Source organism: Neovison vison, chromosome 4, assembly GCF_020171115.1.
Source record: "Neovison vison isolate M4711 chromosome 4, ASM_NN_V1, whole genome shotgun sequence".
Classification (NCBI taxonomy): domain Eukaryota; kingdom Metazoa; phylum Chordata; class Mammalia; order Carnivora; family Mustelidae; genus Neogale; species Neogale vison.
In genome coordinates, this window is record NC_058094.1 from 203,992,494 (window position 1) to 204,136,672 (window position 144,179).

A 144,179-nucleotide genomic window follows, 5' to 3' on the forward strand; every position below is an offset into this window, starting at 1 on the left:
CTGGGCTTAGAAACTCTGACTCTTCTATAGTGAACAGTAAATACTATCCCTATCTTCCAAGACTGATTACTATATAAACAACCTTCAAAATAAACCAGAAAAGAACTACTATCTCTGCTCCAAAGATATGCAGAAGTGCAAGAAGCCTATGAGGAATGGTTTTTCAAGTGACTTTTTTAAAACTTACTTTTGTCTTTAACAGAGATTAATTTATATTGTGAATAATAATTTATCAATATAAAGTACCTCACCTTTCTCTCTTTTTCTTCTCAGTTTCATCCTTGAAATTAACATTACCAAAATGTTGGTGTCTACTTACATGTGACTATTACAATTTTACTAAATATCATACTTTTATCCTTTATATGTCATTTCATTTGGGGTATATATCTGGTACACAGCATTTAGTTCACTCTTTTGATACAATATTATAATAACTATCCTTTGCTGGAGAATTTTAACCTATCTGAATTTATGAATTATGAATTATGAATTTATGCACTGTGATATTTCTAACCCAGTTTTCTCTAATATGTACTTCCTGCTAACTTTAGAAAGCAAAAACCAAAACCCTTTATTTCACAGTAGTTCTCAAATTTGTTGTTTCCTTCTTCTCTCTAGAAATCCGTCCTCATTCTGCTACCAGTTGCCTTTAAATTTTTAAACTAAATATTTGAATATCTACTTTGTTACCTATCTGTTGACACTTCTCCAACTAAAAAGACTTGGAAAAATGTCATCCCTCTGAACTCTCTGGTAGTAGATATTTTATTGGAATAGGGTATTATTTTTATAGATTGATATTTTTTTTTGGCAGTATAGATTTTTACTTGAGGAATTACTTTTGTTCATTACATTGTTTCATAATCACACAAATGATCATTTAGTAAGGACCTTGGGGTTGTAGGGCTCTCTGTCATTTCTCATTTATGATCTCATGCACATACCTTACTGCCACAGTTTTAAGGTGGGCTGGAATACAGAATGGGAAGGCAGAGATTCATGATATGCTTCCTGCTTAACAATGTCTTTCTACTGCCTTCATAAACATGAAGTAAATAAAATTCTTGCGTCATTTTTTTTAACCCTCAAAATTCAAAATCCTTCAATAGAGATGTTCCTCCCTTCTGGCATTTAGTGTTGGAGAAGAAAAATCTATGATGCTATTTATTTTATTTTCTTGTGGCTAACTTTTCCCCTTCAACTTGAATGCTTCTAGAATTTGTCCAATATTCTTGAAATTCAGAAATACCATGAGATTGTGCTTATATGTGTGCCTACATTAATTTTCCCAGTACTTGGTAGATTCTTTATACAGCTAAAGTTATATGTCTTTTTAGCTTAGGAAAATTGGCTTTAAATCTCAATTTGTTAATTGTTCCTCCTTTTTTATTCCAGTCTAGGCTCATGTTATCTTTAGTGTAGATACAGCAAGATTATTAAACTTACTATTTTTGCTCATCTACTTCATTACTTTGTCCTTTTCCTCTAAATTCTAGGGAGGTATCTTGAGCTAATCAATCAAATCTCTATTTTAGATTCATCTTTAAAGTACCAAATCTGCTGTTCATTGCCATCTATGTGTTGTTTTTGGTAATTAAGCAATTGTTTATCCTGTGTAATAGCTATTTCTCCCAGTACCATTTTTTGCCCAAAGGACAAAAAGTGCTATCAAATATCATTAACATGAATCAAGAGATTTGATAAACGAATATTTGTTCTCATTCCTCAGAGGGTCCCTGTTTGATTTTTGCTATCTAGTGACTATTTTTCATCAGCTTGTTTTTAAAATTTACAGATATAAAATTCTGTCCTATTATATTATTTAGGCATCTATCTATAAAATACAGTCCTCATGAAGGAGAAAGAAGGAAACACCTGCTATAGTTTCATTTGTTAGTGGGCCAAGGGAAGTATCATTATCAGGTTATAAGCTAGAGGAATGCAAACACTATGAAGGCACGAGAACCAACTGCTAAATGAGCTGTTGCTTTCCAGTATGCTAGCGTTAGGATTTTAGTGGATAGCAACCTGACTTTCCCTCCCGCCCCCCCCACCCCGCACTGACAGCTCTCTAACCAGATATGCTCTCTAACCAGATACGTCCTGTAGCCTGTTCTGCTTTGGATTTTCAGATAGCTGTCTAAATTGAGAACTGTAGTTCCAGAAGGACTGAAAAGTGCTTAACAGAATGTTCAGGAAAGCCTGTCTGTTCTTAGCTGTTTTCCCCCTTAGTGGTTATTCTCCCAGTTCTATAGGTACTGCCCCTTTCCTACATTCAATTGCTCTAGCTGGTCTACCCCTCTCGGTTGCATTCCACAAATCTTCCATACTAACAGCAAATGCTATCTGGTCAGTTGCTCCATCCCTAGGGTAAACAGTGGAATTCCCAAAGATGCTTATTTGCCCCTATCTGAATATTTCTCCGCAATACTTGCCTCCCCAGCCTTTTTTTCTAAGATAGCATGTTCTTGTACACTGTCCAATGAAAATCTGGTCATTTACATTCCTGTGTAAACCCACTGTTCTCTGTGTTAAATTGTTAACTATTTATTAGTGATCAGAATGGTCTCCAGTCTAACCCTATCTGTAATTTACCATTGAGAAAGTTCCAGAATGTCTGAATTGTCCATGGAAACCTGAAAATAACTCATTATAGCACTTCCCTCTTTGATGTTTATTTCCTTAAGAACAATCACCATGTGCCATGCTTTTGCCAAAAAAAAAATAATAATTGTAGGTGTCCTAGAAAATATATTGCTGAAATATTGGCAAATATGTATGTAGAACAAATATTAATATTTAGATTGAATTCCTTGAGCACTAAACTGAAGAGAACAGCTCAGTAACTACTGATGGGAATCAGGAGAAAAATTCTCCCCTCACCCCTCTCTCTCAAATTACGCCATGTGCGCATGCACAGGCACACACATGTGCACGCACACACGTGTGTGTGTGTGTGTGTGTGTGAAATACCACTACCTGAGTTATAGAGCTTCACTCTAAATTCATACTAAGAAGGTATCTTCTATTTAGCCGTCCAGATCCACCATCCCCATTATCTACTCCACTCTTTTCCCTGAAACTGCATGAATTATGCCAACAGAAGTCTATTTCTCCTGCTTTCCTTCTGGGTTCTACTAATGGGGAAAGCAAGCAGGAGACTAGAGAAATGGAGAGGTATGAAATCGGAGTATTTATTTCTCCAGTTCATGAGACCACCTAGGGCTGACTATCCCATGGCACTTGGCTTCTGATCCTCTCAGCTACCTTCTTTACACTGAGCATTCTCAGACCTCTTCCTCTGCATGTTCATTTAAGACGAGGGGTCGAGTTAGCCTGTATCTCATACTGGCCCTGAGTTCCTGCACTATTCCTTTAGTTTCCCTAAATACTGCCCACACTTTATAATAACTCCCTTTGTAAATACAACCTCCTTGAATTTTCCTATTTTGAGTGCCAGTTTCTCATTAAGACACACACACACACACACACAAACGCACGCACTGTTCATCACTGTAGGTCTCTGACATGCATGTAGTCAAGGTTATTTCTTTTTCTTACTGAGGAATGAGGCTGTTACAGTTAACTTAACCAAGTGTATCTTTCTTCCAGAACGTCGTCATTGCCCCATTGGGAGTTTTCCGCCAATAGGGTAAAAGATACTTCTACTGTTTACCCTGCTTTTCAGCATGGAATGCATTTGTTTGTTTATTTAAAAATAATTCCAGTTGTTTTACTGGAATTTTAGGAAGCATGGAAGGTAAAAGTAGAAAATAAAAAGTGAAGATTCAAATCGTTGTATTAAAATATAGCGTCTTTTATCCCACCTGCAAAGATGTTTAAGAAAGAGAATTTGATGTTTCCTCCCATCTATGTACTGACTATTCCACAACTACATTTAACTTAAATTACTTGAGTCAAAAGTTAAACCTAGCTTTTGTTTGTTGGTTTTCTAGTGCACTGAAATTTCTAAAAATTTTAATTGTGAAAATATGAAAAATAAAATGTTCTCTTTACCATAAAATATTACTTTCAGGAACTAAACTGTATTTCAATTTTCACTAAACATCTAATAATAAAACATTTATATAAGGATGTTTTGTATTCATAAACTTATAATACTATGAGAAACAAAAAACAACTAAAATCAATAAAAAGATAAAATTCTATTTCCATATTGTACAGCCTCTGTATTCCTCTATTAGCAGCGGACAAAAATGCTGATCATCAAATACTCCTGGATCTTCTAGGGACTAGGCCTCTGGGACACTATAATCTTAGGAGTTGTTTCTGAGTGATATTTCTTTCTGATCTCATCTATCTCACCATCACCAAGTAAATATGAAGCCAGCACTGGAATTTGAGAAAAATAGTTCTTAGCCAGGATATGTTTGTGTTTGATCTTGTGAATAAACAAGGGTTCATATCCCTGAAAAGAAAAGAAAATCAAATTCTATTAAATGTCACAGATATATTTTGCCAAACACAAAAATAAAAACACTTTCATATCTTGGTACCCTTGCTCATCTGTCCTCTCAGCCAGAGAACATTGCTTCCTACTTTGTCTACCACCTTCCAGGGCTCAGCTGCTATGATGCTCTAACCCTGAAGCCTTTGCTGACTCTCCCTCTGACCTCTGATACCAAACTAATCCCTCCTTCTTCTTACTTGCAAGTACTTTTATGTATTTTAATTGTAATATTTAGTTCATTCTGCCTTCAATTTCACTATTTGCTTGAGAGTCCCTCCATTATAAGGAATACTCCTTGAAGGTTCAAACTGGTCTTTTTTATGTAATTGTCTCTCAACACCATCCAAAATCAATATATTTGAATGAACAATTTTGTCATCTTGGTTCTCTCTTTAACTCTACTTCAACACTGGTTAAATTACCAACTTTTGCCCAAGTTATTTTTTCTAAAACTGGTACTTATCTCCCAATCTCCGGGGTCCAAAACAAAGATTATGATGGTATTCTGACAGTATAAACTTCTCTTTGTACCCCTTTTTACCACCTTGAATTCCTACTTCATGAGTCCATTTTCTGTCTTCTAAGCAGAAAATAACCTTTCTGCCTTTATCAAGCCTCTGTACGTTTCCACTTTAATTCTTTATTAATGTTTATGCTTCTTGTCTCTCCACAGCTAGAGCAGTACTTTGAACTTTTTTTTACGTAGCATTGCCACCGTGTATGACCATCTGTTTTCTAATGAGAGCCGCAGACTGCTTGCTGCCAACCCAACATCCACTCTCTCTTTCCCTGGTATTTAGAGGCCTGATCTTGTATTGTGTGATGTGCTCAGCTTTCCTAGACTTTAATCCAGCTAGAGGTGGGCATGTGACAAGTTTCCGGCCATTATACATACACGTATGTATAAACATACATACATAAATACACACATACATATATATATCAGAAGCCATTGGACAAAGCATACAAGAAAGTTTTTTTAAGAGAATGCAGGAGATGATTTAACTATTTCATCCCTAAGAGTCCACAAGCATGAGAATGAAACTCAAGTGCTAAACAGAGCTGAAGAAAAGGTTAGAGGGCCTGGGTTTCTGAGAGCACTGTGGAGCCACCATCTGGACCCCAGACTGCCAACCTCTGGACTCCTTGCTTGATGGAAACTAACTTCACATTTGATTAAGTCATTATCAATTGCTTAGTCTGTTCTTTGCAACCAAATTTGGATATAGCTGAAACAATGAAGACTTGTTTCCATACACGTCCTTGTTTTACTCCAAGCACCTAACACAGTACGGGGCAGGCACATTCAAAAGAAAATTCTAACAATTAATAAATACCATCTGTTTCCTTTATTAATCTTACTCGACACTTCTTTTCAATCAAATCACAAATACAACTTGTACCTCCTCCTAAAATTTGTTTTCTAATAGTAAGACATCCCTCACTAAAGATCCCTCTATCGTGTCAAAACAAAGGTTAAAAAAAAGCCTGGAGAAAAGGAGCCAAAGCATACAATATCCTGGCAGAGATTATTATGTAGGAGTACCCTGGGCCTATTTTTAACTTTCCTCTCTACAGACACATAGGCCAGGGCAAAATACTCATCCCTTGCACTAATCTGTGTTCTACCACTTCTTAGTCCTTACTTCATTAAGAAAACTATCACATTTCTGATATGCAACACTAAATTACATGTGTACGGAACTTAAAAGGTTTTCAAAGCGCCTTCACAGAACAAAAATGTAATCATTAAAGGTAAGATAAGCATATTATGGTACATACAAGCAAAGGAACAATAAGCAACTTTTAAAGAGTAATATAATATGGAAAGATACCCAGTATATATTATCCCCTTTTCACATTATCCCCTTTTGACAGATGAGGGAACTAAGGCACCGAGACATGAGCAAATTTGCTTGACTTCTCCCAGCTCCTAAGTGATAGAGCTAGAATTCAACCAGGGCTGCTCTGATCCTCTGTATTGATTGCATGCGTTTAGCTAACCTTCACAAAAATTTATGATGCATAGAAGTAGGTCTTAATGTCCTATAGATTACGAGCGACAGAAATGGGGAAATAATGGGTCAGGTCTCCTGACTTTAAATCCACTATTGTTCCTACTTTGACCAATGTGCACACAAGAAACTGCTCTGCATCATTTACATTCAGAGAACAGAAGCCTTTTTCCAGACTTTTCCTATAACTTGTGTCATGATTTCAGGGAGCCAAGATTTTAAATTTTGAGCATTTTTTTACTTACTGAGAAAGCAAATATCTCTGGGCATTAAGGAAATCCTAGAAATGCTTTAACTTGTGGCAAGACATAAACTATTCTTTAATGAGGCTGAATATTAATACTTAACCAATTACATTAGCCTGAAACCATAAAAAGGTGTTGTTACAGTTTTGTTTTGTTTTGTTTTGTTTGTTTGGTTGAGAACCTTAGCTCTACTTACAGAAATTCAGTAAGATCGTCATCCTGAAATCAGAAATGCATGTGAATAGAACATTTAATTTGGTACTGCAGTAATTTGATTAAATACACAAAAGGAGTGTGTGTATTAATTGAAGCAGTAATATCAGCTTTGGGAATGAACTTCAATCCCACTACGGGTCCTAGATGAAATAATATTGTAGTGTTGGCTATGCTTTCTATGATTAAATATTTATGAAGCAGTTTAGTTTACTAAATATAATATTTAACACAGTTTCAGTTTCATGCTGTTTTTTCTTTCAATCCCTTTTTCTGAGCCTGGCTTCTCCTAGAAAATTATTCCAAAAAGTTAAAAATTTAACTAGTTTCTCCTCTTTATACCTTCTGCCTCTCCAGTAAAAACAGAAGCAGGGAATAGCACCATTCGAAATGACTATTAAATTTGAAATCATTTCTTTATTTTCTCTTAACTGATATTTTGCATGAAATTCATAGTATAGAAATTTAGAAGGTAGAGAATCAGTATCAGCTGTTGGGATTCTATGTTTGCTTGGTGTAAGTGAATCTCTGATGAACTCAATTCTGTTCATCAAAAGGATTTATGGATTGCATCTTGTAAGTAACTAAAATTAAATGGTATTGAATTTTTACAGTGCTTTCCTCACTCCAAGTTAGTTGGGAGAAAATAAAAAATGGAGTCTCAGAACCATACCCGTCACTATGATGCCCATTTAGAGCACAAGATTATGAGCAAAATTTGAGAATTTAGTGTGCTTTTTAGACAGACTCATGATGGTTAATCAAAGAAGGGCAGATTCTAGGTTATATAATATCTATCTGGTATTTCATTTATTCATGCAGCAAATACTTACTAAAACTCCTAATGTGTGACAGGCACTGGTGTAGTTTATTAGAGAGACAGACATGAATAAGCTAAATAAAATTCCCTGTACTCATGGAATTTCTTATGGAATGACACGCTTGAACTTGTTATTATTAGCAGAGAGGGGAACCAAGTTCAGATACTTGTAAGATGTTCAGATCTCTTATCCTGTCCTTTTCTCTGCCTTAGCATCCTTTTAATTTTAATCGCAGCCATAAATACCATCCACACATTTTGTTACTGTTACTCGTTCTCTGTTTCTTCATCCAATGGAAGTATGAGAATTATGCATGGAATGTAGTAAAAGGTTACACTCTAATATTTTCACTGATCAAATTAATTCCTCAAATAAATTTCCACTTTCTTACCTCTTCGATACTTGTTAGCTTGAGATGAGCAACACCTTCATCTTTGGTAAGAAGAATGCAGTTCCAGGGGGACCATTCCAAGGACTTGTCCCACCTGACCATGACCAGGTCATTGAGATCCTTCCAGGCACTGAGCACAGACTGCGATGCCCAGATGTTCTCCACCAGGTACTGAAGGTCTTGTAGCTGCATGTCAACACAAGTTTGAAAAATAATGTTTTCTTCTAAACATAACAATTCTCTAAGATTATTCTATTACTTGAGGAAATAATCATATTGAGCATATTTTTAAAGAGAAACTTTATTCATGAAGTTGTTAGTGCTTCTTATATCTTCTAATTTTTTTTAAAGAGTTTATTTATTTATTTGACAGACAGAGATCACAAGTAGGCAGAGAGGCAGGCGGGGTGGTGGGGGGAGCAGGCTCCCTGCTGAGCAGAGAGCCCGATGTGGGGCTTGATCCCAGGACCCTGAGATCATGACCTGAGCCGAAGACAGGCTTTAACCCACTGAGCCACCCAGGCGCCCCATATCTTCTAATTTTTCACCAAATCTCTGCTCACTCTGCCCAAGCTACATTATTAGTTTCACAGTCAGAGAGACTGAATCTTTAACCCAGAGAAAGGTGCATATATTTCCTCCAGTGTGCTAATTTTACCTTACGTAAAAGGTAAGGGCTTTTACGTAATCAGGGCTTCTCAAAATGTATTATTCAGGGCTTCTCAAAATGTATTATTAACCAATATCCTTATCCTAACCCTTATCCTCAGGGTTATTGTAGGCCATTTTTTTTCCACTTTACAAATGAAGAAATTGAGATTTGATAAGGATTAAGCAATTTCCTTAGTGTTATTAAAAGACTTTGTTGTCTTAATGAAAAAAGAAGAAAAATGGGAGGAAATGAAGTAACTGTTTAAAAACCTTTTTTTTGTTGGTGTTTTTTAATCTAAACCATAGTAGCTAAAATTCTTGAAAGGGTTTTTTATCCCAAGGTCTTCAGACTTAGAATTGCTAGAGGGGCAAGCTTCGCAAAGTATAAGCATAAAGAAAAGAACCATTATTTTAAAGATTTTTATTTATTTATTTGGCAGAGAGAGATCACAAGTAGGCAGAGAGGCAGGCAGAGAGAGAGAGAGAGAGGGAAGCAGGCTCCCTGCTGAGCAGAGAGCCCGATGTGGGACTCGATCCCAGGACCCTGACACCATGACCCGAGCCAAAGGCAGAGGCTTAACCCACTGAGCCACCCTGGTGCTCCAAACCATTATTTTAAAAGGTTTCTGTGGGAAAGCAGGAACCTTTTTTGTAAAATCAGTGAACAAATTTCATCCAGGACTGGCAACCCACACTGATCATACCTGGATCAGGAAAGCAATTTTGGAATCATCTTCATAATCAGCTTCTGAATAGTAGAGCCGCTGAAGTAAACATTTGTACTTCAAAAATGATTCTCGTTGTCGAGTCTCATTGTCAAGGTTAATACAGTGACGACACCGGTAAATACGGTGTAAGGTGGATGAGACGGCAAACTCGGTAGAAGGCAAATAGAGCTGGCAACCGTGGCAAAAATAGATCTTCTTATAAAACTTCAGTGGGTCTGGAGGGACCTAAGTAGTAAAAAAAAAAAAAAAAAAAAAAAGAAGAAGAAGAAGAAGAAGAAAGAAAGAAAGAGAGAGAGAGAGAAAAAAAAAAAGAAAGAAGGTTACAAAAGTCAGGCCAAACATTATTCAACCGAAGCACTGAGAGCTAACTTATCTTAGAATGAGATTAAAAAGTTGGTTAATTTTTAGTCTTATTTCCCTTAACTTCCCATTCTACACAAAATTTAAATTTCAAGCAGTATTCATTTATCCTGCCAAAATATTAAGAAATCTGTATTATTTTTTAAAAGAATTTAGATTTTTGGTGTCTTGCTATGTTAATCTTACAGGGTAGATTCACATATAAATAAAAGCCTGCTAAACTGAGTGTTTTTCTCATTTCATTTATCTTAACACTAAATTTGGATTGGTTTAATGATCCATATTCAAAACTTGAAACTCTATATCATATAGTGGTTCTATTTTTATTTTTTTTGAAGAACTTCCGTACTGTTTTCTGTAATGGCTATACCAATTTAAATTTCAGAGAACAGAATAATACAAGCGTTCCCCTTTCTCCCTATCTTTGCCAACAGTTGTTATTTCTTGTCTTTTTGATACTAGCCATTCTTATAGGTATAAGAGGATATCTCATTGTGGTTTGGATTTGCATTTCCCAAACATTAGTGGTGTGAAGCACTTTTTCATGTTCATGTTGGCCATTATGTCTTCTTCGGGAAAATGTCTATTGAGGTCTTTTGCTCATTAAGATTTTTTTATTTATTTGACAGAAAGAGAGATCACAAGTAGGCAGAGCAGCAGGGGGTGGGCGGGGGGAAGCAGGCTCCCCACCAAGCAGAGAGCCTACAAGGGGCTTGATCCCAGGACCCTAAGATCAAAACCTGAGCTGAAGGCAGAAGCTTAACCCACTAAGCCACCCCAAGTGCCCCTCTTTTGCCCATTTTAAGTTGGGTTAAAATTATTTTGCTGTTGAGTTGTTATAAGTGACTTTTTTTTTGGATTAACTCATCAGATACATGGTTTGCAAATATTTTTTCCCATCCTGTAGGTCATCTTTCATTTTGTTGACTGTTTCCTCTCTGTGCAAAAGGTTTTCAATTTGATAAATCACATCTATTTTTGCTTCTGTCACCTTTGCTTTTATTATCATGACCAAAAAATCACTACTAAGGTCAAGGTCAACAAGATTTTCCCTGTATTTCCTTTTAATAGTATTATAGTTTCAGGTCTTATATTTAAATCTTTAACCTATTTGGAGTTGATTTTTGTATGTGGTGTGAGATAAATGTTTTTTTTGTTTTTTTTGTTTTTTTTGCATGTGGCTATTCAGTTTTTTCAACATCATTTAATAAGGAAACTATCCTTTCTCGATGGTATGTTCTTAACTCCATTGTGGGTTTGTTTTGGGGCTTTCTATTTTGTGGCACTGATCTATGTATCTGTTTTTGTGCCAGTATCATACTGTTTGAACTATATAGCTTTGGAATATACTTTGAAATCAGGAAGCATGATGCCTCCAGCTTTGTTCTTCTTTCTAGAGATTGCTTTGGTATACGGCTCTTTTGTGGTTCCATACAATTTTATGGGTTTTTTTTTTTTCATTTCTGTGGGAAATGCCATTGGAATTTTGATAGGGATTAGGTGGAATGTACAGATCACTTTGGGTAGTATGAACAGTTTAACAACATTAATTCTTGGAAAAATATTTCTTTAGTACAAAATAAATGCCAACTGCATGATCCATCTTAAAAAGGGATAAATTCAACTTCATTGAAATAAAAAAAAATATGCTATGTTAAAGATACTATTAAGAGAATGCAAAGACAAGCTACAGACTGAGGAAAAATATTTACGAATCATGTATCTTACAAAAGACTTACGTATAAAATATACAAGGAATTCTCAAAACTCAGTAACGAGAAAATAGCTCAATTTTAAGAAGAGGGGTAGTGGGGAAAAGTATGTGCAGATACTTCACCAAAAAGTTACATAGGTGGTAAAAAAGATGCACAAAAAGACGCTTAATATTATATGCATTAGGAAATCACAGATTAAAATATAATGAGATACTACTATACATTTAGTAGAATTCCAAAATTAAAAGAGACTGGCAATCCCAGCTTCTGACAAGGATGCAGAACTATTGGAACTCTCCCATTAGAGATAGGGATGAAACATGGTTCAGCCAGTGTGGAAAGAAAGTTTGGCCATCTCTTATAAAGGTAAATATGCATTTACCAGATGACTCAAAAATCCCACTTCCTACGTATTTAATCCAAAACAATCAATTTACACAAAAGCTCACAATCAAGTGTTTGTAGTGATTTTACTCACAAAATCCCAGCACTAAAAACCAGTCTAATGTTCTATAACTGTGAATGACTAAAAAAGCTCTAGTATACCCAGACAACAAAAATATTACTCAACTCTAACAAAAATTAATGATACACTCAAAAACAGGGGTGAGTATCAAACGTAATATGCTAAAGGAAGGAAGCCTGTTCTCAAAAAGTTACATATAGTGGGGTTCCATTTATATGACACACTGGCTTGGGTATAACCATAGATATACAATGCACACCCGTGTCCATCAAGGGTCAGGTTGCCGGGGGAAGGGCCGACTACAAAGTGGCAGCATGAGGGAACGTGGGGGGAGGAGACAAGACTATTTCTTACCTTGATTGTGCTATTGATTACATGACTGCATTTGTCAAAACTGACCCCAAATAGTCAAATTTGTTACGTGAATGTGTAGAATATTAAAATCTATTACTGCGAATATATAAAAGTGGAGTTAAGTATATAGAGGACTAGAAGGTAGCGTGGGCTAGTAGAACATTAATTTGAATAAGAAATAATATAATGGGCAATATTTCTTTATTATTTCTTTATTTGAGACTTGTTATATATATATATATATATATATATATATATATGTATTTTTTTTAAGATTTTATTTTTAACTAATCTTTTCACCCAATGTGGAGCTCAAACTTACAACCCTGAGATCAAGAGTTGCATATTCTACAGACTGAGGCAGCCAGGCACACTGACTTTTTGTTATATTCTCTTGCGATACAATTAAGTTTTAAAAATCCATTAAAGGGGGGCACCTGGCTGGCTCAGTGGGTTGAAGCCTCTGCCTTCAGCTCAGGTCATGATCTGAGGGTCCTGGAATCGAGCCCCACATCGGGTTCTCTCCTCAGCGAGGAGCCTGCTTCCTCCTCTCTCCTCTCTGCCTGCCTCTCTGCCTACTTGTGATCTCTGTCTGTCAAATAAATAAATAAAATCTTCTTTAAAAAAATCCATTAAAGGGGTACCTGGGTGGCTCCATCACTAGAGCGTCCAATTCTTGGTTTCTGCTCAGGTCTGATCTCAGGGTTGTAAGATCGAGCCCCACATCAAGCTCTGGGCTCAGTGGGGACTGTGTTTAGGATTCTCTTTCTCCCTCTCTCTCTACTTCTCCCCATTTGCATGTGTTCTCTCTTTCTTTTGCTCTCTCTAAAAATAAATAAATCTTTAAGAAATAATAACAAATTAAAAAATCCATTTAAAATAAAATATAAAATTAATTTTATTTTTCTAAAAGTTTTAACTAGGGTGCCTGGGTGTCTCAGTTGGTTAAGCAACTGCCTTCAGCTCATGATCGAGTCCAGCAGGGAGTCTGCTTCTCCCTCTGACCCTCCCCCTTCTCATGTTCTCCTTCTCTCTCTCTCTCATTCTCTTTCTCTCTCTCTCTCTCTCAAATAAATGAATAAAATCTTTTAAAAAATAAAAGTTTTACCTAAATATTGAGATTTTACATCAAAAAAGAGCAAAATACTTGTTTAGCCGGCTTCTTAATAAATTATAACTCTAAATATAATCATTAGAATAAAACACTATTTAGAATTCTTTTGTAAACCACTCCCTTCCAAACTTAAAAGTGTTTTAAATAGTTTTGGACAGTAAGAAGGCAGTAAGATACTTTCCGTGGCTTGAGACAGCAAAATCCTCATAGAGGCCTAAGCATGTTGGGAGTTGGAAATGGTAGTTTAATTCAAATACATGTTACACTTGGAAGCTCTCTCAGGATATCTGTTCAGTCATAACTATGACTAAACAATAAGTCTTATAAAGAAACACAAACAAGGCACATGTAGAATCCCAGAAATGAAGAGTTTAACTCTCTCTGAGGCCTCATGAAGGAAGGGACCCATGAATTAAATGTCAGAAAATGAAGAAAAGTTAGCTGAGTGAGGTAGGAGACAGCATTCCAGGTGGAAATAGCAGTATGTTCAAAAGCATGATAGTGTGAGAGAACAGGATTGCTCAGTGTAATATTCAGTTTGGTTCAGAGAGTGGGGAAGAATTCGAACTTAAAAATACAGACACAGAAGAAATCAAAGAACTACATTTAATTTATTGACATAAAAAACAATCATTCAAAAGAGATTTCACCGACAAGATGGTCTTCCACATGGACCCCAAGTTAAAGCATTAAAACAAAATTTGAATGTACTTCAATTTACTATGGCATATCTCAAAATTCTGAGAAAGGAATAAAGGAAAAAAAATAGAGTACCTTAAGATGTCTTGCAACTTCTGGATTAAACAGAGGTGTTTTGATGTAATGAAAAAAGAGTGTTGCAATTCTTTTTCTGAGTCCCTCAAGACTACGATGTTTGACTCCTCTCATCATAAGGTCCACCTCTCTGTCAATCAATTCTAGAATTTCCTGAGTCAGTTTACATTCATGTTCCTATATAAAACACAAACATATTCAGTACAGAATTTTTAAAGTCACTAAGTTAGTTTTTGAAATTACCACCAAACTGAAAACTATATTCTAAAATAAAGAAATTCCAAAAGAAACTGGTACGAGTATAAATTGGTTCAGTTAACTTGGAAAAAAACTTGACATTACCTAGTAGAGCTTCAGATATATGTAATCTTCAATCTACCAATTCCACTCTTCAGGTGCTTTAGAGAAATGTGCATATAGAATCATTGTCCATAATAATTCAAAATTAGAAACAACCAAATATACACAAATAAATTGGTGACATAAATAAGTGATGGCTTATTCACAGAATACATATATTGATAGAATATCACATGTATGGAAATGAATACAGCTATATACAATACCAAACCAATCTTACAAATTAATGTTGTGAGCAAAAGCAGCAAGGCACAGTATCATTCCATTTAAATAAAATCCAAAAGTAAGCAACACTAAACTATATTATTTAAAGATATATGTAGATACACACACACACACACACACATATATATATACACACACATACATACATCATACATAGGTGGTAAAAAATATAAAGAGAATCAAAGAAAATACTGCTGTGAAAGTCAACATTCTAGGGGATGAGAAGGTGAACTGGGATTTCAAAGAGAAAGAGGGATACTCACAATGTTGGCAATGTCCTGTTCTGGGGTCTGAGACAGGTTACATGGTTGATGACTTCATATTTGTTAAATTGTATATATATGTATATTCTACATATTTTTCTGAAAATTTATATAATTTACAATAATTTTTTGATAAAGTCACAGAAATGAGTATGGTTGAAAAGGAAAGCCCCAAGTAGGAGTCAGGTGATTAAGGTAGGATCTATGAGTGGTAAAACAGAAGTATGTTGCTCCAAATGCTCAAGAGAGGATCAAAAGAAACACAGTTTGAATGAGGAGTCAGAACGTGAAGTCAGTGTAACTGTAAAATAAGGTTCTTTTGCACCTTTTAATACATTCTTGGTAAAGCTAACTCAAGAGTCTGTATCAGGGGTCCTTGACCATAAAGGCATATTACAATGACCTAGGGGAGATTTTTAAAGGTTTTAACATTGCCCTCCCACTTGAGGATCCAATTTAACTTCTCTGAAATGGGGCCTAGATATTATTCCTTATTCACTGATTCTCATATTCTCTCTCTTTCAATCTCTTTCCTGTCTCTGTGAATCTTGTTCTCTCTTTCAAGCTCTCCAGATGATTCTAATGTGTACTCAGGTTTAAGATTCCCTGGTCTCTCTTAGTAATCGTCATCAAAGTAATACCTATAATTCATGGAGGGCTCCCTATTTGTAAGCACTGAGATATGTAGATTATAGTTATTTATATTTTATAAACATATATGTACATATATATATACACACATATATTTATATCCTCTAAGCAACTAATTCTATAAATGATGAAACCGATTTTCAGAAATATTAAATAACCTATCTAATATAATAGAGCCATAATGAATAGATCCAGAATTTGAGTCATGCTTAAAGGCCTTAATCCTCTATCAAAATATTGTTAAATAAATATACATGTAGATATACTAGGTTAAACATATTATTTAAAATATGCACAATTTATTTTTATAAGCCTACCCTTTGTTTTGTTTTCTTTTTATTATTATTGTCATCAACCAGTTTATGTTCCTAAGTATGTCAGTTAGGAGGATTTCTAACTGTATTCTTCCCTACCTGCACTCTTTTTTCCAATCTGGCTTTTTTACTGCCCACCATGGATAACATGCTCATGTCCAACCTCTGGACCTACTGCTTCTCACTTTCTTCCCAACTATTTCTATCTTCCAATGTTAGTCACTACACAAACATCTTTAAAAAGGTAATCCAGAACAAAGGCAGTCAATGCCTAATTGAGTCAATGCCTTTGTTCTCAAGATGAAAAGAAATGGGGGCACCTGGGTGGCTCAGCTGGTTAAGTGTGGCTCAGGTCATGACCTCAGAATCCTGGGATAGATCCCAACGTTGGGAAGTCTGCTTCTCCCTCTCCTTCTGCTGCTTCCCTCCACTCCTGCTCTCTCTCCAAAATAAATAAATAAAATTGTAAAAAAAAAAAAAATGGGAAGAAATACAAGAGATCTATGTAGACTTACTTTCCAACAAGAACCATCTACTCAACCACTTAAAGTGTCTTAAATCAATAAAGAGAAAAAAATTAAAATATTCTAATGCCGCTTTAAAACTGCTAAAAATAACATTTTCACTGAAAAGGGTCAAAATATATAGACAATTGCTGTTTTATTGAACTGAGTTGAGTATTAATCCCCATGTATTTGCATCCACTGCATAGATATATTTATGTTTAGAATATTCATTTTGCTACATTTATATTTATTACATATCATAATATATAGTTTGAGAACTTTTAGATAAATATTAATGATAAACCACATCCTCCCCCAAAGTATACCAAAACAATATAGCTGTTGACAAAATAAATTCATATATATAAACATTGATTGATCATCTTTACAATTGATACAAAACAGTTTATTGTAGTATTCATTTTTTAAAAATTGATAGTAATACCTCAAAACTAAGAGAAAGTTAATGTACCTTCACAGTATGTTTAAGTGTTAGGAGTACATCCAGCCTTTCATCTTGAGAGAGATTTTTCAGCAGAATGCACTTATAGATGTTCTGCAGCTCTCTGGCTCTGATGGTAAACTGTGTATCCATCTCAATTATTTTGCCACTCAATGTTCTCCATACCTTTGGAGCTGAACACTTAAAAATAATATTATAATTATCAGTTAATGAAAGGTTAAAAAATAATTTTGTTACTTCTGTTAAAAGCTAACTTAGTATCATATGCTTTATGAATAAAAGTATCACTAAAACTTGAGGAAATTAGTTGAGGAATTTGTAGACCATGGGAAAGTAAAACATTTTAGGGAAAAATATATATATAAAAGAGCTATTCAGTCTGCCAAAATGCAAACATTCCTACAGGGTTCAGAATTTGCTACTAGTTTGTACTAATCAGTATGTCGAATGGCTTAATGGGTACACGGAATAACTCATTACCCTTTGGGAAAAGGCATGCTATTTGGAATGTGTAAAAATACAATCTTCTTGGTTATACTGATTTATAGAAATGTGTCTTGATCATGCTTTGCCAATTGAAAACAACTTTTGAGGAGCAATGGTTATAATCCTCAAAGCACTAGACGTACAGATACTACAAAACGGGACTCTGTGAGTTAAGGTTTTGTTTTCCATAACATAAATCTATAACAAGTTAACAGTTCCTTACAAAGCAGATGCCCTGGTCAAACAGCTATATTTAGCTATGTCAGCAGTGCCGTGGTCCCAGCTGAAGGGACTCCCTATTTCCCTATTCTCACTCCCTTTTTCCAAATCTGGATTGGTGCCTCCCAACCTAGCCCACCCCAGGAACTGAGGGTTAAAAATGGCTTTCCCTTGCCCTGAAACTCATCTGCAGACTCCTGGGCTAAGAATTCAGGAGATAGAGTGTGGAGTAAGACACCAGAGACACCACTGCAATCTCTAATGAAGATTAAGTCTGTGTTTGACACTGCTCCTGTTACTTCTTACTGAGACTTTAAGAAAAGATGCATCCACCTAGAAATTTCACAGTGGAAACTCACTATTTTCTCCTCTCCTTTGTGGTAATAAAGCTACTCAGTTTCTTTCCCTGATGTTAATCTGTCAGAAACAAGGCTATTTTGATGATGACTATTAATTGTCCAAATGCTGGATTTTTTATATGCTGAATGGTAATTGCTTTGGAGACCTGCAGTCCAATTTATGCCATACTTGAAGCCATTTAAATCTTAGATTTGATACAATTTAAAGTTTAAACAGAAGCCCACGTATAGGAACAAATCATCAGGAATGCAGACTAGCCAAATAGAGAAATAATATAAGGTTGTATTTAGAATGACAGTATTATGAGGAATTTTTAGTTGCAGACTTAAATTACTTTAAAATTTTTTTTTGCATTTCATATTAGCTAAATTGCATTGAAAACTGAAAAGAACCATCTAAAAACAACATTATTTGATATGTTTTCAAAGGAATGGCAGCATTTTCTGAACAAAGCCAAAATAAGTGCTGTTCAGAGCTAGGAATTTTCATCAGAAACTTTAGATTTCAGTTCTAGTTTTAATTCAACAAATGAGAGGCTGTAAGCCTATAACAAATCTATATTCTCACGACATAAACCTAATATTAAATAATGTACTACAATTTAGCAGACTGATAGAATTAACTCAAATTTATATAGGATTATAAAAGGGAAATAGCTCAGTAAGAAAATATCTTATAGGGGCACCTGGGTGGCTGAGTCGGTTGAGAGTCTGCCTTCAGCTCAGCTCAGCTGGATCAAGCTGAGACCCTCATCAGCAAGGAGTCTGCTTCTCTCTTTCCCTCTGCTCCTCCCCCTGCTCATGTGCTCTCTCTCTCTCTCTCTCTCTCTGTCCTGCTCTCTCTAACTAAAAAAAAAAAAAAAAAAAAAAAAAAACCTTTAAAAAAAGAAAATATTTAGTCATTTAATTATTATTACTTAGAAACAAATAAATATATATATTGTTTTAAATAGATATAATCTTGTTTGGGGTAGGCCTCAGAGTGTTACTTAAAGTTTAATGTTTGTTTCAAGGCTCCTTTTTAAAAAGTTTTAAGGTATAAGCAATCTTAGGCTAAGTTTCATATTGTGATATTTTAAAGTCTAACTAATATCTTTATCTTTCCATGCAATTTTCTTCAGGGTGGTTCTATTAAATGCGATTTCCTTTCTTTCAGTAATGTGGACAGAACCTTTTGCTCTGCAGGCAGTAACTTACTTCATTTGTAATAATCCAAGCATAACTACCTTTTAATGAAATGCCTAGTTCATCTACTAGATTGTATTTTAGCTGGTAAGACTGATTTAACTCCATCTCCCCTCCAAGTTTTTAGCCCTATATAATATGGTATGATATGGTAATATCTTGGATTTTTTCCAAATACATTCAATGTCCAAATCCTTCCCACCCTCCAAGTTTTAATTCAAACCCTACCTTTTCCATAAAAATGCTTAATTACTATGTTTTGAACCAATAACATTGCTGGTATCTGAAGGACTACTGTGAACACATTTGCTACTTGTGAACACACACATGCACACACACAAGTAACCAGTGTGTCTATTTCAATCACTTGGGGCAATGAAATTTAAATCCAAATTGTTCTATAGTTATCTTGTTTGTTAATTTTATTTCTCCCAAAAGATTATAAGAAATAAATCTCTCACATAGTTCTGTATATCTGATAGGGCCTACCATACTCATTCATTCATTCATTCAACAAATATTTGTTGTGTTTACTATATATTAGTGAATTAGGCAGAGTAAATAAAATAATATACTGACTTCAAGAACTCTCAAAAATAATAATATGCAAAGATAAGTAAATAAGTAATTAAAATAAAGAGTGATTATGCTTGATGATTGCAGGTAAATAGGAAACTAACCACAGGTTGCTATGAAGCAATTATTGGGTGAAAAGAAAATCATATCCAAGATGAAACCTGAAAAAAAACCAGGAATTAGCCAGAGTAAAGGGAACTGAGCAATATAATCAAAGAATCCTGGATTTGAAGTTTGAGTTTCTCTAGTTAGCAGTAAAAGATAGAAAAAATTCTGTTTGACAAAGCTGTTTTTACACTTGGATATATTTCTGCCAACACTGATAACCTGGTCTTCATTCAAGTCTAAGCTTCTTTGATTTCAGGCCTTAAGGTTTTGGTTTTTGTTTTTGTTTTTTTAACTCTGACACAGGAAAATGCGTCAACCTTGCTTGTGTCTCTTTCTTATTTTCTTTTTTCTTTGAATGCTTTGGCTGTAATAAGAGATGTACATCAATCATGTTCTTAAATTGCTTTGGAAAACAGGAGCATAATAAATTCCATTAAGCTGCCAACAATTGAGACAGGGCAGACTCCGGAGGAGAGAAACAGAAGAACAGCAGGAAGACACATTTCAAGGAAGGGAAGGTGGAGAGATAACAAAAACCTTGAGAGCAGCAGGCTTCCACAGAAGAGGAGAAATGACTGCACTGGGAGAAGAGGGCTTTCTTCCTCCTAAATTAATACTCAGGTCCACAAGGGCACAAATTAAGAATAACCCTAACCCCCCAAAAGCTACTGCGTAGTGATCAACTTTTCTTTTACAACAGCAAAGGGGTTTTGTTCATACACAGAGGACACCCCTGTGAACTACGGTGCTCAGAGAGAAGCAAAAATCGGTTGCATTTTTCTATCCCATTAGCTGTTGGCCATCAGAGTATGGGGGAGGAAAAAAAAATAAATTTAAATGACAGAGCTCACAAAGACTGCAGGTTTTTTAGCTAGTGACTGTGAGAAATGGTATATGAATCAAAGAAATAAATGGCCTTGACTCTAGAGAAAATGTCCTGAAGAAATTCAAATTGTCTCTTTAACACAGTTTGGGTGAAGAGAACCCAAGATACACTAGAAACTGGCTGATGCGTTTTTATTCTAATTTCTTGGCCTGCTTTTTTTCATCTCTATTGGCTGCCAAGGTCAATGTTTGATGTGTTAAAGGTGTTAAAATTACAGATTATTCAACTAATACTTCAAAAAAAATCTTTAGATTAAGCCTTTTATGGAGAATGAAGACTTAGTATGAATCCATAATAGCTGATTAGTTTAATGCCTTGATTGGACTATTGGAAATAACAGCATTCATTACTCAGAAATTCTATGTGCAGGATAAGAGGATTAAAAATATTAGTTCAGTAAACCATGTAATATTTAAATACAATGAAGTTAAACTAAAACCAAACATAAAATTTTATTCTCCAAAGTTATTTCCAAATTATAGGAAAATAAATATTTTCATTATATATCTATACATTTCAGGGCTAAATGCGGATTTTAAAGTCTGCATTATAGCTCTGATCATTAGTTTTGACATATGAAAAACTCTGACATTGATTGGTTTCAGGGATTAATTAATTATAAGCTACTTTTTCTTAGTAATAAAAAAAACTGCTGGATAATAAGTTATTTCAAGTTTTATGAAATCAGCACTGTCTCCACCTGAATATTAGAGACAGTGCTAGATGTGGGGGAGGGAAGAGGCAGACAGGCCTAAAGAGGAGTAGATATTGTAGAAGTATTTCCAAGGAAAGACTATAGAATCTATCTTTATTGGTCGGTTATTTATTTATTTATTTATTTGACAGAGAGAGAGAGAGATACAGCGAGACAGGGAACACAGGCAGAGGCAGGGGGAGTAAGAGAGGGAGAAGCCAACTCCCCACCCAGCAGGGAGCCCAGAACCCTGGGATCATGACCTGCGCTGAAGGCAGATACTTAACACACTTAAGACTGAGCCACCCAGGTGCCCCTAACTCTATTGTTTTCTATAATGTTTAGTATGGCATCCTATACAAAAAAGTGATTTAAATGAATTTAAATAGAATAACAAAGATTTTGTAATTTACCATAACAGGTTAAAAGTAGGCCAAAGTCACTGTTAGTCAATATTTTTAAGGACTAGACTAATTAAGCTATGTAATGGATTAGAATCAACTTCAAGCGTAGCAGTGCCAACCTGTGGATGTGTTTTCCTTGCCCTGAACAACATCTTGGTCAAAACTAAGGTTAAGATTCCCTTGTATCAGCTAAAATGTCCATTTCCCTTAAATCTTAGCCTGAGGATTGGTTTATCAGCTAAGGTAACTGTGAATTTAGAATTCAAATTCTAAAACCTATGACTCACAAAAAACCTTTCCCTTGATTTCTACAAGTTCTTGTGGCTAATTTTTCCCTTTTTCCTTCAGTCTTCTGGTCTTGCTTGCATCCTTTTGTGTTGTCCTGAATCAGTGTGGACACTAAGCCCCAATCATTTCTCTTGTTCCATCTCCTCTTACTAACGACAACAAAAAAAAAGAAAAGAAAAGAAAGAAAGAAAAAGAAAAAGATAAAATCTTGCCCTTAATCATTTATTTAGTAAAAAGTCACATTGTGCCCATTGCCTTCCAACTGTCTCCTCACTCGACTTTCTCTTTTTCTCTTCTGGCAACACTCAAAGACTTCCATCTTCTTGGCAATTCTTTCTATACTTAGGATCCTTCAGGGTCTTAGTTCCTACCCCAAAAACTTAACAGTTTTTTAAAAAAAAAAAAGAAAGACTAAGACCACATCCTTCTTTCTCATGAAAATTTTTGTGAACAACATTTCTCCACCTCAATTTTTTTTTTTTTTTTTTTTTTTTTGGTGAGATTTCAAGAACTTCACACAGTGCTACACTTCATGAGAAAGAGCAATGGGCATCAACGGGCTCCAGAGTCAATATTGTATATGGGGACTTGATCTCTTTATAATTCAAAAAAGGTTTAGATACAATGTTAGACCTGAAGCCTGGGGTGATGGGGCAGGATGGGAGGGGGTATAAAGACATAAGTAGGATAGATACTGTATAAGTATTAAAAAGAAGGATTTAAAGTAGTTTATAGCAAACAACGCATCAGAGAAAGCCTAACTAGGGACTCCTGTAGAAGTTCTAGCCTCAAACGAGGAAGGGCAGGTGCCACTCATCCTCCCTGTCCACCGCACCTCAGAGGCCCCCAGCTCCTTCAGACATCCTGGGTCTCTGCTGCCCTATGTCCAAGCTACCCTTGTGGGTAAGGTTAACGATCAGACACGTAAGGAACACAGTTCCTGGTGATGAAGCCGGATTCAAGATAAAGAAACTTGCTAAAGGAATAAGTTTAGTTTGAAATATGCCTGGAAAAATATGAATATTATGCCTCCAGCATAATTCTAGAATGAAGAGGTTCAAGAATCTGAAATGACAGTATCTACAGTGCCTAATTTCTTGATAATACCTCAAATACAGAATTACACAACCATTATTTCTGTCCCTTTGTTTTCCTCCTTGCCTTCTCCACAAGCATTTAGTAAAACTCAATGATCAGCACCCTGCTAGGACAGGAGGACACAGAGAGAAAGACTGCTCTTGGTCAAGAAACTCAGTAGCTAAGAATGATTCACAGATGTAAATACAGATATGTAAGTAGATATAACAAAAACTGACCACTATGTACTAAAACAAAAGTGAAACAGGGTCTCATGAAAGTGTATAGCACAGGCTAGAGTAGGACGATCAGCAGATCCCTTCTGGGAGAAGGGGCATCTGAGCTTGTTTGGAAGGGTACGTAGCTAGCTAGCTACTAAGGAAGGAGGGAAAGGATGTTCTGTGTGGAGGCAACACTAGAGGCAGAAGCATGGAAGAAAGCACGTGGTCCTTCTGAGGCTGGGGAGTGAATGCGCACCGCTGAGGAGGGCAGCTATAGTTGCGAGGAGAGATGACAGTGAGACAACAGCAGGACAGGTGAGATGTGCTGAGGATCGATGACGAAAATCCTCGCTCCCTGAGGACAGTAAGGAGGGGCAGGAGCAGAGCTGTGTGGAGGGAGGTCACTAGGGCAGCGGTCTGGATGACAGAGGTGAGACTGGAGGCTGAGCCTCATGTGGAGACAGAAAGTGATCCAAATGAGAAGGAAACCCACATTCAACTGAATCACTGTCAAGCTCACACACACACGACAAGACCTCTCATGACCGCCTCTGAGGGGACCCAGGGGAGCAAAAGAGAGGAACTGCTCCACAGCATTTCTTCAGAAGCCTCCCATCCTCTCATTTTCCAGCAGGATCACAGGGCATTCCACCAGGATTCAGATTAGCTGTGGTTCAGGTCTTCGCCTGCCTGGCCTGTTCGGGTACAGGCAAGGTCATCAGGGTGCTATGGCAGAGCCATTTCCCTATACGCAGTAGTAGTGGCTTTGAAAAGATGGAAATAAAGGACTGAGAAGATCATTAAAGTAATAAAACAAACTGGTTGGTGGTTGGATGGGATGTCAAGAGTAATGCCCAGGTGTCTGCCTGAAGCAAATGCATAGATGAAGAAACATCCATGAAGACAGATTATGTGAGTGCTACAAAACAGGCTCAGTTTGGAGATGAGGAACCAGTGAGATGGTTTAATTTCAGTGTTGACATGTCAACTTAAGGTGTATTCTTGGGACACCCAGAGAGCAATAACAATAGGCAATTGAATATGTGATTTGGAAGCTCCTGAGAGGGGTCTGGTTTGGACCTGCAGGGAGTTCCAGCCTGTAGGTAGTAGTTACAGCCACAAGAAAATTGGGATCAAACAGGAAAGTGTATTAGTAAAATGACAGGGCATTTATAGTATCAAAAAAAAACAAGTTTTTAAAGAATGAATATTCTCAAATAACAAGAAGCATACAACTTGAGTCATCATAGGCAAAGATCTTGAAGAACTCTATCTTTTCTTCTTGTGTCTGGAATGGCTTTTAATTGTTGGAAAAGATCAGATTTACAAAAGGAGATCGGTCACTATGGAAACACGCTATGCAATCAATATCAAATGGGCCATTTCAACACGAAAAGATAATTAGTTTTTCCCTTAAGTGTACGTTTTCATGGTTTTCAATAATAATATATGTTTTTGATCAGAAAGTTCTAGTCAGTTAATGACCTGGTGAGCAAAAGCAAAAACACAAATCTCTTTTCCCCAGGTCGCTTTCTATGAGACATCCCCAACGCAGACGTTTTGTGACTTCAATAGCTCTCCATTTCATCAGGGTGTGCAATTCTTCTAACTTCTAGAGCCAGCCTAAAGCTAAATGAACAGTCACAAGGAAGGTATCTTTATTTTTTCCTTCATGGCCAAAACCTTTTAGTTAAGAACATATTGATTTCATGTTAATTGTCAACTATTAGTCTAGGCCACAGTTAAAAAGTCTAAAGCTGTAACAGAAAAAAGGAAAACACACACACCAATTTTAAACATGCGTACAATGTAAGTCTCTTCTTTAGTTTATTATTCTACATTCTTAAACCCAGGATACATTCTTATTTAAATAATTGTTACTTTACTAACCTTATCCAAAAAAGCTTGTATCGATGCTTCCCGGTTTGCCATATATGCGATGTATCTATGCCTCCCAATGGAAGCAATTATCTGGGTCTCCTTCTCCAGAAGTTCACATAGAGCAGCTTTCCTTTCAGCGCCAGTGAAAGACTGGTTAATGCGTACAAATTCTTCTTGCTTCCAGACTAGAAGAATAACATGAAAAACTCTTGAGTTTTTAAAATCCCACATCTTTTCAGAAAATTTTTTTACCTCATATCCTGACAAACAGTATTTTATTTGTATGTCAATTTAAATAAAATTATACATGAATATAAGCATCCATATTGTACACCTGACATATGAAAAAATAGGATAAAATGGAAGCTGAGACACTGAAAGCAATAATATTAGAGTCAAATAAAGGGAAGATGAAGGAAATCGGCCCAGATAATGTTACTTTACGCCTCCAAGTAACCGCATGCTCCCCCCAGTACTGAAAAATATATGGTTTGGGTGTGAAGCAGCCATGAACAGGTACTACTCAGATCCCCCTTCAAGAATACGTGTTTTTGCCAACTAAGCCAAATAAGGCAGTCAGAAAGACAAATACCATATGATCTCACTCAGATGTGGAATTTAAGAAACAAAACAAACGAACAAAGGGGGTGAAAAAAGAGAGGGGGGCAAACCAAGAAACAGAATCATAACTCTAGAGAACAAACAGATGGCTACCAGAGAGGAGGTGAGTGGGAGGAGGGAAACAGGTGATGGGGATTAAGCATCCACTTTTTCGGGTGCCCTGTGGGCTCATTCAGTGGAGCCTGTAACTCTTGATCTTGGAGTTGTGAGATTGAGCGCCACCTTGGGTACAGAGCTTACTCAGAAAAAAAAAAAGAAAAAAGAAAAGAAAATGATTTAAAAAAAAAAAAAAAAAGAATAATTTCCCTCAGGAAGATAACCCCTCAAAAGAAGATACACAGAGGGTAACATGTTATTTCCTTCCCATATATAGGTATATAAATATATAAATGTGGTTAATATTTTAATATATATACATTTCCCATATATATATATGTTTAGTAATCTGATATATGTGAAAATACCCATCACTGAATTGTTTTTTACCTTTCCAGCTAAATTCCTCCATAAGATGACTCAAATTTTTTAGTCTTAAAACTAATGATTTTTTTTTTTTTAAGATTTATGTATTTATTTTAGGGGCACCTGGGTGACTCAGTTGGTTGAGCAGCTGACTCTTGATTTAAGCTCAGGTCATTATCTGAGGGTCCTGGGATCAAGCCCACAAATGGCAAATGGCTTTGTGCTCAGCCAGGAATCAGCTTGAGATTCCCTCTCTCCCTCTACCCCTACCCCCTAGTCATGTTCTCTCTCTCTCTCTCAAATAAATTGTTTCTGGCCTTCTTGTGTTATAACCACTGCCTTTGATAATATCTAGTTTTAAAGTTTTACCAAACTATTTCTTCTTCCTCTCAACTCTCCATTTGAAATCATCCTGATCAGGCCAAGGACATGCCACTGATATTCTTTATAAGAATCCACTCTGCCCCTTACCAGGAATACATTATTCAGACACTGCACAGCTTTGTCTGTTGAAAAAGAAGATTTTTAAATTTAAAAGCTAAATTTTCTTCAGCAAAAGGGTTGCAAATTTAAGGCCTAAATTATGTTATGAAAGTCCAGAAAATCTATGATTGATGAGTTTATCCTTTAAGAGTAGTTCTACCAACCAAAAGAACTTTTAAAAATTTGACAAAATCCATATATCCAAAGGCAGTATATGAATGAAGAGAAAAATTGCTTGCTTGTGGAAATAATAACTGAGAATATTTATCTCATGGGATTATATAGATGTTCCCAGAAAGCAAATAAAAACTGAATGATATAAGTAAGCCTATTTTACTTCCAGTTTTACATTAGAAACCTTTGGGACCAATAATAAATTTAGGCCACTAGGATATTACTTAAGCTATTCCACCAACCTCAAATAGCAATATACTGCTCTCCTGAGATTAATACTTAAGTCCTGGTGCATATATATATATGCACTCCAATTCATTTATATTCATATATATTCAGACTTCACATTTTGCACAAATTATTAGTATGATTTTTTAAAAGGGAACAATCCAGTGAAGCTAATTAGAAATTAAAATAACGGGCTTTCATTCCAACAAAATTCTCCATTATATGAACAACCTCCTGTAAATTTATAGTAAGGAATGGAACAGGGCATCAGAGAAATAGCATGTCGCAACTACCGATAAGGAATAGAAACACACAGGAATCAGGAGTAGATGGACAAAACTTACTTTCTTTCAGAATTCACAGTTTCCAGACCTACCTATACAGAAAAAACATTTATGAAAACAAAAGAGATTCTGCCCCCTTTCATAAAACATATGTTCCATGGGGATGATGATAATAAAAACAAAAACAAAATTGGAATACTGAATTAGTTTTCTAGGACTGCCGTAACAAAGTATCATACATTGGGTGGCTTAAAAAACAGAAATTTGTTTATGTCCTCACAGTTCTGGAAGACAGAAGTTCAAAATCAAGGTGACGGCGGGGTCAGTTTCTTCTGAGGGCCTCTCTCCTGGTCTAAAGGACACCATCCTCCAAAGTCTCTACGTGATCTTTTGTGTGTGTGTGTGTGTGTGTGTGTGTGTGTGTCTCCTAATCCCCTCTCCTTATAAGGACATCAGTCATACTGGTTAGGGCTCATGGGCTCATCCATGTGACCTTATTTTTTCCAAATTACTTTTCCAAAGGTCCTGTCTCCAAATTCAGCTATATTTTAAGGCACTAGGGGCTAGGACTTCAACATATGAATTTTTGGAGGAACACAATTCAGTACATAACAGATGTCAATAGCCACCAATATTTTTAAAGAAAAAGTTATTAAAGGAACTAGTTCATTTGAAAGAATATATTTATTTTATCTCCTTAATTTAACTTCTTGGACAAATCATCCAATTTCCAGGTCTGAAGTTCAACTATAAAATGAAAGGACAGGACTAGTCCTAAAGTCTCTACACATTCTAAAATTTCTGAGATCTAAACTTGCAATTTTCAAATAAGAAATAGCAGAACATACAAGATTTTGTCCACCACGAACAGTTGATAATCTGCTTTTTAAAATCCTCGTTCACAGACTGAAAGCCTAAATGGAGAGAATCAAGAAAGATTCAGTGAACGCCCAGAGCCAGAGTACGTCAATGGACTCCAGAAGATAGAAGTCAAGATAGATTGAGATCAAGAAATAATAATTAGAGAAGGTCAGAAAATGCCATCAGCACAAGTTAAAACAAGGCAACGGGTTAGCAGATTCAATTCAACAAATATTTACTACATAAAATGAGCAAGGGTCTTATCAGGCGCCCTCTGTACAAATGTACACAGTTAAGAAAGTGGTGTTTACAGAGAATCATGGACAAGGAAAACAGGCTCTGAGCGTAATTCGTGCTGTCAAGAGAAGTTTCCTAAAGATAATGATCCCTACTCTGAAGTAAGAGTGACAATTCAGATCAATGAAAGGAGTCACCTTCAACATACTGCTACAAGAAAGAGAAAAAAAAAAAACACATAAAAATAAAATAGTGTTGCCTGGAAATGGTATTGACTTTCACCCATTACATTTTCTTACATACTTATATTCATTTTCTTAAAATGATATATTTTGCTTTTATTACCGAGGGCCGTATTATCCAAAGGAAAAATAATTAGGGGCTGTAATTCAAACTTTGCAATTGCCAAAAGAAGCCACAAGAGGGCAGCAGTTTCAAAGACAACACAAAACAACTTCTAAATTATTGCGTTTTAATTTAGAATTTCAGGGCTGGAAGAAAACTAAAAAATGCTTCTCTTATGTAAAAAATTTCATTTTCTCCCATACAAATCATGTGTAGACATATAAAGTATGTGTTTTCTACTTTAATATAGAAAATGGTATAAAATTATTTACCATATAACAGTAACTTATGTATGTATGTCTTTGCATTTTTAAAGTACTTTCATAAATGCAATATTTATTTTCACTTTATAAAGCCCTGTGCAGTAAATATGCCAAAGATCATTAAGTCCTTTTTAATTTTTTTTTAATTTATTTAACAGACAGAGATCACAAGTAGGTAGAGAGGCAGGCAGAGAGAGGGGGAAGCAGGCTCTCTGCTCAGCAGAGAGTCCGACGTGGGGCTCGATCCCAGGACCCTGAGACCATGACCTGAGCCAAAGGCAGAGGCCTAACCCACTGAGCCACCCAGGCACCCCCTCATTAAGTCCTGTTATAGATGAAGAACCTAAAGCTTAGAAGTGAGTGACTTGTCCGAGTTAATAGCCATTAAATAGAAAAAGTAGAACCTCACTCAGCATATTTTCTGTTGTTTGCACAACTGTCTGTCAACCGAGCAAAATAACAATAAAATATCCTTTGATTTTTTTCATATGTGAATTTGGAAAATAATTTGAATAGAGTTCTGTTATACCAGAACTTTAGTTTCATGCTTGTTAGTAAGACCTTTCACAGACATAAGACCTTGCCAATAGTACTGTCTTTCAACTCTTAACACTTAGAAACAAACTTCATTTTCATCTGAGAGAAAATGAAAATGGAAGTGAAGTTTAAAGTAAAACAGAAAGTTATTTGCGGAGGTCAACAATTAGGAGAAAGGGAAGGCAAACGTAAAGCTGAAGAAGGCTGTTACCTCAAACACTGCCACATTTCTAAAGCCACTCAATTTTGCATGTTGCCAAAGAGAACAATGTATTAGTATTGCTAGTTACACCAAGTGTTTAATTGTTTCATCTTTTGTTAAATATCATGTTACCATATAGCTATTTAAATAGACCCAATATCTGACACCTAAAATTGAATTCAATTACATGTTCTGTTACTCAAGCTAGAGATGGCTGCATTTCAACATCTTTGGGTTTCCCCTCAGGGACCCACTCATTCATTCTATCAATATTTGTTGGGCATGTGAACTAAGCACAGAAAAAGAAATCATCCAATAAATAATAATAATAAGTTATTCTCTCATGGAGATTACCATCCGGTGTTGAAAATTAATGTTAAACAAAAAGATGTGTTGTTACAAACTGTGGTAGTGACATAAATGAAAAATTTTGGGTACAGTGGGAACCGTGACGACAACAGGATATCCAGGTTCTACTGTCAGTCACAGAAGCCTCTGGCAAAATTTAAGCTGAGACTGGAAGGAGGTAATGGGAAAAGGCTTCAAGAACACTGTAGCTACTGCCCTGAGTAGGCAGTGCTTGGCCAGTCAAGTAACTGAAGCTTTTAATTAGCACACATCTTGTGGAAGAAATAAGGCATAAAAGTCACTTGTGTTGAGACAATACATTTATACTGATCATTAATGGGTGGGAATTAAAAGGTATTGCCCATCTCCCCTCTAAAGAGCAGAGTCAGAGATAGGCTGTTAAACTGAAGGATTCCAAATTGTTCAGCTCTGAGTTCACAAATTGCCAAGACCATCAGAGAATCAGATTGGACAATACTTCTCTTTTTACCTCACAGGTATGATCAAATGAGATAATACACCAAAACCACGTAATTTAAAAAGCAGTATACACATTTTATTTACCCATTGCTAATATGAAAGCATTCCCAATTTTATTCCTGCCTTAACTCTTGTCCCAAATGTAAAACATTATTTATCTCTTTAAATTCTCCAGTCGAAGATTCCCACGACATCATCCTGAAATAATAAGGTTTTCTTTCTGTCTTTAGTAAACCTGTTTTTCCTACTGGTGAAAACTTATAAAACTAATATTTTATGTGAAGGCTATTTCAAACTCACGTTCCAGTGCATTATAAAGAAGCTCAAAATCTTCTTTTGTTTGAGGATTACGTCTCCGGTAATAGTCCAATTTGATCCATTCCTCTTTTTCTTGTATTTTCCTTACTTCTTCCTCTGCTTCCCACTTGAATCTTAACATTTTCTGTCTTTTTAAATTCTCTACCACAACTTTAGCATGCCATTGTCTATAGTAAGTCTGTAGCACTACTACCTATAGTTAAATTAAAAGGAAATAAAAAGTATTCATTATCAACTGTATCAGACAATAACAAAAGGCAATGGTGATTATTTCTATTTCAGTGTAGTAATTACTAGAAAGTACCGAGAGTCTAGGTTTGCCCTGTGCCAGGTGTTCTCACACACATTAGAACATACAAGCTGTGGGTAATGCACATCAGCAACTTGGCTTTGAAATCTAGCGAATAGCCTTCCTAGGAGGCAGTTAGTACAATGCTTAAGAGCACAGGCTCTGGAGTAAAATTTAGTCTAAATCTGCCCTCTGCTACTCACTAGTTTTTTTAAATTTTGATTTTGCATATAAAGCCCTCGGCTTAATATATCACAAGTCCTCAATAAATACCATTATTGTTATGAATATTAATTGTCTCTAGTCTATCTTAACTATCATTAGCTTAGGCTCATATTTAAAACAAAATTTCATTAACTAAACACAAGGCAGGTAGGCTATGTGTAGAAGCCACCAAAGGCAGGTTAGATAAAGGAAAGACTTAAGCAAACACATGTTTGTTAAACTGTGAGAAATATAAGTATGTCTGAGGTTACAGTACAGTACTAAATCCTCAAGAAACTTGCAGTGCAGCTAAGAGAGCTCATATTTGTATTTACTAAACATGTAAATAAAATGTGGAGAGGCTAGATCAAAATGAGGACAGAGAATATGCTGACTCATCCCTTTACTATAGCCTAATCCTTGGTAATTACAGAAAATCATGTAAGCAGAAATCAATAAGGACATTGGGTCATACTAAAGGAGTCCTTCAAAGGAACAGAAACTCTGAAGAATTCCCTCAAGAAAGGAGACCGGTAGAATAAATTAAAGAATCTATGCCTAATCGTGCACGGGGAAGGTGGAAAGGCAAGTTAGAAAACACAGAAGAGGGACGCCTGGGTGGCTCAGTTGGTTGGACAACTGCCTTCGACTCAGGTCATGATCCCGGAGTTCCAGGATCGAGTCCTGCATTGGGCTCCCAGCTCCATGGGGAGTCTGCTTCTCTCTCTGACCTTCTCCTTGCTCATGTTCTCTCTCACTGTCTCTCTCTCAAATAAATAAATAAAATCTTTAAAAAAAAGAAAATACAGAAGAGTGAAAGACTACTCCAGCCCTTAACCAATGGATCCTATGAGCAGAAGGGATGTTCCGGCAATTGATAAGGTAACTGATTGAGAAATGCAGCAACAGAAGTATTTGCCTCTAGGCAAGAACAGTTAGTGTCCCAGAGGCTGGTGACACCCAGGATGAACAGAAGCTCCCTCTTCAGAACACTACATCTCTTCCACAATCAAGGCTTGGACATCCCCTAAAACTACCCCATAAGGCTGTAGTAAACAAATATGCTTAGTACACTGGACAATGGGGACTTCAAATACCCTGCCTACACACCAAAGAATAACCAAACATTTGGGAAGAGCCCAAAAAATCTAAGGCAGCTCATTCAACAAAGAAAAGTTTACTTTTGTGTGAAACAGAATTATTAGAACAGTGGTTCGCAAAGAGTAATGGTCAGACCAACAGTTTCATCTGGAAAACTGTTAGAAATGCAAATTATCAGGCCCCACGCCAGAGCTACTGAATGAGAAATCCTGGGTAGGGCACAGATTCTGTATCTTACAAGTTCTCTTGGTGTTCCTGATGCCTGTTAAAGTTTTAGAACCACTGTACTACAGTAAAACAAAACAAAACAAAACAAAAATCAAGACCAGACTAGAAAGAGTTAACATTTTCAGAGAAAAAGGGGGGGGGGGCTATTGAATCAATATTTAAAAACCAACAAAAAGATTTTACAAAATTTTTATTTTTTCTTAATTTAAATAAAAATCAATAGAATTCATTTAACTTGGGTGCTATTACACTTATTAAATAGTGACACTAGGGGCGCCTGGGTGGCTCAGTGGGTTAAGACGCTGCCTTTGGCTCAGGTCATGATCTCAGGGTCCTGGGATCGAGTCCCGCATCGGGCTCTCTGCTCCGCGGGGAGCCTGCTTCCCTCTCTCTCTCTGCCTGCCTCTCCATCTACTTGTGATTTCTCTCCATCAAATAAATACATAAAATCTTAAAAAAAAAAAATAGTGACACTAAAACACAGTTGTTTAAACAATAAATACAAGTTTTTCCCTTCTTATATCATAATCCAGGGATTAGCAAGCAGTTTAGAGCTGGTAGAAAGCTCTATTCCATTCAACAAATGGCTTCCTACTTTTAGGACCTAGGTGGCTGGCCCATTTCTCATCATCTTCCAACCAGTAGAAAGGGAGAAAAAGACAAAGAATGGCAACTCAGGCATGGGTTGCAATGTTACAAGCAATGTCACAAACAACAGTAATCTCAGTGCAAAAAAAAACCCCAAAAAAACAAAAACAAACCAGCCAGCAACTCAGCTGAGATTGTCTTCTGGAGCAAGCAATAGACAGGCAGACTAGCCAGAAATTAGTCAGGGAGATCAGGAAAATGAGATAGCCATAGTGAGCCATGATAACCTCCCAAATATCCCTAGTAGCATAAAGGCTGAACACATGTACAAGGATAAACACATATTCAGAGAGTGGAAAAGGTGTTCCCTGTTTCCATATCCCAGGCTGTGAGGTCTTGTGCAGAAAAAACGCAAGAAAACCCAGCAGAAAGTAAAAGCCAGGATATAAAGAAACTGAACTTATCTGGACTTTGAATGCATCTTTCAATATACACATGGGTCCATTAGCTAAAGTGGAAGTTTTTGTTTTTGTTTTGTTTTAAAGTGGAAGCTTTACCAGATCAAGGAATTTGAGCACAACCTCTGGTCAATCATTACCTAACCATTAGGCAATGCTAAACCAGGGGTCACAGGAAGGCAAATTTAGAAATAGAAAAACAACAACAACAAATTGACCAGAGACATCAATGACTGCCTACTGTGATAGAGACAGACCCTAAAGCAGGTTTTAGCAATGGGACTGTTGATACTTTGGACCAGATAATTATCTGTTGCAGTGGGGCTAGTGTTCCTATGCTTATAGGATGTCTGGCAGCATCCTTGTTTTCTACCCATTAAAGCATGGTAGCACCCCCCGCATGTCATCATATCAAAAATGGCTCTGACAATGTAAAATGTTGCTAATAAGCACATGAAAAGATATTCAATATGATTAGCCATCAGTGTATGCAAATCAAAACCACAATGAGATATCCCTTCACACTTACTAGGACATCTGTAATGAAAAATATAGACAGTAACAAGTGTCGATGAGGATGTGAAGATATGTGAAGATATTGGAATCCTTGTCCACTGCTGGTGGGACAGAAAATGGTGCAGCTGCTTTGAAAAACAGTCTGGCAGTTCCTCAAAAAGGTTAGACATATACTTACCAAATGATCCAGCAATTACACTCCTGGACATATACCCAAGAGCAATGAAAATATATGTCCACATAAAAATTCATACACAAATGTTTATGGCAGCTTTATTCCTAACAGCCAATAAGTGGAAACAGCTCAAATGTCCATCAACCGATAAATAAACAAAATTCAGTATATACATTGGCATGGATACAATAGGTATATCCAGTTGAGTATATACAATGGGATATTATTCTGTAATATAAAAGAATGAAGTATTGGTACACGTCACAACAGGAAAGAGCCTTGAAAACATTATGCTATGTTTTTAAAAAGCCAAGCACAAAAGATTACATATTGTATGATTCCACGTATATGAAATATCCAAAATAGGTAAACCAACAGAGGCAGAAAGTAATTAGTGGTTTCCTAAGGCAGAAAACATTGGAGAGAAATAGGGACTGACTGCTATTGGGTCAGGATTTTTTTTTCTGGGATGATGAGAACATTCTAAATATTGTATAACTCTGTATGTAATAAAAATCATTGAACTGTATACTTTTTAAAAAGTATATATTATATTGAAAAAAAAGGGTTTTAAATGGAAAAAAAAACCAAAAGAATTAAAATGTTTCATTGGAAAATACCTATTTAACATAAAAGACAGCAAAGGAAGAAGAGAGGACAAGAGAGACATCTGACATACAGAAAACAAATAGAAAATGGCTGATATATTCCAACCTTAACAATAATTACATTAAATATAAATGTATTAAATACTTCAATCACAAGTAGAGATTATCAGACTAGATAAAAAGACAAAATCAAATTATATTCTGTCTATAGAGAAATATTCTAGATTAAGACTCAAATAGGTTGAAAGTAAAAGGACAGAAAAAGATAGACCATGCAAACAATAACATAAAAGAGTTGGAGTGGCTATGTTAATATCAGAGAAAACAGACTTTGGTGTCCTTTTGGTTTCAATTACTCTGGAAAGCCCCCTAGGTGATTCTCCTGGCCCAATGATTAAGGCCAAGGTGTAGAGAAGACAAAGATAACAATGCCCGAAGGTAACACACAGACCCTTAGGAATTCCTAAGAGAAAGGGAAGGAAGGATTAGGGGCATTTAGGATTATGGTTCCTTCTACTGGGGGGAGACTGGAGATAAAAACTGCTTTTAATACTGGTGAAACAGAACTCACACTAATAAAGATTCTCTCCTTGACCAAACTCTAATCAGGCCCCTCTGAGCAGTTTTTTAATTAGGCCTCAACTTTTGGGCTTCTGTGTTCATGTCTGAATTGTTCAATTTTAGCAAAAGCCTGCTCAGTCAGTTTAACCAGGATCCCATCCTCAATATTTAATGAGGCTCTTATAATATATAAGAAAATTTGATCTTATAATATACTTATAATATATGGCTCCAGACAATGCCTAATCAACTCTAGTCTGCCTTCAATAAAAAATCCTGTTTAGGATGGTTTAGCCAGAATCTCCCCTTACCTGTGATGTTTTCTTAGTAATTTTCCATCCACTGACCTCTACCCTACTCCCTGGCTATAAATTTCCACTTTTCCTTGTATTTAGAGTTGAGCCCAGACTCTTTCCCTGACCAAAAAACCCCATTGTAGTAGCCCCTCCTAAAAGTCTGCCTTACCATCTTCAGTATGTGTTGAGTAATTTTTTTCTTTAACAGCACCCATGTGGGTTGTTTTGTAAGCCAGTGTGGCTTAAGGAAACACACAAAGATGCACACAGAGCAAATGGCTCATTTCTTTCATTCTTAGTAATACTAGTCACTCATAATAAAAGTTATCTTACCGACTGTAATCTTTGAGCATGGTATTCTGCTGCCGAAAAATAATTTCCTGGTGTTACCAGTTTATCAGTCATGTTTGATACATATACACCAATTTTAGTCATCTGTGTGGATGTTGTATTTGTAGTCTGTTGGAGCTTTTTTCTCTGAAGAACTGTCTAAAATCAAAACATAAAAATTTAAATATCTACTATGTACACATCTAAGTGAGTAAAGAGGACATTTTTCTGTGTTCAGTTAATTTTCTGTTATTGTTTGAATTACTGTATAATTCCTTGGAAGATTTTCACTTAATTTTTTTAGGTTTTTATTTAAATTCCAGTTAGTTAACATACAGTGTAATATTAACTTCAGATGTACAACAGAGTGACTCAACACTTCGTGCATCACAAGGGCACTCCCTAATCCCCATCACCTATCTACCCAACCCCTCACCCCCTCCCCTCTGGTAACCATCAGTTACCTCTCCATAGTTCAGAGTCTGTTTTTTGGTTTGCCTCTCTATCTCTCTATCTCTCTTTTTCCCCCTTTGCTTGTTTGTTTCTTAAATTTCACATATGATTGAAATCAGACAGTATTTTTCTTTCTCTGACTTATTTCACTTAGCATAATACTCTTTAGCTCCCAACCACATCATGGCAAATGAGGCAATTTTTAATTTTAGAGAGGTACACAGAACATCTGTTCATTCTGCAGTTTCAAAAACCTACACAGAAAAATAAAAATATTACCTGGGTATCCCTACAAAAGACACTGTCTTTTGGGGGAATCTTTTTAGGTACAGTTTGCGTTCCAGCATTGTGATATTCTATTCCTGTTATTTTATGTCTGAATCCACCAAGAAACGGTTTGTGAAAGTCAGATTTTATAATCTCAACAGCTACCTCCTGGTACTCAGTAATGCCTAAGGGGGTAAAACCAAGATTGAATGAAAGTTCACCTACAAAGGGACTCTAAAATACTTTATCTAAAAGACATGAAATAACTAACCAGTTTGTACTCTGACAGTTATGATTTGAGAGGCATCATTTAATCCTTGTATTCTTTTGACTGGAAATAGATCTGGATCTGTAGAAAAAATTTCTACTTGTACAATATCTTGTGGCTTAACTCCATGTTGCAGTAGGGTCTCATTATTTTTAAGAATCATTCCTAAAAATGACATGAAATTAGAAGTGCTATGACAAAGAAATAACCATATTAACTCATTGTAAGGGGATGGAAAACATCAAAGATGATTGTATGAACACATATAGTTCAATTACTGAATAGAATATTGAAGATGTCTACCCCTTGCTGTAATGTTAGTACAGAAAATGCCACAATGGGAAAAGTTAAGATGCAAGAATTCAGCATTATAAGTAAAGCTACAACTCTCACAGGATTTCTCATCAGAAATACAAATATATCTGCCGCAGATATTTAAATTCTACCAAAAAGAGCTTGATTAATAAAAACTACTTTCTAAAAAAAAATACAAATATATAATAACCATGCAACTCTATAACTATTTAAAAATAAAAACATATTCTATGAGCAAAATCATATTCTAAACATTGAGATTCTAAAAAAATCACAATGTGTTATATGTGAACATGGACAAATCTAGATCAGGGAAAATTTGATTATTTTCATACCCATTCCTCTCTCCAGTACAGAAAAGCATATACTCAGAGTTCTGTCCTTCCCTTTATGCTTCTATAATAAGGAACTCATGTAAATAAATTCATGAAAAAGTGCAGTTAAGGCTTAGGTTTGTGCTGGGAAAAAGTGTACATCACTTTATTTTTATGTTATTTTATATCTTTTTTAGTTCTATCTCCCTTCATTGGTATATCCTGTAAATTTACTCAAATTTTACCTATTTCAAGGAATACAAAACTATATATAATGTTATTGGCTGCTGTTTGATAGAATCTCTGTCACTCTTCAATGCATGGTCTTCCTAAATTACAGGTAGGAACTCGAACATACCAAAGATTTTGTGATACTCATTGTTAGAAATATATCAGATACCACCAGTCCATTTTAGCTATGTTTAAGAAAGACCCGTGAGTTTCAATTTCACACCCCAAATCCTTAACTTAAAAAAGTAACATGAGGGCGCCTGGGTGGCTCAGTGGGTTAAGCCGCTGCCTTCGGCTCAGGTCATGATCTCAGGGTCCTGGGATCGAGGCCCGCATCGGGCTCTCTGCTCAGCAGGGAACCTGCTTCCTCCTCTCTCTCTGCCTGCCTCTCTGCCTGCTTGTGATCTCTGTCAAATAAATAAATAAAAAACCTTTAAAAAAAAAAAAAAGTAACATGAATATTATATGGACTATGTGATAGGTTGCCCCAGAATATATCCATGTCCTAATCCCCAGAACCTATGAATGCTAACTTATATAGCAAAGATGTCTGTAAGTTTTAAGTTAAAAAGTTTGAGATCAGAGATTATCCTGGAATATCTATGTGGGTCCTAAATGTAATCACGAATGCCCTTAGAGAGGAAGAAAGGGAGATTTGACTACAGAGAAGATGATAAAACAAAAGGAGAGAGAGATTTGAAGATGCTCTACTGCGTGCTTTAAAGAGGGAGGAAGGGGCCATGAGCCTATGAATACGGTGTACAACTCTAGAAGCTGGAAAAGACAAGGGAGCAGATTCTCCCCAGAACTTCCAGAGGGAGAGCAGCCCTGCCCACATGTTGGTTTCATCTGACTGAAACTGACCTACGGTTTCTGACATCCAAGACTGTAAGAGAAATCATGTGTTAAGTTATTAAGCTTGTGGTTAATCATTACAACACCCATAGGAAACCAATATAGATTCCCAGAGCCCTTGTCATTCCTCTGGTTTGTGGAGGAGGCTTAATCCCACCAAATTGGAACTCCAATTCTAGTACTAGAAAAAAGCACCTCCGTTAGAGAGCGGCTGACATAGAATCAAGCTCTTTTATTATCACGGCTGACATAACCCTGTTACTCAGGGGTGATGACTGGCACCTACACATAAAAGTTGGTCATGAAATACAAAGAACAGAGAGTCTCAAATACCACTGGCGAGCTACTCCAGTCTCAAAGTGCTCTCTCCTCCAATTCTGAACTTCATCTTACAGAGAATGCCAAGCAAGCAGTTTCAAACTCCGTTTTTGGAGCCATACCTATATTTAAGTTCAGATTCTACCATTCATTTGCTGTGTGAATTTGTGTAAGTTTCCCAAACTTTAGTTTGTTCCTTCAAAAAAAGTTAGTAACAATGCCTACCTCAAAGGGTTGTTGTATGGACTGAATGATAATGTGATAATGTAGGTAAAACATTCTGTAGATGGACTAGCACATAGTACATCTCAATAAATTAACCATCATGGTTGTTATTACTAATAGCTATTTAAGTTTTAGCACTGTTTCCCTACCCGAGCTTTAATAGTCAGTTGTTTGAATACATGAGCATCTTAGTATTACAACACATTCATTATAATAGTTTTCTAAAAATAATTTTGAAATTGAACTGATTGTTTTCTCTGATCTGATGAGAAGGAATTTAATAGGTATGGTTTACTCATTTTTAGTGTTTAGGATTTTCCCACATGCAGAAAAATGTTTTTATTTCCCTGGAAAGTTTTTTTGTGGCATCTTTATAAGTTAATACAAAAACTTCAAAACTAAAATATTGGCATCTGGGGCGCCTGGGTGGCTCAGTGGGTTAAGCCACTGCCTTCGGCTCAGGTCATGATCTCAGGGTCCTGGGATCGAGTCCCACATCGGGCTCTCTGCTCAGCAGGGAGCCTGCTTCCTCATCTCTCTCTCTCTGCCTGCCTCTCTGCCTACTTGTGATCTCTCTCTGTCAAATAAATAAATAAAATCTTTAAAAAAAATATTAGCATCTGTGCAGACATATTCTACAGAAACATTTATTTAGCTAGGCTGCTCTTGCTCTCTCTTTCACAGTTATAAAGATTATGTCCTCTCAGGACACGAGGCTACTATAAAGTGGGCTACTCAGTAATGCCCATAAAAAAGAAATCAACTTGAACACCATGGGAAAGTGAGTTGACCTTAATGTATCAAGACTGACAGAGAAGCCATCTTTAGTCCTTTTCTTCTTCCATACATATTCATTCCTCATCAACTTCCCTCAACCTCATGGTCTCCCACTGCCCGCACAGAACCTAATTCTAGCCACTCTAAACTTCTTACAACTTCCTCCAGAGTCCCAGATTTTCTAACTTCTTTGGGACTTAGCACAAATATTACCACTTTAATTAAATGAAGTTTTCTAGACTCCCAGTTTCTTTTCTCTCTGTTCTCAGTTTTTTGTGCATATCTCCATTAAGACATTTACACATTATGTGGTAACTATTGCATCATCTTTCTGACTAGTCTGTAAATGATTTCAGAATGAAGATTTTGTTTCATGTTTCTTTACATCTTCAGTTCTTAGCTAAGTATTTAGAACAAGTATGTCCTCAATAAAAATGTGTTGAATGAATGCATAATCATAATATAATGTTCAAAGAGTAGATATCAATTTAACAAATCAAAGATCTTGATTATGCATGTGATAAAACTAAAGAAGGCTTGGTAGGTTTTATTAGCTTCCCAACTTACCTGAATATCTTATCTGAAGTATATTAGATGGGATCTTTAGTAGATATGAAAAATGATCCTTGAGGTATTTTACAGTGATATCTATTTTAAAAGGCATTATAATTTCCTGGCCCACAGGAAAAAGTACAACTTTTACTGTAGATAAAAAGAGAAAAGAAAGAACCATAGTCAAAAGCAAGGGTCAGCAACCTCCAGTCCACAAGCAGAGAGAATGATGGAGCAAGTTGACCTTAATTCCCCCCAACCCCAGCTCCAAGTTCCAATCTTTTTTCCATTCTCTGCTATGTGGATCCATGCACATTCAGAATTACCTCCTCACTCAGAATTCCACAAGAAATGGGAAATAAAACTAAACTGCTTTTCAAGAGTCCCAATATTTGATATCATACTGGTATTAATTGGTACTAATCTGGTATTGGTATCTGGTATTATATTATTCAGATATAAATAGAACATCATCTCAGAAAAGTACTGAATAGCAGAACGGGAGACCCGGAGACCTAGGGGGTGTCCCTGAAGCTGTGATGTGCATGTGCAGGCTTTGATTATATATTGATAGCATACATCCATAAGTCAGTGCATATTCATGAAGTTAGGAATATCCAATAGAGAAATTTTCAAAGAAAAAGATATCTAAGTCCATTCTTCTTCCCATAATTGATTTATGACTATGGCTGCCAAAATGTAAAACAGAAAAATCACTGTTCATTACAAATATCTAGAATAACTAATACAAATCTACTTTTGAAAAAATGGACATTATATGGCTCAGTACCCATTCTATAAAATAGGAAATCAAGACACTTACATGTTGATAATAAAGAAAAACTTTATAGAAGCTTCTTATAGTGGGGTAAACTTTCTTATTTTATATCTACAGATTTTTAAATTTTAATGGAGAAGATGTAATGAGTAAGATGTAAGAAGTGAGTGACAAGTAAGATAGAGGGCAGAGTACACACTGTAGACCAAAAAAGTTTTGTACATTTCTAAATTCCTGACATATGATGATTTTCATAAAGCTAAATGACACGTTTATCAATAACCCTAGAATAGAATTTAACTAGACATTGATAATGCTGAGGTTCTTTCGGATTGTTAACTTATTTTCATAGCTATCAACAAAGAAAACACTCTCACAGATGATGAATTATCAGAAACCTAGTCTAGTTGTTTTATAGAGTCAAAATTCTATGGTTAACCTATTTTAACATTTTCATGGCAGTGATTTCCTAAGCTTTGGGAAGGGGAGGTATGTGAAGGAATTCATGAACCCTAGAAAGCACAGGGCCAAGACAACTTTATTCTAATTTCCATGTGCTTGTTAAAAACTACAGTATCAGGCAATCACAGAGATATCAAAAAATGGAGCCCAGGGACTGCCTGGCTGGCTCAGTCAGGAGAACATGTAATCTTGATCTCAGGGCTGCAAGTTCAAGCCGCACATTGGGCACAGAAATTACTTTAAGAAACAAACGAACAGGTCTTCTTGACTGGATTGTTTTTTGGGTGCTGAGTTGGTAAGTTCTTTATAGATCTTGGGTACCAAGGAGATGCCTCTTACACTGTTGGTGGGAATGCAAGCTGGTACAGCCACTCTGGAAAACAGTATGGAGGCTCCTCAAGACTTTAAAACTAGAGCTACCCTATGACCCAGCAATTGCACTACTGGGTATTTACCTCAAAGATACAGATGGAGTGAAAAGAAGGGGCACCTGCACCCCAACTTTCATAGCAGCAATGTCCACATAGCCAGACTGTGGAAGGAGCTGAGACGTCCTTCAACACATGAATGGATAAAGGAGGTGCGGTTCATATATACAATGGGATATTACTCAGCCCTCAGAAGGGATGAATGCCTACCATTTGCGTTGACATAGATGGAACTGGGGAGTATTATGATAAGTGAAATAAGTCAAGCAGAGAAAGAAAATTATCACGTGGTTTCACTCTTATGGGGTATATAAGGAAAAGCACAGAGGACCATAGCAGAAGGGAGGGAAAACTGAATAGAAAGAAAACAGAGAGGAAGACAAACCACAAGAGACTCTGTAGGCGGGAAAACAAATGGAGGGTTGCAGAAGGGAAAGGGGTGGAAGGATTGGGTAACTGGGTGATGGGTATTAAGGAGGTCATGTGACATAATGAGCACTGTTATACACAACTAATAAGTCACTGAACACTACATCAAAAACTAATGATGTACTATATTATGGCTCACTGAACTTAATAACAAAAATAGCTTTTGAAACAAATAAACAAGAGGGAAAAGGAGCAACCAGTTAATCAGCCAAGTAGGCTGCTTCTAGGTATAACCACCTTCTTGCTGCTCCACTTTGGCTTTACCAACAATGCAGTAATAACCCCTACATGCCATGAACATTATGCCTTTAATACTAACCAATAATGCAAGAGAACAACAATTTTTCCAAAGCTAAATATAAAGTTAACCCTAAGCAGAAGTATGGAAATATGTAAAAGTAACAAGATATGAAGAATGAGCCCTGGATATGAAACGAGGAATCTGGAGTCAAGTTCCATTCCAACTTTTTCTTGCTAGCTATGAACAATTAATTCCAAAGAGGCATGCAAAAGAACTACAATCATACTCAAGAATCTGCCCATTTTCCAAAGTTCCTAAACATTTTAAAAACGTACTTTACTTAGGAAAAAATGGATCAATATCAACTTAAAATTTAATGGTGTTCATCTATCTTGGGAAAATAGAACAGAATAGAGTATCTTTACACTTAATTAAGAGATCGGGGCACCTGGGTGGCTCAGTGGGTTAAAGCCTCTGCCTTCTACTCGGGTCAGTGGAAAGCAAGGCTTTCCCAGGCTCCTGGGATGGAGCCCCGCATTGGGCTCTCTGCTTGGCGGGGAGCCTACTTCCCCCTCTCTCTCTGCCTGCCTCTCTGCCTACTTGTGATCTCTGTGTGTCAAATAAATAAATAAAATCTTTAAAAAAATAAAAATTAAAAAATTTTTAAAAGAGATCAAGTGGTAGTAGCTACAGAAGTTTGGTGGATAAAGGAAAGTGAAAGTAATGTAATAGCAAATATAAAACAAATCTTCAAGTAAAACAAATTTGAAAAAGCAGCCATTCTTCAAAATGAGGAAAAGAAATTCCTATCTTCCCTATGTAATACCTGTTGCTAAAGGATTTTTGACTGATGCTTTCAGAGATTCCTTTATAGCCTTTATCTTATCCAGAAAAGCCAGAGATCCAGGCTTTGAATTCTGTTTGGCTGGCTGCATTACATTATCATATTTAGTTAGATAGTGCTCTGTAGAACTTTCTGGAGAATATGAAACTTGTTTGGGCAACAAAGCTTCTTCCATGAGTAGTTCTTCATCTTCTGGTTCCACGTTTGATAAACCCTGCTGACTTTCCTCCTTAGCATGTGTTGTATAGCCCTCACTGGATGGTTCAACTTCAGATTCATTATCTTCTGCTTGATCTGACTCTGGAAACTCTTCAGAGGGAAGTGGAATACTGATAATCCCAGAAGCATCTCTATTTTCTTCTGATGCATTCACAACATTCTCAGCATCAAATTCTTCTTCCTGATCAGACATTTTCCTGAACCAAGAAAAATAAATATATTTACTACACATAAAAATTTCTACACCAGATATCAAATTCATTGGTGGTATATAGCAGTGTTTATAATACACTGTAATGCTCCTTGTTATTTTGTTTTAAAATACTGATTATTTTAGTAATGGTATCAAGTAAAAGCATTGGTGAAATTTTTAATAAAAACACCACAGAAAGTAAAAATTCAACCAAAAGAGAACCTCAAAATACAATCAACTTGAGAAAAATCTATTGTCAAGAATATACTGAAAAACAGGGGCACCTGAATGGCTCAGTTGGTTGGGGGGTCTGCCTTCAGCTCAGGTCATGATCCCGGAGTCCTGGGATGGAGCCCTGCCTTGGGCTCCCTATTCGGCAGGGAGTCTGCTTCTCCCCCTGCCTGCTGCTCCCCGTGCTTGTGCACACTCCCACTCTCGCTACCACTCTCATTCTATCTCAAATAAATAAATAAAATCTTAAAAAGAAAAAAGAATATACTGAAAAATATTTTAAAATATACTGTCATCTCTTCCTTATTAAAAAGAACAATGCCTTGTGAAAGGACTTATTTGAATAGCTTGTTGTTTTTTTGCTGAACACAAACTAACACGGGATTTATGCTTCTGGGATTACAACTGATTAGAAGCTCCAAGGAATCCACCAGCTCCACAGCAACCATATCCTGGATAGTAGCACTCTCTGTAGTAGTTTTGTTCTCACAAATTGTAAGCAAGTCTTCAAGGACCTCTGTTCCCCAAAACAAACAGATCAACAAACAAATGTGGGTTGAACTTGGAGCTGATTAGGGCATGAGGTACAGCAACCAAGAGCTTTGGCTTGGGAGACCATAGGACGGCATCCGGCACGTGGGCCAGAGTGGGCTAGGGGGGCCTATGGCCAGGCTTCAGGGGCAGGAGCTGGATCAGAGCGGTGAGGAGCCCGTCTGCGGGATGGATGCCTATAGAAGCTGGCAGCCAGGAAGGGAGGCCAGAAGTGGCCTTGAGGCATATTTCTGTAACAACAGCAGGGGCAGATTAAAATTCAGAACAGTAGTGAGGTGAAAAAGCTGTGTCTGGGGCTAACAAATTCAGCACAAATCCTTACAGAGAAAAAAAAAATAATAACCTTAGTCACTGAAGTTGTCTGGCTGCTAGATGACAAATTTCCAAAAATATGGAAAATCTGGAATAAAAATATGTATGTGTTGAATTAAATGAATATAGCGTTAGAGTTGAAGAGAGAATTAGTAAACTAGAAGATAAAGAAAAGGATTTTATATAGAATGCAGCAAAGAGATAAGGATATGAAAAATATGAGAGATTAAGGACCATGCAAAAGAGAAAAAGTCTAGCATATTTTACTGCTAAGTGTATCTTCACTTAAGCTGAGAATGCTTTTGTACTTTCGAAATAAAAAATAACAACCGAGACTATATGTGGCCTGATAAGCCCTTTCCAGAAAAAGTCTGTCAGCCCCTGATCCAATATATGCCAAATTGGAATACCAGAGAAAACATAAAGAAGAGAGAAAATATTTTTAAAGGTGATGGCTGAGAATTTTACAAAACTGATGAGAAATATGGATCCAAACAGCCAAGAGGCATAACATAAATATATGCCCAATGGGATAAGTAAAAATAATTCAAAGCCACATACATTGTAATTACATTACAGAGTAACAAAAAGAAATGGAAAGCATATAGTGATAAAGGATATATCATCTACTGCTTTGAATAATATTAATTTACTAACATTAATACAAAGTAAAGTAAAAATCACTGCTGATTTCTCATCAGAAGTATAGAAGCCAACGTAACAACAGACTAACTAAAAGAAGATAACTATCAACCTAGAATTATACACCTAGCAAATTTCTCTTTCAAGAAAAAAAATAGAAATATTTACAGATAAGTTATACCACGATACCTGCTCTAAAGAAAGTTCTAAGGGATACACTTAAAGAGGAAAATGGGCTCAAAAGATGTTCAAAGTGCAAAAGGAAAAGTGAACAAATTAATTACAAACATATGGGTATACACAAATACTGTCAACACAAAATAACAGTAGAAAATTGAAATATTAGACAATAAGAATATATAATTGGGAAGGGAAAGATGAGAATGAACGGTTCTCAAATTCTTATACTGTTCACAAAATTGAGGGCTATGATATTCTGAACCCCAGACTTTGTGAAATTAAATATACATACCTGAATTTCAAGTACAACAACAATAAAAAAAAAATGAAAGCTTTACACTTCCAAAATAATAAAGAAAAAAGTGAAATGTGAAAAAACAAATAAAAACTCAAATTTTTAAAATTTCAAGAAACTTCTTTAGGTTCTCACCTACAAAAAAAAATTTTCCTTTTGGCTATTTTCTCCTATAATAGGACTTAACGGCCTGATTAAAGAAAGACTATCATAAAGAAGCCCTGACTCCTGGCAATATACTCCTCCCACCCCTTTGGAGAGGCTGAGGTCATGCTTTTGTTTCTATCTGGTAGATCATCCTTCCAGCAAAATAGCCAAGATGTCATCTTCTAAAACAGAAACAAAATCAAGAATGTCTGCTCTTCAAAAAAAAAAAACATAACTAGAAAACTAAAGGGACAAACCATAGCCTGAGAGACAATTTTTTGCAAAGCTTCTATCTGATCAAGGACTTGTAACCAGAATATATAGAGAACTCTCACAATTCAATAAGAAAAGAGTAACAGTTTAAAAGTGAGTAAAATAGTTCAACAGGCAAGTCAACAACAGTACATACAGAAAGCAAAGAGGCGGGGACAGGACTGGAGTGGTACAAGTGTGATGTAGCACCTGCACTGAGCCACACTTGCAGGTGCACCTGAAGATAAATCCCTCCTCAAATTTGAGGCCTAGCTGTCTCAGTTGCCTCAGTCTAGCCCTGGTCCCGAGAACAAGCACATGAAAAGATGCTCAATGTCATTTGTTATTAAAGAAATGCAACTTCGTATATATATATATATATATATATATATATATATATATTTTTAGCCCAACAATGTCAAGTGCTGGTGAGTATGAAGACAAGTAGAACTTATAGCTTGATGGTGGAAACAAAAATTGGCACATTTGAAATAACTTATTTTTCTTATAAAATTAAACATAGATGTATCATATGATCCAGCAATCTATGTTCTTTACCACGATAGAATGAAAAACTACATTCATACCAAATTTGCAGACACAAGTTTATAAAGCCTTTATTCTTTTTTTTTTTTTTTTAAGATATGTGTATTTATATGCCAGAGAGAGCGTGAGCACAAGCAGGAGGAATGTCAGGCAGAGGGAGAAGCAGGCTCCCCGTTGAGCCGGGAGCTCGATGCGGGACTTGATCCCAAGACCCTGAGATCATGACCTGAGCTGAAGGCAGACGCTTAACCAACTGAACCACCCAGGCATCCATAAAGCCTTTATTCTTAATCACCCAACACCGGAAACAACACAAGTGTTCCTCTGTTGAGGCATGGATCCTCATACTATGAGTCACAAAATGGACTACTACTCATCAAAAAAAAAAGGGGGGGGGGATAAACTATTGATACAACATGGATGAATCTCAAATGCATTATGCTAAGCCAATTCTAAAAGCTACATACTGTATAATTCAATTAAGTGAAAAAGCAAAGCTGATGGTTCACAACCTCTTGAGTTCCATGGGGGGTAAAAGCTGATACTGAGCCCCAAACATGGACTCCAAGGAGAAACTAAAGAAAGAAGCAGCACTCCAGATTTGTAGGTGGCAAGTTTAATAAGCGAGGGAACTTACACACTAGGCTTATCTTTGGCAGCTGCAAAACAGTAGATCTCTGGACCCACTAGCCAGAATCTTAAAGAGTTTATCTATAGAGGCCTTTATTGGGTTCAGTCAGGTATCCAGTCCAGATGGTCTCAATTACACAGTACTCTCTGGGTCCTTGAAGCAGCCTCTAGCTAGGGACCTTGGGTGGGAGGCCCATTCCAAGGACAGGGGAGGAGCCTGGGATTGCCCCAGTTCAGTTCACTGGTCAACCAGCAATCACACCTCCATGACTGCCTCCAAAGAAAACACATGCCAGTACCTACCACGTTACAGGTACAACTACATATTTATATAGGGACAGAACAACTGTGGATGACAAAGGGCAGAGGGGAGGACATGGGTGTAAAACAGAATTTCACTGTTCATTCTTTGTACTGTTTGAACTTTCTATCTTGTACATTTGCCTATTCAAATGTAAATGTTTTAATCTTAAAAAACTGTTCAAAAAGAAAAAACAAGTCTCTATTATGATTGCATACAAAAATGTCCCTCTTGATCATAGGGGAAGGGAGGGAAAAATGAAACAAGATGAAACCAGAAGAGACAAACCATAGGAGACTCTCAATCTCCGGAAAGAAACTGAGGGTTGCTGGAGGGGAGGGGGGAGGTTGGAGAGATGGGGTGGTTGGGGGTTGGACATTGCGGGGGGCATGTGCTGTGGCAGGAAAAAAAAACAGTCCCTCTTTCACCGACAACGCATGATTTCACTGATGTATCTAGAATGTTAGTGTAACCGGTAAGGCAAGGCTCCAGTTTTGCCTTCTACCAAATACACCTGTTGAATTTTTAAGTTTTTAGGAGGCACGGCAAAGACCATGGGAGGGGAGGAGGAGAGTGCCAAGGAGGAAAGCGTGAAAGCCCGCTATTGGCTCGACTGGAAAGGTCGCCATGGATGCCTACACGCCTTCCAGTGTCAGATCTCGGTTACACACACGTCTGCTTTACTGTCACTTAAGATAAGCACTCCGGGTGGGAGATGCTTCCGAACCCCAAATATGAGATCCAGAGCTAGGAAAGGAACCAAGAAAAACGGCATGTTTTGCACGATTTTTGAAGTAGAGGTGGAACACTGTCCAGCGGCCACGCAGTCCGCAGAGCCAAGGCGGGACCAGCGCCCCGCACAAAGTTCTGGGAGTCCCGCGCCGTCGTCACCAGTCCAAGGCCGGTCTGAGGGGGGGGCCGGGAGAGGGCAGCCCAAACCTGTCCTCCTACCTGACTGAGAAACGCAGCTACTCGGGTCGCAGAGGTTTCTCAAGAACGGCTCCGAGGAAGCAGCGTCCGCACCCGCCGCATTCTCTGTTGCCTGCCATATCCTAGCAACCCCCCACCACCGCCCCCTCCCGCCGGACACCGATCCCGCGAGAAGAGGCGGTGCTCGCGTTGGAAAGCAAAGCAGGGGAGGGGTGGGCGGGGCCGGGGTCAGGCGGGGGGCGGAGCCGTGAGGCAGAGGGAGGGGCGGGAGGAGGAAGGCAGCGGGGAGGGCTGCCGCGAGCCGGTTACTTAGATCCCAAAGTGAATGGGACGCTACTTTCCAAACTTCTCTTGCACCTGCGAAAGGGCGCAGTTCTCCGAACCAAACGCTGACGGCAATTTGGCTTACAGATACAAAACATCGGTTTTGGTGAAAATGTAAATATCAAAAGAGAGTGAAGATCTTGACGTAAAAGAACACAGTTGTACACAGTAGGTGCCTACTTGCATTTATTAAAATTAGAACTTGGTTCTTAGCTTTTCGGTAGCCAAAGAAAAAAACGGAGACAGGAGCTATGAGAAGCAAAACTTTTGTTCATCACCTAATTGTAAAGGTTTTTTTTAATCACTATAAATTCTTTAAGGTTTTTAAAGAAGCACATGTTATTGGGGAAAAGGATCAATTATGTTCCTCTTGCAAATGTAGTGATAACTATCATGTGGCTTCATAATAATAGCTAATACTATTTGTTACTAAGCACTTCACATATATTTCTAATTTAACTCTTTCAAGGATTTTATTGATTAACCTCACTTTACCAATGAGGAACTAAGGCTCAGAGAGGTTTTGTAGGAGAGCCAGGATTAAACCCAAGCAGTCTGATCCCAGAGCCTCCATCCTAAACCACTATTTTATGCTGTTTGCTTTAACACCCTTTGATATTTAAGAGGCATGTAAGATTAAGTGATTTAAGTTTTTGTTGTCTGTAGTACAAATCCATTCTTCCACCATAATGTTCAGTGCCTTCAATCCTTTATAGCATTCTGCTGAAACTGCATTCTCATCTCCTCAATAACTTCCTAATGTCCAATTTCATTTTTCCCCAATGTCTTCATTCCATTTTATGACAGATTTCTTACCAGAACAATATAAAATATGCATTACATTCTCAAATATAACAGGTTTTAATAATGGTTTTAAATAAAAGCAAATGTGTTTAAATCACTTCATGAAGCCACCATGCGTAAAGAGCAAAGACGGGGGAAGCATTCATATAACTGCTGGGGTTAGTTCTTCATGGGTAAGCCAGGTAAATCATAATGTATCTTTTATTAGTAATGAGAATTCCACTGGTTTTAAAGACTCTCCTTTCTTGGTCTCTTTAAAATGTATTGTTTGTTGTCCTCAATGTTAGGGACAGTATGAAAAAACTGGGTTTAAGCATACAGGCAGGAGATGGAAGGAAGAAAACCTGATGGTAGAGAACTTTAAGTACTATATGGGCCTAAATTGGTAGGTTTCTGAGGTAGTATCTGCAGGTGGAAATGGTTATTACTTACCAAAATCTCTCTCACACACACACACACACACACACACACACACACGCACATATTATATACACACAAATATATAATTGTTTGGTTACACAAAATAAATGTGAAAGCAAACTGAAAACAACCAATAGGAAAAGGGCTCTCAATTCTGAAAGTGGAAAAGTGATTTTTAAATTTCATTTTATATTTTACTTTTCACAATAAACTTGTGCATTTTCTCAGGATTTATTGCCCAAAATTACTTATCCTTTTCATAACACATCTACTATATTTATCTCAGTTTATTTATACAATAATACTTCTTTTAATGTGCTTTTATTTCTACAAAGATGCCATCTAGTGGCTTTATGAAATCAAGCATCTCAAAGTATTTCCCACTGTTACAAATAAGTTAGAGAAAATATTAGAATTTAGAAAACCTGAAAATTATGCCTTTGGATTAAATTTGGATCATACCTATATGAGCTTGTTAAAGAGGCTATATAAATACAGATCCATAGTCCCTTTTCTGAAACTTTAAGGGACAGATATGTTTAAATTCATTCAGATTTTTTAAAGGTGATATGGGCATATACTGTATATTCTGTAACACTGTCAGTACATCTGGGGAAGTAGTCCAGAATCAAATTCATTAAGAATTCTGTGCAAAAATATATTCATATTCACACATTAAAGTGAGATAAAGATCACAAATAGCTTTATGTCAATTCAGGTCAGATTTTACTTCCAAATGAGTTATGAAAAAGTTTGGTTTTATCCAGGTATAGAAAAAGAGAATGATGTGAAATATTCTGTCATACAATAGTGTGAGTATGAGAGGCATTTAGATTAATAGTATGAGAGCCATTTAGAAATGCCTAAAATGGTCATCTGAAAAAGACATATTTGAAGATCACGAGAAATCCCAAAAAAGAATCTCTGCAATGCTTTTCATTTATAGAGTCATATACAGAAAGAGGTTAATTCATCATAAATTCCATCTAAGCACACTACAAAAACTTAGCTACTAATATAAACCGAAAGATCACTTTGAAAACTCGCTGTTAGAGCCGTCCGGGTGGCTCCGTGGGTTAAAGCCTCTGCCTTCGGCTCAGGTCATCATCCCAGAGTCCTGGGATCTGGCCCCACATCTGGCCCCACATCACCTCTCTGCCTACTTGTGATCTCTGTCAAATAAATCAAATCTTTAAAAAAATCTAATTTTATTTTAGATTTTATTTATTCTTTTGGCAGACTGAGATCACAAACTCATTATTAGCAATGCGTGGCAAAGTAAATTTGAGTTTTATAGCACATTCAAAAATTTGTGTCTTTTGTGTGTGTGTGTGTATGTGAGACTGGTATGTTCCCTTTCCCCTGCTCTATGGTTATGGAAGCATGAGTTGAAATGGCACCATCCTCAGCCCAGATCCCTTATGTAACTCTTTTGAGAACTGTCAACCCTCATTAGCCATGCACTATGAAAAAGAAACAAACTTCTGTTAAGACATTAGGATTTAGGGGTAACCTATTCTAATTCACTGTTTTTCTCACTATTTTCTTTCACTAAGTAGAGTTTTGGTTTATTCCCTCTCTAAATACTGAGTTTCAAATAAATTTCTCCAGTCCCTATCATAAATTCAAATCATGTATCACATTCCCACTTTTATTTCTTGTGAATTATATTAAAAATAAACATCTTCAGGGGTGCTTGGGTGGTACAGTCAGTTAAGCATCTGCCTTCGGCTCAGGTCATGATCTTAGGGTCCTGTGATCAAGGCCTGCATCTGGCTTCCTGCTCAGCAGAGTCTCCTTCTGCCTCTACCATTCACCCCCACCTGTGCTCTCTCTCTCTACTCTCTCTCAAAGTCTTTTTAAAAAAGAAAATAAACTTCTTCATCCAAACTGTAAGCCAAACTTTTATGTTCTCATTTACTGCTTTCGCAAATCATTAGTGTTACTATTATTATAGCACAGGCTATAATCCCATTAAGTACTGAGTTCTAAAGGAAATTCTACCCTCAGATGGAAAATACTCGTAGTATGTTCCTCGATTTGCTGCTTTACCCTAGACACCAGAACACACTCACACAAATGGTTTCTCTAACTCCTATTTGTTTATATAACCATAGAGCCTGGGAGGAAAAAAAAAAAGTGGGTATTAGCCAAGATATGGGTATTTTCCCATACAGAACATTGTTGATTTCCTCCCTTTGACAGAGAACACATTTAGGTGCAGGATATGTCTTCCAGCGATTGAGGCCTGATGTAGGTAACAGGGAAATGGCAACTCTGAAACAGTCTGCTCTGCCCTTGGAGCACATGTGAAGCAAGGTCCTCTAAGACCTGAAAATCTTGGCTTTGGAAAACAGTGAAACTGATCTCTTAGACTTCATGGAAGAGTTCCTGGATATACAGAAGAACATAAACTATCTGGAACACCATCCTGAAAGCAGAAGGAATTCCAACAGGAATCTGTTTCAAAAACCTGCTAAAGCCATTAGGTGAAGACTTAACTTCTGAAGGCAACACAGCAACCCTCCCATTGTAGGAGGTCCCAAAGTCAGCTATGAAAGACTGATCTTACTTTTATCTAGTATGCTAATCCTCACTGCTATGCTTGAAAATAAACCCGCTTTCCATTATAACAATAGCAGCAAAAAGCTCAATTAGCTTCCCTTCTTTAACTGCACTTTAAGATTAGAAAAGGGAATGATAATGGTAAGCTCCTTTTCTTCCATCCCCCAAAATTCTGAGAAGCTGGGGTGTGGGGAGGAAGTAGAATAATGGAGAATGACAGGACACAGGAAACCTGAGGCCTGGTGGCTCACAATGGCTGCCACTGCTGACATCACAGCCTTTCTACTCAGATAAGACCACTTCTGTAACTTCTGGTGTGGAAATGATGGCACCCCTCAATGCTGAGCCTTACTTACTCCAGTGGGTGCCACATACCATTAGCCCATGATAGTCATAGTTTATACCTGTTACCTTTATGACATTATTACTACTTCTTTGATCTCTCAAAATCATTACAGGTTGAACAAAAAATTCTGTATCATCCTAGATACAAATTATTTCTATCCCAAAGGAAAGAATGGGATAAATTTGAATATTCTGCACTCAGTTCACAGATAGAAGAAAGGGAGTGTCCTTTGCTGCCACTTTCTTGTTTGCAAAGCTCAAACTAATTAGCTTCTTTTCCTTCTGAACTGTCTGTTGTGTGATTAATCTGAATGAAACCTAAGAAGCCTAGGAGGAATTGAAATGGGCCATTCTGAAAATTACTCAAATTAGTCTAGAAGCCACTCAGCAACACTGAATATCTTTAAATGGAAGAATCACTTGTAAAGAGATCAGGAAAGCCTCATCTGGACATTATAGAGCAACCAGAAAATTTTTTGAAGGAGTAAAAACTAACAGATGTAAGGTGTATGGGCAGTTGGAATGGCAGTTAATAAATGTAAAAACATGCCCCACACAAAAATGCCTTTTAAATACCTATCCCATTTATATTATCTACCTATAATCCATATGAAGATTTTTCTACAAAATGAAATACAGTTTACTATCTTTGTTCCTATTTGTTCTTTATAGTCATTTAGACAAAGCAAATCAAGAAAGCAAGAAATAGGTTACTTTAGTACAGTCCCTATTTTATAGGGAGGAGTGACAGCAATGCAAGAATATTCATAAAAATAATATAATGGTTAGGAACATGAGTTCTGTAGCAAGACTCCCAGATTCAAAATTTAGCTCCACATCTTACTAGCTAGCTACGGGACCCCGGTTCATTATTACACCACTTATTCACCTGTTTTTCCAAGGTGCCTGTGTTGCCTATAGTGGCCTACGATTCCAGAATAGTACTCACACTGAATTTTGGTTTCCTTATCTGGAGAAATGGAGATAATTTACACGATTACTTTTTTAGGAGTTGTAGTGCAGATTTAAGAGTGAAATTAGTCAAGTACTTAGACCAGTACCTGGCAAATATTAACAAATATTAGTTATTATTATTATATTATTACTATATTACTACTATTCTACCACTAGCATTTCTAATGCAAACATCAATATAGTCCCCTTTTTATTAGCTACAGGAACCCTGTTTGTAAAATACATGATGCCCAAGAATCGTGGGAGGTGAGACTAGAAAGTCTGAGAGAGACATCAAGCCATCTGTGTTCATGTGCTCAATGGACCTAAAAAACAAGTGGTTGATTAGGAAATCAGCTTGAATTATCTATACAGATATGCTTTAAGATCATGTATTTTTTTTACATCTATAAGTATGTATTATATTTAAAGCAAGTATTTAGGACTGAAAAGGAAGTTATAAATCATAAGTTCTACTTTTTTTTTTACAAAGAAAGAAATAGGTCAATCTGAGAGGTTGACAGCTTGCCTCCACTTGAGCTCTTGATGGCACTGGAACCATGGGATGAGAACCCCTGGACCTCTGACTCCCTCTAAAGCTTTTCCACTTTCCCCACAGAAGCCTTCTCTTGCATTCTGACTGCTGAAAAGTAACTCAATCCACCTCAATTAATGCTTATTTACCATTCAATTTACAGCTCTGTAAGGGGAGAAATATATCAGAAAAAAAAATTTTTCTCATTCTGAAAATTTTGAATGATCTGCTTTGCCACAAGGGATAGCAAAAGACACAAAAACATATGTGTACAAACACACACCAAAGTACTACCTTTGAAGCTAAAAAATACCAAATTTAAGTAATGAGGACATGTGAAAAATAATTTATGCCAACTGTTTTGTTTTTTTTTTTTTTAAAGATTTTATTTATTTATTTGAGAGAGAGACAGTGAGAGAGAGCATGAGCAAGGAGAAGGTCAGAGGGAGAAGCAGACTCCCCGTGGAGCTGGGAGCCTGATGCGGTACTCGATCCTGGGACTCCGGGATCATGACCTGAGCCGAAGGCAGTTGTCCAACCAACTGAGCCACCCAGGCGTCCCTATGGCAACTGTTTCTTTCCTTGCTTGAATTAGCATTTATCTTAGGTTTGATACTCAACTGCACTCATATTGGAAACTTAGTGAAAACTACCTCATGATTCCACTTTGAAGTTACAACCTATGTATGACTAAGATGTTCTGAATATAAACCTATCTGTATGTCAGATAAACTTTAGAAACTCTTGATATCTCTCCTTTTACATATCCTCAATCTCTATCCTGTAAGCTTTGGTTAATCAAGAAAACTAAAGGCTAAGAAACAGAAAGCCAACTTCTTTAAGTAACACAAATGGAAAAGTTTTTCCAACTACCACTGTAAGAAATTTTTTCTTTCAAGAAAGAAATTTTTCTTTTAAATACCAAATCAATTTCCTTAACTGTACAACTATAATTTGATGGCTTTTACTCTTACTACTTCACTTTAGTGACCTATAAATTTGTCTAAACAATAATAATAACTATCTTTCCTGGTTTTTTTTTTTCCTTTCAGGATAAAAATCATTAAATGATCTGTTGAAGACACCACTATAAATACTTAACATTTCTGTTATGGCTTCTGTGCTGAAAATCTACAGGAATTTTTCCAATTAACTTTCAAATCTTTCTACAATCTTTCCATTAAAAAAAACGCAAAAAACAAATAACAAAAAAATCTTTGAGATAATTTAAATGAATGCTTTACATATCAAAAATGGATTCACAAGAACCTATTACCATAGTCATCAATTTTAAGAAGTGTCCTAAATATGTTCCATATTAGTTTTCTTTGATTATAAGATGTCAATAATATAGAAACATTTTTAATATAACAGAACATTTAATTACATCCATTTCCCATCAACACACCAATCATTTAATGATGATTATATTGGCCATTTCCATTGGTTGGCAGGAGGCTCTTCCACTAAAGGCTCCCATGGTTTCCACTGTAACATTTTTCTTGCCAGACTTAGTTCATTTTCAGCCTGTTAATAAAAGTTTTTTAAAAAATCATTTGGTTACACTAATAGATATTTATCATAGCTAATGACTGAAATACAGTTATTAAAACCATTTTCATGTTAATACCTAATAAGCTATTCTACCATCAAATGTTGAACACTATTAATAAAATTATCTTAATTCTCATAGCTACATAATTATGAGCAAGAAAGGATGGCTTTTGATATTTTCTATATGATTAAAATTTGCTGTTAGTGTGTTCAAAAATTTACTTGGTGAATTTTCAATCTTAATTGTCTGTTTCACCATTAGACTATAAATTCTTTGAAAGTGAGAAGAATATCTCTTATCTATGTCAATAGCTTTCAAGCTTTATTTTAAATCATGGCCCACAGTAAAACACAACAAATTCTACTAAAGGATCCATTATATGCACATAAAACAAAACTATCATTACCTTTACTAGCTATGATACATTATTTTCTATTATTTTTTTTAAATGCTAGTCATAACCCATCTAACTGACTTCCTGACCCATAATCATTTGACCCAGTTTGTAAAACAATGATCTATGGAGTGTAGAATATCATAGATGCACAAAATTTACTGATTGAATTAATTTCCTTAGTCAGATTATGTTACATTTAACTTTTTCCCTTCAAACAAATTTATAACTATTTAACAAATATTTTAGGTTCTTTTTATTTCACATTTTTATACAACAAAAAGACCTATGACAACTCCCGCTAACTTAGAAGAACACTGTTAAACACTTGTCAGGATGTCAGAAAAGGAATTCAAATACAGAGTAAGTGCCAAATTCCATCACAGACTGTAATTCTTTAAGAAAAGCAATGCCTCATTTATGCCAGTGGGGCAAAACAGCCAATCTATGTTTAGCATCAAGTCTAAAATGTATACAAACAATGAGTTAAAAAGCAGATTAATAGAAGTCTGAGGATAGAGGGATTTACTAATACTAAAATGAGAAAATAGCATAAATACTAATTAAAAATATCTCTAACGATGGCTATTTCCCTGATAGCCCTTTGGCCTGGGTCTGTTGACCATTCATACTTTCTTTAAGCCCCAAAGGCATCGTGTAGTGTGGGGAGGGTACCTAACCCTATACCATCATGAGGTCAACCCCATTTCAGGTAGCTGGACTCAGCTGCAGGAGAGCGCTGTTGCCCATTCCTGCTCTCTTCCTTACCTCTAACACAGTATCTTTTCCTTCTTCTTTCATCCCTCTAAAAATGGGCTGTCAAAAATAGTAGCTACTGGGGCACCTGGGTTGCTCAGTGGGTTAGGCTCTGTCTTTGGCTCGGGTCGTGATCTCGGGGTCCTGGGATCGAGCCCCGCATCCGGCTCTCTGCTTGGCAGGGAACCTGCTTCCCCCACTCTCTCTGCCTGCCTCTCCGCCTACTTGTGATCTCGCTCTCTGTCAAATAAATAAATAAAATCTTTAAAAAAAAAAAATGGTAGCTACTACCTACATGTGACTACTGAGTAGGCATCTGAAATGCAGCCAGTTCAAACTCAGACATGCTACAAATATAAAATACACAAAAGATTTTAAAGACTTAGTATAAAAAAGAATATAAAATATAACAATATTTTACCAATACTGCCCACTATATCCTTTCATTTGTCCTTTAATAAAACTGAAGAAATGGTTTTATTTTCTTTAAATTAAAAAAAAAATTAAATGAAACAGAATTGAGTGTCAGATGGCATCTAAGAGTAGACATCTAAACCTATAATACTGTGGCAGGGAGGTGGGTGGTGAAGTGGTGGGGCAAAGCGGGGAATGTGATTTGACCAAATAAAAATTTAAAACATCTTTACAGGGCGCCTGGGTGGCTCAGTGGGTTAGGCCACTGCCTTCAGCTCGGGTCATGATCTCAGGGTCCTGGGATCGAGTCCTGCATCGGGCTCTCTGCTCAGCAGGGGGCCTGCTTCCCTTCCTCTCTCTCTGCCTGCCTCTCTGCCTGCTTGTGATCTCTCTCTGTCAGATAAATAAATAAAATCTTTAAAAAAAAATAAAAATAAAAATAAAATAAAACATCTTTACATATGAGAGAAAATATTCAATTGAAGTCAAAAGGCAAAGGAGAGACTGAAAAAATGTACAGATAATATAGCAAAAGTTTAAGGTTAATATCTCTTTTATTTTAAAAAACATTCAAAGAAATATAGAAGATAAATGTTAATAAATAAATAAAATCTTTTTTTTTTTTAATATTTTATTTATTTATTTGACACAGAGAGAGAGAAATCACAAGTAGTCAGAAAGGCAGGTAGAGAGAGAGGGGGAAGCATGCACTCTGATGAGCAGAGAGCCCAATGTGGGACTCAATCCCAGGACCCTGCGATCATGACCTGAGCCGAAGGTAGAGGTTTAACCCACTGAGCCACCCACGCGCCCTAAATAAATATTAAAAACACAAATGAGAGAGTAAAAACATGAATGATTTAATATATAAAACATAAAATACAAGAACATATTTTAAGCTTAGCCTTATTAATTTTGGGGGAAAAAATGCACAACTTAAAAAAAGGCACAGGGGGCACCTGGGTGGCTCAGTGGGTTCAAGCCTGCCTTCGGCTCAGGTCATGATCCCAGGCTCCTGGGATCAAGCCCCGCATTGGTCTCTCTGCTCAGCAGGGAGCCTGCTTCCTCCTCTCTCTCTGCCTGCCTCTCTGCCTGCTTGTGATCTCTGTCAAATAAATAAATAAAATCTTTAAAAAAAAAAAAAGGCACAGATGTGTTAATCAAAGTAAAAAATAAAAATACATTTTCATTTCATGATTTTGTGATTAAAAAAACCTGTATTTCTCTATATTAAAAATATATGAAGCCTTTAAAACACAAAAGTATGTATCTAAAAAGATAAAATTATTCAAATAATAGTAATATTGTGTTACTAGTTTGAACTAAAGGCTAAAAGAGTAAATTTAAGGTGTATCCAACTCCAAATCTCCAACAGAAGCCTCATAAATTCAAACTATAATTACTGATAAATATTTAATTGATATATACATGACAGAAGTATTTCCTATATGCAATTATTCTTATATTTGAGAGTTGATTAAATAAAGAAATTTAGGGTTTTTTTTTTTTCTGGAAAGTCAGTTTTGTGTCTCTAAGTATTGTGCCTCTGACCATTTAAAGCCAAACAGCTAAATATTCAACTTTTTATTTACCTGAAGAATAACCTCTTCTAGTTGGCCACACTGAAGTTGGTCTTCTAATTTCTTAACATCTGGTTCCTACAATTTAAGGGAAAAGAAGAAAAAAAGATTTAAACAAAGAAGCACAATACCTAAATGTTTCAATATCCTAATTAAAAAGGCCCAAATATAAAATAGCACTTATTATAGCAAACATAATTAATTTTTATTTTATTAAGCCCTTACTAATGTTTGCCAAATATCTGGTGGAAACCCATTTCATTTACTATTTTATTGTTTTTCTGTCTTAATATTAACTTGCTTATCAAGAGTAAGAAATATGATGTCTACCTCAGTCTTTCTAAAATACAGATTTTAGGGCACCTGGGTGACTCAGTTGTTAAGCATCTGCCTTTGGCTCGGGTCATGGTCCCAGAGTCCTGGGACTGAGCCCCACATCAGGCTCCCTGCTCACCAAGAAGCCTGCTCCTCCCTCTCCCACATATCCTGCTTGTGCTCTCTCTCTCACTGTGTCTCTCTGTCAAATAAATAAATAAATAAAATCTTTTTAAAAATAAATAAATAAAATACAGATTTTTAAATACTACTTTATTTTCTTAGTATTTCCTATATTTCCTCTGAGAGCATTAGTATTCAAAATAAATGCTACTCTACAACCCAGAACTCCACTCTTAGGTATATACCAAACAGAAAAGTATAATACATTAACCAAATGGCATGTTCAAGAATGTTCACAGCAGCACAAATTATAACCCCAAACTAGAAATAATTCAAATAATCATATATAGAATTAATTAATATAGTATTTGGATATAACAGGATACTACCTAACAACGAGAATACATGAACTACAGCTAGAACATGGATGATTTTCTCAAACATAATAGTAAATGAACGAAATCACACACAGAAAAGCACGAACTTAGATTCCATTTACAAAAAGTTACAAACCCGGTGACATGAATCTGTGGTGTTAGAGGTCAGAAGAGTAGTTATCTTTAGGAGGGTACTAACTTGGAGGGTAAAAAGAGAGGGTTTGGGCATTCTGAAAATGTCCTCTGATTTGGTATTAACATGGGTGTGATTACTTTGTGAAAATTTATCAAGCTCTACAACTTATGATTTCTGCATATTTCTTTTGTAAATTATTCTTCAATAAAATAGAAAGAAAGAGAAAAGAAATGCTTATAATTAAAATAGAAAATTAAAATAGAAAAGAAATGCTAATACGTTACCTAGAAAATACAATGACATGTATTTATTGCTAGTAAACTGAGCTTTGTGAGATCCAGAAGCCATGTTCTATACACTTACACATATGTAAGGTGTAAAAAGGATGGTTTTTTGACCCACAGAAGGAATGAAAAGAGAAAAAATAACAAAGATATTTTCTACAGGAACTGGCACGTTCATGCTTCAGGGCATCTGCTGGCTAACCAGGGATATCTGCCTGCATGGCTTGTTCCCTCACTTCCATCCAAGTTTTAGCTCATGTATCACCTTCTTAGTGAGGACCACTCTTGATAGTAACTTATACTGTGGTAGGTTAAATAATGCCCCACAAAATGTCTATGACCTAATCCCTAAAATCTATTAATGTTACCTTGTGGGGCAAATACTTTGCAAATGTAATTAAGAATCCTGAGACAGAGATTATCCTAAATTATCCAAGTAGGCCCTAAATACAATTACAGGAATCCTTTAAAGACAGAGGCAGAGTGAAATGATGCACAGAAGAAGAGAAAGTAATGTGAACACAGAGGCAGAGATTAGAATGACAAACCAAAAATGCTTAAAGCCACCAGAGCTGCAAGTGTCAAGGAACAGGTTCTACCCTAGAACCTCTAAAAGGAACGCAGTCTTGTCAATACCCTGATTTGGGCCCTTGGTACTAATTTTAGGATTTTTGGCTTCTGGAAATGTAAAAGAATAAATTTCTATTGTTTTAAGCCGCCAAGTTTATTAGGACAGGCAGAGGAAACAAATATATATCGTAACATCCCTCATCACCTATATACACATCCTTCTCTTTTCATTTTCCTTCACTTCATTTAACTACTTTCTAACGTGCTATTTAACCTAACTTTTTTATTAACTTACTTACTTCTTTGCCTCCCACCATTAATGTGTAATCTCCAAGAAGGCAGGGATTTTTATCTACTTTGTTCATTGTCATATAGGCACTGGCTTCCATCCCTACAAACATACATGGCATATAAAAGGCATTCAATGTTTCTTGAATAAATGAAAACAGTTAGAAAAGAAGGCGGAGGAAAGCAGATGAACATGTTTGAGAAAGACTGGTTAACTCAGAATTAACTGAGCTTTAAAGCCGAACTCCAAAAGCAAAACAGGAAAGGTGGTCACTGTTAAGAGACCCAGGAGAGTGAAGAAAAGAAGGCAAAGAAGGTCAGTATTTCCAACTCAAGAGAATCCTGTGCTAGGAAAACAATTCAAAATTTGTCTTACTGAAGGTAAGTTAATAATATGACTTCTATTTAACAGTGACAGAACGTCCTTAAGCTTAATAAGCTACCATGTACTGATCACCAGGTGCTTGCAACTGTGTTAAACATTGTACATAATTACCTCATTCAGTCCTAACAATAAGTATTTAAGTAGGTATTATACTCGAATTTTAGATGAGGAAACTGAGAAAAAGAAATGGACAATATGCCAATAGTCACTCAGCAAATAAGTATTAGAGCTGAGATGAAAATTTTGGACAGGCCACAAACCAATACTTTTCACCAATATTCTACCTCCCTAGTATAATCTGAAAAAATATTTACTTTTATTTCCATTTCAGGCTTAGTAAATATTTTATAAAACAATATTTACTGAAGACTTCATATAGGACTCTATTGAGGGTTAAAAATCTGTAATAATTTTACCAAAAACAGGAATGAGGATACAACTATTATATGGTGCTTGGGATTATTAAAACTATTTGTATGGAGCCTTTTGGATAGACAAAAATTTCTATAGGACCTTATATAAGCACCAGGCATTATGCTCAATTCTTGGGACACAAAGAGGAATGCAAGCATAAATCATAAGTAGCTTATGGGCTAGTAGAGAAGTCATAAATAAAATTCAGTGTGACAGGTACAATGTAAGAAAAGCAAGGAAGTTGTTAATCTCTACTTAGGGAGATAAGAAAAGGCTTCACATAGTTAGTAACGGATCTTGAGGCCTTGAATAAGCCAGAAAGACAAGGTAAGAGTATTCCAGGAAGAAGAAGAGAAAATACAAAGAAACACAATAATAAAATTACATGTAAATCACGAAATTATCAGCTGTTTGGTACTGCTGAAGTTTAGGGTATGAAATTGGAAATGACAAGGTAAGATTCAGAAGATAACCCACAGTCAGACATTGGAGCTCCTTCCATACCACTCTAAGGACTTTAACATGTAAGTCAGTGGTTCCCAAACCTGGCTGTACATCAAAGAAAGGCTTGGAGATAAAAGCAGTTAGGAGAGTTTCATACGACTAACTCAGCAAAAATTCTTAAATTCTGCATCTAAGAAACACTAACCAAGAAACCACAGGAAGAACCTGGATCAGATTTATATACTGAAAATAAATAAATAAATAAATCATTCTATTGGCAGTGTGGGGCATATAATGAATTATGATGGAACTATACATGGACCGGTAAGTTACACGGCAATTAAAAGAGTCCAAGTCAGAGAAAACTATTTTAACTAGTAAGTGAAAGTAATGACAGTAAACTCTTCTTTGGTTGACACTGGATAAGAGAGAAAAGAAAAAGAGGGCAAAAATAAAGGAAGATATAAAGATAAGAATTTTCTTTCTAAGAAAATACATTTTGAGGCTATCTGAAAGTTAATTAAATCCGTGCATAAAAGGGAAAGAGAGAAAAATGATTAAAGTGGGATAAGGTTATGGAGAAGGAAAGCAGAGAAAGACTCAAAGAGCTTTACCTCATGAAAAGAGAAAGGGAAATTTCTTACTCTGTGATGGAAAAAAAAAAAATGTGAAGCCCGTTTTACCTTAAGGAAAACATGAAATCAAAAGAAATGTTGAACTTCCCCTTATAGACTTTAATCTGTAAGCCACTTTCAGAATTGCCAAGCTAATTATAAAAGTTCTAAATCAAACTGTTTTGCTGCATACCTAGGGAAAAATAATTATTCTCTTTGGACTACAGAGCATGGTAACATAATAATAAGAAAAATGTATTAGGACCACTTATTACTTATATGTAAATTACTTTTAGAGTTTATGAACACTTCTGGAAAATTACAAAAGTCCATGAAATAATTGCTAGTGTGAAAATTTAATAATTGAGAAATTTAATTGTATAATAGTGTAATATAGTTTGGTATAAAAGAACTAGTAGCAGTCTATGGTGTGTCTGGCTAGGGCCTTTGATTTAAAACCTATAAAATGCTTCTGTTAGTCTGCTAGGGCTGCCAACAAAATACCACAGACTCTATGGCTTCAACAACAGAAATTTATCTTCTCACAGTTCTGGAGGCTGTTAGCCCAAGATCAAGGTGCAATAAGGTCAGTTTCTGATGAAAGCTTTCTTTCTGGCTTGCAGATAGTTACTTTTTCATTGAGTCCTCACATGGCTGTCTCTGATTATAAGGACACTAATTCTACTGAATCAGGGCTCCAATCTTAGGACCCCATTAACCTTAATTACTTCTACAGATGTTCCACCCACACTGGAGAGCGGTTAGGTCTTCAGCATATGAATGGGGGAGGGGACAGAGTCAGTTCATAACAATGTTTGATACAATTTTTGGTAATTAAGAGACTGACTTGATCCTCTCTGCAACAAAGCACATTTTAAAATAGTTATTTTTGAGAATTTTTTTTTAAAAACAGACATTTTTTGTTTTGCTTTCATTCTTCTCTACACTGAAACTAGAGAAAAGAGGTAAGGATTATTATATCTATAGATAAGTCAATAATCAACAAGGACTTGATCAGGAAGAGAGGTAAAAAGAATTTAGACAAGAGACCTAATGTGGTTATTTCACTATGGTATTTAACAGTGGCTTGCACATGGAATGCATTTAGTAAAAAGGAATTTGCTGAATGAAGGGACAAAGGATGGAAGGAAAGCAGAGAAGAATAGAAAAGAGCAAAGTATATTCCATATGTGGAATATGCAAAAAATAAACTGAACTTTTTTGTTAATATTGCATTGAAACCATATATCCAAGAAAACAAAATCAGGTCAGCTACTTACCGCTTTAACCATACTCAGCTTCTCATTTGTAATCTGTTCTGTGTACTTCCTATATGCTGCATTTTTAGGAATTTGCTCAAGAACATCAAGAATCTTTGTGTACAATATTCTTAGCCTCTGAAAAGACAAATCATATACATTTCCAGTTTAAAATATCTTAAGATTCAACAGAATACTTCAGAAAGTCTCACAAATTACAAAAAGGCAAAACAAAACAAAAACCCCTCACATGTTTTTTAAAAAGCATTTAACTCTTCCTTGTTGCAATTTCTTCATGTCTATGCACTATCTATCACCTTTATAACTGAGGAAAAATGTGAGTACAGTTGATTCGTGGACAACGCTGGGGTTGGGGGCCAGTCCCTGGCATGGCTGAAAATCCACGTATAACTTATGACTGCCAAAACTTAACTAATAGCCTACGGTTGACCAGAAGCCTCACCAATAACACAAACAGTTGGTTAACACATATTTTATATGTTGTATGCATCATATATTATATTCTTACAATAAAGTAAGTTAGGGAAAAGAAAATGATATTAATTAAGTCTTAAGGCTTAGTGGGTTGGGTCTCTGCCTTCAGCTCAGGTCATGATTTCAGGGTCCTGGGATGGAGCCCCCCATTGGGCTCTCTGCTCAGCGGGGAGCCTGTTTCCCACCCCCCACCCTACCGCCCCCTCCTCTGCCTACTTGTGATCTCTCTGTCAAATAAATAAATAAAATCTTTAAAAAAAGAAAAAAGAAAGAGAAAGTCTTAAGGAAAATACACTTACAGCACTGTACTGTATTTATTGAAAAAAATGTGCATATAAGTGGACCCAAGCAATTCAAACCCGTGCTATTCAAGGGTTAAATGTAGAAATATGGATACTTTTCACATTGCATGATCAACAGAAGTTGTATATAAGCCAAAGGTATGATAATAAGTAAAAATAAAACTGCATTCTAACTTATTACTAATGATCTAATCTGAAAATCAACTCAATTACTAAATCATTATTTCTCAAATTGAGATTCTAAGCACTACAAAATCAGATTTTTTTTTCAATTTTTCTTATCTGAATTTCTGCAGAAGTAAAACAATGATTATCAGGATGATCAAATTTAACTAAATGTAGTCCTAATACTTCAGCTTATGATAACTGAGTTGGTATCATGTGAATGAAGGTTTCACCACAGGCTTAATAGGAAAGTAACAAGAAAACTGAATCACTGTACAGCCTGTATTGAAGCACACTGAACTTCAAGTTCACACACGGCAGTCTGGATAAAGTCACATGTAAGAAGCTGTGATAGCAGATGCTAACTCACAAATGTTCACAAGTAGTAAGTATAATCATAAATACACATACATGATAAAGAATTTTTTATTTCTTTGTATTTAATTTTAAATGTTTTAGTTTAATTGTATAAAATCCACAGGTGCTAATACCTAGTTTCATTCATATATATTCACAATACACATTATGAATAAACAAATAAACCTTCAGGGCCTCTAAGAATTGCTCTCCTTAAAAAGTAATCTGCATATTTAGACATATTTAGACATTTGATACAATGTTCCATAAGAGAATATTTTTTAACTATACTAATGTAGAAATTATCAGATAACATATAATCTGAATTATGCATGGGTTTTCAGCCTCATTTCTTCTTAATTTTAGCAAAGAATATGGCAATTGAGAGGTCAAGTTAACAGACTTGGGTTCTAAAATGGAGATGTTAATAATACCTGCTTCATACGTTGTTGTATAGCTTAGAACAGTATCTGGCACACATTAACTTTCAATAAATGTTAGCATTACTGTTCTATTGGAGGGAGTCACTTCAGCATGTATCAGAGAAAGGTTCAAGAAAAAAAAGTATCTGAGATAGACGTGGAGGAATGATAGGACTTGGACACTTAAAGATGTAGGAAAAGACAACCTTACACATGGAATACACATATAGGACTGAATGGCAAAAATAAAAGGAATATAAAGTAATTCGTATATAGTTCTAGTTTCCTTCGACTTTGCTGCCCAATAGTCACTGGCCAAATATGGCTATCAAACACCTGAAATGTGGTTAGTCTGAACTAAAAAGTGCTATAAACGTAAATACACAGTGGACTTTGAAGATCCAGTATAAAAAAAGAGTATAATATATTAATTTTTATATTGATTATATAGTGGAATGGTAACATTTTATTAAAATAAATAAAACATTAACATGTTTTAAATATATTAAATAAAATTATTAGTTTTTACCTTTTACTGTATTAAAAAAAGTGAGTCCTAGAAAATTTAAAATTACAAACAGAGTTTATATTTATTACCCACATTTTATTTTTATTGGACAGCATGTGGCTAGAATAAAGAACCGTGAGTTCCGTTTTAGACAATAATGAGTCATTATGAACTCGTAAGAACTACACAACATTCGTTTAACAAACCTTGTATTTACTGAGCACATACCATGTGCTCATCATAGTACTAGCAGTGAATAAAATAATAAAAAATCCCTGCCTTCATGAAAACCTACCTTCTAATAGAGAAAGTCAATGAGCAAGATAAATTACTAGAATTCGGAATGCTAAATAGCGGTCTGGAGGGCCTTTATTAGGACTTCTCTATTGCAAGTGAAATCAAAAGCCAGTGGAGGGTTCCGCTGAGAGACATGACCAGACTCATATGTGTCAAGCTGACTGTAGCTTAGTTGACAAAAGACTAAAGTGAAGCCGTGACAAAGAAGGAAAGGCAGTTAGGAAGCAAATGCTTCAGCTTGATAATGGTAGCTGAGAACATTGTAGCAGCAGAGGAGATGGTGAGAAGTACTCAAAATCTGGATATATGTTAAAAGTAGAAACCTAGAGGATGTAATTAAGTACTAACTGTGGGGTGTGAGCAAGAGAGAGAAATTAAACATGGTTTCAAGGTTTCTGACCTGAGTGAGTACAAGAATGGAAATGCCATTCATTGAGGTAAGCAAGCCTGAGAGAAGAGCAGATTTTACAAGAAGAACAGGAACCCAATTTTGGACATTAAATTTGGGTTGCCTGACATTCAAGTGGAGATATCCACTAAGCAATTAAATAGAGAAGACTCTCATTAGGAGAGGTGCCTGGCTTGGTACAGAAATCCAACAGTTATGAATGTATAAATGGTATTTAAAACCACGAGATTGGGTCCAGACAAGGAGACAAATATAAGCAGAGGAAAGATCCAAGAACTAAGTCTTAGCACTCCAAAATTTGTAAGTGGGGATATGAGAAATAACCAGAATAGAAGGAGGAGAAGTAAAGGGGGGGGGGGAGATAACCAAAAAAGCAGGACACTAAGGTGTCCCCAAGCCCCAATGCTTGATGGGAGACAGCGCCAAATGTGGCAAGTGCTGTTAATGGGTCAATTAAGTAGGAAACGTGAGGGGACCGTTGGATTTAGCAGCACGGAAATCATGGTGATCTTGAAAAGGGCAGTTCTAGCCAAATCTGAGTGAAGTGATTCAAAGGGAAGTAAGACAATGGAGACAGTTACGTATAGATAACTCTTTCCAATCACCTATAAAGGGGAGGAGAGAGATGGTGTGATTACTGAAGGCAGGTCAGGGATAGCGGGAGGACGATTTGAAGTTTTTTAGATGGAAGCGCTCCCACTAGAAGGGAAAACTGATGACACAGGGGTTAGCTGCCAGAGCGATATATTCCGTAAGCCAGGGTGTGCTGGAATCTGAGGCACCTAAAGCAGAAAATGTGAGGCGGGGGTTAAAGGTGGAAAATGGAGCTACAGGGACGGGAGGGCCCTCAAACAAGAACAGGCGAAGACACCAGAAGGCTACGGAGAAACTGGCAAGGGAAGTGGCTGAAGAACGAGGCCGGGGGGCACGCACGACACAACACACCGCACCGATCAACGAAGTGGGCACTGCTCTGTCTCAAGACAGCTCTCGGGCTGAGCTGTAATTTCAAGCTTGAAATGTCCACATCCCCCTGGTCTTTCCCACAAGGTCACAGCGCTCTGGTCGTCCTTGCGATGTCAGGAATGAAGCAGCACGTACCTCGTGCGGACTCTCACATACAGCCAATCCCACAAGGCCGGTGGTCTGTTCGGAAACAAAACACGATTCACGCTGCATACAATTCCGCGCAAAACCACCAGTCCCCTGGTTAAAACTGGCCGAACCCAGAGATCGGTCTCTCAGAGCCACTAGTTTGGGGCGGAGCTACTAAATCCGTCATCTCTGAGAACACAGCTGAAGGAGTTCCCCCCAAAACCCCGGCAAGCCCGCGCCAGTTCCGGCCATCACCCGCGGGATGAGAGGCTTTCGGGCTGACTCTACCCCCACGATCGAAAGTCCAACAGTGACCCCCAGTCACCTTACCTTCTTCAGCAAACCCGCCATGACAGCGCCGACAGGACGGGGACGCGCAGCCCTCTGGGAACCTCGCTCAGACCCGCTCAATCCACCACCGAGGCCGCCACACCGTCACCTTGGAAACAGACTCGGTCAGCCTCGCTCAGGATTTCCACCGGGGCAAAGGCTGTACCCCGCCCATTTCTAAGCGGAAAGTTGACGCATGCGCAATGAGTACACGAGCGTCTAAAGCAGGCGCTGGAGGAAGCTGGTGTGCGTTAGCTGGGTTATGTCTCGGCTCCTGCCTTTAACTGCCTTTGATGGCTTGCCCAAAGGCAGAGGGAAATACTCCAAATCTCCAAAAAGCTGTGACAGAACCTGCACTCGGCTTAACCTTTGGCGAATTCCTCAACCTCCCTTCCACGGTGCAGCGTTTAGTAAAATGAGAGTGGTTCTCTGGAGCTATCATCTAAGTGATCGAAGAGCAGCAAGGGTTAATTCATAGCGCAAGCATATCAGTATTCTCGCTCTAATGCGCCAAAGCATTTTGCGGTGTGAGGCCATTTCCTATCTCAACCCTTTTCCACTTCACCTTTCGGAAGTACATCATCCACTTTTCCTCAGGTGAAGTGACAGCAGACCACACCACTTCTCCCCACTTAACCTCTGCAGACGTTCATCGAGTACGCATTATGTGTTAGTTACCGGGACATAATTTGTAAGACAGGGTCTACATCCTGGAATTTACTGAACAATAATGAAAAGATGCATTAATATTTGGTAAGTGTTCTAAAAGAGTCTGTGCCAAGTGCAGTGGTAGCAGGGAAGCGGAAGTAACTAACCAAAAATGGTAGATGACTGTAGTCAAAGAAGGCATTTGCTAAAAAGTCAACGAGAGAAAAGCACAACAAACTGAGTGAACACATATGTGTATATATAAAAAATATAAAAGCCAAAGTCCTTTATCTGCATTTCATCTGCACCAGAGAGCCCCACAGCCTCTCACTTCTCATAACCGACCTGTGGTCTGAGACATCCTCTCCATGCTTAGGTAGCTGTTCTAATTCTTTTCTAGGAAAACCATTCCACCAGATGGGCACATGGCTCCATCTTTCACTTCCTTCAAATACTACCTTCTCATTACGGCCTGCCCAGGCTATGAAATTTACCCTGCAATCCTTGTGATCTTTGTTTTGTTTTCTTCATAGTCTTTATCCCCTTCTAATACACTATCTAATTATCTTGCTTATATTGTTACTGTGCATCACCCTTCCTAGAATATATAAGCCATATGCAGTGGAAATTTATTCCTACCACATCTGAAATGCCTAAAATAGTACATGGTACATAATAAACATTCAATAAATATATATTTTAATGAATACAATAGAAAGATAGGCAAAGGAAATGAAGAGGCAATTGAAATAAATGGAAACAGAAAGAATCAATAAACATGAAAAGGATTCAACCTCCCTAATAATACAGTGCAAATTAACTATAATTTTACTGACATCTTATGGACAAAAATTAAAGACTGACAATACCGAGTGATAGCAAGGATGTGGAGCGACAGAAACACTCATACACTGCTGGTGGGAGTGAACTGGTATAATCACTTTAGAGAATAACTTCACAATGGTTAGTTGAAGGTATGCAAAACCTACAACTGAGTGTTATAGGTTAAATTTTGTCCCCCCAAATTCGTATGTTGAAGTCATAACGCCACTAAAATGTGACCTTATATAAAAATAGGATCTTTGCAAATGTAATTAGTTAAGATGAGGTCATGATAGTGGGCCTTTGTCTAAAACAACTGAGGTCCTTATTAAAAGGAAATATTTGGACCCAGAGAAATATACACAGGAAGAATGGCAAACATAATGCAAAGATGAAGGCAGAGATAGGGATGATGCTTCTGTGAGTCAAAGAACAACAAAGAGTGCTAGAAAATCCCTAGAAGTTAGGGGAGAGGAGGAAACAAATTCTCTTAGTCCTTAGAAGAAACCAACTCTGACTTGACCTCAGATTTAGCTAATACTTTTAATGATGTTTTAAATCCCCAAGTGTGTGGTATTTTGTTACAGCAATCCTATAAACTAACACTGAGTAATAGATTTGTTTGATCAATGTTCCTCTCTTCTATTAGGATAGCTGTCCCTAGAAATATGAACCATGGAGGTCTTTTCTTTTTTTTTCCAGCTTCATATTTCCATTATGGGGGGGTCATAATCTTTCCAGTCAGATTACTCAAGAATTAGGCTTCACCATAACTTCCATAATAATTTCTAACTTCTTGTATTTAAATAATTCATAATGACAATTCAGGACAGAGGAAATACACATTAACACATATGCATGTATTAATGGCATTTTAAAGATACAAGCAGGCATATATATGGATGTACACACATATAAAAATACAAACTACTGAACTGGAACAAACCATCTGATGCATCAGTTTGCTCCTGCAATAGTGACATTTATATTTGGACACACTAGATTAGATTCAGGAAATGATATTAGGAATGAGAGGAAATGTCCTTATTTTTCAAACCAAATAATGCTGAAATAATCACCGGAATTTAGATGAATGGAAGTTTATGAGGTCACAAACTTTACTCCCTGCCCCCCCCCAGATTCTAAGAACTTTTATCATTGTGATATGTTCTAGAACACAGAATCATGTGATTATAAAAGATGCATGTGTTTTCACTTGTTGTGGCTTTGGGAGTTTGGGCTTCTGCCGTACTGTATTTGCTAAAGACACCACGGCTAGACAGACCTAGCTGATCTTGGCTAAGATACTGCATAGCTAACCATTTCTATGTGGTGGGAAAATGTGTAGGTTTTCTGAAGCAACCCTGCTGCAGAGGTGCAAGGCTATATGGAGAGGGCTTGATAGTGGTGTCCTATGGCTGGTGATAGTAGAATTGCCTACTAAGAAATCAACCTTGGCACCTGTGATATCAGAAAGGGATTTGGGAATATCTTAATGTGAGCAGTAAGGACATCAAATGTATGATATTCTTTTTGGGAGACAGTTCCCAGACGGTAAGTGTTAGAATCCTTCTAAGGAAGGAGACAGATGTTAGGAAGTTCTGTGAATAAAATTAGAGCAGGCCAGGTGACTTAGAGCTAAAATCTGGATCTCATGTTTTACATAATGGGCTGTGGAGGACCCCTAGCTCTTCCAAAAACGGAGGTCTTGTTTCCCCCAAATTAAGTAACTGAACGGTTTAGGACTTCCGACACTGCTGCTTACTGACAGACGCTCTGTGAAGGGCTGGATCTTATTACCAAAATTATGTTATTAAAGTGTTTCTCTAGAATTAAGGGCTCTGGAACTATGCTCCCCAGCCAATTACTTGAAGGAGGCATGAAACCAGATGGCTGAAAAAGAAGAAAGCATCTCAATCTTCAGGGCACAAGGGGCTCTAATAATCTAGAGGAGATAAGTGCTACCTCGGCCAGTTTACTCTTCGTTTTCATGGTCAGGAAGCAAGTATAAAAATAATGTCGCCTCAGGGAGTATTCTTTCCTCTCCCAGACTTGGCAAGAAAGAAAATAATTTTTTTCAAGTTCGTTCTTAGAACAGACCAAAATATTAAAATTTGAATTGTTTGGATATTACCCATCTCTTGTGCCTCCATTTGTATAGTGCATATTCAAAACATTTTGGATTTTTTCCATTCTTTTCTATCTATGCTGTGGATATTTGTAAAAAGTGTCCATAACCAGATAGTTTTCAATATGTTTTCAATATAGTGGTTTTTTAGAACCTCACTCTAAATTGAGCTATAACTTAGATAAAAGCCATTGCCAAGTTTTATCTTAGTGGCTGTCAGCTTCCAAATATTTGAGTTACCTGATGTGTGAGAAAATGGGGCTATCCAACACTGCCATCCAGCCTTGAGATAAGTTTAACATTGAGGTTAAACATTTAGGTATCTCTTAACATTGAGGTTTAACATTGAGGTATCTCTATTGAAAAGTAGAACCTATGCAAGGATCACGTAATAAAGATTTCTAGTAATAAAGACTTCACCCCTACCGGTGGGGGTTCATATCTAGCATTACTCCTGTGACCAAAAGCTGCTACTCTCCACTTGAAAGCAAGCAAGAAAAAAAAAAAAATGATGAAAGTCAGGAATTTTTTAAGATGGTGGAAACTATCCTATGAGATTAAAATAATAAACATTTATTAACATAAATGGTAATAATAATAATATACTAATAAAGTGGAAATAAAACAGTAATTACTTTTGAAATGTATACCTTAACAGAATTTAGAAATAAGATAATAAGATTTGCCATTTTGAATCAATGATACTTGTTTAAAATGCAGTTTCTACATTTATTATATCTTTTCACCACTTTCAACTCTTTTTTATACTTAATTTTATCTTGTTTGAAAAGCTGAGGGGTGCCTGGGTGGCTCAGTGGGTTAGGCCTCTGCCTTCAGCTTGGGTCATGATCTCAGGGTCCTGGGATCAAGCCCCGCATCAGGCTCTCTGCTCAGCGGGGAGCCTGCTTCCCTTCCTCTCTCTCTCTCTCTCTCTCTCTCTGCCTGCCTCTCTGCCTACTTGTGATTTCTGTCTGTCAAATAAATAAATAAAATTTTTTAAAAAGGAAAGAAAAGCTGAGCAAATACTTTAATTGTGGAAACTGTTAATCTATATGCCATGGTCAGGGGCACCTGGGTGGCTCAGCTGGTTAGGCATCTGACTTCAGCTCAAGTCATGATCTCAGGGTCCTGGGATTGAGCCCTGTCAGGGTCCCTGCTCAATGGGGAGTCTCGCTTCTTCTCCTGCTCCTCCTCCCCCACTTTTTTCCCTCTCTCGCCCCCCCATCTCCTTCAAATAAATAAATAAACAATTAATTAATTAAAATTCCATGGTTAACCTAGCTTTAATTCCCAAAAGTTCCATTATTTGCAATATATAATATTATGCAATTTATAATATGTAATATAAAATGTAGTAAAAAATAGTCTCAGGGATCTTCTTATACATTCAGGCAACTTGCCTCTCTCCATCACAAAGTAATCTTGTAATACAGAGGTATTACAAAATATCCCAAACCACCTCTTTGTTTTCCAGAGAAAGCCAGTTATGACTTCATAAGCCATGCAGTCAGTTCTCCAGGAGGTGGTGATAAAGAGAAATGTAAATGGTGGTCTTGGCAACCTTATTCCATTGAGGGATGAAGAGATATATATATTTTTAATTTTCTGGCAATTTCATTTGGTAAAAAGCATAATTAGCAGTACAACATAAAGGAATTTGGTCTAAAATATCTCAGATATATATAGACAGCAAGAAAAATATCTAGTCCAGGAATGGCGAGGACCCAAAAGAGCCAATCTGCTACTTAAAAAGTCATTACTAAAAACAGTAAATATCAGGATAAGGAGGATTTGATTATATGCCCTTATATGACATTAGAACATTATTGGATGCACTGTTAATAGCTGGAGAATGTATGAGGTTAACTGAAAGGGAAGAGGAAAGGGGGAGAGTCCAAATATCGCTGCCAGCACCTGGGGGAAGGAGGGTAGCCGGGAAAAGAAACAGGCTGAAGAAAGGTGGATACTATTACTAAAATTCCAGCTGAATGAGAACAGAACCAGTAACCCCACAGTAACTCAGGGCCATTAAACAAGGCAGAAAAGGGAAGCTAACGGAATTCACGTAACATCCTAAAAGTACAGCATAGCTGCGATAGTTGGAAAGGATATGATGGGGAAGAACCTCGAAGAACTATAGAGGCAAGCATGTTAAATATAATTGATTTCTCGGCTTAATTACAAGAAAGAGGATGCAGAAGAGAATAGGAGTGGGATGTAAATGTCTTACTATGGGTAACTTAGATGAGTAGAAATTACAAGCAAATAATGATTGCCGTTATTAAGTCTTTGTTAAAGAAAAACTGCATTATAATGAAATATGATTAAATCCTTGTCAGCAATATGGAAAGCTGAGGCACCTGGGTGGCACAGTCCGTTAAGCATCTGCCTTTGGCTCAGGTCATGATCCCAGGGTCCCAGGATCAAGCTCCACGTCGGGCTCTCTGCTGAGCGGAGAGCTTGCCTCTCCCTCTCTCTGCCTGTCTCTCTGCCTACTTGTGCTCTCTCTCTCTGTCCAATAAATAAATAAAATCTTTAAAAAAAACAAAAACCAAAACCAGGAAAGTACTTCTTGTACTTCTAAGTACTGCCGTAGTCTTAGGTGGTAACACTTTTCTTCAGACCACCTCTCCGTGCTCACAAGTCTCAGACTGTCCCTTCCAAGAAAGCTGCCAGGCCACTACTCTAGTCAGCATTCACATGATGTCTTCTTGACTGGCCTTTATTTCTGGGATAGTCTAGGCATGGGCAAGGAAAGCTGAATAGAGTAAGAAACTGACTTCCTATGTCCTCACTTACTCCAGAAAGTACATCCACTCACCTCTAGTCCTAGGCTTGATCCCACCCACCTTGACAGATTATGGTCTGAGCAGATATTAGTTCTGCAAGAGACACATTGCAGGATGCCTCCGTGGCTCAGTGGGTTAAGCCTCTGCCTTCCGCTCAGGCCATGATCCCTGTCCTGGGATCGAGCCCTGCCATCAGGTTCCCTGCTCCGCGGGGAGCCTGCTTCTCCCTCTGCCACTCCCCCTGCTTATGTCATCTCTCTCTATATATAAAATAAAGTCTTCAAAAAAATAATTTAAAAAAAAGAGAGAGAGAGAGAGAGACACTGCAAGGGAGATACCAAAGCAATTTCTCCTTCCTTAGTCTTCATTTGGAAGAGTCAGGCAGGCTTATCTTTACTTTTCCGCCCTGCCCATTTCTCATTCCCACTAGCATTTATATAACCTTTTTTTCTCTTATGGATACCTCTCCTTTAGGGTCTTTTTTCCCAGATCACTGTGAACTGAAAAGGATTCTAAGCAGGAATATATATGTCTGCACTTTCCAGCTTTATGGCTGGGGCAGCTCCTTCAGCTTCACTGGTCCAGCTGTGAGGCTCACAGTGGTTGGATTAAGTCACCATTTCCTGAGAGGCGACTCAGAACCCCTTAGCTGTTCAAGGCTGCATTCCAGGGCATTCAGGTCAATATAAGTTATAACAGTATTTGTTTTGACTTCTATTTTTAGGTCAAAAATAACTTTAAATGTTCCCCCATTAAAACAAGAATATCTGAAAGCTTCCAAGTGCACAGTAGATGAGTATGTGCTGGGCTTCGTGGAGGTCAGATAAGATTAGGAGCAATGCACCACACTTGCCCACAGAAAGCCTCGACAGTTTTGACTGTTATTTAGGATTAAGTTGCTTTTAATTTTAGTCAGAATATTGACATTTTTTTTTAATTTACATTTTTTTTCCAATTTATTTATTTTCAGAAAAACAGTATTCATTATTTTTTCACCACAGCCAGTGCTCCATGCAAGCCGTGCCCTCTATAATACCCACCACCTGGTACCCCAACCTCCCACAGAATATTGACATTTTATAGTCAAGATACAGACCACTTCCTTTACCATAAGGATCTCTCACGTTGCCTTTTTTTTTTTTCCCCCTCCACATGGGGCTTGAACTCATGATCCTGAGATTAAGACCTAAACTGAGATCAAGAGTCAGATGCTTGACCAAATGAGCCACCCAGGTGTCCCTCTCACGTTACCTTTTTATAGCTACTCCACCTCCCTCTCGTTCACCCCCTTTTACTCTGGGCAACCACCAGTCTGTTCTCCATCTCAAGAATGTTCTATAAATGAAATCACACAGAATATAACCATTTGGGATTCTCTGTTCTAACTCAGAATGATTCTCTGGAGATGCATCCAGATTGTGAGATGTATCAATAGTTTGCTTTTTTTTTTTTTAAAGATTTTATTCATTTGACAGATAGAGATCACAAGCAGACAGAGAGGCAGGCAGAGAAAGAGGAGGAAGCAGGCTCCCTGAGGAGCAGAGAGCCCGACGTGGGGCTCGATCCCAGAACCCTGGGATCATGACCCGAGCCAAAGGCAGAGGCTTTAACCCACTGAGCCACCCAGGTGCTCCTAGTTTGCTTTTTTATTGCTGAGTAGTATCACAGTTTGTTTAACCACTCACCTGTCGAAGGACAACGGCTACTATGAATATTCGTGGTCAGATTTCGGAGTGAACATGCGTCTTCACCTCTCTGGTATAACTACACAGGAGTGCAGTTGCTGGGTGTATTATAATTTCATGTCTAAGTTTTTAAGAAACTATTAAACTGTTTTCCAGAGTGGCTGTATCATTTTACGTTCCTATCAGAAATGCACAAATAACCCAGATTTCTCCATCCTTGCCAGCATTTAATCTTATCACTATTTTTTAAAAATATTTTATTTACTTATTTGTCACAGAGAGAGAGAGATCACAAGTAGGCAGAGAGGCAGGCAAAGAGAGAGGGGGAAGCAGGCTCCTCACTGAGCAGAGAGCCTGATGCAGGACTCGATCCCAGGATCCTAAGATCAAGACCTAAGCCAAAGGCAGAGGCTTAACCCATTGAGCCACCCAGGCGCCCACCATTTTTGTCTTTAATTTTAGTCATTCTGTGTGGTATAGAGTGATGTCTCATGTAATGTGGTTGTAATTTCCATTTCCTTAATGACTTGTTGATGTGAAACATCTTTCCACGTGTTTTTGTTTTGTTTTTTTTTGCCCTTTTATAGGGTCTTCTCACCAAAAACAAATAAGTAAAGGTAACTCCGTGAGGTACGGGTGATAGATGTATGAATTACTTTGATTGTGATAATCATATCAAAATATGTACGTATATACCATCATCACATCACCCCTTTAGATACCCACAATGTTGCCAATTATACCTCAGAAAAGTGGGCAAACTAAAACATCCCCAGAGCACAACTAAATTTAGAAATAGTTTCTGCTTCCTCTTTGCTAATTGTGAGCGCAAAAAAGCTAATCGTGATTTTTACTTCTTATACTTTTCCACAGTGCTCTCTACAGAGCTAGTCAAAGTAGGCATATCTGACAAACAGACTTGAGTCAGCGGACAGATTGTCAAAGCACTGAGGGAGTCATCAGAAATTAGAAGCGATGGAAGAGGTTAGATTTAAGAACCATAAGACACCCTTTTTTTTTTTTTTTAACCACCAATATTCTGGTTTTACCCTCAGTATTTCAGACTTAAGGATCATGGAAGGGAAACACTGAAGAAAACTCTGAAGACATTTTCAGAAGATCCTGCATGAGCTAGTCTCTGTCTTCACTTGCGTATTTTCCTCTTTAAGCCTAAGTGGCCTGAAGCTGTACTATTTAATGTTTATTTGTTTTTTTTAGTAATCTCTATTTACTCTAGCAGTTCATTCATACAGTGAGGCAGGTAATTCCTTAACTGACTGACTGCGCTTTGTCCAAAAGAACTTGTAGAAAATAATATTTTTTCTTGAAGAATAGAGTCATGTCTTACCCAGTAATGAGCGGTTCATATCATGTTTAAGTAATTCTGGTCTCATTTTCCTTCACAGTACTCTTTATTTTGCTATTTCAGTCTTGGAATCTTCACTGGATTCACATCTGACTCCGTTAACTTCCAGCTGCCTTGGGCTCTATTTACGGCACAAATCAGAGAAAAATATGGAGAGAGAGGTAAGGGTTCACCATGAATGTGTGAAATTGATCCTCTTCCTTAATCAATAAAATAGGCTCACTTACGCTTAATGATATAACATGTATTTGCTCAGATTTTTGTATTTTTTTTCCCTATACCACCAGCTTTTATTTTTTATGTCATTCGTCACATACTAAGAAAAACATCTATTTTTTTACTTAGAGATTGGCTTTCCAGTTGCTGTTAGTTCGCTACTAGGAAAACGTTGACAAAATAGTCATGTTCCTTCTCCCACCTCACCCACACCCTGCCTCCCTGTGTTTTCTCTACCACTCAATTTTAGTAAAAAACTATTACTTTTCTTCGTGTTCACCTTCATATGTTAAATATTTTTATACTTCCATCATATAATATGTCAAATTTACTTTTTATCATTTTTTTCCCCAGCCACAGCAACCGAGGTTGTCAACACTGCACTAAACTACTTTTCCTTTCTATCCCAAATTTATGTTAGCTGTATCATTTCTATGTTGTCAAGGCATGTAACATCAATATTCTGTTCTGTAACTCTAATTCCTACCTTGCTTTTATTACTAGTTCTACAGTAAATATTTTTTCAATATTCTCTGCTAATCCATATGTCATAGAAACCCCAGTTATTTATTGTTTGGCTGAATTAACCCTCTAGCAGTTTCTTTAAGAAGGTCTCATAGGAACAATATACAGTATTTTTTGAATCTTACAAGTGCATCCTTGAGGGGTAGCGTGACCAGATACAAGATGATTGGCTCATGGTGATCTCCAGGTGCTGCTTTGGAGAAATATTATGTCAGATTGCTGTTCCCTTTATAATTTTTTTTAACCCTAGAAATATGTTTTTCTTTATCTTTAAAATCCAGTAGCATTAGTTGATTATGCCTCTGTATTAACATTTTAGGTCATTTTCCCCTGACACACAGTGCATCCTGTAGCTACATGGATTTAAATCTTTTATTTCAGGAAGTTTTTATTTATGTCTTTCTATTCTTGTTTGCTTCTTTTTTTTTTTTTTTAAACTTCTTTGTTTAGAGTCTCTGCCGGTTCATTTGTTGAACCTTGACTATTTTAAACATAAAGATACGTAGATATATACTCTACTGACCTTTTTAATGCTTTTAAGTTTGTCATTCTATTTTGTTTTCTTTTCTCATTGTTATCCCTGTATTTCACACTGTGTCCTCTTCAGGGTCCACCCTCTGTAGAGAAGTTTTTCAAATTTGATCAAAAAAGCTTATTTTTCCCCCCTTTCTGAATTTGGCTAGCTCTTTTTTTTTTTTTTTAACTTTCTGCTTTCCTATTTCCGTTTGTTCACTTAGTTCTCACATTTCTACCTTGTAGTCTTTTCATTGATGAAATTATGTCATTGTTACTTCACTTAATGATAAAGTAGATGACCATAATTTTCATTTACTCCGTGGCAACACCTTCCATATGAGTGTGATTTATCTGCTGGAAAGTTCTGCTACTGTCATCCTTATCTTTCATTGTATTTACATCTATCCTGTAAGACTCTGATATTTATTAATCATTTTAAAATAAGTTGGATTTTCCTGGGCTGACCATGTTCAGGAAAGAACAGACAGACTGCCTCCTGCAGCTACGGCTCATCTCTGTGGTTCTTGGTGTAGCACCCTCCCTCTAGTTCTCTTAACCAAACCAGATACAAGAGAGTTTACGCCACCACTTTCCTGTCTTGGACGCTGCACAGATTACTATAGTCTAAGGTAGTAGCTTTTACGACAGAACTCAGTCTGAATGTGAGTGCTTCAGAAAATGTGCATGTGCTGGTGTTTTTTGTTGTTGTTTTAAAGATTTTATTTATTGGGCAGAGAGAGATCACAAGTAGGCATACAGACAGGCAGAGGGAGAGAGGGGAAACAGGCTCCCTGCTGAGCAGAGAGCCCAATGCGGGACTCGATCCCAAGACCCTGAGATCATGACCTGAGCTGAAGGCAGAGGCTTAACCCCCTGAGCCACCCAGGCACCCCTGTGCTGGTGCTTTTATGATCTGTTGCCACTGGCCTTCTCATGGTTCCATACTTCTTTTTACATCCTCTTGCAAAGATTTATTTCTAATCTTTATGCTTTTAGCAGCCCTTACATTTTTGTGAGGTCTACTGATTATTTTAGTCTGGTTTTGCTGAGAATAATGTTTACATCTGTTTTAGGATCATTCTCCTTATTTCTTTTGCATAATTTTCCAGAAAAAAAGAAAAAATAACAAACTTATTACCCAAGTTCAAACCAGAAAACTTATTATTATCAATTTTGATTGGAAAACTATTCTTTTATTAATATCCTATAAGGTTATGACTATAGTTGTAAAAAATAGCTATTGCATAGTAAGTCATACTTAATTCACTAACTGAAGTCTCTGTTTTTTGTGCGTTTTTTTTTTTTTTCATATTACTGGCTATTAAGCCAGGTTTTTACCTCACAGACCTATCTGATTAATATTTTGAGCTTTTATTATGGCTTTAATATGTCCTTGATAAATTTCATTGTTGGATTTTCCCCATCTTTCTAGCATATTGAGAAAATTTTGTATTTTGATAAGATCACTTGTGTTCTATTATTTCCAGGGATGTGTTCCACTCTTATTTTCACCATGTATTTCATGATTTCACTATTATCCACTATTATGTTTTTAACACTGTCACCCTTCTAGAACCAAGCACTATGTTTTACATTAAATAGTTCTATAAATGACCTGGTTTCCCCTAACAGCTTTTAGAAAACTTAAAACCCAATTTTTGGTTCATTTAAGACAGGCAAAATTGTCATAATGATACACACTTTTATCTTAGCTCCACTTTTTTATTCAGATCCATTTTAATTCATGCAGTTTTGTCCTATTCGATTTATCATCTTAAGTCAACTCTAACTCTTTCTGCAATAATTCTCTCCTTCCTAGGTTTTGAAAAACCCCCAAATTTGCTGCCCATAGCAATATAACTTAAAATGTTAATAAAGATGTGGAACTTCTTGAACAGTCCAGTCCAGTCAACATCAGCCTTTTATTAAGATTTTTGGGGGGTATGGTTATTCAGTCTTGAACCCGCTAACCTTTTCTTCATTCATGTTTCTTTATCTCACCCCTGGGGTTCCTAGGTGAGTTTCTGTTGAAGGCTTTGTGGAAATTATGACCTCTATTTACTAGCTAGCATTCCTTGTGGGAAAAAATGCCAAGCATAGTACCTTATACATAGAACTTATTTTTATAATATTGGATAAATAAAAGGATACAGAACAGTAAAATAAGGTTGACATGATAAAAGTTCCCCACAATCCATACTGGATAATCTAGTTCTGTCCTAACCGTTCATGGACCTCCTGCTTATATTTTACTTCAGTTTAAAAAAAGTCGTCACAGCATTAGCCATCCAAAGTCTCCTGATGCGTTTTTCATTGCTGTCTTGCTCCAACTTTACCAGCAATATTTCTGTGATCAGAACTGGATGTTTTTCAGTCTCCAGGAAATAACTTGCCTTGATCTACTTACCTATTATTTTTATTTTATTTTATTTTATTTATTTGACAGAGATCACAAGTAGACAGAGAGGCAGGCAAAGAGAGAGAGGAGAAAGCAGGCTCCCTGCTGAGCAGAGAGGCCAATGCGGGGCTCGATCCCAGCACCCTGGGAACATGACCTGAGCTGAAGGCAAAGGATTTAACCCACTGAGCCACCCAGGTGCCCCTACTTACCTATTATTTTAATATTTTTCGTTCTCCTAAACCGTGAACGTATCTCTCTCTCTCTGTAAAGAATTGTTCTTTAAGCAGTCAGCTCTGTATTTTTAGTACTCATTCATTCATACATGCACACATGCATGTGAGCTCAGTTAATCTGAGGCTTACGTTTTCCTAGCATTATCCTTGTATATATCTTCATTATAAGGGATATTGGCCATCTTTTGTATATGCCCTTTTAATATTAAAACTCATGAAAGAGACTGCTGTAAACTAGCAATCTAGTTAATCACAATGATGTGTACATGACTAGAATTTTCCACCCTATAGTCCACCTCCCTCTTGTAGATACTCAGGCAACTGAACCGTTGCCATCAGTAAATTTTATGAAGTCGTATTTCTCCTATTTCATATCTGATATACCCGGTTTTGTCTTTCTTAATGCAAATCTATGATAACACCATTTATATTCAAGATATTTTATATGCAAAGGTAAGAAAGAAGAAAGAATATTAATAGTGTTATCCGATATATAAAAATGGGGTCATGTTTATTTTACCAATAATATTTAAATGCATTGATTCTATTGTGATATGTTTTCCTTAATAATTGTAAAGCTTAGTCGGGAACACATCTTAGATAAAAATATCTTGTTAGAATTAAAGAAGAAGAATCTTACATTTATTTTTTTAATGAATACTTTTTAAATTTCCACATTGCGATAGACTCACTGCTGAGATTATAAGAGTTACGTTTGTTCTCTGAAGTCTTTTTTTTATTATCAATTCACTTCTATGCAAAATAAATTCTCGGTAAGTATTCTCAGAAATATCCAGAATGGCTTTTCTATTTCTTTCTTCTGCTTAGTTTGTGCTTAACTTTAGCCGGAGGGTCTAATAGACAATCATTGCCAAAGCGAAAGTTAAAAATTAACTCTGAATTAGTTTGCAACCTGCCTGCTACCAAGAGATTTGCAAAGTTATAACTTGTTCTGCTCCTGGGAACTGAGTTAATTATGGCAAATCACACTAATTAAATTATTCACTAGGTCTTTATTAAAAACATATCTATTATGTTATAGAATGCATTGTGGATTTGCCTTCTGACTCCGAGCTTGTTGTTCCCTGTGCTATGAAACGCCGATGTAGACATTTAGTTTAAGAGAGAACATGAAACATATGGTGAAGTTGCAGGTTTCTCTTGCTTTTGTTTAGGTCCCCAGGCCCTGAATTTAATTCCCATTTACTGCACGCCTGGTTTGCCCGAACACTGCGGGTCACAACCGCAGAGGTTAAAGATAAAAACCCGATGTAAGAAATGTGCATAGATAATTACAGCCTAAGGCAAACAAAAAAATATATGATTGGAAGATAAAGAAAAAAAGATGGACTCTGGCAGGATTGGGAAAACTTGACAGAAGTGGAGAAAGAAGAGTGAAGCTGGGTCTCCAAGGAGCAGGACTTCATTATGCTGAGCTGGGGAGCAGCAAGAAAGGACGTTTGAGATCGGTGGAATCTCACATGTAAGACACAGGGGAAGAAGGTACATAGCCTGTTCAGAGAGCATACAAGTTAAGTAAAGGAGCAGGAGAAGTCTTGAGGGGCATGGCGACCCTGGATTCTCCAATGCAACACTTGATATGTTTTTGATTTAGCTACTTGTTGAATTGCTTCAGTCAGACTTGCCAGGCACAGGGGCACCTCTGAGCTTGCCTCTGATTTGGGCCACTTGAGCAGGAGTTCCTGGTCGTAAGAAGACACTGTACTACACCTCTCGCTCCAGCATGGGGATAGAGACAGTGATCTGACATGCAAACACCCGTGCGCATACACACACACACACACACACACACTCACTCACTCACACTTCTGGGAGGTCTCAGCATATGGTCAAGTCCGTCTGGGTTACAATCTTGCTCTGCCCCCTCACTAGTTATGCAAACTTGGACAATTTACTTAACCCTTCCTAGGGCTTACTTCCTCCTTGAAAAAGGACCATGATAATATAATATCTGCTTTACAGGAGTGTTGTGAGAATTAAATGCACATAGGAGACTGCATTATACGGAACCTTTGTGCAATTCAGAAAATTTCGACCCCCCTCTCCAGGCAGACACAACCCTTCAACAGAGGGCTCACACGAATGAGTGGAGCTGAAGACGATTTCATTCCCTTGGTGCCTTCACCCAAGGCATCCCTGTGCCAGGCACAACCTGCACAACTGTACACAGAAACCCTGAGAAGGACTTAGCCTAATACTATTATAACTGGACCTCAGTAAACATTGGCCATCATTATAATTAATGCAGCATCGAGGGTCAGTTGGAGACTATCTGGGTAAGTCAGTGATGACAAGAGACTGCTGTATTCCCAACACACCCCTAAGTCTTTGAAAAGTGTTCAAAATCCAGAATCCAGAATCAAAAAGCGTATCAATGGGCATCCACTGCTGTGTGACTCTTTGCCCACTAGATGGTGCTGTCCTCCAATGTAGGCACAGCTCAGCTCCGTTTAGAAAAAAATGTCCTTTATTTACCAATAACTCAGTCCATAGCCAGGTGGTATCCGTCTCCCACTGGCTTCCTTCAGCTCTTTGCGGAGGAGGTATTTCTTCTCTCTCAATGCATCCGTGTTCCACAATATATTTAAGCACCAATCCACGGAAATGACTTTCACTAGATGGTAGAAAACAACAGGAGGGGTGTGAGCCGCCATGAAAAAGTCCATTAACTTCCGGACTCTTTGAAATCAAAACCAGAATTCATCAATAATTAAGTGATCACGTAACAGCCTCACTTTAGCATTTGACCGCCTTTGGCATTGTTATAGTAAGAGGGGAGGCAGGACAAGATCATTCAACTGTGTGGTTAGAAAAAGCTCTTCTCCAGACACCCAGTCTCCAAACCAGGGGAGGAGGATCCTGCCCAGCTTAAGTCCTGAGGCTGTATTTTCATTATTTCTATCTTCCCCTTTTTCAACGTATCTCATTCTAAGGAACTTGTGAGCTTCACTACCCAAAAGATAGGTTACTGAGAATCCCTTTGGTTGAACTCGTGTATATCACATTATGAGGATGACTTGCTACTTAGTAAGTTATTTAATACATTATTTTGTAAAGTGAAAGTTTTCTTTTATTATTGCTGAAGTGCAGTTGGGAATTTACCAGATGTTTCCATGGTCTTTCCCTTTTTGTCACTTCTAAGTCTGACAGATTTTGAGGAAAAAATAGGAGACTTCAAGGGCATTTTTGAAAGATTTCTGCAAACTTTAGAAACAATATAAATGAACTTTTTAGGTAAAGCAAATGGATTGGTTAACAAACTGAAAAGAGCCTTCTGACTCTGCAGTCACATGTTCTGGGCCATGCTGGGCCAGACGTTGTCTGCTCTAGCTGTACATCCATTTGTGAACAGAACACGTCCTATTAAATACGGAACACAATCTCCATCTCAATTTCAATGATAAAATATCTGCAAAATTAAAAGAGGGAGGAGAAATAATCAAGTCAGACCATGACATCGTCCTACCTAGAAAGCTACCATGGCTGCTTCTTGCCTCCTGCAATGGGGTTCTCTGACTCTGAAACACTTGGCCAAACTCATTCCACAATGTTTGAGGTTACGGCTTTTTGGAAAGCAGGATGTGTGAGGATGGGAGGTGGGGTTATAGTGGGGTGTGCATGTTCAATGTTCAGAATATGCACATGGCCTTTGAGATCCTGGATAAGAATGCCAAGCAGCCCAGTTAACACCCAGGAATAAGTCCTTTGTCAATGCTACTGCCCTAGAGGAAGAAATAAAATAAAATATAACGTACCTAGTTCTGAGTATATAATGTTCCCCATGTTCTGACTCCTGCCAAAGACTCCAGCTCATTTGCTACAGCCCCTCAGTGTGTGCTGTGACCTTCCTCCCACATAAACCATTTTCCTACAGTGATGTGCATTTTCTCTGCCTGGGATACCTGTCCTTTTTTAGGTTATATATATTTTTTTCTTAAAAAATCCTTCTCAACTCTGTGATACATTCTTTGTCCCCTCTGAAAACTAAGTATCACCTTCTTTGGGCCATCTCTCCATCTTCTTCAACTGAGGAAGAACTGCCTTGGAGATTACCATTGTCCCTGGCACATAGCTAATAAATCCGTGCCCAGTGAATAAATGAATGTAATACCTATTCAGGGAGAAACACATTGCATTTAGGTTGCTCAGAAATAGTAATATAGGATGTAAATCTTATTTAAGGGCTAACCTGTTAGCTTTTTTTTTTTTTTAAGATTAATTAATTTATTTATTTGACAGGCAGGGATACTCACCACTATACTAATGAGGAGAAACCGTATTTATTTATTTGAGAGAGAGAAAGGGCAGAGGGGCCAAGGGAGAGGGAGCATCTTAAGCAGACTCAGAACTGAGCGCAGAGCCTGACCTCATGACCCTGAGACCATGACCTGAGCCAAAACCAGGAGTCAAATACTTAACTGACTGAGCCATCCAGGCGCTCCCCCAAAATAGCCATTTTAAAATCTAAGTCAGATAGAAGGTGAAGAAATAGCCAGCATTGTGCACAGGAGTATTTTAGCAGAATCTGAAGCTTTAAAAGTAAGGACTGTTCAAGCGATAGAACATAAAATGTAGAAAGCATTATAGATTCTTAAAATTGAAAGGGAAACAGCACGTCTAATTCCAGTCCTCATTTGAATATTCCTGCTGGGAAAGGGAAGATCCAGAGAGGTAAGAGATGGACCCATTTCCAAATGTCCCAGCCGGTTCTGATGTCAGGTCATGGGAGGAGCTATCACCGGGAATGAGCTCTGACAAGAAGCTGGAACTGAGGGCCATGAAACGCCCCAGAACTCTGAACAGCTCCGAAAGCCCTCGCCTGCGGAGCCTGTGGCGCTGGTCCTGCCCTCCACCTCACCCGCTTCGCATCCTGCGTCGGGTGATTTTTCTAAGGAATTTGTAGAACTGTAAATTCTACTTACATGTCTATCCTATGGCATTGTTTCATTCTGAAGCAGTTGCTAGCATAAACTTTAAAAGCACTGAGTTTTCCAACTCCATGTCCCTTACTCATCACATAAGGCTAACAAAATGAGCTGAGAGACATTTTTCAGAAAGAAAAGGTATAAGAAAGGAAGCAACATTGCCTGATTGAGGGAGCTACATAAACCCAGTCTCTCTTGCCCATATTGAGAAGGAGGGCAGAGGAGGAGAAAGATAGGAAGTCAAGAAAGGAAGCCTGGACAGTTACTGAGATGATTTTTGGAATAGAAAACAAACCTGAAGAGTGCTGAGTCCAATAGTCAGTTCTTAGTCCTCATCTTACTTGACCCAGCAGCAGAATTTGATACAGTTGCTCACTCCCTCATGCTGCAAATATTTTTTTTCTGGCTAGCATTCTATCTTGAAGCTTCGGTTAACCCCAGGCCTCATCCCTTGAATGTATTTATTCCTACATCTAGGAGTATTCATTGGTGAGCTCATCTAGCCTCATGGCTTTAAATATCACTAATTTATTTCTGCAGCTCGGCCTTCCCCCAACCCCAAATATGAATGCACATTCACTGGCTTATTAAACTTTTCCTTTTGGACTTGAATAGGTGTTTCAAACTTTACATGATCCAAACTGAGCTCCTAGTCCTTCTCTTTAAACCTGCTCCTTCCCGAACTTTCTTGATCTTAGTTGATGGTAGCTCTATCTTTCCAGCTGCTTAGGCTCCATCCTGGTCTCCTCTCTCACAAACCCAATGTCCGATTCAAACCACTACTCCAACATAAAAGTCCCTGCATGTCAGAGGGTAATGTGTTTTATTCATCCCTGTATCCTGAACGGTACGTCTGGAATACAGTGCTGTTCCGAAAAGACTTATTGAATAAGGGAATGTATGGTTTTGAGACTAAGTAAGAAAGAGTACATATTTAAAACAACAACAAAAAATTTTTCTTTAAAATCAAGAGTTAGATATGTCAAAGCACGAAGTTAACCAGGAAGGAAAGAAATGGATTTTTATATGACGATGAATATTTTAAGTCACCTATAAATATGATTCCTAAGTTTGGCAATATGTTAGAATCACCTGCAGAGTTTTTTATCCTGATGCTCAGGAATTACCGCAGAGTTTCTGGGGGAAGGGCCCAGCCATCAGTTTTTAGTTTTCTAAAGCTCTTCAGGTGGTCCCAATGGGAGCCAAACCTGAGAACCCTTGCTCCATAGGCATCATACTTAAAGTTAGTGTTTATATACTAATTACTTCTAAACGTTTCATAGTGGAATCTTTCTTTTTCTTCTCTTACAAGCTGGTCTATGATATTTTTGTAAGGTTTCTAATCACTCAGCACGTTGACACTGTGTACAAAAAGAAGAGAATGCAAGAAAATTAGCTTAAAATTATTAGAACAAATAAGAGTTCTGAAAGGCAGCTAAACTAAAATAAAAAAAAGGAGGTTTAGCTTTCTATGTGCCAGAAATAACCAATTCAAATATACTGAGGAAAACAATTCTCTTTATAAAGAAATAAAAATTACAAAATACTTAAACAATAAAGATTTTCTGCATCTTATATAAGCTTAAAAGAAAACTTTTGAATCAATTGAAACATACAGTTTTCCTGCATGGAAAAATTAAGTATTTTAGACATGTCAACTATTTCCAGAGGAATCTATTTTTAGTGTATGCCCGGTCACAATTCCATCTTGATTAGATGATTTAAAAAGTCACCTAACAGATACTAATGTGTGAAATATCAAAAATATTTTTAAAAGAAAAATGATGAAAAACAATCTGAGGTTTTTGAAGGGGCAGGAGGTGGGAGGTCGGGGTACCAGGTGGTGGGGATTATAGAGGGCACGGATTGCATGGAGCATTGGGTGTGGTGCAAAAATAATGAATACTGTTATGCTGAAAATAAATAATAAAGTTTTTAAAAAAGAAAAAAAAAAGAAAAATGATGAGGGATGACTTGCCCTCTGAAATATCACACCATTCTATACAGCTGTAATAATCTAAATAGCGTGGTCCTCGTGAAGGAACCCACAGGTATAGGAATGTGCTAGCATTTCCTTGAGTTTTTCAGTTACAGGATACAATTATCTCAATGAAAACTAAAAAATCTTGAACTGGAATTGGGTACCAGTTCACCCTCTTAGAGATTGATTTTTTTCAGGTGAAATTTTCTGAAAAATTTAAGTGGTTAAAGAAACACCCAACTTTTTTCAAAATAGGAAACATCTCCTAATTCCCTAAGTCCCAATTTAGGAAGCACTAGAATTAAGTCCTCAAACTGATTCATTACTTGTGGGGATTCCTATGTAATATATTTGTTACCAATGATTTTCACGCTTATTTTCTTCATAAGTTTACTACAATTTATTCTCTTGTTTAATATTTACTTCACTAACATTAAAGTAAGTTCGTCAAGAATAGGGACCTGGTGGGTCATTGGTGGCCTAGGGCAGTGCTTGGCATAATACACGCTCCACAAATATTTGCCAAATATAACACGGGTGAGAATCTTGCACTCATCTACTTCTCTGGGTCCTACCATTCTGGACTTTGTAAGATGCTCCATAGCCCATGAATCAGTTCACTGTTCTATCCCACCCAAAGTCCCCTTGAAAGGATTTGCTTACACTGAGACTGAATGGCTCCAATCTTCAGGACTGGGAAATTATCTCAACATTCCAAGCTGCATAAAAACACCTTATTAAACTTTAACTTGGGGCACCTGGGTGGCTCAGTCAGTTAAGCGTCATAATCTCAGGGTCCTGGGATGGAGCCCCACATTGGGCTCCCTGCTCAGCGGGGAGGTTGCTTCTCCCTCTCCTTCTACCCCTCCTCCCCCATTCGTGTTCTCTCTCACTCACTCTGCTCTCCCTCTCTCAAATAAATATTTTTAAAAATCCTCAAAACTCACCTTAATTTTTATATTTTTGATATTATAAGATCTGTGAAAAAATGCAAATTGCCTAATTTGTATTGTAATTGTGTATTAGATTCTCAAATCAAGTCACAATTAAGCCAAATAATTAGTAGAAATACTATTTTGGAAAATCCAGAGTATTCCATCCAATTACTTACACTGTTTTATTAGAGATAAATGTAAGCCTAGCAGAAATAATAACATTTTTCTAGTTTCCTCAAAGAATCACCAAGCTTACCTTTCTTTCTTTTCTTTTCTTTTTTTTTTTTAACAGATTTTATTTATTTATTTGACAGAGATCACAAGTAGTCAGAGAGGCGGGCAGAGGGAGAGAGGGGGAAGCACACTCCCTACTGAGCAGAGAACCTGATGTAGGGCTCAGTCCCAGGACCCTGAGATCATGACCTGAGCCGAAAGCAGAGGTTTTAACCCACTGAGCCACCCAAGCCCCGTAAGCTTACCTTTCATATTGAAATCACTTGAACATACACAAAACAGTGGGTCAAAGTTGAAATATAAAAAAATAAAGATCTGAATGCAAGAGCAACAAAAGGTGAGTCTATATATTACTTATAGAAAGGATAGATTTACAGTGAGATTGTTGAGCTTTAACATGGTAAGCTTTCTTTACCAACTTCATATAACTCTTATATAACAATTAATATTAAAATGTTCTTGTTCATAACCAAATATTAGTTGATGAATTCCATGCATTAGTAGCTTCAAAAACACTGAAACACAACAGGTGCACATAAAAAACATCAGTCTTTTCAGAAAAAAACAGTATACAATACAGAATTTTCAGTAATTCAAATTTTACTTTGGTTACCAATATAAAGTTTTATTATATAGTCTTGATTATGATTCTGTTTAGTTTAAGTACAATATGAGAACAGTGAGTCTCCTTGCCTTATCACACTATCAATCTGGGATAGATAAGAGATCAATATTACAAAAGAGAAGAAGAAAAATAAATACTCTCAAAGTACTTTGATGGTCTATTAATGCAGAGCCATTTTCTCTTTTTTTAAAACTCAAACGGTTGTCTTTGTTCTCTGACCTTCTCCTCGAAGGTTACTTATGCCTTAGCTCTCTCACCTGATTCTGGCTTCTTTTCTACTTATTTGTTCTCTACGCAATGGTAAACTTCTTTTCTTATTATTCATTCATTTATTTATTTATTTATTTATTTATTTATTTATTTATTTGAGAGTGAGTGAGAGTGTGTAGGGGAGAGGCCAAGAGAGAGGGAGAGAGAGAATCTCAAGCAGATTCCACACTCCGTGCAGAGCCTGACATGGGGCCCTGAGACCATGACCTGAGCTGAAATCGAGAGTCAGATGCTTGACTGACTGAGTCACCCCACTGTGGTAAGCTTGTTAAGGTCCGGAACTGCATGTCCCACCTCTCTCCACATGTGTGCCCTGAAGTGGCCTCACAACACTGCACCATTCTGCATCTAGTACAATGTGTGGTTCATGTACAGAATAGGCAGCCTGGGATATTTTCTTTAATATCCATTTTAGGTCTCTGAAATATAATACAACTGACCCTTGAACAACACGGGGATTAGGGACGCTAGTCCCCGTTCAGTCAAAAATCCACAAATGACTTTTGTCTCCCTCAAAACTTAACCACTGATAGCCCACCATTGACCAGAAGCCTTACCAATAGCATGAAACAGTTAACACACATTTTTTAGATGAGTTTTCCATTATATTCTTACAAAAAAGTAAACTAGAGAAAAGACAATATTATGAAGAAAATTACAAGACAAAATGCATTTATGGTACTGAGTAAAAACATCCATATATAAGGGGTCCATGCAGTTCAAACTTCAAGGGTCAATGGAACGATGTGATAGTAAGTACTCGATCTGTAGAGTCATTATGACTTTTTCACAGAACTTCCTAATTATGCCTCATTTTACTCTCATATCAATGATGTGAAATAACAAGAGCAGAATTATTATATAGGTGGAAACCAGGGCGTAGACATTTAAGTGGTTTGCCTTAATTCACAAAAACATGGACACATCTGAAACTAAACTTCAAATTCCCTACCTTCTTTTAATCCAGGGTTCTTTCTCTTTGATGTTCCTGAAATGTCTTTCATAGTAGTGAAAATTAATTCCATCAGCCTGCTTTCTTGACATTTTTTATGACTCAGTTTTAACTGAATTAACCTTTAGTTAAAATAAATAAGAAATAACTGCTGGGGCACTTGGGTGGCACAGGTGGTTGAGGTTCCAACTCTTGGTTGTGGCTCAGGTCAGGATCATGAGATCAAGCCCTCTGTCGGGCTCCACACTCGGCATGGAGTCTGCTTGAGACTCTCTCTCCCTCTGCCTCTGTCTTTCCTCCCTGTTTCCTTGTGATTTCTCTCTCTCAAATAAATCAATCTTTTAAGAAAGGGAAGGAAAAGAAATAACTGCTAACCCAGATGAACAAGTCACCATGTTTAGAAAGCATTTACCCATATTTCATGCATGCTTCCAACATGGCGAGCACTTCCGCAGACACCGGGGACAAAGTGCATGTAACTAACCGCCAGGACAGAACTCTTCCCTCTTTTGTGCTCCTCACTGCTTAGCATGCTATCTGCAGTGGTGCCTTCCTAGAAATTGCTTTCTTGTCACTTGCCTTTGTGCTGCTGTATGGAAACAAGATGGCAGGAGCGATGCCGCTTCCTCAGAGGCCTGTGACGTCAGCACCCTGGTGGAGTGCGGTGCTGATCGATTTGACTCCCAGTGTCAGCCTGATTTTAAGTCTGAGAAAGAAAACAAAACAGTAGAAAGCACAGCAAAGGCAAACAACCAATTATCAAAAAGTCCTCAGATGAACACCAGAAGTAAAGGATGTCTTTTCTTACTCATATTTATTTCTGCGCTGTTTTATACACAATTGAAATAAAATGTGCGTATTTAAATCACAACCCCTCATGACCAAAATAATGAGCAAGTGCAAGAAAGGGAGGAAGGAGGAGGAGAAAACCGGAAATACTGTATTTCGAAGTAAAAATGAAACCAAGTGTCATGTGCATAGAGGTTACTTACTAAACTGCAAAATATTAGGACAAAACAAAGAAGGATTCCGCAAGGAGTTTGAACCAGGCCACTTTGCCCAGAAGGCAAAGATAAAACTGCAGATAGGCTTTTGGAAAGCAGAGGTCGGATCAGAATAGAATCTGATAAATGGCTTTGTCAGGGGTGGATTTGATTGTTGGGCTAATCTTAGCAAGATCTGTATTTTTAACTCACCTTCAAAGGCCTGCAAGTGGCACGTTTCCAGCAACACAGAGTCCCTGTGAGCAAGTAAGGAGCTGAGCAGGTGCCTGAACGTGAAGGCCAGGAAGCCCTGTGCATTCTGGCAGTTAATGCACATGGCTACCCAAATCTTTTGTTCCCCAAATAAGAATGGGTGCTTCCAGGGACAGTCCTTCTACCACTGTGCTTTAACCCTTCCCATCTAAGACTCCTCATTTTATTTTATTTTATTTTATTTTATTTTTTATTTTTATTTAAGATTTATTTATTTATTAGACAGAGATCACAAGTAGGCAGAGAGGCAGGCAGAGAGAGAGGAGGAAGCAGGCTCCCTGCTGAGCAGAGAGCCCGATGCGGGGCTCGATCCCAGGACCCTGGGATCATGATCTGAGCCAAAGGCAGAGACTTTAACCCACTGAGCCATCCAGGCGCCCCAAGACTACTCATTTTAGTTACTATAATTATCAATGTGGAACAGGACATGGATTTCTTGCCATATAAAGACACAAGGACATGTATTTGGGTGTCAGTATCGTTATACGTGCCTTCCTCAGAACAGCCGTTGTGTTCAACAGCTCTTCACGGCTTGCTCACACCCTTTGCTGGAAACACCCTTTCCAGGCGAACCCGAAGTCCACTGTTCAAAAATCTGATTCACTTTGTTTCCATTTTGAGAGGATCGACAGGAAAAGCCAACTTCCAAAACAGGCAAATATGGGAATGATTATAAGCATATGAACAGATCATTCTTTCAAATATTTGAATTACTCAAGACATGCTTTATTGCGTGTGTAGAGAAGATTAACTGTTTGAGGAATACACCTCCTAAAAAATGGTGGGTGTTGCGGTCATTGTATTATTACTTTCCTTATCATGGTTATTATTATTATTAGTCCTCATTTCAGGTGAATAAAGTGAGTCTCAAAAATTTAATAGCAAATCTAAGGTGACAGAGACAATAAGTGGTAAGAGAAGACTTGTTCATGGGCCTACGACATCAGGAACATGTTTTCATTTATTTGGCACTCAGTCTGTCTTTTTTGTCCTTTCTGTTATGTTAAGCATTATTTTAAATGTTGTGTGATCTAAGGAGATTTATAATAACTATTATATAAATGGATAAAAGAGTCATAAATTGATTGGTATAAGAGCAGAAATGTCCTGAAATGTGCCAAACCACATTTTTAAATGGTGGGTATAGATTTTACCCATAAATTGCATTGAGCTCTAAGGTTCATATGAATTTTTAATATTGTTATCTCAAAGTATTGTATAAAAATTAAAGAGTTTCACAATGCCATTTGTTTCTTTTAAGAATTTTTATTGAAAAATTCCTAATTATATTAAGAGTTATAAAACATGTACCATATTCTAACCCTCAAACTTGACCATTTCAAGATACAATTAATAGTGGTATAAATACATAATATTTCTCAGGGTCTGCTCTGAGAATGATGGAAGTACAGCCTCTTCTATCACAAAGAAGAGCTAGGACCTCTGATTTCATGTTTATGGCATTCCAAGTTTGGAAGTAAAACTGGTAAATTCACTACAGTTGATGTGTTTATTCATTGACACCAAGTCCAAAATATGGGTCAGAGAGATAGAAGAAAAACAAAAGCTTATTTATAGTGCTCCCCCAAACCAGGGAGTAGATAGTTCAGTAGAAAAGAAGGAACCAATGGCAGAAATCTAACAGAGGGTCTGAAAAGTAATACACGCAGTGTCTTTAGACACTCGGAGGGCATTGACACCCTTCAGAAGAGTTGCTTTAGTGGAGTGCTGGGGACAGAAGCCAGATGGCTTTGTGAATGCTGACAGTGACCTGAGCTAATCCAAGGAGAGCCATGTCAAAACAAACTTAGAGCAGATTATTTTCATTAGAAAATCAGTAAGACACTCAACTTTATTGTTTGTTTGTTTTAAATAGGAAACAAACAATCCTTCCCCCAAAAAAAAAAAATCCCGATTTTTCTGCTTGCTTTACATCTGCTGCTCACTTTTTTTAAAGACTATATATGTTTTATAATTTGACCTAAAAATCCATGATTAGAGTAGATGTCGCTGAATGTTGTATCCCCTTCGGTATAGAAGACTGTCAGGTATTCAATGCAAATTAAATGAAAAGCAGTAAAAGTAAATTCATACACCAACAAGACTGTATGGAATAAGATTTGATGTGAGTCTAAAAGATGAACAAGAAATAGTGTGTGTGAAAATTGACTACAAGTGGATTTGGATATGGAGACATATAGACTCAAAGACTGACAGTTTTGTCTCTTGAACAACTAATTTTTAAGATAGGTAAAAATTCTGCCAGAGTGGTTTTGCTTGGTTCCCTCAGTAGGAACCCTCACAGCAGCTGGGTTGGCAGATCATTTGTTTTCATGAGCACTCTTTGAACCAATCAGGACACAGCTAATCTTATTATACCTCTGTGGGCTTATGTTTCTTTTGATGAGAGTCTAGAGAAGTCATGGGTAATACTTTATTGCGTGCCAGGAACTGCTTATGTTTCAGTTGTACAAGGTCAGATCTTAATTTAACCACCAACTGGGTACTTAATTTTAGATACACAGAGGAACACATTGGCTCCAAGGCACTTCCTCTGGTTTAGGAAGGCAAGGCCCTGGATAAGAATGACAAGATGATCATTCCAAAAGGTGAGATTATGAAATATTTGATCTGTACCTCACCAACTCGCTTATTAAGTAGTTTAATATTGGGAATATTTTAAATGGATGGAAATACATATTGTGGTAGCTTCTCATTACTTTCTTTCCAGTTGATCACCCTGGGGGTTTGCCTTTCTAGAGTCTTTCTAATCAGAGAATAAAGGCAGGGTTATTTTTGTTTGTTCAGAGAATATTAATTCCATGGCATAGTTATGAAACATAATAGTATCATAAGAAAAACAGATTATGGATGAATATGCTTACAGGAAGTATGAGTATACACACTACGGAATCTCAGCAGGGTTTTAGCGAGCCCTTGTTTCTGAGAAAAAAATTAAATGATTTTTGTGACTAATTAAAATGAATTTCTATCAAGGCTTTTTCATCATTTACAGCAAAAGATGGATGCTTTGAGTTCAGACTGAAAAATTCCTTTTAGTTCTTTTGATTCGGATGAGAAAAAGGAACTCAGTAGAATTGGAAATTTGCTTCTGCAAAATAAATCATAGCATCTTGAGGTTGGACAGCCCTTAGTATTTACCCGAGCCCATCGCTCATCTGGTAGGTATGTAAATGAACACATGACGTCTAAAGAACCTTCTACCTCTAAAATGAAATGATTTCTGTGAAATAGCAGGGATGTGGACGAGGAAGTCCTAACTCTGCTTTGCACTGAGAAGACTTATTATCATCATAAGTATCATAATTTTATACTTCAGTTGTTTCTGTGGGAATAAATATCTTGTTTTCAGCTGAAAATTTACCTAAAATATGTATATTTCTACTAGATTATTTGGTATGCTTGCTGGTTGTTTGTGTAAGCTCTTTTAGAAAACTTATCAATATTTGGGTTGTGAAATGAGACCTCTTTTCATTAATTTCATTATAGCAGCTGGATCGTCAGTTACAGTAGAGTGGTTAAGCCTGTGTGCCCTCTAATGCCAAAAAACTGGGTTTCGATCCACATCTCCACCACTCACTAGATGTGCAAGCTTGGGCAAATTACCTCACAACTCTGTGCCTCTGTTTCCTTATCTGTAAAATAGGGGAAACTCTCTATTAAATTAAATTGACTAAGGTACTTGGTATAATGTATGTCACCAGTAAGTACTCAATGGATGTTACTTGTATTAGTTATTAAATTCAATAAAACAAATATTTATTGAGGATGTGCTATGTGCTTGACTTCCTGCCAAAGCTTGGAAAGGAGAGCAACCGATGTTGCTTCCGGAGAAAAGTCTAGAATGCACTTTTAAAGGCAGCAAACTCCCTGAGGGCATGGATCCTATTGTGTCTAGCACTGCCAGGAACATAGCGGACACTGAACACATGTTTTTGAATGAATGAATAGGATGGTTTGAAAATCCTTAGGAAGAAAAATTACCATCATCAAGAACTGGTGGGTCGATACTCCTCCTTTAACTTTTAGATTCAGCAGAGAAGGGAAATGTAGTAGACACTATGCATCTGTATTTCAACAGAGTAGTTGACAGCATTTCTTGATGATAGTCTCATTATCAAAAAGGAGACATTAGTACTAGATGGTGGTGTGTTTGGGAGGATTTGTAACGGGATAAACAGCTCTTCTTGAAGGGTGCTAAATAATAGATCAGTGTCAACCTGAAGGCCTCTCTGGCCTGTGCCAATTTCTGTTCAACATTTATCATTATTAATGGAGCAGATGGACCTATAGAAGACATGCCAATAGATCTGCAAATAGAACAATACTTGGAGGGAGAAAAAACACATTCTATCTTAGCAGACTGGAATAAAGGTCAAATCTTAAAAAAAAAGAAAAAGAAAGAGAGAAAGACGAAGAAAAGACAAAATGTAATAGTTTTAAATAAAAAGTCCTGTACAGAAATGCGTAACAATAATGTGAGAAAAAATATGAGATGTACAATTTGGGCCAGTAGGGGTCCAAATCAAGTGTGTAACATGATAGCCCCCAAATTCATCTGAGCTTAGGCTAAATTAACAGATCTATAGTATCTAGGGAAAAGGAGGTGGTCACACCTGCTTGATGTGTTGGTTTGACAACAGCCATTGTGCTCCCATCAGAGCCCAAGGTCCAGAGCCAGTTTTAAAAAAAAATGGGTAAACAAGTGTGTTTACAGGAAAGCAATCAAGATGGCAGAGGGAGGTGAACCCACGGCACAGGAAGAAAAATTGTCTTGCCTCAGGAGGAAAAGGCTCACTGGAGACGTAACAGCCTTCCTGGGGAATGATTCAAGGGCCCTCACGTAGAGAGGAACAATATTTTATCAGTGTGATCCTGAGGAATACAAGTAGGATCATAGAATAATGATTTGAGGAGACAGGATTCAACTTCACTGTCTTTCCTAATTGCTAAAGCTGGCCAAAGACGAAGGGCTCTGTGGGGATATAACCTTTCTGTCACTTTGGTGGTGAGGGCTGAGGCTGGACAATTACTCATGGGGCATGTTGTAAATGGAATTTACAGGTGAGGCTATCTAATGGTCAACTCTGAAGTCTGGTGATTCTAGAGACAAGGAAGGAGACGGAAATAAGGAGTATGTCAGACAGAGTGCCTGTTCAAGGGTGAAGAATAGAGTAAAACTGCCAAACAACTTCTAGAATTCTAGTTCCTCATTCCAGAGGAGGTCAACTACTGAAAAATGCTAGGTAATGTTTGCTGATTATTCACATCAAACACAGGTAATAAGGCGGCTAATCCAGAGGGCAGTGTTTGAACAAAGTTCCAACTGCTATACCCAACTATCTCCCCAAAAGAAATCAGTGGTCTCTATGTGATTTCCAAAATAAAATATGAAGAAATGCAATGGCTCATTATTGTTTGAGATTCAAATGCATAAAGACTTGACTTGAGCCCCAGGCAGGAAGTGCTGCCATGTCAAATGAACGCGTACCTATAGCAGTATGTAGACATACGATATATATGGTATAGACATTGTACACATACCATATAGTATAGACAGATACTGTAGCAGTGTGTTCACATACATATATTGTATATAAACAATGCTTCTATTAAAGTCTAGAGGCATTTCATTTTTATTGTGATTGTAGTTAATTAATGTAGTCAAAACATTTTTTTACTTACCCTAGAACTCAGCTGTCACTCGGAAGCTGCCACTCACTAATTAGAGGAAAATGAACTTTTGGTCTCACACAGAGAAATAGAATAACTTTGGTATTAAAGCCTTTGCTTGGATGACTCAGGTAAATGGACCAGTCTTTCAGATTTCTGTTCTTCCCCAAGCCAAGAAATTATCTCCACCAGATTTCACCTGCTCCACTATAAATTTGTGCAAATTTCTCTCTTACCAAAGTCACCAAGGTCCCTGACCTGTCAGGAAGTGACCTATTTCACCACCTGTAAGGTACAGCCTGGGACCCAGATGCCAGGACAGTTTTCTGGAAAGCTTTGTAAACTTTGGTTCCATAAAATCAATTTTAGTTCCTTCCAAGTGGCCAGTAACATCTGATTAAGTGAACGTCATTCTCATATATGAGAATGTATCTCATATAATGTATCTCATTATCTATGGCAATAAATATTCTTCAAGGATATGGATTTTAGTAACTGTAGAGTTTTCCATTGCTTAGATATACTATAATATCTTACACAAATTTCCTCTTGTTGGACATTTGATTGTTTCTAGTGTCTTGGCAGTTAAATATGGCTGAGATGAACATTTTCATATATAATTTTTTTGTCCACATCTCTGATTATTTCTATAAGATAGACTCTTAGAATTATAAACAAAGGATAGGGCTTTTAAAAAATCATATTATCATTTGAGCTTGTGATAAGGGCACATCTATTAATAAGTTGCCTTTTTGTGGGCCATGCTTGCTCTGTTCTTTTCTATTCTGTTTCTATTCCTATAGAAATCCATCTATTTGTGACTCTAGAGCTTCTTCCTATTCTGTGTATCATTTTCACAAACTAGCACGCACCTTCTGATAGCTCTGTTGTAATGGAATTTGACATAGAAATCAATAGTAGAGTAAAAATATCTAATGTTGTACTGTGAAACTAGAGATAAGCAAAACTAAAATGACAGGTCTTATCACTAGTGTATTTACCTAGAAACTCAGCCTCAGTTAATGTAGCTCCAAAACTGGAAGTGAACTTGCAAAGATATATGACATAGGAAACACATGGTGAATCTATTAATTTGCTAGTTTTAAGAGTAGCGTGTACCTGATTACTTAATTATTCATTTCTTCAGCCAATAGTTAGTGTATTTTGCCTCTTTTTATATCTTCTATAAAATGTCGAGTTATGGCATTTTATGAATGCTACATAAAAGTAGCACTTTTCAACAGAGAGAAATCACAAGTAGGCAGAGAAGCAGGCAGAAAAGGGGTGGGGGAGCAGGCTCCCCACTGAGCAGAGAGCCCGATGCAGGGCTCAATCCCATGACCCTGGGATCATGACCTGAGCCGAAGGCAGAGGCTTTAACCCACTGAGCCACCCAGGTGCCCCAGCATTTGTTTTTTTGACCTGTGTGTGTGTGTGTGTGTGTGTGTGTGTGCCCACGCACGTGTGGGTGTATACGCACCCGTGCGTGCACCGTTGTTCAACTTATCAGCAGAGTAAGTTGTTCTACTGGGGAAGGAGGACTGGCCTAGTTCTCCCTGTCATTTATAGGATTACACCATGTGGAGGGAGTTGCTGTGACAATACTTATAAATAAAAGTTACCTGTGTCTGTGGGCTGGACCCCCAATTCTGACAGCATTTTTGCACTCTCGGAAATCTCTTGATTGACTGGTTGATTCAGCGAATTTAGTCCGGTGAAGCCATTGGTCTGACTTGCCATTTTGTGCCACAGGATTCTGAAAGAGCAGAAGTGTGTTGCCACTGAGTAAAAACCAAAGTGATGACAAAGTTCTATTCATATTGATTTCAATATGCCTTTAAAATGACACATATCAAGGGTCAAAATGCAGGAAAGCAAGAACAACTTTGCTTTGAATACAATAACTGTATTTTCTTAACAAAAACAAAACACAGAAATCCTCTTTCACTACCGCTATTCCTCTGATAGGAGAAATGCTGACGATCCTCTCTGGGACCTCCAGGAGGTGAACACATCACTCTGAAACCGTAGCAGTTTCAAGGTAAGAGAAAATTGCCGCAGGGTATGACGGTGCCCCATTGCACACAGCAGAACCTCCGGGTTTGGGTCGGGGCTGTGTACAATCCTGTGAAGAAATCTAAGTTTGACTATTTGCCCCTTCTCTTATTCCCCCTTATCACCTTCCCCTCGACTCGGTCTTAGACCCTCTGCCCTCTTCTCTGCCCCATACCACCCTCACTAACTATCCCCAGAGATCCTAGGTCTGCCCTGGGAACCCGTAGAGCGCGGCTGGCATTTTCAAAGGGACACTAGAACATGGAACAATGAGCCCTAAAGAACATTATCTCTCACTGATGCAACGGAATGACACTGGGGTGACAGGTGCCGGGGGCCGTGTGATATTTCTGGACACAAAGGCCTTCCTTGCATGGAAGTCACTGGACACTCTGGAAACTGTAGGGCCGGCCCCATTTCGGACCCACGGACTTGTCAACAGTGCAGCGCTAGCAGGGGATACGGGCTGGAGGGGGTTGAGAGAGCGCGACGCAGACAGGCGTCATGGACCCACGTTCACTCCGGCATCATCTCTTGCAACATCACCCCAACCTCCTGACCACTTCAGTCAGGCCCCCACTGGTATGTGGGTCCTTTTTGTAAACACAGTAATGTTTGGACTCCCAGATTCAAAGTACGGAATGAAGGTACGTTTAGGACATCGCGGACCACCCTATGGAACACAAAGCCTTACGGCAGGGCACCAAAGAGGAAGATTTATGTGTCCCTGGAAGCTAATATTTATTTATAGAAGTTATTGTCATTTCGAGCTGGCTGTTAAGAGCAGAATCAAAGTGTTTTCTTTAACGGGCAACAGACTGTGCATTGTTTTCCTGCTGCTTTGGAAAGACCTTAAAGATGAAGGTACCTGTGCTCTCTCCAGGCACTACTTAGTAGTTCTGGGACACTGGCTGGGTCTCCTGACCTCTCAATGCCACAAATTCAACTTATGCAAAACGAATCTATAATACCGACAAAGTAAAACTAGGGCGCTTAAAGCACAGCAATGTATGCAAAGTGGGTTCATAATCACTGGGCTTTTTTTTCTTCTTATTACCAAAGACACTCCAAAACTTACATGACCACCTAACTTACCCCTTTCCCACTACCTAAACTTATGGTTTTACTTAGCCCACCTGTAAAATAAACTACCAGTTACTGATATCTGGATAATACCTTTGACATTCAGAAATCCTTAATTCAGTGGGTTTTTACTGGAGTATGTGACAGGGCTTTCCAAGGATCTGTGAATTCCCCAAAATTTTACAAGAATTTTGGGTGGGTATGCATCCTTCTTGGGTGAGAATCCATTGCTTTCATCAAATGTGTTCTTGACCTTAAGAAAGGTTACCCAGCCCTTTATTTTTCTTTATGTATAAATTTCTTTTGCGTGTAGTTGGCCCACAGCATTACCTCAGTTCCAGGTGCACAACATAGCAATTCAACAACTCCATATGTTATGCTGTGCTCCCTGCGAGTGTAACTCCCATCTGTCACCACACAACACCACAGTCTCGTTGACTCTATTCCCTACGCTGTGTCTTTTATTCCCATGACTTATTCATCCCTAACTGGAAGCCTGTATCTCTCTCTCCACTTCCCCCTTTGGTGACCATCAGTTTGCTCTCTGTATTTATAGACCTGATCCTGTTTCTATTGTGTTTACCCATTTGTTATTTTAGATTCCACATTTGAATGAAATCATGATACTTGTCTTTCTCAGTCTGACTGATTTCACTTAGCGTAATATGCTCTAGGTCCATTCATGTTGTGGCAAATGGCATGATCTCATCCTTTTGATGGCTGTGTAATACTCCATGATATATATCCATTCCTCTATCTATCCTTCTTTGTCCATTCATCTATCAGTGGTTAAACCATGCTTTAAAGGAAAAGGTTAATTGTCCAGCATAATTGTTCTAGTTATTTTGTCAGCCACTGCATATCGGTAACAAATAAACCTACCTAGTGGTCTTCTCCAGAATAAGACTGGCAAAACCATTATTTAGAAAGGGTCAGTTAGGGGCACCTGGGTGGCTCGAGGGTTAAGCCTCTGCCTTCAGCTCAGGTCATGATCTCAGGGTCCTGGGATGGAGCCCCACATTGGCCTCTCTGCTCACCCGGGAGCCTGCTTCCTCCCCTCTCTGCTTACCTTTCTGTCTATTTGTAATCTCTCTTTCCATCAAATAAATAAATAAAATATTAAAAAAAAAAAAAGAAAGAAAAGAAAGGGGGAGCCTGGGTGGCTCTGTGGGTTAAAGCCTCTGCCTTCGGCTCAGGTCATGATCCCAGGGTTCTGGGATTGAGCCCCGCATCGGGCTCTCTGCTCAGCGGGGAGCCTGCTTCCTTCTCTCTCTCTGCCTGCCTCTCTGCCTGCTTGTGATCTCTGTCAAATAAATAAATAAAATTAAAAAAAAAAGAAAGGGTCAGTTAATTTCTCTAGACTGAGAAGTGGAGCCCCTGTGAGTAGGTCTTAAAGGAGGTCACAATATTATTTGGCCTTTTCTCAAATTCCTGTTGGTGCTTTATTAAACATTTTTACATGAAGACTGGCAACAGATTACTGCCAGCCTTCAGTTGGAATTGAGTCCTGGTCATTTTAAATTTGAGATATAGATAATTAACTCTCCTCTTGCTCTTTTTTTTTTTTTAATTTTATTTACTTATTTGACAGACAGAGATCACAAGCAGGCAGAGAAGCAGGCTGAGAGAGCGAGGGGGAAGCGGGCTTCCCAATGGGCAGAAAGCCCAATGCGGGGCTCCATCCCAGGACCCTGAGATCATGGCCTGAGCTTAAGGCAGAGGCTTTAAACCACTGAACCACCCAGGTGCCCCTCCTCTTGCTCTTCTCATTGCATCTCAATGTCTCTGGGTTCATTCCAATGATGCTCTTTGATTGTCTGTCTGATGCTTTAATGGCCCTGCACACAGATCTTCATTTCATCCCAAGCTTTGAGTGAAAAGTTGGAGAAAGCTTGTGTTAGGTAGGGGTGTTTCACCTGCTAAGAGTTTCCTCACTATTTCTATCTGGCTGTTGTTAGGGATACAAAAGAGTTAAAAGTCTTAGATAACTTTCTACTGGGTTGTAGTTAAAATGACATCTAAAAAACCAGAAACAAAACTTTCCACAGATCAACTCAGTTCTCTAAGGAGTCTATGGTACTGGAGGTCCAAATTTCAAGGAGGGTTAGAGCTGAGCTGATGATTTAAATAGGTAAAAAGGCTCTGGATGCCATTATAATCCCAGGGCCATGCAATCCCCCTATCACCACAGTGATACCAGCGAGAAAGGCAGGAGGCAATGCCACAGGCTAAACTTCATGATCTAATTGTGCTGTCTAAAGGACTTGGGGCTTGTCTGCAAGTAAGGAGTTAACAGCTTCTTTCTCTTGAGAACAGCCACTTGCTCCCAGTTGACTAGTGGTGAAAGTATAGAGAAAGACAGAAAAGAACAAGAAAGTAGGATACTTCCTTTGGGAAACTAATCATCTAAGTGAGAACAGAAAACACAAATGTGTGAGGAACTGGCCAGGCAAAAACAAAAGGAGTGTAAATTCAGATAATGGAAAAATATCATAGAAGAGATGTTCCCAGATAAGGAAGGCCAAGCGGGGAACTGGAACATTGTAGCAAGGCTTCCACAGGAGGAACTTCTTGACCCAGGCCTGAGGCGGTGCGGGTCCTGAGTGTGGAAGGTCTGGAGGGGCTGGTGAAGGTAGAGGGGTAAGATACGAGAGCACAGAAATGAGAAAAAGGAAGCCAAGCAGAGTGGGCCACCACACCTGTTTCATTGGAAGAAAGGCTCCATATCTCAGTACCACAGTCAGTTGTATGAATAAAGCAGGGCCCCTGCTTATGTTAGTGGGTTTTTCATTACCTCATTCATTCATTCATTCATTCACTCATTCATTCAACACACATTTAGGGACCATGGACCTTGAGATGGCGCTTCTCTAGGCACTGGAGATACAGACTAATTCTCTGTTCTTATTGATTTATATTCTGGGGGGGGGGCAGGGATATAGGAAATAAACCAATGAACAATTAATAAAAACAAACTACTACTTGAATCTATTTGGTGAATAAGACCCTTAGGACACATGTTGGCTTTTTGAGTAGACTGAAATCTTATGGTGTGATGAAATGTGCTTTCCTCAGTCTGCCCCCTGTTGGGGGCAGTCCCCCAACATTACCACTATTCTCTCTTTTCTGTTCTAAGATGATAGGAGGGCACTGGTACAGAACAATGAAAATACAATCAAAACAATGCCATCAAATTCATGTGCAGGCTGTCCACAGTTCAGTCACCCTGGCTATTAGCATGTGTAGAACTGTCCTTAAAATTTGAGCTTAGCTAAACTTGAACAATGAGAGGCAGTAAAGCAAATATCAACTGTGTTTTGAAAATTGCCCACAGAAAACTGTTTTTGTTTTTTTCTCCTTGGAAAGACACACCACTATGCAAAATTTCAAAGAGGTCATACACTTTGGCTCATAAAGTACAATTAATCAAAAACAATCATATGGATCATTAAACCTAGTTACAGGATTATTTTGATTTCTACACTTACTTAATTTCCTTTCTAAGATTTACTTATTTGACAGAGAGGGAGACAATGAGGGAGGGAACACAAGCAGGGGGAGTGGGAGAGAGAGAAGCAGGCTCCGCTGAGCAGGGAGCCCAATGTGGGGCTCGGTCTTAGGACCCTGGGATCATGACCTGAGCCGAAGGCAGATGCTTAATGACTTAGTCACCCAGGCGCCCCCATAAATTTCCTTTCTAAATAAGAGAAAGCAACTGATCCAATAGTAGACACTCCTTTAATTTGATATTTGGAAGACATAAGCCAATGAGAAATAGTCTACGTTTTTGTGTTTTTCTTCAGAAAAGTGGATGCTAATGGACAGAGTTGAGCTATGCAGGGGAAGAAATGGAGATTCTCTAGAAGGGTTGGTCTCCTCTGGGGATGGAGTTAAGATGGTCCTTATTTCAATTGTTCAAACGATGCTTCGAGACCATCAGACCTTACAACTTTCCCTGTCAGACCAGCCAGAAAACAAAAAATGGGACCAAACAATAACCAGGTGAGGGTTCAGATCGAGAAGCATCATGAACATCACTGCCACAGTATTCTTCTCTTTTCTGAGGGAGAGCAACCCAAGACTGAAACCCTGCCACCTCGGGATAAGATCAGAAGACTAGCTGCTAAAAGGTATCTCTCCTCATTTGTTACCCAAAACACTAAACGATGAGACATCTTTTAAACTATGTTTTGTTGAAAAATGCTCAAGTCAGTTCAGGAATTGCACAGACCATAGCACTTGGGTGCAAATGAGAAGATGTTGCTTCCTTGGGGCATGGGCAGCACTCTACCAGATTGTACAACTTGATAAGGGGAGATAAGGCTGGATTTCCTCAGCCAAGAACACACGTGTAGTGCACAGCCTGCACCACTATTTCTGTTGGCTCTGTTGAAAGAAGTGAGTGCGTTAGAGACCTGAAAGAGCCATCAATAAATTATGTAAATCAGCCCAGGAGCCACTTTGGTTTTTGGCTCTTCTTGGAAAGCACAATCTCATTTTTATTCTGCTTATTGTTTTCCAGGTTAATTTACCTGCCGGCAGGTTCCACAACAAAACCTCTCTTAATAAAGTTGGTCTTTACCACACTTACCCCTATAGTAGCAGTGACAGCATCCCTAACTGCATTAAGGATGTGCCTTTGCCAATGTGTCAGAAAGGATCTTTCCAAGGCCAGCACAAGTCCACAGAGGTGGATTTCCCTGAGCACTGGAAGAACTATGTGGTCTATCTCACCCAGCAGACCCAGTCAATAAGGAGATTGCCCAAGTGCTTATAGTTGTTTGTTTGTTTTTTTAAATCACATTAATCCTCTCTTGTATTTTAAAGTTCTGAAATTTTGAAACTTGTTCACTTCATACATGAAACTAGACAGTAGTTTCCCAGGAAGAACATTGCTTGAAATTCAAAGTGCTCTTTTTTTTTTTTTTTAAAGTAGGCTCCACACTAGACATAGAGCTCAACGTGGGGCTTGAACTCATGACCCTAAGAACTCATGACCGCAAAATTGAGACCTGAGCTGAGATCAAGAGTTGGACACTTAACTGACTGAGCCACCCATGTACCCCAGTTCTCAATTCCTTCTGTTTAATGTTTCATTCATGTCTTCTCTGTTTGTTCTGTTAAATTTCTTGAGCGCAAGGCTAGGCCACTGCATTTGTGACTTTCTGTTCTATTTTAATTCAACAAATGTTCATTGAGAAGTTCTCTGGGCCACACAGCTTCTAGAGTCGTAAGGGGTGCAAAGAGGAGTGAGGTAGAGCCCTTCCCTCAAAGAGCAGAGAGTCTTAGAAGATGTTGAACACAAACAGAGTAACTGCATGTCAAGGCAGCCCACGCAAACCACTACTGACGTGAGGAAAGGAATCAATTAGCAAATTAGCAAACACAGCACATGCAGAATTAAAAGTTAGGAATGTGAAAGGCTCACTGTTCTCTATTCCTGTCTCCATCTTATTTCTTCCTGGTTTGAGTTTAAACTTCTAATGGGCTCTGTAGAGCAGAGATTCACAAAACTGGTGGGCTGAAATTAGTGTAAGTCAGAAGCATGGGAAAATGAGTTCTAAAAGCCTAACTACAGTCATTAGTGGAAAAAAATTAAAAGCCCCAAATTAGAAAAAGCAGACACTTAAAGGGCAGGTAATCAAAGCTTTCAAAAGTTAGGATGGGCTTCATATATAATACGGATTAAAAAGTTCACTGCTTTGATGTTTGCTCAATGGGGAAAGATGAATGCATTTTAGTTTTCCATTGTGCATTGTTCACATTAACTGTATGTACTGTTCTGTGTCATTTGCTGATAATAAGAAACCGCTTCTTTCAAAAATTCTATCCAGTCATGGATACTAATGATGACCTTGATGAAGACCATCTTACAAGTTATGATATTCAGCTCAGTATTCAAGAAGCCATTGAAGCCAGCAAGTCTGTGTTTTATTCTGAAAGGTAACATTCAAGTTGACTCTTCTCAACAAAATTTCTTTTTGACATTCATTTTGTTGTCAGATAAAAGGAAAGACACTTCCTGGGTCTTCCTCTAGGAAAATGCTTACTCTTCTTTCCTGGCAGGGAATTCAGTGGCTTTGCAAGGACCACTGAGCATAGGTTTCAACAATACGATCTTCCACAAACCCCCACCTTCTGTGGAAGATGGAAATAACCTAAATGGGAAATTCTTAGCTGACTTAGTTTGTATAAGACTGCCTATTTTTTTAAATTAATATAAAATCTAAAAGGACAATAAGTAATTTGAACAAATCTGCAAGTATGGCTTATAAAAATAAAATATAGATAAGTCTATAAGGAGGTCTGCTCTGAATATTTTTTTAAGATTTTATTTATTTATTTGACAGAGAGAGAGAGAGAGATCATAAGTAGGCAGAAAGACAGGCATAGACAGACAGGAGGAAGCAGGCTTCTGAGCAGGAGTTACAGAGTCTGAAACGGAAAATGTAGATTTCTGTCCTGAACAATACACATTATACTTCTAACAAAAACAAATGTTAGTTTGCATTCTATTGTAGTATTTAGAATCCTATATTCTGAAATTTAGTAGAATAGATTCTGTGCCATAAAACTATTGCTTTTGAGATTCTTCAAATGGACATAGTACCTTTAAATCGGGTCTGTAATTTTTTGCTCATCTCCAACAGAGTTCCTACGAATGCTTTCACAACCCTAGAATGCCAGCAGATGTTTCTGTTTAATAGAGTTGAATCAAATTGTTATGAAATACCTTGTTTCCTTTGAATAAACACACACACCAGAGATTTGCCTTGAGGATTGAAACCATGACCTATTAGGCCAACAACTAGGAGTTTGTTCAGTAAATGCTCAGCCCATTTTCACTTGTACATCAGTTGATTAAACACTCTAACATCAGTGTGGATCAACTAAGCATATTAAGTTCAAAGCAATAAGCTTTATTGAGCATAGGGTTTTTAAAATTTTAAGAACTTTCTATTTAGAGACCTTTCTATTTAGTCCCATCATTTTACAGATGAAGAAATCACCACCCAGAGAGGTCAGCTGGCTTCCCCAGGGTCACAAAATCATGAAGCCTGAACCCAACTCTTCTGATTCAGACTACAATTCTTGACTCCATTTTCATTGCTTAGAACTAATTTCAGAGATGGTGTTACACTCTTGAATTCTGTCATCTGCACTTATGTGCCTCTGTCTAGTGTGTCATAAATATACTGTGATTCTTAGACACTTACATTTTTTAAATAGATAAAACTAGTTGTGTACATTTCTTATAGATCTCGATTATTAAAATTATGTACAGAAACTCAATATAAGTTAAGTGTTTGGGTTTTTTGACAACACCTCTTGGATAAATATGGCTTATTTTTCTTTCTCTGGTAGATTTGTACCACTGAGTGATCAAAACAGAAAACTTGTGGAAGCCATAAAACAAGGTAAATGGGTATAGTGTCTACGATGGGACAGGTTGGAGCTTTCGCTTTGCTGAGACAGAGATGTGTTACAAGCCCATGTGTTTCATCTAGGTCACATTCTTGAGCTCCAGGAATATGTGAAATATAAATATGCATTGGATGAAGCTGACGAAAAAGGATGGTTTCCATTGCACGAGGCTGTTGTTCAACCCATTCAACAAATACTTGAAGTTGTTCTGGATGGTAAGAGAACATAAAATTCCTTTGACCAAACCGAAGCAAAAATGTAGAAGTTTTGAGTGTTCCCAACAAACATAACAAGCAAAAAGAAAACGTAGAATAAAAGATTATTTGGAATATGAAAAAGAGAATATCTATGTTTTATACTCAGAGTATAAAAATTAGTACATTTTATGGGACGCCTGGGTAGCTAGGTCAGTTAAGCGTCGGACTCTTAATTTTGGCTCAAGTCAAGATCTCGAGGTTGTGAGATTGAGCCCCATGTCGGGCTCTGCACTGGGCATGGAGCCTGCTTAAGATTCCTCTCTCCCTCTCCCCCCGTCCCCCTAAATCTCACATCCACACCCTCTCAAAAAAAAAAAAGGAATTAGCACATTTTGTGAGGTTCAGTGTTCACCCTTTGCATCCTTCTAAGAAAGTAACAGAAGTTGGCTTAAAGATGTGGTTATGACCTAAAAGTAATAAAAGTTTATATATATCATGAATTAATTGATTTGAATATAAAGTTTTTGCTTTTGGGAGTTAGTTTTTAATTTTTCATCTGGAAGTATCTCTTGAGTTAACAATTTCCAAAAAATCATTATCATACAACAAGTATATTTACAATATTTTGTGCTTATATTACATTATTTTTTCCTAATATAAACATTAGTAAATATCATGTTAAATGGACCCAGAGTTAATATTAATAATAATTTTGATAATTCTGATGTTGTAGCACAGTATTTGTCACACCTTGACAACTTTTAAAATGTCTTGTGAGTGCCCTATCTTCCAATAACCTTCAATGTTGCTCCCTCATTCTATGCTCTAGGATAGAGACAGTCATAGCTACTTGACAATCAACTGTCCAGCCAGCCAGCCTGAAAAAAATAGCTAAGCAAATAGACAAATAGATACAGAAGGTAATGTTAAGCATGTTAACATGGTATTAATATTAAGCATGGTATTTTCTTTCTTTTTTTAAAAAGATTTTATTTATTTATTTGACAGAGGGAGAGAGGTCACAAGTAGGCAGAGAGGCAGGCAGGGGCAGCGGGGGTGGGGGGAAAGCAGGCTCTGTGCTGAGCAGGGAGCCCGATGCAGGGCTTGACCCAGGACCCTGAGATCATGACCTGAGGCAAAGGCAGAGGCTTAACTCACCGAGCCACCCAGATGCCCTAAGCATGGTATTTTCTAACATATTCTGACAGTATTCAAATATATTTTCACTCCCCCATTCACAGATTTCATTCGAGAAAAACCAATTTCAGGTGCAATTTCAATAACAATACAAAGGATTGAGGAGTTATGTTACAATTTATCAAAAAATAAGAACTTGCAATCCATTAAAAAGAAAACCAATCCCCTGAAACACAGATTTTGGTTTTTCTAGCTGTCAAGTCCATGCTCATCTATTTATATGAACTATCATTTGATAAAGTTTAAATCATGTCTTTTTATCTTTCTTTTTCATTGTTTGACTTCATGCAATGCAAAGTAATGCTGGATTATTCTGATGTCTGTGATATCCTTTAAACAAAGAACTCAATGCAATATTTTCACATCTCAGCATCCTACCAGACACTCTGGGAGTTCAAGACCTCGGATGGAGAAACACCCTTGACACTGGCAGTCAAAGCTGGTCTCGTAGAAAATGTAAGAACTTTACTAGAGAAGGGAGTGTGGCCAAACACCAAAAATGACAAAGGAGAGACACCCCTTCTGATCGGTAAATGACCTTTTTTTCCCTAGAACTTTTGTAGTTTGAGACAAAGAAGTATTTAATAAGTATATATTGGAAACCACTACGTATTGAAGTTATGTGACCTCATCTCCTTCTATTCCCTGAGCTCCTCCCCTAACACTCATCTCATCTCCCCTATGATTTTGGTTTTTTAATCCTACAAAGAGGTCAAATGTGAAAGATTCTTCAGCACCAACTAACAAGGAGAGATCCAACCTTGGAGCCAGAAGTGCCAGTATTAGCAGAATATTCTCTAGGAAGGGTTCACTTGTAGGTAAGGTTGCATGTGCAGTAAGTAGCCAGAAGAAAGACACCAGGTTCACATCAGAACAGTGAGGCACCAGCAGATTCTAATCACATAGATGCAACCCTGGGCACCTACAGTGGGGTTCCCACCTATGACACAAGGAATGACAGTAAACCTCAAGGTAACATTTATCAGTTTTTTCTCAGTTGGTGTTTTCCTGCTATTTTTGTTGACCAATAAAAATTGGCAAGTCTGCTTGCAAAAGTGAGATGAGATTAATTACAAATGACCAGAGACAACATTTCCTGTCACTTTGGAATCTGTCACAATAAAGTTGTGCTTCTTAGAAGTAAACCAGAACTCATCCTGAGCAGTTTCTATGGTTGTATCACCACTATTAATATGATCTGTATTATGTTTAAAGGCATTTAACAGGGGGTATTTGCAATGACATCCACATATGTGCTGTTGTTTCTCTAGAGAGTTCTATAGATATCTATAGATATTTGATTTCTGCAAATCACACACACACACACACACACACACACTTTTCCAGAGTTTATATAGTATCTCACATTGCAAATGTAGAATTATTTTCTACCTGCTATTCTCAATTCACTTAAGGAACAACTTGGTCATGATTATCACTGGTTTGATTTCTTTTTGCTTTATTTGCTTCTGTTTTTCTTTAATGCTTATAACAGAGCATTAAGCATTTACATGCATTTCAAAGTGGTACATGTGTTTTCTCTACTCTAGCAATATCTGAAGTGTGGGAAAGGAAGTTGGTCACTGAGTTATCAGAGCCAAAATAGAATTAGAACATCTGGAAATCGTATTTTTTTTTAAAGCTAAATGATAATATCAGGAGAAGACAAAAATCTCATGAAGGAAATTTTCTGAAGGTGTTTACTTATGTCTCCACATATTTTCTTGCGTTACCTTTTCCAGGACCTTCTTTGTGGAGCCTGTGTCAAGTATTTTTAGGTTCTATAGGTAAATGGATCATCCATGACACCTTCCCAGTTTTCTTCTTGATTCTATAGGCTACTTTGAAATTTACTATTTACAGTCCATTAACTTATAAAAGGAGAGGTAAGTGAAAAGTATGCCATTTTGGATTTTTCTGTGTGATGTCATTTTTAATTTTCTTAGCCCTATGCCATCCTCTTTGTCTTTATTATAGAATATCCTTAGATGGCCAAACAAGTATCACGTTAGGTCCTGCCAGGGCTCTTCTTCCCCATCCACCATCTGGCCCTTCCTTGTAGTACTTTGAGGTATTAGAGTTGTCACACAGTTACTTGCTGAGTGCTAACTATCTAATTTGTGATCATCTGATGCTTATTAAGGGGTATTTTGCAGTCAGATTCCCTCTCTGCCCACCCTCCAAAGTTGGTGTCACCTTTTTCCAGTTCAGGATTGTCCTGGCCACTGGGGTCCCGGGGGGAAAAGAGGAAGCCCAGGGAACCAGAGAGCACATCTCAGTTCCACTGCCCTCAACTGTCCTACAACCTTACGCCATTTACAGCGCAGGTAATATTCTTCAGACATTTTGTTTCTCACAAATCAATATACATCCTCTTTCCTCTATCTCCTCTTTCGATCTGCAATCCTTACCAAGAAACCTCAGAAAAATGTCTCTTCTCTACTTGTATGTCTTATGAGTCACAAGATAAATCAGTGCTGATAATAAGACAATTATATGAGCAAAACACATATACCAGAGAAAGAAAGAAAATGACAGAAATTTAGAATAAAAAGGAACAAGTGCCAGCAAACTATAAAGTGTTCAAAAGTGCCTATAATGTAAACAAAAGTCTCTAATTCCCTAACTCTTCCACTGAAGTTTGGTTTTCTTAAGCATTATTTTTGAAGATATGTAGATATATATTTATTTTTACTATGTAAGTTATTAAAGTTTTATTTTACTTAGTTATGTTACACAAATACTGTGTGCCTTATTAGTTTTCATTATTTCAGCCATTTATTGATTAAGAATGTTTTCGTGGGTTAGGTTGGAAGGGATTCCCCGTGACTTGCCTTATTATTTCTACAGGAAGTAAATATATTCGTAGTTCCAAAACAGTTAAAATGGCACGTAAGTTTTTATTTTTAACATTATTTTAAGTTGTGGCCTATATGTGATATTATTTTCATGATGAAAGACTAATATCTCTCATCAACATGTTTTCTGAGTCAAACAAAAGGAAAATAGATTATGATGGAAGAGATTCATTATTCTAATGCGCTTTTTTCCCCCAAAAAATGCAATAGGAGCAAGAAGATAAATGAGGACACATATGTCTTAGTTCATTTCACTTATTGGTGTTTTTCTCTGCAATGACACCAGCTAGGATGAGGTCATTCACTCTAATTAGAGCTGCCAGGGGCAGGTGGGCAATTCAGAGGAAGGCATTTGTCAACAGACTCTATTTAGTGAGCGGGGGAAAACGTGAAATCTCACCACAGTGACGGCTTGCCTGCCTCCGAATGAAGTAGGCAGAGCTAGTCTTCGTCCTCCTGCGGGAGCTCTTTCCCTCGCCTTGGCCTTTGATGCTTTCTGGATTCTGCCCGCTTGCTCCCCAGGATGTTCTACATGGCCCCCCATCTCCTCCTGCCTTTCCTGGCAAAGACCAGGACTCTTGGGTCTCTCTTCAAATAGAAGACATGACAGGCTTCTTCCCTAGACTATAAATTCCACGAGTGAGAACCAAGTCTGACTTTGTCCCGTTGTCCACAGTGTAAGGCAACAGTGCACCTTCCACACAGCCCGAGCTCATGAGCCGAAGGAGCGAATGAATGAATGAACGAATGAAACTGTATTTACCTCCATTCGCAGGGAGGCCCTCGTCCTTCTCTGTTTCTTACTAACATTTTACTTACTGGGACGCCTGGGTGCCTCAGTGGGTGGAGCACCTGACCCTTGGATTCAGCTCAGGTCATTGCTTATCTCACGTTCCTGCGCGGGAGCCCTGAATCAGCCCTGCATCCGCGCGGCGCCTGCTTGAAGTTTGTCCCTCTGACCCTCCCCTACCCCTCACTCGTGCACGTGCGTGCGTGCGTGCGTGCGTGCGTGTGTCTGCGTGCGTCTGCGTGAGAGCATGCGTGCGGAAGCGCGCCCTCTCTATCCTAAATACGTCTTTTAAAAAAGATTTTACTTACTGATAAGAGAAAAAGACATTACATCTTCCAGAATTATTTGTACCTAAACTGGGACAGTCTCTTAATAACTCGAGGTGGGGGGAGGGGCGAGCTTTTAACTGTAAATTGCTCAGAAACGGCAGAGGGACATCGGATCTAGTGGATCTCCTACACTGCAGTACATTCGCTGTCACCTACTTCACCTGTTTACAACAGATGTATCTAGAGTCTTAACACTCTCATTGCTGGGGTGCTTAGGGAGCTTCGGGGATTAAGTCACCGATTCTTGATTTTGACTCAGGTGGTGATCTAAGGTCGTGAGATTGAGCCCCGGGGTGGGGGCTCGCTCTGGGCACGGGACCTGCTTAGGAGTCTCCCCCTGCCCTCTCTTGCTCTCTCTTACCCTCCAAAAAACCCAAGAGCATTCTCATTGCTAACGCCCCATTAAGATCACGGGAAAGGGAAGTTCATTTAATACTCGATGCTTTGTTTGGTGGAGGAAAACAAAATGAAATAAAAATCTTTCGGTGGGGAGAGGACTTAATAAACATTTACACATGTGGCACCAGGATTCTAGAAGTGATGAAATTAGAGTAATAATAACAGTTGTAATTTATTGAGCTCCTACTACACTAAGCATTTCCATACATGACTTAATTTATTCAACCCAATAGTGGAGGCTATTTTTATTTCGTTTATTTTCATTCTCTAAATTTTAGAAAGAGTATACACAACATCCTATTTTAGGGATGTGCCCTATATTCCACGAAACTCTTAGCCCACCTCAGGCCAGGGTCTTAAAGAGAAGTCAACATCATCCTGGGTATGAGAAATAGAAGGGAATGAAAACCACAGTATCCTTCTGTAGAAGAAAAGGTAATAGTGAATATCTGTTTTCATGCTAAATTTTGTAGTTCGTTTCATACCATCTGAAGGATCCAGATTCATACACCTACTGTTAATATTCTTTTTTAAAATCATCTTCCAGCTGTGAAAAAGGGCTCCTACGACATGGTATTCACTCTGCTGAAACACAACTCCAGCCTTGACCAGCCCTGCATCAAGCGATGGTCAGCGATGCACGAAGCGGCCAAACAAGGCCGCAAAGACATCATAGCTCTGCTGCTGAACCATGGAGGCAATGTCCATCTGAGAGACGGATTTGGCATCACGCCACTGGGTGTTGCTGCCGAGTATGGTCACTGCGATGTACTGGAACACCTCATCCACAGAGGTATGGGAAAAGGAATCACATGTTCTTAATGATTCTCCTGTCTCTCGATTTCCTTCTCTACATCCCTCCTTGGCTTCCCTTCCTTTCCTGGGTGTACCTGGGCAGCAGGCTTTGGTACTCCGCACCCCCCCACCCAACCCCCTTGAAAGCCCCATCTTCCGTGACTCAGTTACACCCTCTACATCCCGACTTACCAGTCTGCGTGGTCACCTTGGCTGCTCTCTCTAGAGGTGGCCCAGCCTCACAGACATGGCTCGCCAGCACCCCACACTTCGCTTCTCCAAAGCGGAGTTCCTCTTCTTTCACGCTTTTGACATAACAATCGCTCTCAACCAAGACTGAGTGCCTAGATTTAGTTCTATGCCCTCCACCGCCTTCCTTTCCAAATCCAGTAAGTTGCCGAGTCCCATGGTGTCTCTCCCTCCTGCTGGTACCGTGACAGCCCCATTGGTTTCATACTGGGCAGGCTCCCTGCATCTTCCCTGGACCAGGGCAGTTCTTTCCTTACCATGCTGCCCATTTCCGGACTCCCCGTCAGAGAATCCACGGGACGTGTTGCCACTCGGTTGTCCCCTGGGACGGACAGCTACAACGGTGCACTCAGAAAACTCTCGGGAGTCATGCACAGGGCCCCACTGCTTCATCCCAAATTGTTTTTCTGGGTCTGTCCCTCACTACGCTCAACATGTGTCCTGTACCCCAGCTGCACGAGACCAGCAGGATTCCGGAATATACCCACATTCCCTCTGTCTGGCCTTGCGCCAGGCCCTTCCCCTCATCTGGAATATTCTCCAACATAACTCAGTCTCTTGAAACACCTCCTCCCTAAAGCCTTTCTTGATTCTCCCAACAGGCTGTGACGTTGCCCTCCTTTGAGCCCTGCAAGGGCAGAACCCAGAATTAAGAGACCCTTTTATTTTTTTTTAAGACACCAAATTCTTAAATTGGCTTCTACCACTTCCTTGCGGTCCAACCCTAGCCTTGGTAAAACTTCTGGTCCTCGGTTTCCCCAGTGAAAATAAAGGCTGGGGCCATATGCTCCCTCAAGGTTCCTCTCTGGAGAAAAGGCTAACATTTTTGCAGCCCCGCACTGTGCAACCACATTGAATTGTCATCTGGGCCCTATGAAGTAAACAGCATCACTCTAGTTTACAGATGAGGAGTAGATGTTCATAGAAGTAGCTAACCCAGGCCCTCCCCCTCTGCTGTAGAGCCAGAATTCAAACACAGACCTCCTTCTACATCATGGCTCCTAGTCCTGATGTCACTTGAATGTCACGCAGCTTGTATTCTTTGATGAGATTTTGTTTCACTTCCCCCCAAGCTGCTTCAGGTAGTCTTCTTTATTCATTTTAGGATCTTCCACTGGATCACACACAGCACCTACAGGACAGTTGTTGAAACAAAATAGAGTGTTAACATTGTCTTTTAATTAAGCTATCTACCCCTTTCCTTTCCCTGGGAGCATTTGTCTACAAGGTAAACTGACTTGTTGATTTCTCAGACATTGTTGAGATGCAAAGATTCTCTAATGAAACAAAACATGCACACATAATTGTTTATTGAAAATACCAAGAACACAGATGTTCTTAATCCTATACTTTTAAGTCCTAGTCAGAAAGGAAAACAACACCTTATTTTTAAGGGCACTGTCTTGACAATGTCATAACTCCAGTTTTCACCATGCCATGTGTTTTATATTGCCAGGTGGTGACGTCTTTGCTCTGGCAGATGATGGCGCGTCAGTGTTGTTCGAGGCAGCAGGAGGGGGCAATCCCGACTGCATTTCCCTCCTGCTAGAATATGGAGGAAGTGGAAATGTTCCCAACAGAGCGGGGCATCTTCCAATACACAGAGCTGCCTACGAGGGACACTATCTGTGAGTAATAAATCATAAGATGATCATTTTCAGTTGAAAAAATACAAGCTTGTATATACAGTAGAATCTCAAGTTTATCTGTATAATACTTCCCAAAATCTGAAAAGAAAAGGACAAATGGAAATATCTGTCTGATTCTTTTCCTTTTTATTTTCCCATACTTCATGAAATTTCCACATTGAATTATAATACTTATTTTTTTAAAGATTTCATTTATTTATTTGACCGGCAGAGATCACAAGTAGGCAGAAAGGCAGGCAGAGAGAGAGAGAGAGATGGAAGCAGGCTCCCTGCTGAGCAGAGAGCCAGATGTGGGGCTTGATCCCAGGACCCCGGGATCATGACCTGAGCTGAAGGTAGAGGCTTTAACCCACTGAACCACCCAGGTGCCCTGAACTTACACTATTTTTGTAATAAAAAATGTTTCTTCTGGAGGAAAGTAAGTTATAATTTAGCACTCTGCACAAGCCAACCAAATATGCCTTTCTGTTTCGTTTTGGTTCTTTTTCCATTGCGTTTAACAAAAGGCTACAGAGTTTCTGAAACTTCTGCATTGGGCAAAGGATTTTGTGACATATTACCAGTATTACTCCAATTTTTACTAATACCAGAAGATATTATGATACAATGTCAAGTTTATCCTTGAATAGAAAAGTTTCATTTTAAGTTCAGATTTCCTAATTTAAAAAAAAAGTTTGGATAGATTTTAAAATCACAGCATGTGCCATAATCAACACATCAACAGAAATTTATAATCACTATATTGAACTACCTACCATAAGAGGATGCTTTTAAGCAATTGAATATATTTTATATGTTCAAAAACTTGAAATCATTAGGCTTTATTGCTTTCAGTGGCCACATTGGCCAAGTTAAGTGGCCAGTGTCACCTAATTGACGCTAAGTGACATGTTGTTAAAGTTTACCTGGATTTACTCCCAGCGTTCATAAATTCACATATGGTAGCTCTGAATTAGGCACAAGAGATCAAGTTATCCTTGCCTGTGGCTCTCCTGCGTGTCTAGTTGTTCTGTCAAGTGTGAAATTCACAACTGTTTATCACAGGTTCTTAGAAACAGAGGCTGTGGTGAGTTATCTCCATTGGACTGATATAGATTGATAGAATAATGAAGACTTTTTTGTGGCTGATAATTCAATTGCAAGTTATATGGAAGCTGGTAAGATGTGCATGGCCCCTGCTGAAGCACACTCTACTCAGGAAGCAGTGAAAGAGAAGTAAGGAATGAGAATTCAAAAGCCTAAGCTCTCGTCCTTGCTCCCCATCCAACTGTGTGACCTTGGACAAGTCATTTCACCTCTGTGGACTTCCTGTTGCCCTTCGGTTAAATGAGGGTTTGTACTGAGCAATGTCCAAGGTCACTTCCTGTGACTCCAAGATTCTCATGGTCAAGATTATGAAGCATTTTTCTATGTCATCAGATACGCCTATCTTTCTTTTATATTTTTCCCATTAAGTAGCTTTGGTTGTTTATAAAAGAATGCTTGCTCTGGAAAGAATTGGAAGATGGGGAGGTTTTCCAAGGAATCACAATTCTAGGACCAAACATAGGACATCCCCAGGAAGCATAGGATATTCCCCAGGAATATTAAGAATGGGAAACTAAAAGCAAAACTAAATTATACTAAACTAAGTTATCAGCCAATGGACAAAGGTTAAATGTAACATGTTTTTGTATGGCGTTATCTAGAGAAAATCAAAGAAAGTAAACAAACTGCATTCACTTGTCTAGTGAGGAAGCTGGTTTATTTAAGCTGTTCATTTTTTTTCATGCCGTGTGGATATTTGACTTTTTTTTCCTTTAGTGCACTGAAGTATCTTATCCCAGTAACATCCAAAAATGCAATTCGGAAAAGCGGGCTAACACCAATTCACTCCGCAGCAGATGGACAAAATGTGCAGTGCCTCGAACTGCTTATTGAAAATGGCTTTGATGTCAATACCCCACTCGCGGACCACATTTCTGGGAGCTATGATGACGAGCGGAAGACGGCACTGTATTTTGCCGTTTCTAACAATGACATCCAGTGCACCGAAGTCCTGCTGGCTGCAGGTGCAGACCCAAACCTAGACCCCCTCAACTGTCTGCTTGTGGCAGTGAGGGCCAATAACCATGAAATTGTCCGACTGCTTCTCTCCCATGGAGCTAACGTCAATTGTTACTTTATGCACGTGAATGACACGCGTTTCCCCAGTGCCATTCAATATGCCCTCAATGACGAGGTGATGCTGCGCCTGTTGCTGAATAATGGCTATCAAGTGGAGATGTGCTTTGAGTGCATGCATGGGGACATCTTTGGAAATTCATTTGTGTGGTCAGAGATAGAAGAAGAGGTACTACCCGGGTGGACATCTTGTGTAATAAAAGATAACCCGGTGAGTTACATCCTTTTTTCTTCCTGTTGGGTCAACATCCTAACGTTTGCTCATTTAGGGATGTTCCAAGAAGAGAAAAATCAACACTTATATTTTTCTTGTTCTTGAATTTGGGTTGGCAATAATATGCGAATATCAGCATAAAACTAGGCAAATGAGATTCTTTCTTTTTCTTGGATTGGAAACTGAATGTGGAAGCCTGTGAAAATGTATGCAATTCATCATTTATGCCTAGTTGGTGGAATGTTGGGGATGGAAACATGGAAAGAAGAATCATGAGAAGAAACATGATTCTTCCATGTTCTGTTCATTGCAAACACTAGAAAGTCATGCATATGGCTTCAGGGCTTAGAGTTTCACAGATACAAGCGGTTTATTTTTACTTTTTGTTTGTTACAAGGAGTGTATTTTATTTTCTGTAAAAAGACAAAGCAATTTTTCATAACAAAATTGAATGCTTATGTACCTTACTAAATTAAATTTTATCAATTCTCCCAGTTCTGTGAGTTTATTACAGTTCCTTGGATGAAACACTTGGTAGGCAGCGTTATTCGTGTGTTAATCGATTACATGGATTATATTCCTCTGTGCGCTAAGCTGAAGTCTGCATTAGAAGTACAGAGAGAATGGCCAGAAATCCGTCAAATACTAGGTAAAAAAAGGAAAAAGTTTTGCCTATGAATTTTTTTCCTGAAGAATGTATATAGGTGAAGTCTCTTAATGCCATCATAGTGCTACTTCATTTTCAGAATTATCTGGGTTTTTAAATCATCCTTACTACTTCCTCTGATATAAGATGCTAATTTTTTGCTTTTCTTGATACTTTCCAATTCTTTAATTGTGTAATGATTACTACTATAACTGTATTAACATTTCAGCTAGAACTCATTTTTTTAAGAGGTAACTCCTATAATACCATAAGATATGTAGACTGTAATCTCCATGTGAAGAGGCATCTATTTATTTTTGTATTCTGAGGGCTTTGCATGGTACTTAGTGAGTAGTAAATAATAAATACTGAGTAAATGAGTGAATGGAATGAGTTAGAGTTATCCTTTTTGATATGCTCTCTCTCAGGTATTTATTGACAAATTCATATCAAAATTCAGAAATCAGGTAGCAGAACTGAGGGAAGAATTAAAAATAAAAAGAAAAAATTAATTTCAAATTTAAAGACTGAACTAGAATGAAAGCAAGAACTAATAATGCAATAGATAATACCTTCAGAGAAACAGCAGCTGAAGTGGAAGAAAAACATTTAAATAAAATAGAAATGAAGGAATAGATCAAAGGATTGAAAGTCAATGACAGATATTGAAGACAGGCGATAAAGAATAAAGAAATGAACAATAGGTTTCCTTAAAAAGGAAAACAAAATTGAGGGAACAGAATAAATACAAAAACCTGTATTACAAGAAAAATTTGTAATAAAAAGAAAAGACAAAACTACAAATTACTATGTCCTTTGGTCATGTAGGCAAAAAGAACAACTGACTTCTGAGGGAAAAAAAATCAGATTCTCCCAGGCAGTATTGTTCCTCTGCTCACCTTCTAAAGAATGCCCTAGGAAATGAGCTTCAGACAAAACAAAATAACCGGAGAAGTAGTGACATAAGGACTAGTACTGAGCACTAGACAGAATACCAAGACCAAGTGTGAGCTAAAAAGGAGGAGATCTAATATGTAGGGTTGAATGTTCAGATACTGTGGGTATGACACGACAATTTTAAAATGGGGGAACACACATAAAAACATTTTTTAAAAATACCAAATTAATGGTGGTGGCATCATATTAATATTGTTATCTGAGAATGAGAGATACATTCAGTAAGTGAGTGATTGTGGGATATTCTAATTCTATTATTTTTTGTATCCTTGAGAATACAAAGGATTGTCAGTGTGGAAGAAAGGAAACACAGATGTAAAAGGTTAAAGAAAAATCTAGTAGTACTGAATTGAATTGGAAGTATCAGTATGAACTCAAGCTATTTTACCTGAAGTGTGTTTGTGTGTGTGTGTGTGTGTGTCTGTCTGTCTATAGTAAAGGCTTAGAAATAATGGTAAACTTAGAAATAATGGCAAACTAGGGATGTAATTAACATCCCTAGACTGTGGTCTTGAATGACCATTTCCTAGGGGGGAAAAAAAGAAAGGACGATTTCAGGTCTCAGGAAGGAATGTGTAAGATGAACATGGAATATCTGTCATTCTATGTTGTAAAGAAACTCTCAAAGACTACCAGGCACGCCAAAAGAATTTAGGAGCCAACTTGAAGAGGCTCCTACTGCCCAAAGATGGGACAATTCGGCTTCCAAAGGGTAATTATTTCAGGGAATTAAAACCAACTAAATATGTTTAAATATGATATTTTAAAAAATTGGTCAGCTCTAGAGAGTAAGAAAAATCAATTCATTGTCTTGAAAATTGATAAAAGATTTGAGCATTTATTCTGCCTTATCTATATGATTTGTGCCACTAGTAACCAAAGAGTAGATGAGGAAAGGCATCTCTTTATAAAAATATTCCAAATAATAAATGAAAAATAAGTGATACAATTAGATGTCACCACTTTGCCGCCCCCAGTCAGCTCATGGACGTAATCACCAAGCATCAGCTCCTCCTAATTTCTTGTCATGTGGCCCTTGATGAAAGAACACAGCACCAACTATCATTTTGCCAAAGAGGTCAGACCTGAGTCTGCTCAAGTCTCTGGGTCCAGCTGTCAACTTGCAAGAAATAGAAATAGCCGTGAAACATGGAAGGCAATCCGAAAAGTTTAGGCTGTGGGAAACCACAGGGCTTTTTGGTTCTTCAAAGATGAATTGAAAGAAAGACAAGAAGGTGGAGAAAAGAACCTGTGGATTAAGAGACTTAAAGTTCCTAACAAATTAAAAAATATATAGATAGATAGATAGTGTCAATATAGTGGCACAGGGATAGCACACTTAGCTGATGAAGCTCTAAAGGAAAGGATTACTCCCATGGGGCGCCTGGCTGGCTCGGTCGGTAGAGCAGGCAACTCAGTCTGGGGTTGTAAAATTCGAGCTCCATGTTGCGTGTAGAGATTACTAAAAAACAAACAAACAAACACCAAAATCTTAAAAAAATAAAAATAAAGAGATGACCATAATAGTCCAAATCGTGGTAACGTACAGGGAAGGAATGAGGATTGTAATGCATTATGGAGGGACTTCTGGGACGACTGAGGAAATTCTTCTATTCATGGCATGGGAGGTGATTCAAGATGTTCATCTCATAATCACTAATAATAACTTATGAAGCTATACCTGCGTGTAGTTATTTTATATTTCATTTTGCAATAAGAAGGTTAAAACATTTTGGAGATTGTAGGAGGGAAAACAGACAAACAAACCCAGAAGTCTTAAATACGTGAATTACCTAGAGTTACAGCCCTGGAAAACAACAAAGCAAAGACTTGAACCCTTGTCTTTCTTACTTCAAACCACTCTCTCCAACAGCACTGTGCTTCCTGTCAAAGGCAGAAGAGAGTTTGCTTCTAACTGGTAATTAATTGTCCATGTGTTTGTATTACAAAAGAATAACCAATTCTGATGGCTGTAGAAAGGCCATCTAAGGAAGAATACCAGGAAGGTGTTAACATTGTTTCAGTCACCCATTGATGCAACTGGAGAGGAAGTCAGTTGAATGCTGTGAGTGTGGCTAACCACTGGATGTCAGGATTCCTCCAGACATACGTAAGACCCTACATTTGTTAAAGAAGAAAATAAAATAAATTTTTTTTTAAAAAAGATGGGCTTATTTTGCCTATTTGAGTAAGAATAATTTTGCCTCCATAGTTTTTGAAAAACATTGTTTTAATTTTTTTAAGAAGATAATTTGTTTCTAATCACAAAGGCAGTGGAAATGATGTCTTTATTACTGAACTGAGTGATAGCTCACGTTATTGAGTGATTACAGAGTGCCAACCAGTTTTCTAATACTTCACATAAATTAATTTATTTGATCTTCAAACAACCCTGCAAGATGGGTCACATCATTAGCCACATTTCACAGGTGAGAATACTGAGATAACAGAGTTTAAGTTCATGGTCACACAGACACTAAGTGGCAGAGCCAGGATTTAAATCCATGCCAACAGTCCAAAGCCCACAGCTAAGACCTGTGCTCTGCTGCCTTTTCATTAGCTCGTACTGCTGGAATAATATATCAGTGTTGTAATATAGAGAAAGGAAGAGTTAAAATCAAATATTTAAGTAACATTAGATTTGTTTGAAAATATAAAATGTTTGGAGAGGGTATGTGTTATGGTCAGTACTGTGAATTGTGTAAGACTGCTGATTCACAGATCTGTACCCTCGAAACAAATAATACAGTATATGTTAATATAAAGCCCAGCAGGGACCAAAAAAATTTTTTTTTAATTAAAAAAATAATAAAATAAAGACAGTAGGTTAAAAATAAAAAGAAAGAAAGAAAATATAAAATGTTTAGGTGTCAAACACTGAAACAAACCTAAGATTGAATCATTTCTATCACATTATATACTCAATTCTAAAACATAAATAGGAGATGTGAGCATTTGCTTTCTTAAGTCAATTCCATTCATTCATTTAACATATCTTGGCTGAACACCCACTATGAGCCAGATTCTTATTGTCACTGAAAGCAGCTAAATGCTTGTCTTCATGGAGACTGCATTCAGGAAGAGAGGTCTGGGACGTTTAATTACACTTAGGATTTCTCCTAAAATCGCCAGTTGCTAATGGGTGCATACCTGTTTTTCAGAATGACTTTATTAATGTTATTCTAAAACAGTCTGTATTTTGCAGTTCAGTCACTAATATTGTCTTTATTTTATTATTTTCCCCAACATTTTAGAGAATCCTTGCTCATTAAAGCATTTGTGTCGGTTAAAAATTCGAAGGCTTATGGGACTCCAGCGACTCCGCCAGCCAGCCTCAGTGCAGAAGCTCCCTCTACCACCAACCATCCAAAGATATATATTATTTAAAGAGTACGATCTTTATGGACAAGAGCTAAAATTGCCATGATTTAAAAGATAATATTTTAAATGTGATTTAAAAAATATTTTTAAATGGAGTTCATTCAGAATTTCTTGGAATCATTTTATATTGTTAAGTGTATTTAAATCCATTTACAATTTTATAACAATATTGTGTTCTTATGGGGACACCATATTGTACATCTTTAAAGACCTTTACATTGTGATTTTTTTAAAAAGCTGGTCAGTATTTCGTATGTGAATTTCTATTAATTATCTTCACTTCCAGCAAGTCTTCAAATTCTCCCCATCAGATGTCTCCTACAATGTCCATCTCTCCTGCATTTCTACAACAAAGAACCACTGTCTTAACCCCCCAGTTGTTGGCTCTTTCCTTCCTTTTATACCCACACCGAGCTCCTTCTTGCCTGCGGATACACACTGTCCTCTAGCTTTTGCTCCCTCTGCTGCCTTTCTCAAGGTCTTTAATAACTGCCTTGTTGCTAATTTCAGTGAGCATTCTTAGTCCCTTCATCTGAGTCCTACAGCATCTAGGACTGCTGTCTGCTCCTTGCTTGAAATGGCTTTCCCTTTGTTTTCAGGACACCTTGGTCTCTTGGCTCTCCTCTCCCCTACCTCCCCAACAGATCGCTCCTCTCTCTGGCTGCTTTTTGTGGTGCTTCTCTCCTGCCAACCCGTTAGTATGTGTCTTAAGCTCTGTTTTCTTCTTGTGCTGTGTTCTCTGGGAGAAATGTCATCCACGTCAATGATTTTAGTAACTAACTGTATGCAGTTGGCCAATTTACATCTGAAGTTCAACTCTTTCTCTCATCCTATGTAAGCAAGTGTTCTATTGGACTTTTTTTTTTTTTCTAAAGATTTTATTTATTTGAGACATACACACACACACACGAGAGAGAGAGAGAGAGAGAACAAGGAGGGAGGAGAGTCACAGAGAGAGGGAGAATCGGAGACTCTCCACTGAGCAGGGAGCCCAATGAGGCTCCGGGATCCCAGTACCCCGGGAGATCATGACCTAAGCCAAAGGCAGATGCTTAACCCACTGAGCTACCCAGGTGCCCCTCTAATAGACTTTTTTTTTTTTTCCCCTAATGGACTTTTTAAACACAAAGGCTCCTCAAACTCAACATGTCCCCAAAGAAACTCACTACCTTCCCCCCTCCTTTTCTGGAGGAAGATAGTGAGTTTATTTGGGGACATGTTGAGTTTGAGGTGCCTTTCCTATCTTCTCTAGCTCACTAGTTAAGCCCAATTATCAATACAGTTTCCTGAGGAAAAACCTGGACGTCAACTCCAACCATCCCATTTGTCTTACCCAATATAGCAATTCACCAAATCCTGGTTAAGTTTGTCCCTTGAAGACATCTTCTTCTACTCAGTCTTACGGATTTGGCCCTAATTCTAGCTATTATCTTCTTTTACCTGGGATGTTATAGTGCTGCCTAACCGGCCTTCCTTCCTGCCGTCTTGGTCCATCCCACACACATTCTACCCACAACATCCCAGAGTGATCTTTTACAAATCTAAGTAGAGTTTCACTCCCCTGCTTATAATCATTCCCATTGCTCTTAGGATAAAGTCCAAAGTTCTTCCTGGCCCTTCCTGATCCAAATCCCTGCCTTCCTCCTTAGCTTTATCGCTTGACTTCTCCCTTACCCCTCTCCTTTAACCTTACTAAACACCTGTTAGAAGTCTATTCTTCTAACAGTGATTCCCAGATTTTCAGATTGTATACACCTGTAGTTTCTGTCTTGTTAATTTCAAAAATAGGGTCATCTATTTTTTTTAAAAAATCTATCATCTACTATCACTGTCATTTTATAGAAGAATGGCCATTTTAATGCCAGAAAGCCAGTTGGTCGTAAAACCAATTATTGTAATTGAATGACTTTAGTTTTGAAAAGACTTACCACATTATCTTCATTTCCCCATTGATGGGTGAAAATTTCATTCTGGCTCAGCAAATATCTGAGGTCCTTTGTTTGGGAACCACTATTATAGAAATAGACCATACTCTTTTACCTCGGGGTCTTTGAATTTTTTTCTGTGCCTGGAATCCTCTTTCCATCTCCTTCTTCCCCTCTCATCCCTTAGAAGATCTCTCCCCGGGAGGGGAGGTCCTAGCACAGCACTTCTCAGGCTGTATTTCAGGCCCCAGGTTCTCACCTGCCTGCCCCACTAGACTAGAAACTCTAGGAGGGCAGGCTCTTTGTCTGTTTTGTTTTCCAGTGTTTTCTTAGAGCCAAACACATTCCCTGGAGCACAAAGTTCAATAATTATTTGTTGAATATATTGAATGAGTACATTTTATGTAAGACCCTGACAAAAATAATCAGTGACCTCATCACTATCATGGTAAATTGATAGTTCTGAATCTGTGAATTGGCTATGTAACCTTAATCATGTAATTATTTACATTTGTTTTTCTTAGATTTTAATAATATGTTTTCCTTATATTTATCTTTAGAGTTACTGTATTTTTCCAATGGTAATACCTGATTGATTTGTGAATTTTTTTTTAAAGATTTTATTTATTTATTTGACAGAGATCACAAGTAGGCAGAGAGGCAGGCAGAGAGAGGAAGGGAAGCAGGCCCCCTGCTGAGCAGAGAGCCCGATGTGGGACTCCATCCCAGGACCCTGAGAAAATGACCTGAGCCGAAGGCAGTGTTTTAACCCACTGAGCCACCCAGGTGCCCTGATTTGTGAATTTTTTAAATTGTATTTAGTTTCAGTTATCTTTAGAAGATAAATAAGCATAAAAACAAATGTGAGATTAGAGCTACAGTGTTAACCCTCTTGTATTCCCTAGAGGATATATTTTTATATAACTTGAGCTGTAATGTATTTAATTAAAACTATAATGTTTTGTGTATAATATTGCATGATTCTTCTATTGTTCAAGTTGTGGCTAAAGGCACTGTTACCTGTAAGTATTGTTCTGAGTAAATAAAAACTCATACTGAAGATGTAAGTCAACTATCTGATATTTTAGATATTCAATAAATCAAAGCATTGACATTTTCTTTAATGTATTTTTTTGTAAGCACATTCAAGCTGCTTCAGATATTAAATAAAGTCTAGTATACTAAAGCAGTGACATTTTTCTTGAATGCATTTTATGTATTTATATTCATGAAATGTTTGAATGTAAAGATACTAGATCCTGGCCCATGTTATTAGTTTTGCAAGTGGGTCTTCTGACCCTTGTGACTCAGGAGAGAGATGTTTTCCATGAACCTGACACAACTGTTGTATCTGAAATGGATTTGACCTTTTTTTCTTATATTTTGAAGTTTCCTAACTGTGCTTTTGTTTGTGAATGGGCCGGGTGGTAAGGGGAACTAATTTCTATCTCATTAGGACTGTTTCTCCCAGAATATGTCACTTAATCTGGGAGAAGGCAACAGCTGCTTCTCCCTATTGAGCCGCAGGAGAAGCCAAGAAATGGTACCCTGGTGCCCATTGAACCATGGCGGGATCGATATGCTAGAGTTTGGATGCCATCACCCCGTGATGCCAAGATGTGCATGGTGGTTTTGGTCTCTGTGGATTTTGTTTTTTCTCAGATAGCCCACCTCCAAGGATGCAGCTCTGACTTCTCGTGGGAGTGTTTCGTTTAGTTTCTCAAGAAGCAATCTCGAAAGAGTATTTCCATTTCTGACTTAAAATAATTTTATAAGCACACTGAAACCAAGTGCCCGCTGAAGAATGTGGTTCGGTCATTTCAGCTGGTCACAGGATGTGTTTCTAGGCCATAGGATGACAGTGCAAAAGATGGGAGAAGGAGTGTGTTGAGCAAGGTCGCACAGCAAACACTCATGGATAACACTCCCTTCGATCCAGGCCTTTGAGAAATCCGTCCTTACGGGTCAGACAGCATGGCAACCACAAAAAAGATAGACCCAGAGACCACAGTTAAGCGTTGACCTTTTGCCACATATTTGTGTCCAGATTTTGGTTTCAGGACACATTATTCTCACATATATAGTCATCTTCCAAGTCAGAAATAGGACATATAACAACTCTGAGCTGCTTCAAGTTTTTTATGGGTCAAAAACAAAACACTGTGGGGCACCTGGGTGGCTCAGTTGGTTAAGCCGCTGCCTTTGGCTCGGGTCATGATCTCAGGGTCCTGGGATCGAGTCCCACATGGGCTCTCTGCTCAGCAGGGAGCCTGCTTCCTCCTCTCTCTCTCTCTGCCTGCCTCTCTGCCTACTTGTGATCTCTCTCTGTCAAATAAATAAATAAAATCTTAAAAAAAAAAAAACCACACTGTATGCAAGTATGCCTACTTTGATACACAGCACATTTTGGTGCCATTTACACAGGTATTCTACATCCACACCTAAGAGCGCTGTAGTGTATTTTAGGGCCGGATAGGGCAAGAAGTGAAAATATGCACCTTGTTGTCACACAGACCTGAGTTTGAACTAGGTTCCAGCAATTATCAGCTGTTTCACTTTGAACAAGACATGAGATAAGTCTATAAATGCCAGATCTAACCTAGAGTGAGTGTCTGTGAAACTCGAGTTCTCACCATTATTACTACAGAGCTGCAGTGCCAGGGCCAAACTAGAAAAAGTCAAGAACTTGGTCTTCAGATATGTCTGCAGATTGTCATCCTCGCACATGAAAATAAGAAAAATCATGTTAGAGATGTATATGGCATCTCACTATTGTCTATAAATACTTGGAGAAAATTCCTAGAATGTAAACTGCTGAGGACTGTCCCAATCACGGAACACCCCACCTCGGCTCTTGCTAGGAAATCCCTGATCATCAGAAAAGAAAAAGAAAGAAAGGCTTCTCAGGGGAGAAGATGTGTAGAAGGAATACTTCTCTGACCTCAGTGGCCTGTGTTTTGCAACCTCAGGGAGTGCTAGAGATGTCTGGGGATTTGCTGTTTTTGGAAGGGGACAGCCTAGTAATTTGAATCTGGGCACTGGGAGCGCCTGAGTTCTAATATCAGATTGGCTTGTGATGCCACTGGAGGCACTTGACGGGGACTCACATTCTGTGCTTGAGATTCCAGTAACCTGGGGACAGCCATTTCTCTGGCCTTGGAAGTCTTCCATCCCAGATCTCCCAGTGAGATTTAAGATAAAACTCCTTGGAAGCAGCCCATAGTGTTGAACAAGGTAGAAGGTGTAGAGGACGCTAGTTGTGGTACTTACCATGGAATTGAGTGGGTATGAGATACCAGTATCTGATTCTTTCTGTCTGAAGCGGCAGTGGCTTCTCAAGAGAGGTATTTTGTTTGTTTTGTAAGAAGTCAGTGGTCAACAATCTACGTTCCCGAATGTCTGAACACCCCTGAATATCTAGTTACCCCAATTGGTTTAATATTGTTTCAATGAAGAGACAATTTTAAGCCCCTTTGACTGGAGGATGGTAACATTTGCTTAGGTTTGACTCATGGGAAGGCCCTCAACCTGGCTCAGCTCTGCCCCCAGACCTTTCTCCAAGGCTCTGCTCTGCACAGTCACCAGAAGTACCCAAGAGACTACACCGAATTGTGGATTGGAGGATTCCCTGATCAAATCTGACCCTCTACTGAGTCCGATTTCCTACAGGGATTCTAGCATATCCAAAATCCCTCTCTTCAACAGGAAACACCCTTTGGCTTGACAATCAGAAGGTTTAGAATGCAAGTAAATTTAAGAGAAGTGAATGATATCAAAAACCTTTCTAAGTAACAGGCTTTATTGAGAAAAAGATGGTGAGGACGCCAAGTCGGTACAAGGAAACAGGTAAATCTTTCCTATAGATCAGAAGTTGAATCATTTGTTCTATGAATGTGGACAGAATCTTGAAAAACTGCTAATTTATTTTAATATAGTCCAGAAACACGACTTCATAACAGTGCCTTTCATTGCCCAGCATTGCCTTTCATCCACAGACCTCATCATTCTTGCTTCTTAGGACTAGGGGAGGAGCAGGGACGGGAAGATGTTAATTACCTGCAATAAGGAAAACAACCTTACAGTTAACTAAGGTAGTAAATACCAGAGCTAGAACTCAGCCTGAAACTCCTGCCTCCAAATCCTAAGCTCTCATCACCCCATCATGTTTAGTTCAGATCAGGAGAGCCTTGTTATTTGTTATTATGAAATAGCCAAAAAGAGCAAACAATCTGAGTGTCCACAAACTGACGAATGAATACATACAGCGTGGTGTATCCATGCAATGACATTCTACTTGGCAACACACTACAATGGGGATGCATCTGCAAAACACGGGGTTAGGTGAAGGAAGTCAGGCACAGAAGAACACTACTGTGTGATTCCACATATATAAAATGGCCAGACAAAACAAATATATTGAGACAGAAAACGGGTTCGTGGTTGCCAGGGGTTGGGGGCGGTGAGAGCCAATGCCGACTGCAGAGGGGAGCTCTGAGGGGTGCTGGGAATGTTCCACATTTACACCTTGGTATATCACCGTTGAACTTCACACTTACAGGGAGTGAATTTTATGGTCTCTAAACTAATCTGAATAAATTGCTTTCGAAAAACGGAGGCACAAGTCTCACTGACAGGTGATGCCATGTTTACAGTTTCCGGGAGGTAGCTCGACTGAACAATGCAATCATCTGGCTCAGACGGAAGCACTTGGTTCTTGTGCGAGCAGCTCATGATTTATTAGTTTTGTGCTGTTGATAAGACCATTAAAAGCAGATGACACAGCATTCAAGGGCAGCGCCATGCTTGCTGCCTTCACGGGTCTCACCGGCCCTCAACCCTGGCAAATGTCGCCTTTCTGCCAACCTCTGCCATTCACGCTGATTGTCACACGACTTTCCCATGTTTTATTATTGTTGTCATTATTGCTATTGCAAAACATAGAGAAACATACAAATTGGACAGATAAGAAAAAGGTTTCCTGCTCTATTGAGGGCACAAATTGGCAAGGAATTGTGTTACCAGTGGGTCGGGGCTTTTGTGACACCCCTGAAAACTAGCTCCGATTCCCTGGGGGCACTGCGGAAAGGGGAACAAGGAGAAGAGGGTGGCATTCAGGAACGAGTGCCAGGGAAAAGGAGACAAGGCAATCATTCAAAAGGCCGTGAATCTCGAGGACACAGGAGAACTATGGAGTTCTGAAAGTCAGTGAGGGACTGTGAGTGTGTGAAAAGACAGTGCCTTTGATTTTCATGATAACAACTGCAAATGAAAGAGCTCAGTAACCAGCTAGCTCTCTCAAGCATGATCTGTCCCATTCCTGGGTACAACGAGTCCCCTGTTCCTGTACTCTTGCTCTGAATTTAACTTTTGAGCCAATCTTTATCAGGATGTCAACTTTTCTGCCCTTTAAGACACCACTTCCCTGCAGGACTTGTGAACCTGAAAGGGGAGCCATCCCAAGGAACAGAGTCATGTCTTGGGAGTTGGCCCTCCATCCACATCTCTCCTCCTGATACCACAGGGAGCAAATCTGCCCCAACTGGTAATATCAACCCTCGAGGTAACAAATAACTGGTTACTGAAATGAGTGGAAGTTCAGACCTTCCAGGACACCCCAAGTAAAATTTCTTTCATTAAAACTCCACATAACATATATCAAATCTGCTCTCGTTTCACAAGTGCAATTCCGTACTCAGGATCTGCGGCTTAAAATGAAAGACCAGACGGATGAAGTTCAGCTGTTCATTCCTCGCTCTGCAATTTTTTCTGGAAGTCGTTTCTCTGCCCTTCTGGTTTTCAGGTGATCGGTGTACCTGTCCATCTGCTTGCATGGGGCTCATCTCTCCATGTTCGAATTGGTTCAGCAAATGACAACTGGACGTACTCCACATAAGGCAAAGCATCAGAGGCTCTACTAAAAATTTCTGTTTTTCATCCCATCTGTCTTTCATTTCGGTACATTTTGCAATGATACACGAGGAAATCTCAATGTGAGAAGCAGCTTGGACTGCTGACACACAACCGCGAGTATCTCTGACTGGCTGGGTCTGCTTCAGAAGTTTCTGGAACCTCTCAGAACCTCAAAACCTGTTTCCGTCCTTCGTAAAGCAGAAGTAACAGTATCTCTTTCAGCGAGGGCTGCCTTACATGCAGCAGCGACACGCAATGATTCCACGGAGGTCGTGCTGGTTCATAAGACTGCCCGGCACGTCGTCCGTGAAAGCATGTTGTGAACGGCAGTTGTTATACAATTGCAAGATATTATTTTTATAAATAGCTCTAATAATTTTAAATTTGACTCATGCTCCCTACATAAGTTGGCTTTGCTTGGAGATCGGCTTGACTGCCAGGCCTCAGAGTGAAGACTTGATAAGGGTGTTGCCAGTTCTCATCTGAACCCCGTGGTCTGTTTGGTGGTTGTGTGTGCAGAGCCTGCCCTTTGCCTGACGTTCCCCCGGGGAGCTATCTGAGCCGCTCCCGGCACACAGGCAGGGAAGTTGGAAGCGTCCCTTCCTTAGGGGTCGTTACTAGTCCGGCAGCCTTGTGATACACGGTCGGCAGGAAATGCTGGAAACCCAAATCCTTCTGTGTAAGTTGTAAAATAGGTTACATCAAGTCAGAAAGCAATCTTGCACCTGTACATAGAAAGGGATTAGAAAGGCCTTAACAAAGGGGAGAGGGTGGGGTAGAGGGAGGGTCAAAGCGAGGAACAATTTGTTAACAGTAGATAGACCCTTGACATCTGTGAGAATGAGAGGATTTCCAGTTTGCCGATTTTGCACATGACACTATGATTTCCATGTTTCCTCACTGGCAAACTGAGGACAATTTAAAGATGAAAGGTCTCCATGAAATGAGCAAGAACGCCATCATGAGACACAGAAGGGCTCGCTCTTAGTTGGAGACCACACTCACAGGCAGACTGGCCATAAAGCGGGGGCTTCTGTGCCCATGTGAAAATTGGGGTTCACAGGAGGAGTAGGGTGTTGTGGGAGCAGGGGAGCCGAGAAGCTAGATTACAATTAGGCAGCCCTTCTACAGAAGCCTTTTTTTTTTTTTTTAAAGATTTTTCTTATTTATTTCACAGAGAGGTAGAGCAAGACAGGGAATCACAAACAGGGAGTGGGAGAGGGAGAACAGGTTACCCACGGAGCAGGGAGCCCAACCCGGGGCTCCATCCCAGGACCCCAGGATCACAACCTGAGCCGAAGTCAGACGGTTAACTACTAAGCCATCCAGGTACTCCTTCTACAAGACTTTTTGGTAAACTGCTTAACAAGACCTCAAAAAAAGCAGCTCAAATCACCTAAGACCCAGTCGTTGGTCATGATTCTATTATTGCTTTAAGGATAGCTTCACTTTCATAACTAATTATGTATTTATAATTTTTTTTTTTAATTTATTTCGCAGAGAGAAATCACAAGTAGGAAGAGAGGCAGGCAGAGAGAGAGGGGAGAAAGCAGGTTCCCTGCGGAGCAGAGAGCCCGACGTGGGGCTCGATCCCAGAACCCTGGGATCATGACCTGAGCCGAAGGCAGAGGCTTTAACCCACTGAGCCACCCAAGCGCCCCTAATTATGTATTTATAATTTTATACGATTATTCTTAAAGTGGGGTTTAACACTGGATAATCTCCAGGCTCTAGAAGACTTGGATCCGCTCTTGCTTATGCAATATTTCACCTGTTTTTTTTTTTTTTTTTTAACATACTTCTTGAACACCTAATAATGATGAAAAAGCCTTGGGGACAATGCCTGGGGCAGGCGTGGCCCCTCCCCTTTGAGAAAAATGCCTTTGGGGCAAAGATCCATTTGAAACAAGTCATCCTAAGTGGGATGCTGCCCGAATGCAGTCTGTGGGAGCTGGGCAAACTGAGCTGGCCCCGGCAGCAGGAGAAGCCTCTCCTTGGGAGACTTACTTAAGACCCAGGCCTGGAGCCTGGTAGAAGAGGCAAGGGCATTCCAGGCACAGGGTGGAGCATGGACAATGGCCTGGGGATGATGAAGCAGACGTAGGGCGTTCAGAAGCCCAGTGTGAGAGCTGCAGGAAGTGACTCCAGCTGAAACTTGTGATGTCAGTAAGGCCTGGTGCTGGTGGGGCCAGAGGGCACAGTAAAGATCCTGTCCCAAGGACAATGGAAGCCATTCAAGGATTTTAAACTACGAATGACCCAAGGAGATTGGTGTTTTTAAAAGGTTACTCTGTTATGAGTACACTTATCTTGATGAGCACTGAGTAATGTACAGAATTATTGAATCTCTATATTGTACTAATATAATAACTGAAACTAATATAACATTGTATGTAAACTATACTGGAATTTAAAAAAAAAAAAAAGGTTGCTCTGTCTATACTGCGGAAAGGGGGAAAACGTCAGTCTTCCAAGAAAATGAGGACAGCAGCTTTGACTCAACTTCAGGCAAAGAGGAAGTCAAAAATGAAGCAGGAATTCAAGAGCTGTTTAAAGTCTGGGAGTCTGGGCCTTGTTGATTAACTATGCCCACTTCGGCAAGAGGGAGCCAAAGGTCACACACAGGCTCCAGCAACTGGGGTGGGGGGTGGGGAGGATGCCGCTTTCAGAAATGAGGAAGTGTGAGCTTGGGATAGGGGAAGCAGAAGGAGGGAAATCACGATACTAGTTCGCGGCAGAATTGAGTTCTAGGTGACAGCGAGACACCCAGAGGCAAACAAATTTTAGTGCAGTAAAATAACCCATCATTGTAAATCTGGACCTTTGGAGTCTTTCCACATCACTGAAACTACTCATATGAAACCTGTGACTGACAAGGTCCGACTGCAGAATAAAACAGTGGACACAGGGAAATGAGATTTTTAATTAAAGAGATTCATATAAGGGCGCCTGGGTGGCTCAGTGGATTAAGCCGCTGCCTTCGGCTCAGGTCATGATCTCAGGGTCCTGGGATCGAGTCCCGCATCGGGCTCTCTGCTCAGCAGGGAGCCTGCTTCCTTCTCTCTCTCTGCCTGCCTCTCTGCCTACTTGTCAAATAAATAAATAAAATCTTTAAAAAAAAAAGAGAGATTCATATAAGTCATTCATTTTGCTCTATTATGTGGTTATCAACAAAAATGCCTATGTATTTTGAAATACAAAGAATTCCTGAAATGACCAAATTCTTCCTGAAATTTGGAGGTTATCAAAGAAAACACAGAAACAATTGTTAGGTCCTCACAACACTTCCAAGCATTGAGAGCCAAAAGTATGTAACCCACAAGTGAAGTAACTCACTTTCAGGCAGAGGGTCTCCTGCCTCGTGGAGTGTTGGGCTGATGCAGTTCTTACGGACAAGAGGAGGCAGGAGGTCTCCTATGACTGCCTACAAGGACTGTTCACTGAAATACCAGATCTGCAGGATGGGTATTGCTGACTTTTGAAGGTGCTGATGAGTTTTGCTCCTGTTGAGTTCCCATTAACATTAAGGCACTTGCTGGGATTAACAGTTGCCTGTATGTAAGAGGGCAAACTGTGGCTCAGGGATAACATCAAAGATTTCCACTTAACAGCAGATGATAATGAAGTCCAAAACTCCTTGATGTGGCTTTCAAGTAAAAAGTATTCAACATCTATATGCATCTACCATGAGGCCGGTGGCTGTTAAAAAAGAAGAAGAAGAAGAAGGGATACCTGGGTGGCTCAGTCAATTAAGCATCTGCTTTTGGCTCAGGTCATGATCCCCAGGTCCTGGGATTGAGCCCCGAGTCAGGTTCCCTGCTCAGCAGAAAAGAGAACCTGCTTCTCCCTCTGCCTGCCACTCCACCTGCTTGTGCGCTATCTCTGACAAATGAATAAATAAAATCTTTTTTTAAAGGAAAAAAGAAGAAGTAAGACTGGTGGGCAAGACACCAAGGCATTCTCTTGGAAATAGTCCATGAGCTAGGGTCAGTCCTAGCTGACCCGAGGGTGGATGGGTCTGCCCATCTCCACTTCCTCCCCACCCCTAAGCAGAAGAATGCCCTGGGTTTTGTTTTTATACTTTCATACTCCTGTGCATTTGCTCAGAGTCTGCTGTCTCTGCCTGGAAAGCTTGTTATCAGCTTCTGTGCCTTCTCCAACTTCCCCCCACGAGGGCCGCACTGCTTCTTCATCTGTACTCCATGTCTCTCCTTTTGCGGGCACCTTGGCTGAGCTGTCCCTGCACTGTGTTACTGTCAGCTGTCTGCCTCTCTCCCAGGAGTGTGAGCTCCTGAGGGCAGGCACCAGATCAATTTCTATTTTTCTGTTTGTAATCCTAGCTTCCAGCACAGTACCTGTCCACACTGCTGGCACTTAGTAAATGTGTGTTGAATAAACAAACAGATGATAGCATTTTCAAGATGAAACAAAAAGAGAAAAAAGACTGAAAGAGCAAACTCTCTTTTTACTAAAAAGGAAATCGCCGATATAGTGTGAAATTGTGGGTATCTGACTGTGAATCAAGAACCATGAAAATAATTCTCCCCAGGATAGATAATTTTTTAACAAAAGATGCTAATTGTCAAAAGGCTGGTACATTATTGACTTTAAAGCAATTCAACCCTAAAACACAATGAAATCAAGTAAAAAAAAAAATCCTGACATAGAAAATGCCAATGCCTGGAAGATATTTGATTGGATTTTTTTTTTTCCCCCTCAAGGTAGACAAATTTGTAAAGAAATCTTAATTATTCATCATACGTAAGTCTGGCCAGGCTCAGGTAGTCATGTTTAACTGCTCAGCAGAATTTCATCCAATGGATTTAAAGTATGTGGGGATTCCAGGGAACTAAGGTCATCCAGGAATTGTAATTATTATGGTAACCAGAGTGATTAGATTAGGATATCTAAGGGCCATTGTTCTGAAGGTACTGTCCTTGAGAGGCCATAATATTTTTTCTCAGTAATGCTGTCACAGAGCAAAACTCTTCCAGATTCATTTCCAAAGTCGTTGATCAGCCATCCAAGATTTGAGAGAAGAAAGTCATGTAAGACTCCATTTATTTTGAGTTGTTCCAATGAGAACGCTAAACTATATTGGGTGATCTTCAAGAGATTAGTTTCAACACAATTGAAAGAAAATTTTTAACGATTTGAGACATCCAAATAATGAAATGGATTTTTGCTAATGTATTATTTTTACTGGAAGTGTTCAAGCAAACCCTAGATGACCACTTGTAGAAGTGATAGAAGGTTAATGTATTTCAAAGTCCCCTTGAATGCTGAGAATCTGTGATTCCAAGAGTATTTGAGTAATTGTTTTATAGTCACCCTAAATGTACATTACAATCTGCATGCATTAAGCCAGGTGTGTGCTCAAACATCACCTTATTACAGACATCTTACCTGTGTGAAATATTACCCTCACAGTTTCCTTCTTCCCTCTTACCCTGCTTTTACCCTTCTACCCTATTTCTCTCCACAGAGCTTCTGTCCAATGTTTTTTGGTTTTTATTTGTTTATTTATATATTGTTTTCCCCATCTAAGGAATGTAGGGATGCCTGGATGGCTCAGTCAGTTAAATATCTGCCTTCGGCTAAGGTCATGATCTCAGGTGCCTGGGATTGAGTCCCATATTGGGCTCCTTGCTCAGTATCGAGACTGCTTCTCCCTCTGCCTCTGCTCCCCTGCTTGTTCTCTCTCTCTAACAAATAAATAAATAAAAATTTTTAAAAAAGGAAAGGAAGAAAGAAAGAAAGCTCCTGAAGAAATGGATTTTGTTGGTTTTCTTCACTGCTCTAACTTCAGAAACTAAATTGAAATCTGGCAGAAAGTGTGTGTTTAATATATTACCCAAAAAAATAATATTAAAATATTACCAAAAAATTACAAACGAGAGAGAGAGAGAGCAAAAGGAAGAAAGGGAGAGAGATAGAGAGAGAGAAAAAACAGGATTCTACTACTTTTTGGTACATAATTATATACTCCTTTTATTTTCTTCTCATCTCTTTACTTTCAAAAAGGTTTTTATATAGTTGCAATCATCATTCATCTTTTTACCTAAAATGTTTTCTACAACTGAACAATCCTCATCTCATTCACCAAACTGGCTACAGTGATTTGATGTCATTTCCAAAAATCAAACCCATTTTCACATAAAAAAAGATGTGTGACCATTAAGGCTACACAAAAGATATATGCCACAGCCCAAAGAAAACCAACAAACTCACCATTTCTAATTTCATAATCATCTCTCTCATCAGTATCATTGAAAAGAGTCATAGCTATTTTTGGAGGCAGAATACCATTATGAGCTAAGATCATAATAGCCAAAACATTCTTGCCAAACAAAAAAAAAAAAGAAAGTTGGAGGACTTACACCTCCTGATTTCAACACACAGGACAAAGCTACACAATTAAGACAATGCGGTATTGGCATAAAAAAGAGACATACAAATCTATAGAACAGAAGTTACCCTCCTGAAACAAGCCCTTACATTTGTGGCCAGTTAATTTTCCACAAAGGCACCCAAGCAATTCAATAGGGGAAAGTATAGATTTTTCCCAAAGAAATGCTAAGTCAATCAGATACCTGTACGCAAAACATTACACATTACACATATGCAAATACAAGTTGAAATGGTTAACAGAGCTAAATATAAACACTTAAAACTGTAGAACTCTCAGAAAGAAAACATAGGAATGATCATCTCTGATCTTGGGTTAGGAAAAAATTTCTTAGCTATAAGATCAAGAGCTCAAGAAGTAAATGAAAAAAAAAATTGATAAATTGGACTTCATCAACATTAAAAGCATTCACTCTCCAAAAGACACCAATGGACAATCACAGAATGGAAGAAAATACCTGCAAATCATATACTTGCTAAAGTCCATAATATATTCTAGAATTCTTATAGGCCAACAATAGGAAGATGACTCAACTTAAAATGAGTTTAAGATTTCTTCCAAAAAACATTTTATTGAAGTAGAAATGAACACATGAAATGATGCTCAACATCACTTGTTATAAGGAATGAAAATTAAGACTTCAGGGAGATCTATTTCATGCCCACTAAAATGGCTACAACCAGAAAGACAAGCAGGAATTAGGATGTGGAGAGACTAGAACTCATATCATTGGTGCTGAGAACGTAAGCCAGGGTAGCCATTTTGGAAAATAGTTTGGCGATTTCTTGAAAAGTTAACTATAGATGTACCATATACCTCAGCAATTCCTCTGTTATGTATCTACCCAGAAGAAATGAAAACATATGGCTACACAAAGACTTGTGTGTTAAGTGTTCACAGAATTATCTCTAACAACCCAAACTTGGAAACAACACAAGTACTCACCAACTGCTGAATGTAATAAACAAAATACGGTCTATTATGCATGTACTAAGATGTGCATATTTCTATGCATACACATTTAACAGCTCTTTATCTATCTGAATGCTAAAATGTCCTGTAAACTATGTATATATATATTCTACACTCCTAAGAATGTGGACATATATATATAATTTCATGTTATCATCTCTTCAGTTTTCAGGCCAGACACAAATCTAGTCCAAATTCTACTTCCACCCCTCTCTAGCTCTGTGGCCATGAGCTAATTGCTTAACCTCTCTGGCTGTTGTAGTAAAATATGGATGAAAACATAACACCTGACAGGACTGTGGGATTCAAGTAGATAAAATATATAAACTGCTTAGCACTAATAAGCCATACCCCGTATTAGTATTTGTCTTTCTGGAGTTTTATTTCCAAGTCTAGTTGTTTACTAATACTCTTGGTTGAGGAAAAGGAAGCCATGTTGTGCAGTGGAGAAAGGCTTCTCTGGCTGTCTGACTTCAAAGTGTTTGTGTAAACTCTCAGAGCCTCCATTGCCAAAATCCATAAAGGAGGATAATCATCTCACAGGACTTGTTACGACTAGTGCCTTATCCCCACAAAATACAATAAATGTTTGAGGTGCTATATTAGGATAGCCTTCGGTTACCATCAATGCCACCCACAGAATGTTTTTAGAGGAACCTGAATATCCACTCATAGAGGAGTGATGTGTAGTCATTTCTCAACCTCTGAGATTATAATCAAAGAATCTTTTCATGGCCATGATGGTGGTAGCGAGTCATTTTCAAAATAAATTGTATTCTCCCGTTGCTTGAATACAATGTGAGAACTGTGTTACTCCCTATCTGAACTACTCTCTGCCTGTCCTCATGAGCTATCAGGCTCAGCTAAATATGTCCCTGGCCAGTATGTTAATAATCCCCACTGGTTCTGAGACCTCCATCCACCACCGATGTGACATTCTTTGTGTTCAAATGTCTAGCTGACGTCTGCTGCTTAAAACAGCCCATGCTTTCACCCCCTCTCTGCATTGTCACGGCCCTGTATCACCGCTCTTAAAAGGCCACTCCTAGCTCTGGTTGCTGACCAGCCTGCCCACTTGCCTCCCTGCCTGCTTCTGGCCACCGTGAATGCCTGGTTCTTCAAGCTCCTTGTGGGTCTGAGAAAGCAGGGACCATGTCTACCTTTGGCTACAGGAGAGGACTTAGCAAATATGAATCCATCGATGAGGATGAACTTCTTGCTTCCCTGTCAGCCGAGGAGCTGAAGGAGCTAGAGAGGGAGTTGGAAGACATTGAACCTGATCACAGCCTTCCCGTGGGGCTGAGGCAAAAGAGTCTGACCGAGAAAACTCCCACGGGGACATTCAGCAGAGAGGCACTGATGTCCTATTGGGAAAAGGAGTCCCAAAAACTCTTGGAGAAGGAGAGGCTGGGGGAGTGTGGAAAGGTATGCTCTCGGGTTTTTCCTTAGCTACTCCCACCCTCGGCTCCCTACCCCCAACCCGGGAAATCTGTTTTCCCTAACTTCTCCGTCTGCTTCACTTGTCTTTTCTTATAACCCATTTGCTCTGGCTATTGAACAATTCCTTAGGCCACCCAGCAGATCATCATATGTAAAATTCTTAGCTGGGATCCTTTGATTGACTTTTGTCAATTAAGACAGGATTCTTCCAGAGGAAAATGATCCACAAGCAAGGCACGGGCTTAGATACATTACCAAACCTAAGTCTAATTTGAGCTGTGAGTTGCTAATGTGGCATAATATCTGTGACATATATATATATATATATATGCAGTTAAGTAAATTTATTTCCTTCTATAAGGACAGAAGTGGGTACTCTGTTTGCTTTGACTGTGATGGGTGGCTACAGTAAAAATAATTGTTTTTTCCAACACCAAGAAGTGAGGAGAGGTGGAAAGTCCATGGGGCTAAGAGCCCAGGGACCTTATTTTGAGTCCCCTTGCCATTCCTAAGTTGTGAGACCTTGAATAGGTAGTCATCTCTGTGGGGTCCCTCGAGGGAGTTGAATCCAGAGTATTTTTTTGTTTGTTTGTTTGTTTTTTGGTAAATCAAGAACGCTTTTTGAGATTTTGATAAATTACAGACCTCCTTAAGATAATGCTCGTGGGTTTGTGCATACGTACACAAACTTTAACACTATTTCAAAATGATAACACACACATCCCGAAACCCACCTAAGGACCCACTTATGCCTGTGTAGATGGCCTGTAAGATTCCTTCCTACTTTATAATGGTGATCTTGAGATCT

General features: G+C 38.2%; 4 protein-coding genes across 6 annotated transcripts in view; 2 read left to right on the top strand and 2 right to left on the bottom strand.

Moving 5' to 3' along the window:
- Positions 1–4,100: 4,100 nt before the first annotated feature.
- On the bottom strand, positions 4,101–49,973 carry IQUB (IQ motif and ubiquitin domain containing). 2 transcript variants are annotated; one of them, XM_044246491.1, is made up of 13 exons: positions 49,893–49,973; positions 44,424–44,857; positions 41,275–41,409; positions 37,676–37,837; positions 37,417–37,589; positions 36,688–36,843; positions 31,313–31,523; positions 25,497–25,672; positions 17,113–17,283; positions 14,322–14,498; positions 9,515–9,763; positions 8,160–8,345; positions 4,101–4,432 (listed from the first exon to the last, which is right to left on the bottom strand). In XM_044246491.1, exons 2-13 carry the CDS (start codon positions 44,851–44,853, stop codon positions 4,250–4,252), a joined length of 2,409 nt encoding a protein of 802 aa, XP_044102426.1. In that variant the 5' UTR covers positions 44,854–44,857; positions 49,893–49,973; the 3' UTR covers positions 4,101–4,249. The 2 variants fall into 2 exon arrangements, with proteins under 2 accessions (XP_044102426.1, XP_044102427.1); XM_044246492.1 differs by lacking the exon at positions 37,676–37,837.
- A 7,057-nt stretch (positions 49,974–57,030) lies between these two features.
- Positions 57,031–70,198, bottom strand: NDUFA5 (NADH:ubiquinone oxidoreductase subunit A5). The gene is made up of 5 exons (XM_044246493.1): positions 70,107–70,198; positions 69,783–69,827; positions 65,748–65,864; positions 60,530–60,595; positions 57,031–57,345 (listed from the first exon to the last, which is right to left on the bottom strand). Exons 1-5 carry the CDS (start codon positions 70,125–70,127, stop codon positions 57,244–57,246), a joined length of 351 nt encoding a protein of 116 aa, XP_044102428.1. The 5' UTR covers positions 70,128–70,198; the 3' UTR covers positions 57,031–57,243.
- A 39,104-nt stretch (positions 70,199–109,302) lies between these two features.
- ASB15 (ankyrin repeat and SOCS box containing 15) lies at positions 109,303–126,829 on the top strand. The gene is made up of 9 exons (XM_044244586.1): positions 109,303–109,409; positions 110,832–110,884; positions 110,975–111,106; positions 112,656–112,814; positions 117,209–117,454; positions 119,162–119,333; positions 121,158–121,728; positions 122,227–122,380; positions 126,589–126,829. Exons 1-9 carry the CDS (start codon positions 109,303–109,305, stop codon positions 126,759–126,761), a joined length of 1,767 nt encoding a protein of 588 aa, XP_044100521.1. The 3' UTR covers positions 126,762–126,829.
- A 16,252-nt stretch (positions 126,830–143,081) lies between these two features.
- The window catches only part of LMOD2 (leiomodin 2), a 6,914-nt gene continuing 5,816 nt past the window's right edge, over positions 143,082–144,179 (top strand). For both annotated transcript variants that reach the window (XM_044246495.1, XM_044246496.1), the window contains exon 1: positions 143,082–143,356. In XM_044246495.1, the coding sequence (XP_044102430.1) occupies positions 143,084–143,356 (273 nt within the window). In that variant the 5' untranslated portion in view covers positions 143,082–143,083. The remainder of the gene's footprint in view (positions 143,357–144,179) is intronic.

Coding starts and splice junctions, on each gene's coding strand:
- IQUB (XM_044246491.1), bottom strand. CDS start 44,853: ATGTCTGATCAGGAAGAAGAATTTGATGCTGAGAATGTTGTGAATGCA. Junction 17,284..25,496: donor TACAAGCTTTTTTGGATAAG/GTTAGTAAAGTA, acceptor ATTATTTTTAAG/TGTTCAGCTCCAAAGGTATG. Junction 8,346..9,514: donor AAATTGCTTTCCTGATCCAG/GTATGATCAGTG, acceptor GTTGACATGCAG/CTACAAGACCTTCAGTACCT.
- NDUFA5 (XM_044246493.1), bottom strand. CDS start 70,127: ATGGCGGGTTTGCTGAAGAAG. Junction 60,596..65,747: donor AGCTGAGTATGGTTAAAGCG/GTAAGTAGCTGA, acceptor CTTAAATTGTAG/GAACCAGATGTTAAGAAATT. Junction 57,346..60,529: donor TAGAAGAGGTTATTCTTCAG/GTAAATAAAAAG, acceptor TTTTATTAACAG/GCTGAAAATGAACTAAGTCT.
- ASB15 (XM_044244586.1), top strand. CDS start 109,303: ATGGATACTAATGATGACCTTGATGAAGACCATCTTACAAGTTATGAT. Junction 119,334..121,157: donor GCCTACGAGGGACACTATCT/GTGAGTAATAAA, acceptor TTTTTCCTTTAG/TGCACTGAAGTATCTTATCC. Junction 122,381..126,588: donor AGAAATCCGTCAAATACTAG/GTAAAAAAAGGA, acceptor CCAACATTTTAG/AGAATCCTTGCTCATTAAAG.